General features: G+C 50.9%; 2 protein-coding genes and 1 long non-coding RNA gene across 3 annotated transcripts; 2 read left to right on the top strand and 1 right to left on the bottom strand.

The window, feature by feature from the left end:
* The first annotated feature begins 53,853 nt into the window (after positions 1 to 53,853).
* On the top strand, positions 53,854 to 79,809 carry PITRM1 (pitrilysin metallopeptidase 1). Its single transcript, XM_040248775.1, has 28 exons — positions 53,854 to 53,958; positions 55,860 to 55,962; positions 59,481 to 59,587; positions 59,767 to 59,918; positions 60,356 to 60,470; positions 60,549 to 60,645; positions 61,262 to 61,422; positions 63,262 to 63,388; positions 63,628 to 63,716; positions 64,217 to 64,345; positions 64,915 to 65,028; positions 65,186 to 65,282; positions 66,071 to 66,205; positions 67,475 to 67,613; positions 72,470 to 72,586; positions 73,548 to 73,680; positions 74,424 to 74,544; positions 74,644 to 74,720; positions 74,930 to 75,095; positions 75,327 to 75,427; positions 75,968 to 76,088; positions 76,285 to 76,341; positions 76,789 to 76,901; positions 77,484 to 77,609; positions 78,292 to 78,437; positions 78,649 to 78,751; positions 78,831 to 78,912; positions 78,966 to 79,809. The coding sequence occupies exons 1-28, from the start codon at positions 53,906 to 53,908 to the stop codon at positions 78,981 to 78,983; spliced, it is 3,099 nt and encodes a 1,032-aa protein (XP_040104709.1). The 5' UTR covers positions 53,854 to 53,905; the 3' UTR covers positions 78,984 to 79,809.
* On the bottom strand, positions 79,805 to 133,038 carry LOC120869458 (phosphofructokinase, platelet). Its single transcript, XM_040248776.1, has 22 exons — positions 132,846 to 133,038; positions 122,255 to 122,328; positions 112,163 to 112,240; positions 103,683 to 103,872; positions 102,333 to 102,498; positions 101,352 to 101,396; positions 101,087 to 101,195; positions 99,445 to 99,540; positions 98,109 to 98,201; positions 97,424 to 97,549; positions 95,399 to 95,463; positions 94,879 to 94,948; positions 94,507 to 94,653; positions 94,077 to 94,147; positions 92,427 to 92,514; positions 91,783 to 91,935; positions 85,734 to 85,898; positions 84,638 to 84,699; positions 84,283 to 84,394; positions 82,700 to 82,799; positions 80,195 to 80,297; positions 79,805 to 80,118 (listed from the first exon to the last, which is right to left on the bottom strand). Exons 1-22 carry the CDS (start codon positions 132,958 to 132,960, stop codon positions 79,971 to 79,973), a joined length of 2,376 nt encoding a protein of 791 aa, XP_040104710.1. The 5' UTR covers positions 132,961 to 133,038; the 3' UTR covers positions 79,805 to 79,970.
* Positions 133,039 to 133,115: 77 nt separating this feature from the next.
* On the top strand, positions 133,116 to 135,056 carry LOC120869459. Its single transcript, XR_005722539.1, has 2 exons — positions 133,116 to 133,381; positions 134,328 to 135,056. It is a non-coding gene; the product is annotated as an uncharacterized LOC120869459 (long non-coding RNA).
* The last annotated feature ends 6,882 nt before the right edge of the window (positions 135,057 to 141,938 follow it).

Genomic DNA, 141,938 nt, shown 5'->3' with positions numbered 1-141,938 from the left:
CACTTTAGAAAATTAAGTCCAGCCCATAAGTGCAGGTGGCTGACCAACCTAACATCAGTTACACCCCTCAGCACTGCCTCTGGTTTTGTAATTTTTGTTGCTTGGATTTAATCCTAAATCACTTGATTCTTGTATGTCAGAAGACATTCTATTTTTCACATGAATACAAGTCACGAAAGACAGATCTCTTAGGCTGGACCTCACCTCACAGAATATTTGTATTTCTGAGAGGTTTCAGGCCCTAAATTTACTTTACTCAACTGAGCCAGATCTGCTATTTCAGGGAACTTGCGTGGATCACTCAACTAAATATTCATCTACTTCGTCATTCCCTTCTTATCCACTAGGAAACCTCCTCTTTTACAAATCTCGTCACTGCAACCACAAACTTGATTTTTCCCTTTTTTGGTAAAGTATTTTGTCCTGGGGCTCTCCTATGCAAAGACAAGAAACCATGAATTAAGGAATCATACAAGAAAATGTTTATTCCCCACTGGATCTTAATTTTTGAAATAAACACTGAATCTTTGGGAAACAAAAACTGTTTTTCATGCAGCCATCAAGGAGGGATAATCCTGAACCACGAGTGGGGTCGGGGCTCCACAACCACCCAACATTTTCTCCAGGGCCTTAGTTTCTGTGCAAATAGCCAGCTGCCGCAGCCAATCGCAGAGCACAAACCACACAGAAGATGAGCTGAGTCAGAGCTGCCTCCGCTCCACTCCAGAGACTGCTGCTCACTCTCCAGAGAAGAGGATAAAACTAGGGAGAATGAACCTTCCTGAACAGCTCTTCCTTAAAGGAAGAACTGATTTACAGCACCTCACCAGGAGGAGTAGACTTAAAACAAGGCAGCTCAACCAAGTAAGGAGGGGAGCAGTGAAGAGCAAAACAGCCATTCATTCAGCCATTCATTCACCCTGATGCGCAGCTCAGCCGCATGAAAAGTCCTGGAGGAAACCGAGCTGAGAGGACTCCCACACACACACACGCGCCACACCTGGCCCTCTCTCTCCCCTTCTGGTCTGTTGTCCCCTCATCTTACACGGACTCATGTCTGTGCCCGACCATGGGAATCTTCACCAAAAGCTGCTGACCGCGCGAGGACTCACGCCCACTGTGTGTCTGCTCATTACAACCCTACAGTTCGGGACTTCCCTGGCAGCCCTGAGGTTAAGAGTCTGCCTTGCAATGCAGGGGGCACAGGTTTGATCCCTGGTCAGGGAACTAAGATCCCACATGCCACCGAGCAACTGAGTCCCCACACCACAACTACTGAACTCTCCGTTCAGTTCAGTTCAGTTGCTCAGTCGTGTCCAACTCTTTGCGACCCCATGGACAGCAGCATGCCAGGCCTCCCTGTCCATCACCAACTCCTGGAGTTTACTCAGACTCATGTCTATCAGGTTGGTGATGCCATCCAACCCTCTCGTCCTCTGTCGTCCCTTCTCCTCTCACACCACAACTAAAGAGTTCGTGCACCCTAAAGAAGATCCCGCATGCCGCAACTGAGCACTGATGCAGCCAAATTAAAAAAAAAAAAAAAAACCAAACTATTCATATTAGATGCTATTGTCACAAAAGAAAATAGAAGATAGAAAAAGAAGGAAGTTGATGGAAAATATCCTGCTTTATGTTTTTAAATGCAATTCAAATAAATGTTTTTTATAGTATATAGGACAATTCCTTCTTATTTTTAGGAAAAAAATTCAGATGTAAGAGCCCTATGTATATGTTACTTGAACTGTATCGCATTATCTCAGTGACCGCAAACTTTTAATTAGATTTTCTATCACGATCCAGTGCATGTGTGCAGGCACACACATGCACACACACACAACCATTTAACACTGTGACATGATACTTTATCACACGCAGTGCACTTAATTCTGTTCTATTCTGTTTTCTTTGTGTCTCCATCTCTCCTTCCTTCCGTACTAAATTGATCTCATGAGCCTAGTGGGCCAGGACCCATGGTTTGCGAAAACGCCTCTCCCGGTGGGACACTGAGCTAAAGCTGGCTCACATGAGATTATTCCCCGTCGTGGCCGGTGGTGGCATGTGTGCCAGGGGGAGGCACAGGTCTTGTCTGATCTGGCTCCAAGGCTCTGGGAAGCTCCTGAGTGGACCAGACAGCACAGTTCATGTGAGGAGTTGTGGGGAGGGCTCCTGGGGTGACTGGAAGGGCTCAGGGTAGGCGCAGAACAGCACAAACCAGGCTAAAACTAACTTGGCTCTGGGATTCAGGCAAGATGCATCCCGGGACAGCCAGCATCCCTGCTGCCTTCCTCTGGCGCATCTCTGCCGCCTTCGGGGCAACTATGCTTGGTTAGTCCTCGCCGTGTTTACAGGACCCTCAGAGGTTAGTGATGCGCTCTGCTACAGGGCCTGGAGCTGCGTCCCTTCTGTGCTGAGGGGGCCAGGTGCATCATCAGCCAGCGGGAATGTCACACAAGGCAGACCCCAAGGAATGAGTTGGTGCCAGAGCGCCAGGTGCCTGACCTACAAGAACCAGGAATCCCAGTGAGGAGGGGCTTGACACTGGGCCAGCACAGGCCCACCCACTTCTCTTATCCCATGAGGTCTGGGGACCGAATGTACAGCGGGTGACTGCAGGGAACAATACTGTGCTGTGTACTTGAAATTTGCTAAGAGAGTAAACCGTGAATGTTCTCACAAGTACAAAAACTGATGCTGAAGCTCCAATACTTTGGCCACTTAATGAAAAGAGCTGACACATTGGAAAAGACCCTGATGCTGGGAAAGATTGAAGGTGAAAGGAGAAGGGGATGACAGAGGATGAGGTGGTTAGATGGCATCACCAACTCAATGGACATGAGTTTGAGCAAGCTCCAGGAAGATGGTAAAGGACAGGGAAACCTGATGTGCTGCAGCCCACGGGGTTGCAAAGAGTTGGACACGACTTAGCGACTGAACTACAACTTGAAGTGACAGATGTGTTAATGAATTGTGGTGATCATTTGCAATGTATGCATATATCAAATCATCACATTGTACACTTGAAGTTTAGGCAGTTTTGTCAAATATACCTCAGTAAAGCTGGGGAAAAACAGTTATTTCTACATTCTTACTTGTGACTCAAATAGTCAGAAGGAAAACCACTTGGTATGTTTTGTATTTTGTGTTTCTGTGCAAATGACATGGAGATGACCCTTTACAACACTTGACACCGAATTCACTGAGCACATGACCGGGTCTCCATAGCCCTCACTCGGGAGCTGAAGTTCAGCCTTAATCAGAGTGACAATGGCCAGAAAAGTAACCCAAGGTGCCCTTCACATCACAGTGCTGTCCACTGCAGCCTGAGACCAGCCGTGGTCCCTTTCCCAAAGTGCCTACGGGCCTCACCCAGGTACCTCCTGTCCATTCCATCTTCTGGGTAAAAACCTGAAGTCAGAGGAAGGCCGGCCCAGCAATTCACCCTCACTGGGGGACCTCTGTCAGCTCTTGGCCATGGTCATGGGACTGCTGAACTTTAACGAGTTTACTGGACATTCAGACAAACAATAAAACTCCCTTTTACATTTGAAAGGTCAAATGAAGACCAAACCAGTTACAGAAACATGTAAGAATGTCCCCCAAACTGCTCGGAACTTACTCGTCGTGTGTTGCTGTTTTTCTCTTTGTGAATTGAGACAGGGCTTGTCACACAGGGGCCTTCATATGGCTGTTAAATTAATGAATTCAGTAAAAATAAAACAACTAATATGTATCTATACCATATTCTCATTGTACCATCTGTATTATATTGCCTATGCTAATCTCTCTTGTATTAGGATTTTAACTTCTTGTGACAGTTTAAATGAACTGTTAATGTGTCAACTTGACAGGGCTGACGGAGGCTCAGACAGCTGGTGAGATGGGACGTCTGGGGGTGCATCTGTGAGGGTGTTTCTGGAAGCAAGCAGCATTGGAATCTGTGGACTGAGTGCAAAGGTCACCCTCTCCAACATGGTGGGCGCCATCCGAGCTGAACAGTACAGAGAGGTCCATCTTCTCCCGCCCTCGGACATCAGTGCTCCTGGACCTCAGGCCTTAGGACTGAACGACCCAGCCTCCCGGGGCTCCGGCAGGTAGACGGTAGGCGACCAGCCACCAGGCTCGCCTGGGTAAGCGCCTGTCTATGTCCACATCTCCCTATCTCTGCTCCGGCTCCTCCTGCAGAGAAGGAGGAGCTCTTACCCTCACCCTCAGCAGTGCTCCCACAACCCCGGGGCCCAGCGTGTGCTCAGGACACTGGATGAAGCCTCCTGTTGAAAAAGCAAGTGGCTGCACTCTCCCAACTCTCACAAAACCTTTCTTAAGTCTCTTCGTCTGATATCTGGTAGAAATCCATAACACAGCGGACGTGGACGTTCGGGGGATGTTCAGAGTGCCTCTTGCTTCCTGGGGGACAGTGGCTTTCATTAACGAATGGACGAGACCAAACCCCAGCACAGACCACAGCCTCTGTGAGCTCGAAGCAGGAATGCCAGTAGAGGCTGGGGCCCTGACCAGTGTCTATCCGCTGGACGATCATCGAGCAAGGACAGTGTCAGAGAGCCCGTCAACCCAGTAGCCGCATGCAGCCCAGTCTCAGCCCTGCCCAGCGTGTGGGGCTGAACTGTGGCCGCCTGGCCCTCTCCTGCCACTCAAGCTTCCTCACCACCTACTCACCACAGGCAGTCACCACTGCAGGCCCCTGGGCACGTCAGACTATACTGACTGATGGCAAGACGGGCCTTCCAGAAGTTATGAAGCCCCTGGATCAGCCTTAACCCCTGCCCAAGACTCTGACCCAGGCCTCTACTCCCAAGTCTGACCTCCCAGGGTCACGGGAGGTGCACACTCATGGTACACCGTGTCCACTCACGAATCAAGGCCAGCCAGGCCCCTGCAAGAGTCCATCACCGGTGCTGGGAATTTTAGTCCCATCTTTCCCTCTGCTTGGATAACTGCCTCAGGATCCCTGGCCTCCTGGCTCCCTGACTAGCCCCACATAACCTCCCAGCTCACTTGAAGGCAGGACCTCCAATGCCACGTGGCGTAGAGCTCCGTGGCTGCTGGGCCTCCAGCATCCACGCCCCTTTGTCCAGGCCCTTGTCCAGCCCCTGGGGAGGACTCAGGGCCTCATTCCATCACCCAAAAGCTGCTATTATATTGAAAGTAATTTGTACCAGAGACAGTGCTTTCTAAAGGCTTAGTGTTTGGGTTCAAAGGAGCACACTAGTGGGGACACCTGGAAAACGTTAGCATTTAGGTTCTCAGACCATCAAAGCTGACCACCTGGGGCTCTTGGTATCTCCAAGGTGACCTGTAGAATCCGATATTCTGCAGCTAAGCTCCCACTTCTCTGAAAGTGTGTAAGAATTAGGTCAGCTACTGTGAAAGCTCGTGAACAGAGTGGTTGAGAATGACCTCGTTCTAGCTGTCCCAACACCCAGGATTAAAAGGTTAAGAAAACAGTGTGTCCCTTTTATGTCCTTGGAGACCAGCACTTCATCTGGATTTTTGCAGGAAAACACTTCATTTATCATGAAAGTCGATGAGCACCTTATTGACTGGACAGCAGATTAAGGCTGTTAAGAACATTTGCTAAAATAAACAAGGCGCTTTCTCTGGGCAGGAAGGCTGATATTGTGCATAATCACCAACCCAGGCAAGTGAAGAAGCAGCAGCCAGCCACCACGATCATGGCAGATGCCTGCAGGGAACGGCCAGCCAGGTAGAGACAGCCTTCGTTCACAGACAGTAACACAAGTCATAAAATGGAGGCAGGAACGTGAAACCTCCCTAGAGCAAGCTGGGGAGTCCTGGAGTGCTGTCTGTGGGTGTCACTTGAAAAGGCTTTTATCAAGTCCAAGCGCAGCTGGGGGCTCCCTTGAGAGCAGCCAGGCAGGAAGGAGCGGGGTGCTGGAGCAAACTCCTCAGGGCCTTGTGCCTGAGCAGCTTCTGCTGTGATGAAGGATGTCTGCCATCTGCAGGGACCAGAGCCCCCTCTAACCCCACCCCAAACAGGGTCCAGGGAGGGCAGGTGGGAGCCACATGGCCAGTGGCAGGGATCACACCGTCCATCCAACCTCGGGATCCAGGCTCCACGGTGCCAGGGAGTCACTCGTTAGTTGATCCCACTATAGCCGGCTTCCTGACTCAGTTTATACGATTTTAAGTATTGAAGTTTTGCTGTAATGTTGACAAAACACCAGTTCTGGAAATGTGCTTTTCCTGTTTTTGCTGAAAATATTCCTGGTAGACACAGCTATCCTGAGCCATCCAAGCCACTGATTAGTTTCCTCAACCCTCCCTCTCAAGTGTTCACTCTCGGTTTATTAACTACTATTTGTGTGGTGTATTAACCCTGTGAGATGTCCCTCTTGGTGCATCAGAGCCACATGTGGCAGCTTCGGTCACGGGCGTCTTGATGATGCGGCCTGACCAGGGTCAGAGCGGGTGAGTGGCGCTGTGGGGGCCTGGGGGTGCAACTGGAGGGCAAGGACACCGGTGCTGTGGGTTTGCATCTCCAACAGCCGACGCGGTCACATGTCCCTGATGTCCACAGTTGGTGATGAGGCTCACCTGGCAGGTGAAGGCGTGTACTGAGTCACCAGGAGGGGGAGGGGCACAGAGACCCCCAGAGCTGAGTGATCATCCCTGCCACTCCGGATTCGGTATCTGCCAGGCCTCACCGTAGCGGCCTCCTCTGCTCCGAGAGGCTGGCCCTAGGGAGCCCTGTTCCCCACAAATGTGATTCTTTCTCTCCCAAGTCTGTGTGTGTCCGTATGTGTGTGCGAGCATGTCCATCTGCCCGTAATCACGTGCGGGAGCAGACATGTGTCCCCGAGCCCGGGCTGGCCTGCAGTGGGCAGTGGGCGTGCATAGCCGTGCAGGGCTGCCTCAGCTAGGGGCTCACTAGCCGTCTGCTGTTTTACTGAGAACGTGCGTTCTCCCTGAGAGCGCAGTGAAATGAAGCATTGTCCGAGCAAGGCCGTGGTTTGGGGCCCTCGGGGGGCCCTGATGCTCTCAGCGCGTGAGGGTCTCCAGGTAAACAAACCCAGGGTGGTGCGGTCGCCATGGCAACAGGGGTACTCATCTCCGGGTTCGCAGCCGTATTTCACCAATTTGGTGCTCCGCTAAACACAAAGTAAAGCCTCCTGATACTGGGCCAGGGTTCTTAGAAATAAGGGAGCCCCCTGGAGCAAGCGCCAAAGTGCAGAATCCAGCCGCGGAAAGCACCCCATCACCCTGCTAGCCGGCCGTGGTTTCCACCGCGCGGAGCTTTGTGCAGTCGCCCCTAAGCCGCTCAGCGGGTCGTGTCTGACCCTGGGCCGCGGCTCTCCACGCCCAGGCCAGCTGTCTCCCGTGCAGGGTGGGCCGAAGGCCCCCCGAGTGCGGCCCCGCGTCCTCCTGCGCCGGCGGAGCAGCGGGGCCAAGCCGAGTCCGCCCCAGGAAGGACGCGCAGGTTTGCACCTGGTCCCCGGGGGCTTCAGAGACCATCTGGCTCGGCGCGGCCCCACCCTCAACGCAGCAGACCAGCTGCCCAGAGCATCTTCTCCACCTGCCCACGGGGCCTCTCCTCAGTCACCTGAAGGACGGGGGCAGGGGCACCAGGGGCAGCGAGGGACCGGGTCTGACCCCCACACTTACCTGGATTTGGTGGATTGTCTGGGAGCTCCCGGGACCTAGAACGGCAGGCGACCTCCCACTGTCAGGGTCTGGCCGCGTTCCAGCCTCGGGAACCCTCCCCAAGCTGCCCTCCGGCGCATGGGGGACACAGCGCACCTCCCGCCCCCCACGTGAGCCAGGGCCCAGGACGTCAGGCGACAAGACGCAGAGCTAGGGTGGCCACAGCCACGGCAGGACAGAGGAGCCCAGCTTCCACAGACTCGCTGAGTGAGCTTTGAAGGGGCCTTTTGTGCAGGTGAGGAGCGTGGTTTCACTGAACAATGGAGTAACTTGAGGCCACCTTCCCACTAAGGAGCAGCAGGCTGGACTCCAGCCGGGTCCCTGGGGGCAGTGGCCTCATTCTGAGGGCGCGGGTGCCACCTCCTGGGCCTTTGGGGAAGCGCTGCACCTGCCCATCCGGATACTGGCTGGAGCAGGGATGGGTGCTGGGCCATCAGGGAGCCCCTGAGGGGCGCTTAGTGCCGGCAGGTTATCATCTTGATGCGAAGGTGCGTCAGAGGGGAAAACAGCCCAGGCCTCTGGAAACATCCCTCCACAGCTGGCGGGTGTGGGAGGCAGGAGCCTGGGTCCTGGGAGCAGTCGGCTCCTGGGGACCCCAACCCCACCCGCTGTGTCCTGGACCCAGTGCAGTGGCCAGGAAGCCTAGGGACAATCAAGAAGGTTCCCCGCGAAGCAGAGGGAGGCCGCATGGCCCTTCCCATCAGCAGACTAGATGGTGAGGGCACGAAGACTGAGGCTCTCTTCCTGCTGGTTTAAGACAGACCCTAGTGGCCGTCCAGTTAGGTTCTCCCCTGTCAGCCCACTCCCTGTGGAGCTTGCTCCTGGAACCTGCTCCACTGCGGAGGTGTGGCAGAAACACAAGTTATACCTAGTGGTTGTTATCCTCACACTGTGTGTGTTTGCAAACATCAGTAGGATCCCAGTCAGGAGCAGAACACACAGCCAGCCTGCAGCCTGGGTGGCCCTCATTTTGTACAAAAGGCTTCCATGCTATAAATAACTGCCCCCCAACAGCCAGGGGGCCTGAGATCAAAGAATGTGTGTCCCCAACTCGAGAGGGAAGAGCCTCCTTCTCGTCTATCCCCCTTTTGAAAATCTCAGTGTCTTGTGGGTCACCCACCCTAGGCTCAGCTCTTCTCCCCATTTGCTCCCGTGTCTCAGAGGTAAGACGGCCCAGCCTGGAGCCTTTGCCCCAGAGATGTGTCTCCTGAGGGCCTGCTCCGAGGCCAGGGGAGGCCACCATGTCCTCGGAGGGGAATGGTTCACCAGACTCCCCCCAACTCCAGCTGGTCCCCTTTTCACCATGACCTGGTGTTCCCAGCCACCCAGGATGCACCCCACCAGACCCTGCAGGGCGGCCCAATGTGGTCCCTCCGAGCTTGTTCCCTGAGACCTGGTGGGCAGGAAGGATGAATCCTCACTAGCAGAGATGCGTCTTGTTGTGGACAAGGGAGGTGGGGGCAGGGGGACACACCACGCAAGAAGGCCTGTCGGGAAGGCTGAAGTCACAGAAGGCACAGGAGGACAGGGCCTCCTGTCCAATCCTGGAACTAGGTGCTGACCTTGTGCCAGGAGACAGTTGTGTGGTAAATGAATAAATGAGTGAAAGAGTGAGTGGACAAATGAGAAAAGTGATGAGGGATTGGGCAAGAAAGTGAGCAGGTAAGCAAACAGGTGAATGAGCAATGGAATTAATCAACAAATGAATGAGGGAGGAAATGAGCAAACCGGTGGACAAGTACATGAAGCAGAACGAGTGAGTCCTGACTCACTTCCTAGCTCCCTATCCCCTGGCTCTACCCTCTTGGGCCCCTAAAGAGATGAAGGAGGGGACAACATGGCTTCTCTGAAGGTGACCCCCGGCCTTTTCCCACGAGGCCTGTCAAGAAGAGAGTGAGGCAATGGAGGGCTCAGCCTGGGCCCAGAGCCCCTGTCCTCTTGATCCCTGCCATTTTAATGCAGAATTTTAAAAAAGTAAGAATTAATGCAAACCCCATGACAAAAAAAAATCAGCATATTAAATAAAGACAGGATTACTATTCCTGATTTCTTCTTGCCTCAGGCTTCAGTATGGCTCATCACAAAGCTGTCTTCATGTCAGATTTTGTTTTATGTACATCATGATTTTTCTGCATTAATTTTGATGTTTTGACACGTTGCATTAAGATAGTATTTATCTCTGTTCCTGAGAGTGGCTGTGTCTTTCTTCTCTGTTTGGTTCCTCCTTAAATGTCACACCCAAGTGGTTCACTGGTCCCTCACTGGCCACACCCCACTCAGGGAAAGGAGTGCTTCAGGCTACAAGACAGCAGGTGGTTTCCTGGGGTCCTTCAGGCAGGGGTCCTATCAGGCACCAGCTTGCAGCGTCTGGTGGGAACCCACTTCCAGGGCTCTGGGTCACATGAGGTCAACAACTGGTGTCTCATCTATGGAAGTATTGGGATAATAAAGCAAGTTTTAAGTGACATACTTTTGAGAAAGATGTTAACGCAGAGGATCTTAACCTGCACTCAGGTGTGTTCGCCCCAGACTTGGTCAGGAGTCTGTGGTTCTGATTCATCTGCGTTGTTTGCCAGCTGCTGTTCTGGGCCCCTCACCCCACCCGGTCCATTGTCCCCTGTGTCCCCCTCTCGAGTTAGCATCCCAGATGTCCCAGGACAGACACGGAGACAGAGTATGATGGCAATGCTCTCAGCTACCGGGTAACAGACCACCAACCTGTGCAGAGACTCTGGGAGGAGGGCAGGCAGCCAGACCTTGTGCTCAGATGTTGCAGGCCTGACCCCAGGCCAGCTCTCCCCAAGAACTCAGTGCATCTTCCCCACCAAGACAGTAACACCTGCACCCCAGGGCATCTGAACTTGGTGAAATACAGCTGATATTCTGTTTCACAAAAGCTATGATTTTATAGAATAAAGAGCCCCTCCTCCCACACTATTGATCACAGAGGCTCACAAACTCCCTCCAGGATTCTTCCATGGGCTGTTTTATCATTATGGCTATTAAGGTCCTTCCTAGCAAAGCGCTGAAATTGTGATAGAGAAATAGAAATCCTTTCTGCCTTCACGAAGGAAAATTGTTATTGCTACGGAATATATGAATTGCAAAATACCGTAACATAAAGATTTGCAATGCATTTCTGTCATATGGAAGAAGAATTGAAGTTAGTCGGATTTATTTAGATGTTGACAGAAAGTGGCTGCCTTCATGCCTCGGCATGGATGATGATTCACATGTATTTATAAACTTAAAATGGTGAAAAAGAGACACTTGTCAACATAGCCCTTAGAAAACCCAGGGACTCTTGGCCCCTGGGAGCAGATGCGTGGGAGAAAAGGGAGGGGCTGTCACAACAGAAACTGTGAAGCCCTCGCTTGGCTTCAATCTGCAGGAGCCGGTGTGGGGGGTGTCAGGATGCCCCCAGAATGGGGGCCAGGGGTGGGGGTCACAGGCCTTGGCACCAGGACCCTCTCCTGTCCCATGCAGATTTGAGCTGCAACACCTGGGCTCCTTCTTGGGCCTCCTGCACCCACCTGCCGTAGACAGCTAGTGCAGCTGTTCGGACCTGAGCCCAGCCAGGTCCCCTGTCTGCATGGGCAGAGGAGCAAAGCTGAAGTTCAGGTGCTAAGCCAGGCTTATCCATCGCCATGACGAGGTCTGGGACATGCCTCCTCAAAACTCGACACCTCAGGCCTGTGGAGTATTTCCAAGTGAAGAGCAACAGCAGGTGCAGGAGGCGCTCTCTGGCCTCCCCTGAAGCAAGTCACCAGTGACCCTGCACGAGAGTTGTCTCACCTCTGCCATGAGGAGAGGAACACCCCTGTCTCCAGGGCACAGGGATCTACACTGCCCTCCATAAAGCCTCTCCCGGGCTGTGTTCTTGAGCGGGAAACCCCTCTGACTTGCCTTTGGGGTCCCCAAGCCCTGTTAGAAAACACTAGTGGTGTCTCCCTGCTCCACACTCCTTCCTGAGCCATGTGTGGGGCACTCCAGGGCTCACAGAAGCGTCGTGGAGGGACAGGGTCTTGGTGGATGGACCACATCTGCCACCTTTTCCTGCTCACACCCCTCTGTCTGTTCACACGGCCCTGGGTTGTCTCAGCCTCCTCAGGAATCCTGCCACAGGAGCAGCAACAGGCACGGTCCTAGATCGTGGCTTTGGAAAGTGGAAGTAGAGGCTGAGAACAATAGGTATGGAAGGGTATTTTTATCTCAGAGCCAGCTCTTTTCTCCCCCTGCTTCTAGGCTAGAATTGTTTTCCTAAATGGGAGGAAATGGAGAACGCAGATCAGTTGAGAGAAAACAAAACAAAACAAAAAGCATTGAAATGCTGGGGGGCTCCTGAGATGGGACTCTGGCCCCTCTTCCAAGGAGAGGGCAGGATTCTCAGACAAGCGGGTGTCCAGGCGAACAGACACCAAGGCTGCCTGTCTGCAGGTCGCTCCCGGGGAGACCCAGCCCTGCAGACAGCCACTGGTACAGAAACACGGGTCCAAGGGCCTGGCTACTCAGGCCAGCTTAGCGCCCGAAGTCCTGTGTGCCCAGAGTGGAGAGCGGACAGTAGCTTCATCTCCTCCACCCAGGGGCAGGGACAGATGACAGCTGGACATGGAAACACCTTTTGGACACCAACCAGGGGGACGGCAGTGTCAGCCCACAGCCTGACCAGGGAGATCCCCAGAGACAAGATGCTTCCCTTTCTGGGAAGGCCTACTGCTTCAGAGTTTCGCTGTGTTGCCAGCCTGTTTCACCTGTTTATTCTCCACAGTAGGATGCCTCTTTCCTTCCACGTTCCCCATGTGCGTGCAGGACTCTGTTTAAACACGTGAGAACTCCCCTCTGAGCTCTAGGCTTGGGTGAGGGCTCCCAGCTCCATCTGCAAGCCGAAGCCCCGGGTGGGGTGGGGGAGGCAGTCTGGGACTTGGGTCTGGGAGTCCCTCACATAATAAAGCTGTTTATCTGTGGACCTTCCTCCTCACCTCGGGAGACGCTGGCTTCCCAGGTAGGGGCAGTTGGAATAGATCATCTCTGTGCGCGTATACAGTCATGCTCCGGGGGCCCTGTTTCTGCGGGGAGCAGGGCGACAGGATTTAGCATATGACAGGCTTTGTGGTTGCCACTGGGTTGTCTGAAAGCACACTCTGAACTTGAACCAACCTGGGGGGATGGCTGTCTTGTTCCCCAGGACTCCTTAAAGCCTGGACCCAGCGTGGGGTCCAGGTAGTGACTGACCACACATCCACTCTCCAGCCTCCTTAGCGAGTTGTCACAGGTACTGCTGCCCATAGGCAAGGTGGCCACCTCTAGTGGTTTGATCTGATTGCTTACAGAAATAACCAACCACCTGAGTCGGGGGCCCCAGTGTTTGACCCAACACCCAAAGATGATTGCCCTCTCTCATGAATGTGAAGGTCACAGTTTTAGCTGAGTCTGGGAGGCCAGGGCAGGGCCTGAAGTAGTTGCCTTTTCAATCTTGAAAGGCCCCTTCGAATTCTGACTTCCATTTAAAATAGTCATCATCCTTTCCTTGCAGCTTTTCATGTAGAGGCTTTGCTGTTAGACCTTAGTTAGGGATCCAGATGCGGGGAAACCCAGCCACCCCTGGAAACCCCTAAGGTGTCCTCTAGTTCTGGGGTGTGAGGTGGGCTGCAGACAGCTTCTTCCCTCTCCTGGGTGCGCTTCCCTGACCCTATGTGAGAATGGAGCCCAGGCGGACACCCTGGGGCCCTGGTTGTGATATTTGAGGCTTCTCCCTGGATACCTTCTGTCCTCTATCAGTCAGTGGTCAGGGCGGTCACATTACTTTGTCAGAGACCTCCTTTGTAGGACCAGCAGTCAGAACGTCATCTCATGTTGGAGGAGGCTCCCTCCTCCAGATGTCAGTCTTCTAGGTCTTTGGCTGAAGTTTCCCCAGCGATTCCCTCCATCTCTGAAGGCCTGGAGTGGCACTCTCCAGGTATATTGTTCTGGTTGTGTGTTTGGGGTCCTGGCATACAGAAGCAGACATTTCTTGTGACTTGGAGGATGACAGGACACAAAAGAAAGCATCCTTTAAACCTAACGCATGATCTAGCAGCATGGCCAGCAGGGTGAGGAATCAGGGACACAGAACGTGTGTCCTCGGGGGCCTCCCTGTCCCCGCTGAGGTCCTGCCCCATCCTGTATTCCCCACTGGGCCTCCTTCCCAGAAGGACGGGGTACAACAGGCTGATGGGCCTGGTCTAGGAAGGCCCTGGTCCATCGGGCCCCGTATCACAGGACTGATGCCCAGCAAACCTCCTGATGGAGCAGGTGCTGTTTCCTGTTGTGCCAGGGGTGTTGGGTTTTACAGGGACAATCCCGGACTGTCTTCTACAGCTCCCCCGGCTCGTCTCTGGGTCAGCCCTCGGGGTTTCCTCATCTTGTGCTCTTCATCTATGGGACACCAGTCTCCAGTTTGTCTCCCTTTAGGTGGGTCCTAATCCCCAGTTTATGTGAGAGTTTCCTCCCCTACAGGGGTCCAGGGCACCAGGGACATGGTCGGGGGGGGGCACCCAGTGAGTGTGTGCTCACCCAGCTTACATTCTGATGACTGTGAATGCCTGTGCTGACACCCCACGCTTTGACAACTTTTGTGACCTGACCTGCTTCAGAGCTGAGTAAGTGGCATCGTGTCGACTGCGAGTCCACAGCCTCTCCCCCGACATCCGGTGCTGGCCGTGGTTCCTCAGGACTCAGGTGGAGGGCCAGTGTAGGAGCCCCGGGCAGCCCCTCTTTCTTCCTCTGGGTAGACTGTCCTCTGTGTGGACTGTGTGTGTCTGAGCACAGAGGTGGGAGCAGCCATTACTGCCCCCTTTGGGAGTCCATTCTCCCTGCTATTGTCCCTCTTGTTTACATACAGCACAAACAGAGGGCCTTATTTCCTTGGCTTCTTATCCCTCTGGGGGGACCGGGGTCACTTGTGGTGTCAAGGGTCTCTGTGGGCCCAGATCCCTGTGATGCTGGAGGGTGGCAGCTAGTAGGTGGGGCTGCCTTGGGGCTGCTTTCTCCTCTGACTTTCCTGCCTCCATCTCACTTATTGACACCCAGTAGGTGACCGCAACCAGGTGAGTGGTGGGGTATCTTGTTCTGTTCCCAGTTTCTGAAGTTGATGCCTAATGTTGGGGGCACTTTGGGTGATGAAATGCGACATCCCAGTGACTCAGGGTCAGCGCAGCACCGATTTGGGACAGAGCCGTGGGCAAGACCAAGCGGCTCCTCCCGCCCCCGTCCCTGTCGTCCCCGGGTGTCTGGCACTGCAGGCAGACGTGTGTGAGTTTCCATCCCCCATGTTCTCAGGGGCCACAGTTCCAGTTACCAGGGCTATGCTGTGTGCACACCATACCCAGGCATGGGATGCTGGGCAGAGTTGTTCTGGATTCGGTCTAAATGAACCACGCAGGTTAGTTCAGTGGGCGCTTCGCTTTGCCTTCCTGGCAAAAGGGCACGTCGCTGGGGTTTGCTCAGGACGGAGCGGGCACAGAGGAAACTGAGCCATGAACAGGAAATTCAGAGAACTGGCTGATAAATACAACAGGGCTTATAATTCTGTCTGCTTCTACATATGTCCGCAATTTTCCATATAAAACGCCCACCTCTGAGCAGCACACCCCATCGGCTCCCATCTGTGCCCCTTAGGACCTATCAGAGCAGGTTGTCAGACCGCCAGACTCTGTCTAAATTCCAGAAATAGTAAGATCACTGGAGCTCTCAAACATAGCACCTGACATAATTAGGGGAAAAGTCTGTGTCCATGTGTCCAAAGCGGGGGGTGGGGTGGGTGAGGGAGGAATCTTGTCTTTTATTAAAGCTAACTGTTAAGGGTTTATCCCAAGTCCTTGTTATTTTATATATGAACTTTCTGAAACTCAGAATACTTCTATTCAGCAGAAGACTGTCCTCTCTTAGCACTATGACAAGGAGGAAGAGGGATCAGGATGGCTGGAAGGAGGGGAGTGTCTGTGGTGGGGTGGTCTCTGAGCCCCCATCATTGATCCGGGTAGCCATCATGAGGTGCCCCCCATGCCACCTCAGCCTCCGGGAAAGGCCTGTGAATGGATCACATGGATCGCTGACTTTACGTGGAAGTTCAGACACAGAATCGATGCCATTACCTTTGCAGGAGCAAAGATGAAATGTTGGGGCAGGGGTGGCTGATGAGAGCTGACATGCCACGTGACAGCCTCTCCATATGGAAGGGGACCAGGCTGCTCCCAACTTGTCCCTTTGTCTTCATTCTGACACTGAATTTAGGTTCCCTCCCGTTGTTATTCAAATAGTCTTTGTCCTTTGAAAGAAGAGATATATAAAAATTCACGGACTTTAAAAGAATAAATTGAAAGATGAAATCAGAGCAAGGGGAACAGTAAGGAAAGACACAACAGCAACAGTGGGTTTAGCAACAGAACGCACACAAAGACCCTATTGTCTCCTTGGAGCTGAGCCCAGTATCGGGCTCTGTGCTGTCTACGGATGCTCTAGAGAGGAGCGCACACCAGCGACAGGCCGTGGGGCCTGCACAGATATACCCAAATGCGCTTCTTGGAAGATGCTTTCCCAGTTTGGAACAAGATCACAGAGAAATTCCTCTTGAGAGTGTGTTATTAGAGTTAGTCCCCTCTTATCTTCCAGGGAATGCACTTTGCAGTGGGAGGAGAGAACAGGGAAAAGCAGAGTTAGTGACACAACTGCAAAGCAATTTTAAGTGGTCACAGCTATTTTTTTTATTTTGGAGAGCATGCTTATTTAGGACATGTAGCTAAACACCGAGTCTACCTTCCTTAGGAAATCCTAAGATTAGACTCCTCCTTTTGATGTGTACATGGACAGCTGGCCTTCTCTGCTCATGGGTGTTGTTTTGTAAAGTGGGCTGAGGTCAAAGGGCCTAACCAACCCTTCACCATCCCCATCATCAACACCATCACTCATGTCACCAGAATCATCCACCCCATTCCTGTCAGTGATGCCATCACAGACGCCACCACAGCAGCGGCACCAGTGTCCCTGGCACTTGAGCAAATACACAGGGGAGTCAGGCATGAGCTTGTGATACCCTGACACGAAATTGCACAGTACTATCAGTCAGTTCAGTGGCTCAGTCGTGTCCGACTCTTTGAGACCCCATGAATTGCAGCACACCAGGCCTCCCTGTCCATCACCAACTCCCGGAGTTCACTCAGACTCACGTCCATCGAGTCAGTGATGCCATCCAGCCATCTCATCCTTGGTCATCCCCTCTCTTCCTGCCCCAAATCCATACCAGCATCAGAGTCTTCTCCAATGAGTCAACTCTTCGCATGAGGTGGCCAAAGTACTGGAGTTTCAGCTTTAGCATCATTCCTTCCAAAGAAATCCCAGGGCTGATCTCCTTCAGAATGGACTGGTTGGATCTCCTTGCTGTCCAAGGGACTCTCAAGAGTCTTCTCCAACACCACAGTTCAAAAGCATCAATTCTTCAGTGCTCAGCTTTCTTCACAGTCCAACTCTCACATCCATACATGACCACAGGAAAAACCACAGCCTTGACTAGACAGACCTTAGTCGGCAAAGTAATGTCTCTGCTTTTGAATATGCTATCTAGGTTGCTCATAACTTTTCTTCCAAGGAGTAAGCGTCTTTTAATTTCATGGCTGCAATCACCATCTGCAGTGATTCTGGAGCCCCCAAAAATAAAGTCTGACACTGTTTCCACTGTTTCCCCATCTATTTCCTATGGAGTGATGGGACTGGATGCCATGATCTTTGTTTTCTGAATGTTGAACTTTTAGCCAACTTTTTCACTCTACTCTTTTACTTTCATCAAGAGGCTTTTTAGTTCCTCTTCACTTTCTGCCATAAGAGTGGTGTCATCTGCATATCTGAGGTTATTGATATTTCTCCCAGCAATCTTGATTCCAGCTTGTGTTTCTTCCAGTCCAGCGTATCTCATGATGTACTCTGCATAGAAGTTAAAGAAGCAGGGTGACAATATACAGCCTTGATGTACTCCTATTCCTATTTGGAACCAGTCTGTTTTTCCATGTCCAGTTCTAACTGCTGCTTCCTGTCCTGCATACAGATTTCTCAAGAAGCAGGTCAGGTGGTCTGGTATTCCCATCTCTCTCAGAATTTTCCACAGTTTATTGTGATCCACACAGTCAAAGGCTTTGGCATAGTCAATAAAGCAGAAATAGATGTTTTTCTGGAACTCTCTTGCTTTTTCCATGATCCAGTGGATGTTGGCAATTTGATCTCTGGTTCCTCTGCCTTTTCTAAAACCAGCTTGAACATCAGGGAGTTCACGGTTCACATATTGCTGAACCCTGGCTTGGAGAATTTTGAGCATTACTTTACTAGCGTGTGATATGAGTGCAATTGTGTGTAGTCTGAGCATTCTTTGGCATTGCCTTTCTTTGGGATTGGAATGAAAACTGAGCTTTTCCAGTCCTGTGGCCACTGCTGAGTTTTCCAAATTTGCTGGCATATTGAGTGCAGCACTTTCACAGCATCATCTTTCAGGATTTGAAACAGCTCAACTGGATTTCCATCACCTCCACTAGCTTTGTTCATAGTGATGCTTTCTAAGGCCCACTTGACTTTACATTCCAGGATGTCTGGCTCTACATGAGTGATCACACCATAGTGATTATCTGAGTTGTGAAGATCCTTTTTGTACAGTTCTTCTGTGTATTTTTGCCATCTCTTCTTAATATCTTCTGCTTCTGTTAGGTCCATACCATTTCTGTCCTTTATCGAGCCCATCTTTGCATGAAATGTTCATGAATGTATCTCTAATTTTCTTGAAGAGATCTCTAGTCTTTCCCATTCTGTTGTTTTCCTCGATTTCTTTGCATTGATCGCTGAAGAAGGCTTTCTTATCTCTTCTTGCTATTCTTTGGAACTCTGCATTCAGATGCTTATATCTTTCCTTTTCTCCTTGGCTTTTGGCTTCTCTTCTTTTCACAGCTATTTGTAAGGCCTCCCCAGACAGCCATTTTGCTTTTTTGCATTTCTTTTCCATGGGGATCGTCTTGATCCCTGTCTCCTGTACAATGTCACGAACCTCATTCCATAGTTCATCAGGCACTCTATCTATCAGATCTAGGCCCTTAAATCTATTTCTCACTTCCACTGTATAATCATAAGGGATTTGATTGAGGTCATACTTGAATGGTCTAGCGGTTTTCCCTGTTTTCTTCAATTTCAGTCTGAATTTGGTAATAAGGAGTTCATGATCTGAGCCACAGTCAGCTCCCAGTCTTGTTTTTGTTGACTGTATAGAGCTTCTCCATCTTTGGCTGCAAAGAATATAATCAGTCTGATTTCAGTGTTGACCATCTGGTGATGTCCACGTGTAGAGTCTTCTCTTGTGTTGTCAGAAGAGGGTGTGTGCTATGACCAGTGCATTTTCTTGGCAAAGCAGGAGAACGTTCATAACAGTATTTTACTGAAAATTATGGGTTTTGATACATGGTTTTCTCAAAGAGCTATTGAATCAAGCAACGGAATGAGACTGGAGATGGAGATGCAACCTCAGGGGAGAGAGGAAGACTAGTAACCACCAGCAAGTGGGACGAACGGGCAGATGGGGCCTGCTTCCTGTCCCTGGACTGGTAGTTGAACACCTGGGGTTGACAAGCACCAGCCCTGCCCAGATCTTGCAGCTTTGAAGGTGAATAAAGAAAGAACAAATGGCAGAAGAACCTTTAAAAAAAAAGTGTGTGAAGTGTATGTGCACACATGTTTGGGAGGCAGAGGAAGGTCCCACCTCTAGAGTCATTTCCAGGGAAACACAGGCAGCTTGTCGGACACCCTTCAGCATTCCTCTCAGTTGACAGCACCCAGGTAGAGCTCCCCCAGGAGAGGAGGACATGGTGATGGGGAAAACGGAGGGATGGAAAAGCAATGGAAAATTTAAATCACATTGGGGACGAGAATGGACTGGAAGCACCTCTTACAGCAACAAACCTGAGTTTGAAAATAACCTCTACACAACTGGACCAAGAGTTTTATTTAGGACCAACACAGAAGAAAAAAAAAAAAAAAAAACCACCAGTTAAACTGCTGAAAATTAAGCCAGTCACTTGGTCAGTAGGCTTGAGAACACAGAGGGAAAGGAGGAAGAGACCAAGTATGAGTAAAATGAGCCAGGCTGTAAAAAGACAGGGAAATGGTTTACCAATCAACGACTTTCAAGGGGAGACTCCAGGGTGGAAAGAAAAAGCAAAAAGAAAAAGCTTTTATTTCAGGGCGTGCAGTTTACAGTGAGTACAATATCCCAAGCGTATCATGTGGGGCACGTACAAATGAACACACAGTAATACTTAAGGGAGAATACTTAAAGCAGATACTGGGATAAATGGCACAGAACAGAGAAGATGGAAGTTTGGGACAGAATATCAACCCAGTCCATATAAGGACTCACCCAAAACACTAAATTCCATAGAATGAAGGAGAAGCGAGGCAGCGTTTTTGATCTGGGGATTCTGTACCAGTCTGTGAAGATAGCAGAGCGAGAATTCCCTTTCCAAGAGGTCTGAAGATGCAGCGCCCAGACACCCTTTCTGAAAGAACAGGCCCGGATGGAGGAAAGGATCCGGCCGCTGTCGCTTGGGTGAGAGAAGAGACAGCTGCCCGGCCAGTGTGGAGGTCAGTCTTACTCAGCCCAGATAAGCTGTTTTCCTCCTTTTTCTATTACAGAGTTCAGCTTGAATAGCAAACCTCACCACACAGTGCATTTTTCAATCTCCTCTCCAAAGAGTAAGGTTTGTTTAAGTTGTTAGTAGCGTGTGACTTCGTTTAAAGAAAAAACGTCAAGTCCAATTACAGTAGTACCACAATGGACCTGTGTGAAAGCTGATTTGGTTTAAGAGCAATCTATTTTTTCTCCCCAAACAACTGGTATCTTAGCAAGATATTTAGAAATAATAAACAGTTCCGAAGCTACATTGAAAAGCTGAAAAATGCTCCATAATTTTGGCCCACACTCCTACCCTGCGGGTTTATGTCAGTGCTGTGGGCTGAGAACAAGGACAGAAATAAACCTGAGGAGCAGCACGGACTACCAAAGCAACACAATGATTCGGGGGGATTTGCTCTCCAGCAGATGTATGCCAGCCCTGAAGTTTCAGGTCATCTAGCAACAGTCCCCTTGGAGTGACTACAAACTCAAAAGCAGCCTCTCGTTGACTAGCAGAGTCTGACTTGAGGGCAGGAGTCTTAGGCTAGGCGTGTGCTGGGGAGGACAGACTTGATGAGCTCAGAGGACGTCAGGGGCAGAGCCGAGGGAGGGAGCCTGTGTCCTCACCTGGAGCGAGGGGCAGGGAGATCTCTGAGGTCTCCTTCATAAGGACACCTCCCATCCTGGGGGCTCCACCCTCATACCATCACCATCCCCCAAAGCCCCACCTCCTGACACCACCCCTTTGGAGTTAGGTTTCACACTTGAATTTGGGAATACCCCGGCCCTGGCAGAAGAACACAGGGGCTTCAGTATCTTTTCTCATTAGAGGCTTCAACAAAATAAGTGAGTAAGCACTATTTTCTCTTAATACAGCTGCTGGTAAAATCCCAACCCAGCTGAGCCCCTTCAGCCACCACCCCATGAAGGATCCCACGAAGAGCACACTGAAGCTGGGACGTTCACCACACCCCAGCTCACAGCAGCCCTCCTACAGAGCAGAGCACAGCAGGGCCTGACATCCAGACCTCCAGCCTTGCCCCTGCCCCTCAGGGCAGCACCAGATGTCTCTGAAGTCACAGCCCAAGGACCTGGGGCACGCAGAGAGGCCCTGCTCCCTGACCTCTCCCCCAGCCCCACTTCTGTCTTTCCGCATACCCCCAGCTGTGTCCATCTTGCATTGCATGTCTGTCTGTGATTCAGACCATAGTGATTGTTACCTGTGCTGAAGAGCAGCCTTGAGAGTCCACCTTCTGAGGTCACACCCGTGATGACTTCACACAGCATCCACCCCCGTGACTAATCTACAAGGGACACCGAGAGCCCTGTTGTCTGTGTCTGAATGTACGGATTGGAACTGATTAGCAAATTCCTAAATTCCTGGAAGCTACTTCACAGAGGAAGTTTGTTAATTCATGATTAATTTTACCTCTCGTCATTTGCATTTCATCTGATGGACCATTATTCATGAGCTGACTGAGCATTAATGTGATTGGAATCTGAATTAATGCATTTTAATAACTTACTGTTTTCATTAGTCCAAGACAATAGGATTAGATGGATGGACCCTGTGTTCTTAGACCAGTGGATTCAGAACGAAAAGCCCATTTTACCTTTGAATGCATTCAAATCTCTGTGCAAAGTGGCTTGTCTTGGCCTAATCACTTTCTGTGCTGGTGACAAGTGGGTAAGTTTTCTGGCCCTCACCACGGAAGTCCCACTTCTACAAATGTGGAGACTGATCCTCCCGTGTCAGGAACGACAGTACGTGCAGTTCAGGAGTTGGCCAGGCTCTGATTCGGTCTCGATGCCAAATTCAAAGTTGTGAACTTCCATCTGGCTCGTGGCTGGCATCTTGAGTTACCCCTTCAGTTCCATCCCTGTGGTCACCTGTGCGTCTCCCTATGTAAACAGAATTGAGAGTGCGACGTACAGGCAACTCCTGCTGGCTGGTCAGGAGAGCGTCTGCTTTCTTCTCCATCATAAACAGGTGGGAGCCATACAAGATGGAATTCGAGTCATCATCCTGAATGAGGTGAAGGTGTTAGTTGCTCGGTCATGTCTGACTCTTTGCAACCCCATAGTCTGTAGCCTGCCAGGCTCCTCTGCCCATGGGATTTTTCAGTCAAGAATACTGGAGTAGGTTGTCATTCCCTTCTCCAGGGGATCTTCCTGTCCCAGGGATCAAACCCAGGTCTTCCACACTGCGGGCAGATTCTCTACCATCTGAGCCAGCAGGAAAATTTGAGGGTGAGTTGAATCAAATTCAGTTTTCATTTCAGTTAAACCCCAAGCACCCTAAAATCTACATAACTGTGTTGGGCCTCACAAAGTGAAGTTTATACGCAAACAGCTTTTAGAATGTATTTGGTCAAATGCACTTCGAGTTTTCAATTATCTGATTTGAGCATTTTTACATGTCAACAGCTCATTTAATTCAACTGAAAAATGCATTGTTTGTGTAAAGTCATGTGTGAGATGTTACCCTGGTGAAATTCGAAAATTAGACTGTGAATACCTTTGTATTATGAAGGCAGGTGTAGCTTCTCAGAAACGTGTGGTTGAGACCATGATCTTAATCTCCGTCGACGTCTGAGCTAAACAGCAACTGCTTAGAAACTGAACCTCCAGTCAGTTCACAATGTGGAAGTTTGGTGATGCGATGCCAAATCTCAAATGAGGCTGTTCCTGACTTTTATCCAGAGACTTAAACAGATTGGTTCCCTGCCTTAGGGAGACGAATGCACCAGGTTAATACCCAGGAGATGCTGTCCCGCCAGACTGACCTGGGAACCCGCACAGAGAACCTGAGGTGTGCCTCGGAGTCAGAAACACAGGGACACCCTTCCGAATAAATGCAGCAACGGCTCAAAGGGGCTGGACAGCAGACTTTCTGACTGACCGGTAAGATTCTATCAGTAAAATAATAGCTATTTATCACAGCTGTGGTCCAAATTCTTGGTAAAAAAAAATCTACCTCCTTATGGTTTTTTAATTCAGAATAAAAAAAAAAAATTGAATGATGGTGGAAGAATGACGAGGCAGAGCACAGAGGATCAGGGCAGTGAAACTACTTAGTGTGGCACTGTGATGGTGGATACTTGATACTTGTCCTCGGACGTTTGTCCAAACCCACCGGATATACAGCACAGTGACCCCCAGTGTCAGCTGTGGACTCGGATGCTGACGACATGTCATCCATGTAAGGTCGTCAGCGTAACAGATGTGCCGTCTGGTGGGATGTTGACGGTGGAGGAGGGGGACAGGAATGGGGCGTGTGTGGGAAATCACCATGCCTTCCTCTGTGTTTTGCTCTGAACCTAAAACTGCTCTAAAAATTAAAAAAAACCTTTAAAAAAATCACTGTGATATGTAAATAAACCCCAGAGTACATCACTTCCAGAGACAGTGTTATCAGATATGTGAAGGGGAACTGAGAGTATTCAGTAGCTCTGGGTCATCTCAACATGTTTATAAACCCAAAGAGTGGTTTTATACTACACACAAGAAAGCAATAGAGTAGCACATTTTAGCTGGAAAGAATTCCTTCAACCAGTTATCTGCAAAGCCAGTCAGAACCACTTATCAGCCTCCATCTGCAACACATAGCCTTTTTCCCGGGATGACTGTCAGCACTGCCGGCCACCTCGCGTGGCCGGTGGCAGAGATCACACCTGCTTGTACATATGGACAGACGCCCGGGCAGGCTGTCAGTGACAGGGCCCAGGCCCAGGGATCGTGCTGCAAAAGTGCTTCCATCAGTGTGGTCCCAGGAGCCCACGGAATACACAGGCAGTGTCTTTACAGTCCTGTCAAGACGTGAGTTTTTGATAGAATGCTATTTCTGGTTCTCTGGGTACTGAGAGATTGGTGGAGTGAGCATATAATATTATCAGCTTATGGTAACTGTGTCGGGGCATTCTTTCACACTGTCGTTTGCTTTGGGGTATATTCTAATACTTCTACAAAGATTCATGGTACATGACCTGAAAATTCTAAAGGGTCGGCAGGCAGACGAATGTGTCTTCTGCTCACTCACTGTGACCAGGTTCTGATCTGTCTTTCCAGGTCACTGTGTGTGTGTGTGTTAGTCGCTCAGTCGTGTCCGACTCTGCGATCCCACAGACTGTCGCCCGCCAGGCTCCTCGTCCATGGAATTCTCCAGGCAAGAATACTGGGGTGGGTAGCCATTCCCTTCTCCAAGGGATCTTCTCGACCCAGGGATCAAACCCAGGTCTCCCGCATTGTAGACAGATTCTTTAGGTTATTGGTTATTTATGAATTTTAGGACAGCACTTTTGTGCTGTCCTGGGTCGTGCCTCCATTGAATGTTATACTTCCCGTGTGTGAATGTGTATTTGCTTTTTTAATTTAACTGTGGTGAAATATGCATAACAAAACTCACCCTCTTAACCATTTTTAAGTGTTTCCTCTGTGGCACTAAGTACATTCACATTGTTATGCAGCCATCCCCTCCACAGTCTCCAGAAACTTCTCGTCTTCCCAAACTGACTCTGTTTTGATTCAATGCTGACTCTTTAATATCCCCTCCCCAGGCACCCACCATTCTATTTTTGTCTCTGATTTTCACTGTCTTAGGGACCTCAGGCATCATGTTTGTACTTTTGCGTCTGGCTTCTTTCACTGAGCGTAACGTCCTCGAACTTCATCTGTGTTGTAGCCTCTCAGCATGTGCTTCCTTTTTGAGGCTGGATAATACTCCACTGTCTGCACAGACCACACTTCTTTATCCATGCACCCCTCGCTGGGCATTTGTAAACTGTGCCGCTGAGAGCATGGGATGCAAGTATCTGCCAGAGACTCTGCTTTTAGTTCCGTGTGGTTCACACCACATAAAATAAGTAAGATACTGTCCAAAAAGGATTAAGATATCTTCTTATTGGAGGAAGTGGAATTGCAGAGTCTGGTTCTAAGTTTGCCTTCTGCTTTTAATGCTTCTTTTCCTGTTTGTTTGGGGGTTTTTAAATTTTTCATTGTGTGGCCTACTGTATGATCTTTATATGTGCTTTGATGTCCTTTCTTTTATGCTAATTTAAAAGGTTTTTTTTGTCTTGCTACTAGTTTATACTATATTACTTTGCCAACAAATGTCCGTCTAGTCAAAGCTATGATTTTTCCAGTAGTCATGTATGGATGTGAGAGTGGGACTATAAAGAAAGCTGAGTGCCGAAGAATTGATGCTTTTTGAACCATGGTTTTGGAGAAGAATTTTTTCAGTCCTTTGGGCTGCAAGGAGATCCAACCAGTCCATCCTAAAGGAAATCAGTCCTGAATATTCATTGGAGCGACTGATGCTGAAGCTGAACTCCAATACTTTGGCCACCTGATGCAGAGAACTGACTCATTTGAAAAGCCCCTGATGCTGGGAAAGATTGAAGGTGGGAGGAGAAGGGGACGACAGAGGATGAGATGGTTGGATGGCATCACGGACTTGACGGACATGAGTCTGAGCAAGTTTTGGGAGTTGGTGATGGACAGGGAGGCCTGGCAAGCTGAAGTCCATGGGGTCGCAAAGAGTCGGACACGACTGAGCGACTGAACTGACTGACTGACTGACATTTTACTTACAGTTTTTGTAGTTTTATATAGTTAGTTTTGCAGCTTTAAGCTACCTGTGTGATATCCTTAATCCTCTTTGGACAGTATCTTGTTTATTGTATGTTATGTTGACAGCATAATAGCAGAATGTCATAAGTGAGATGCTGCAGCCCAGACAGCGTCAGGGGCGTGGGGTGGCGGTCCAGACAGGTAGTATCTCTCCCCTGCTTAGTCTGGAGTTGACACACACGGCATCAAAGTAAGTGATGCAGGTGACATCCCGCTATGTCTCTGTAATCCTCACCATAGTTTCGGTCTTATCCCTACATTTAACTGGCTCCAGGGCTCACAGCCCATGTTTCATGTCAGCCTCTCCATTCCCTCCACAGCCATGTTCCAGACGCCCCCGGGAGGGGTCCCAGAGACTAGCCCCTGGGTCTTGCACGCTCCAGGTGGCTTTACTCCCTCCCAAGAATGAGCATCATTGGTGAGTGCGAGGGCCGCCTAATTTCCCTTAGAAACATCTCATTCTTTGTTTCCTTGGCCTGGACACCTAAAGGAACTTTCCTTCACCTCTTATAGATGCCTGTTCCTCACCCGCAGCCAGTGTTTCCTTAGTTTCTGGCCTGCAATCTGCACGTGGCAATTTATGTTTCTGTATCTGATTTAAGCCTCTGCCTTTATGACTTCTTCCCCCTCTTGACCTTGACATCCTCATCTCCAGCCCGTTGCCTCCATCCTCCTCATTGCCGGCCCTTCCTACGCTGGCTGCCCATCTGCAGTGACCTGCGTGTCCCTCAGATTGGGCAGAGGGGCCAAAAGTGCTCATCTCTCCCCACATGCACGAGCGTCCCCCGTGTCGTGAGGGGAGCCTTTCTCTGATCTCAGCACTTACCCCAGCCTGTCGGTTCCCTTTTATCCAACTTCTCCCTTCCCTCTTTTTTTTTGTTTTCCTTAAATAGTATCTTTCCTAGATGCCCTTTTTTTTCTTTCTTGTTAAATTGGCCTTTTAATAAAGGGAGCCTTTTTTGGACCAGCTGTTTACACAAGATACAAATGAAGCTCTTGGTGACCAAGGGCAGTGTGAGTGTGTGCACGTGTGCACGTGTGCGTGTGTGCAGGTGTGTGCAGGTGTGCACGTGTGCATGTGTGTGCAGGTGTGCATATATGTGCCCGTGTATGTGTGTGTAGAGGTGTATGCATGTGTGCACACGTGTACCTGTGTGCCTGTGTGTGTGTGTGCATCATCTCTGTTGCCCCGCCCCAGCCAGCAGGGAGTCAGGACTGCACTGCTGCGTCTGCGGTCTGTGTCCCACACCCTCAACCCTGATCCACGGCCTCCAGCAGAGGGTAAAGTAGTGCCACTGTTTGGAGTGACACCTGACACAGGGGCCCGGTGCTCAGGATGGGCAGTTACTTGCTTCCTTGTGGGCTGTCTCTGCTCCTCTGGGTGCCGGGAGATGTTTGCAGCTCCTGTCTTCCAGCCAGGCTCATGTCATGTGGGAAACCTGGGGCACTGCCAGCTGTGCCCTGGCCCCACCTGATCAAACCGCGTTTGACGACCTTTCCCATCACTGTGGTTCATGGTTGTGCTGTCTGCTTCACGGAAGAGAATCTGCTGTCTGGATTTTTTTTAATGAATGTTTAAAATTTTGTTAACATTATTTTTATTTTTGGCTATGCTGGGTCTTGGTTGCTGCACGGGCTTTTCTCTAGTTGTGGCGAGTGGGGGCTCCTGTCTAGCTGCAGTGTACAGGCTTCTCACTGTGGTGGCTTCTCTTGTTGGGAACAAAGGCAGGTGTGGCTCAACAGTTGCAGCTCCCAGAAGCACAGGCTCAGTAGCTGCCATTGCACAGGCTTGAGCTGAATCGAGGCACACTGGATCTTCCCAGACCAGGGACTGAACCCGGGTCTCCTGCATTGGCAGGTGGATTCTTTACCTCTAAGCCACCAAGGAAGCCCCTACTCTCTGGATTTGTTCTTGTTCTCTGGGGATCACTTTGGATGAGAAGATGATCGAGATGTCTATACTCTGCTGCCTGAAAGTGGAGGTGGTATGTTGTTTTGTTTCTGTTTATAAGCAACAAAAAGACCATCTACTCTAGGACATTTCTTTACTCATCATCCGACAGAAGTTGGTTTTGTTAACATTGCTAACTTTGGTGCATGTGAGGCATATAAAAATAAACAAGACCCAGTGGAAATAGAAGGAGAGACTTGAAGGTCTGTCTGTACAACCATGTACACAGCGTGACTCACCACTACCAAGTGCACATACAACCCAAGAGTCCATCAGCAGATAACTCCATACACAGAATGTGGTGTACATATGCAGTGGAATGATACTCAGCCGCAAAAAGGAAGACAAGTGTGACACAGGCTACAGAAGGCATGAACCTTGAGGACATGCTGAGCGAAGTAAACCAGGTGCAAAAGGACAAACCCTGTAGGATTCCTGTTACATGAGGGCCCCAGAGCACTCACGTTCATAAGTGGAATGGCAGGGACCCAGGGCAGAGGAGGTGAGGAAGTAGGATTTACTGGGTAGGGAGCTTCCATGTGAGATGGTGCAAAAATTCTGGAGTTGGTGGTGGTGATGGTTGCACAACAATGTGACTGTCTATATTCCCCTGAGCTGTACACTTAAAGAAAGATAAAGATGGAAAGCTTTATGTGTATATATTTTATCACAATTAAAAATGAGGAAAATAAGCAGAACACCATCGCAGCCTTCAGGAAAGCCCTGGAATGGCCAAGGATGAGGCTTGTTGGCCAGAGACGCCACTCCCCTGCAGACCCGTGCAGTGTGGAGGCATCAGGCCCCTGTCTGAGCCCGAAGGGACAAACTGTCCAGGTTCTCTGAGGTTCTGACGTCGTGGCCTTGCTTGATGTTGCCCCAAACAAACCGTAAATCTACCAGGATTGTTATCACACGGCCCACGCTTTTGCACACACAGCTCTCCACCCTCCATCTATGGACAGCTCTGTACACACAGATGCAAACCGAGGCGGACAGAAATGGGGTTTTGGAGAACTGTGCAGGGTTCAGGCCAGAGGTGTCTGCTGTGCCCAGTGACCAGAGCTGGCTTCCTCGCCTTGACCTTGGTAGGCACCCAGCCAGCCGGGCCTCATGCCCCACCGGTCCCACCTTGAACATCTTCACGAAGCACAGGGTCCCCAGTCATGCGGCTGGCTCTGATAGGCTTCACCCCAAGCGGTGAAGGTCAAGTCAGAGTTGCTTCATTTTCAAAGGAATCCAGCCCTTGGCTTGGCTACAAGGACAGCTGACCAGGGCTTTGAAATCCCGAGAAGGCCAGTGCAGCCGGAGCCCTAAACATGTTGGAGAGACGCCGTGGAAGCCTGCTTTCTTCCGCCAGGCCCTCAGCGCAGGCTGGGAGGAAGGATGAAGCTAGGAGCTGGCGCACAATGACCAGACTCGGACTGGTTGACGTCACTTTTTGGCCTATGCACTTGGCTCTTCCTTTAGGCTTTATTTCTGTTCCACTCACCCCTCCCCAAGGGCTCCTTTCTCTGATCACAGACAGAATTTTACTAGCATTTTTGAGAAGAAACAGGAGAGGAGAGAGGTTAGATGGCCCCATGGGTCTGGTTCTGCTTCAGTTGGCCATTCCTCACTGAAATTTAGAGTAAATAGTTAACCATCTGGAAAGCAAGCAAAATAGAGAATACATTCCTGGCTCTGCATCTCTTGGCTGCTGTGTCATTGAGTGTGCCATGGGTGCTCTGGGGAGCCCTTTCCATAAACCCTGGGGCTTCAGATTACAGGTGTGAAACGTCAAGGTGGTAGAGACCCCAACCCGGGTCTGTGAACCAGGAAATGGGTCCTCACCAGACACCCTGTTTGCTGGTATTTTATCTTGGACCCCCAAGATTCCAGAACTGGGGGAAATGCACACCTGTTGTGTATAAGCTGCCCAAGGGGCTGGGACACAAGGTCACATGGGGATAAAGAGGCCCCAAGTGAGAAGAAATACACGAGCCAAGGCAGTTTTGAGGGCTGCCTTACACAGTTCTGCAAACAAGGGCAGCTAAGAGTCAAAATTCGTTGATGGCTCCCTACCACAGATCTTAGCACTTCAGTGTTCGTTAATTTTTACACCTGATCAAAAAAAGCAGTGTTCTCCATTGTCTTCTCATACACCAGACTCCCATCTCCTTAAGTCAGTGTATCCCCCTGCCTGTAGCCTGGACGGTGCGAAGTGTGTTTTAGTCGTGATGTACATGCTGCCCAGGTCTGCAGGGTTGGGGGGTGTGCCACTTTTCACAAGCAAAGAGGAGGATGCTTTCCTCCTCAGTGCTCAAGGCAAACGGGAACCACAGGTTAATATCTCCATGTTATTAAAGGTCATCTTCTTTAATTAACATAATCAGGGGAAAATAATATACTTTGGAGGCCGAAAAAGTGGCATATCTTAGATCAAAGATTTTTCCTGGTGATTGTGTTTGATTATCTTTTAAAAACATGCATCATAAGAGTTTCTAGATGGCGGTAATTTGGTTCTTGGCTCTATTTACTTTGTATAGTACTTACTCTGATTTTTAAATCATAAGGCGACAGGGGATTTCCTTTCATAATGTTTGTACTGTTGGTAATCCAGAGGGGAAACTATGTAAACTGTACATTTTCTTAATGCTAACTAGAATTATACCTGGACCTGCAATTACTTTTCTTAGGAACAACTTCAATGAGAACAGAGCTTAGCTTGTCCCCCACTGCCCTGTACTCCTTCCTGGTGCTGCCCTTCCATGTGGGAGAATCAAAAAGGCCATGGCTCCCACACCTACACGCTCGTGTGTGTGTGCGCGCGCACGCTCATGTGCGTCTTTGTGTATGTGTGTGTGGTGTGTATGTCTGTGTCTCTGTGTGTTGTGTGTTTCTTTGTGTATCTGTGTGTTGTGTGTGTACATGTGTATGTCTTTGTGTATGTGTCTCTCTGTTGTGTATGTATGTGTGTGTCTGTGTGTGCACATGTGTGTTGTGTGCATGTCTTTGTGTGTTGGTGTATGTGTCTCTCTGTGTGTGTTGTGTGTACACATGTGTATTTTTTTATGTGAATGAGTACGTGTCTCTGTGTGATGTGTGGAAGCATATGTATGCCTGTGCTCTGAAGACCTGCAGGCCCCCGTGGGGTAAGGACTCCGCGTGTCCCACGGAAGGTCCTGTGGGGCCCTGCACAGACTCTGCACCTTTCAGTGCCCCTGAGCTGCTGGCCTCGCTGAATCTCATGTTTTCAGGTACAGCAGATGCAGAGAAGACTGTTGCTAAAATAAACATGGTAACACACACGAGATGTGGGCGGGCCAGCCATGTGTGATCAGGGTGCCCTTGGGTTGGTTATGGTGGGTGGGCACCCTCTTCCTGGCCTGCAGACAGCACCTTCTCACTGAGCTGTCACAGTGAGGAGTGGGTTGTGGGTCCTTTCCTGTTGTTTTAAGGGTCCTTTCAGATCAGGGGCCCACCTTTACCACCTTGTTTAACCATAATAATGCCAAGAGACTCTGACTCCAAATGCCTTCACACGGGGTCAGGGCTCAACGTGTGAATTTGGGGGACATGGTTCTGCCCCTTCTGGGGCCCTGGAGACCCAGCCGTCTGCCCTCCCACATCCTTCCGTAACCTGAGACCTTTACTCCCAGAGAGAGCCTGGGAGCTTTTTCAAACGATGCTCCTCTGAAGGACCAAGGTGCCTGCAGAAACCCAGGCCAGAGCCGCCTCACCTCCATATGTGAGCCCCCGGGGCAGGAAAGCTGGCCTGAGAAGGTGAAAGGATTCCATCCCATGACCTGAGGAGGCCTGGCACTCAGAGTCCTGTGTGGAGTCATGGGGGCCCCACCTTGGAGAGGCGGCTACTCGCCTTTCATTTTACAGAGACTCTGAGAGTGACAGAGAAGGCGATGGAACCCCACTCCAGTATTCTTGCCTGGAAAACCCCACGGATGGAGGAGCCTGGTACGCTGCAGTCCATGGGTTCACTAAGATTTGGACACAACTGAATGACTTCACTTTCACTTTTCACTTTCCTGCACTGGAGAAGGAAATGGCCACCCACTCCAGTGTTCTTGCCTGGAGAATCCCAGGGACGCGGGAGCCTCGTGGGCTGCCGTCTATGGGGTCGCACAGAGTCGGACATGACTGAAGCAACTTAGCAGCAGCAGCAGCAGCAGCAGCAGTTGAGGGTGAGGGATGACTCAAAAAGCCACGGGGTCCAGAGCACCAGGCTGGGAGGCGCTCACAGTGACCCCAGTGTAGGGGCAGAGGCCCGGAGCTCGCCCCAGCTGCTCACTGGCCCGACAGCAGTCAAAACAGTTCTCTAGGCCTCTGCCCCTCCAGCCAGGCCTCCTCTTCTGTCTCAGAAGACAGATGGCATGGAAAGAAACGCAGACTGAGCAACATAGCACGCTCATTTTCAAAAGGCAAAGTTTAAAACCCTCAGAAGCTTTTAGATCTGGCCTCATATTCAACAACCAGTCAGATCCCTGGCAGCAGCCGCGGCCATGTTGAACTGATGCTCCTGCCCTGATGGGCGACGCAAGAGGTTTTGTCCACACAGAGACCAACCTCTGCTTGAGACCCGGGTCCTGCTCGTGCAGCAGTGAGCACTAAGGAGGTGATGGCTGGCCCCACAGTATCGCCTCTGTGCTGAAAATACTGGAACACGTAAAGGCCCCGCAGGGTACCGCTTGAGTCAGCACCTGGTAGCATCCTGAAGGACCTCGCCATGCTGTGGCTTCTCAGTCATGTGGAGACAGCTCGTGGGAAGAGCAAGGTTTGGGCAGAATCATAACAGAGCGGCACCCTTGGCTTTGAAAGCTGTACCCACCCTTGACCCTGAAGCTGCTGTGGGAAATGGAGGGCTTCATCTTCCAGAAAACCCCCAGGTCAGCACTGCGAGTGACCATGATGGAGCAAAGCACGTGCCTCCTCCCCTGTGAGACCAGGTGGTGTTGCTGGGAGGTCCCGGGTATTCCCGAGCACCAACCACTGCCCCCAACCCCATCCCAGGACAGGCAGTGCTGACCCGCAGAGCCAGGCCATCCTGGGGAGCAAGACTGCCTACCCCCAGAGACTACTGTCTCCACACCTGACTGGAAAGACAGCCAACGGGAAAGCCCCAAGTGAAAGCTTGGAACTGAGCAGACTGTACGTGTGGGGAAGGAGGGAGCTCAGATTTCACAGGTGGTGGGAGGAAAAGGGTGAAATTCATTATCCCGGATGCTTCTGAATTGTGGTGTTGGAGAAGACTCTTGAGAGTCTCTTGGACTGCAAAGAGATCAAACCTGTCAATCCTAAAGGAAATCAGTCCTGAATATTCATTGGAGCGACTGATGCTAAAGCTGAAACTCCAATACTTTGGTGACATGATGCAAAGAACTGACTCATTATGAAAGACCCTGATGCTGGGAAAGATGGAAGGCAAGAGGAGAAGGGGACAACAGAGGATGAGATGGTTGGATGGCATCACTGACTTGACGGACATGAGTTTGAGTAAACTCCAGGAGTTGGTGATGGACAGGGAGGCCTGGCCTGCTGCAGTCCATGGGGTCGCAGAGTCAGACATGACTTGAGTGACTGGACTGAACTGAACTGAACTAAACAACACAAGTGAAAGTGGTGGTCACTTGGTTGTGTTTGACTCTTTGCGATCCTGTGGACTGAAGTCTGCCAGGGATGAAGTCTGCCAGTCCATGGGATTCTCCAGGCAAGAATAGTGAAGAGGGTTCCGTTCCCTTCTCTAGGCTAAACATACAAATAACCCTGAACGTGTAAGACAAGGGAAGACTGCTCGGAGGTGGATTGCTGTGCAGAGGCAGAGGGCTTGGGAACAGAGGAGGAAAGATGCTGGGTTGGACCGTCTGCTGAGCCATCGCCACGAAGATCCTCTGTTCCTTTAGAGCTATGGCAGGAAGCAGACGGGTTCAAAGCTGCTGTGTCTCTCGTCACAGGCACAGTGCGGGACCTGCCTGATCCACGTGATATACAAGCTTCTAACCCATCCAGTCCTCTCTCACAGCAGTCATGCAAACATGGGTTCATGATTGATTTGGCATATATTCAATATTTCTTTTCCATATGTATTTTTTTCCTCTTCAACAAGTTATGTCAGTGTCCTCATTTATGTTTGGCCTGTTTTCTTTGAAAGGAGTTCTGTATCCCCTCTTCTGGTTTCATAATATTTTCAGTAGAGTGAGCCCAGATTTGAGAGAAGTAAAGAGCTCATCAACAGCTGTCTTATGGGTGATGACTGAGGCCCTCCCTGTGCCGGGCTTTCCAGTGAAGGTGTCCACTTGGAGAAAGATGATCACTTTCTTCAGCTGTGGAAGTGCCATGGGCTTCCCTGGTGGCTTAGACAGTAAAGAATCCACCTGCAATGCAGGAGGCCCAGGTTCAATCCCTAGGTCTGGAAGATCCCCTGGAGAAGGGGATGGCTACCACTCTAGTATTCTTGCCTGGAGACTTCCATGGACAAGCAGCCTGGTGGGCTACAGTCCATGGGTCGCAAAAGAGGACACAACAGAGCAACTGACCCTTAGACGTTCTCACTTTCAGGAGAAAATGCTCTCCCTCAACTGTGGAAGTGCCCTGGGTCCTAGCACTGCCCTCTCCAGCCAGGCAGCGGGGTCCCCAGGACAGTGGGATCGTGTCAACAGGACCCCTTCATGCCCTCCAGGGTGGCAGAGGCCAGCACTAACACGCCTCTCAGCTGCTGCCATCCTGCCCTTGCTGGCATCTGGCTGGGATGCCCTGTAGCCTACTTTGTTGGAAACTTAGTTTTCCTTTTATTGTGTGGAATTCACACTTAAATTTCCTGTATATTGTCTACACCCTAGTGAGTCCTTAGAGCACTGTTTTTTTTTTTTTATGACAGAGAATATGATCAAAGCTGCTTGACCCTCTTCTTACAAAAAGTCTGGATGTAGACGTGTGCAAAAAAATATACAGTTGATTTTAGGAGGTCAAAGTCCATGAATAATTCTTGAGATTTCCAGCTTGAAACAAGGTGAACAAATATACTCCAAACCCCAAGAAAACATTAGGAAAACTTTGGTTAAGAAGATGTTGGTGGACTAACAGCAGACTCTCTTAAACCGATAGCTGGCTCTGCCTGCTCGTGTACCCTTACTCACAATTTACCCGGGAGGAATTAGAACCACCTCACCACCGTGAATCACAGCCACAAGCAGTGTACAGTTTGTGTAGAGAAGTAATGAAATGCTGACCATGGGTGCTGGAGCAGGTGTTATTATATTACGACGGAGCATTCACTGTGTGTCAGATCAGGCTGGCATCCCTGGGCAGTGCCCAGCAGGTGACCAGCCACTGCCCGTCTGATCACACAGGGACACTGAAAGTGGCCTGTGGGTTTTATATTGGCTGCGCCACACCTTTACCACCACAGAATTTTAGGTCTTCTGTTTGTGTCCTTAAGCCCTGTTTATGGGCTTCCCTTGTGGCTCAGCTGGTAAAGAATTTGCCTGCAATGTGGGATACCTGGGTTCGACCCCTGGGTTGGGAAGATCCCCTGGAGAAGGGAAAGGCTACGCACTCCAGTGTTCTAGCCTGGAGAAGTCCATGGACCGTATAGTCTGCGGGGACGCAGAGTCAGACACAACTGAGTGACTTTCACTTCACTTCACTTGTGTCCTTAAGACACTTCAGTTTGGGAGACAGAAAGATCCCAAGGGGAAAATCGGATCACTGACTGCAAGAGTTCTTCTGCCCTAAGAAGGAAGCTGTCAGGTACATCCTAGCACAATTCTCACTTGCCTGGATCCTGACAGAGATCAGGACTTTCTATGTCTCTAAGAAAGGTGTTTCAAGACTGTAGCTTCAGTTAGTGATGTATTTGTTTTTAATAAAACTCAATAAAATGGCTGTATCTCAGCTTCTCTCTGGGACAGTATTTGATACTTTGCTAGTTTGGTTCTTCTGTGGACTGGGAAGATGGGAGAAAGCATTCGTCAGCAGAGAGAAAATTGGACAGATAAACTGCCTCACTCCTGGAGGTCAAGTCCTCTCCTCTGACCCAGCCTGACCTTGGAGGAGGGCACACTTTGTATTGAGCTTGTCTTCTTCAATGACTGCCACCTTAATAATGCCTAATTCCTGCATTACCCCTGTGGGCGCCTCGTCTTTTCATCCATACTGTGGTCAAAGGTTTCCGGATATTCCATTGTTATTGCCCCAAAGAAACATTCTCACTATTGTGCCTAACTCGGAACACAGAACAATGAACATTTTTCAAAGCGGAAGAAATCTGGGAGATTTCTTTTCATTTCACAGACTTCTTAGTGGCCATTTCAGGAAACGGAGTGTACCCAGGCGACAGGAATTAAAATAGGGGAGGGGGTACTTTTTGAGAAATAGGTAAAGAGAGTCTTTGGGAAATAGAGTTGAGCTTGGCTAAAGTGAAACTGAATGTGTGTCATTGGGGCCCTTGTGTCCTCCGTGTCCCATCGGGTGACACAGTTACCTGCAAGGTCAGGAGACACTTGGGCTGTTTGCCTGGAGTCCTTTGAAGATCAGAGAATGATGAGTGCGTTTCAGATGTCATGGCAAACATCTCCAAATAATAGTGCAGGCCCCCCCTGGGCTTACCTAAAAGATGCTTTATTCTCACCTGAGAGCGGGTGTGATGGCTGGTGAGAAGGGCAGTGATACCTGAGACAGGTGAGTGACAGACACGGGTGCTCTGAATGGAAGGACACCTGGGGTCCTTTCTACAGGACAGTAAGGAACAGAGACCAGGCTGTCTGTGACAGAGCAGCCTGTTGATGCCTCACTGAGTTACAGTGACCAGCACAAGGAGGAAGGTCACTCTCATGCGTGCTTTTTTTTTTTTTTTTGGTGATGGCGAGTGCCATGTGGGATCTTAGTTCCCTGACCAGGGGTGGAACCTGCACCCCCTGCAGTGGAAGTGCGAACTCTTAACCCCGGGACCCCAGGGAAGTCCTCACTGGTGCTGTTTGCATGAGTCTGGGGCGGGGCGCTCTTTCCAGGTTAACCCCAAGCCTCCCAGCTCCCAGTGCACTGAGCCCACGCCCGCACAGAGCAGTGGTCAGGCTCACGGCTCCTCATCCCTGACGCTGGAGCACCAGCTGCACCACCTGGGACTAACCTGTTTATGTCTATTTTCAGAGCTTCGCGCATGGCCTGGCACACGAATTTCCATACCCCATACGTGCTCATTGAGTGAATGAGTAAAGGAATCTATGAAGGAAAGGTAAGTGATTTATTATGTTCAGAAGTGTGTCTACCCATGTTCATTCTTTAGAGGTGGGAGCAGCCCACAGGCAGTTATTACTCTTCCACCCTTTGCTGTGCCCTGTGCCCTGGCCAGGCTGAAGTCCGAAAGAACCCTTGCCGCTACCCCCATCCCAAGTGTTTGGGGCCCTTCCTTATCCACATATTTGAGCAATTCGTGGTGCTGCAGGTCCCTGACCCGTGTCCTCCCGTCCCCACCTCTCTATACCCCCGCCAAGTACCACTGCCCCCGGCACCAGCTCTGCCCTAAGGTCACCACCCACTCAGCCCACTCTGAGCTGTCACCTGCCGGCCTGATGTTCACAGCAGATGGTCCAGCTGCGCTCCACGTGGTTGCGAGGCTCCACGTGTTCACCTGCCCGGAAGACCACTGCGAAGTGGGACCAGATTCACCTGTAGATCCCACCCCAACCTCTGAGTCAGTCTTTCCTGGCTTGCTCCCCCTACCCCCGCCCTTCGGAAGGTTCCCCTTGAGGCCGCCGGGAAGGAGCTGCCCGCCACTGGGGAAGTGAGGGATCTTCGTGGCGTGTTCACAGGTCTGGGTCCTCCATCCTCCAGGACATCGAAGACTGTCCCCTTGTGGTTTTCCCAGGGCTGGGTCCACACTAGACTCCAGGCCCCAGCCCTGGGCCAGGTGCCCCCCACTCTGGATCTCAGGACCTAAATTCTTGGACGCGTCTGTTTCATTCTCTATCAAATTTGTGTTGAGGGGTCCTGAGGTGCCGGACACTGCAGGTGGTGAGGATGAGAGAACCTCCGTGGGGGCGGGGGGCACAGCGGGGAGAAGACAGGAAGCAGCCACAGGCAAGGGCCCTGCTGGCGTGGGCCCCTTCCTGGGTGGACGGCCTCACCAGGAGCAGAGCAGAGCACCTGGGACCCTGGGCCTCCAAACTGCCCTCGCTGGGTCGGTCCTGCTCACATGGAAGGTGGGCTTGGGGCCTCAGGAAACTGTAGGCCCTGGCATCTGGGCCCCCACCTGGGTGCCCCCCAAGAGCGCCTGTGGGGTTCGGGCACACTCCAGAACTTAGGGCTGCTGTTGAGTTGTCTGTTGTTAAGTTGAGTTGTGTTGAGGTTGTCACTCAAGGGAGGAAAGCTCTGCGGTTGTGGGTTAGTGTGTCCACAGGGCGGTGCGGGTCTGTAGCGTCTGCAGGCGTCCGTCAGTCCACAGTCACATGGCCCAGGGCCCCAGGCAGCTGCTTGATCCTGAGAGGCCTCAGTGAGGCACAGGGACAGGTGCCGACCAGGGGACCTCTGGGAGCTCTCATTCTACCTTCTTTTAAAAATAATCTTCTGTACTCATCTGTGGCCATGCTGGGTCTTCACTGCTGCACCAGCTTGCTCTAGTTGTGGGGAGTGGGGCTACCTTCTAGTGTCTCTTGTCGCGGGGAGTCGGGGTACACTCTATTTGGGGTGCTCAGGCTTAGCTGCTCTACAGCTGGTGAGATCCTCCCAGACCTGGGGTTGAACCCATGTCTCCTGCGTTGGCGGGATTCTTTACCACTGAGCCACCTGGGAAGCCCTGATTTCACTTTCTTAAGGAGCTTCTGTGCTGTTCTTCAGAGTGGCTGTTAGCAATGTATGTTCCCACCATATGCAGAATTTATTGCTTGTAGCCTTTTTATGTGGGTCATTCACCAATGCAAGGTGATACCTCATTGTACTTTTGATTTGCATTTCTCTGCTAATAAGCAATGTCAAGCATCTTTTCATGTGAGCTTTTGTTTAAAACACTGTGAGTAAAACTTACCTCTTGAAACTGGCTTCTTGAAAGTCTGCCCTTTCTCTTTCAGTTATCTACCCCAGGACAGTGCTTGCAGGCAGGGGTCATTTACAGCCCCTCAGGCCTTGTGACTATTAAGAGCCAGTTTTAAAGCTGTTATAGGAAATAGCCACAAGGTGACAGCATTTCTTCATGCCCGACTCTGGGTTCCTGGGGAATCAGAGCCTGAGCCGGTGGGGGACCCACACGCTCCAGGAGGTGTCCTGGGCTGGAGTGGCAGGAGGCCCCGGGCTGGACAGAGCGTCCCTGCACTTGGAGGGCTGCTTCTGGAGCTCAGCTCAGAGCAGAGGTGGGCTGCGGGGGCCTCATGTCCGCGGGGAGGGGGCCAAGGTGGGAAAGGGGTCTCTGTTCTTGCCTGCAATGCAGAGGCGGACCCCAGGCTGACCTTCCTGTCTCTGCCTCACTTTGCCTTCATGGCACACAGGTGACTACCTGTTCTGTCCTATGTCACCTGCCTGTCTCTGGGAGGGTCACTCTGGTTTCTGACAAAATTAAACCCAGCGGGCAGGAGTGTATCTGGGCTCCCCAGAGGGGCTGGGGCTCTGGCTCTGTCCCCTGCCCTCTACCCCCTGCACAGCCTTTCTGCTGCTTCTTCGCGGGCTGAGCCATCTCGCACCGTGCTGACTGCTGGGTGTGGGGGGGAACCGCCGGAGCTGGTCTTGGAGCAGCTGAGGCCCCCCTGAGCACCTCCCATGCATCCTGCCGGTCACCTTGGCCTCTGTGGCCATGCAGGGTCCCTCACCGCCAGGTGGAGGGGTTGGCCTGGGGCCCGGTCAGAGCTGCTGGGCTTGGGGGTGGGGGGCCCTGCAACCCTCGGATGAAGACGGTTCACGGGAGCCACTGAGCCCTCCATCTCCGGTCCTCCCTCTGCCAGGCGCTTTTCTTTTGTGATGAAATCAGATGAAATGGACTCAAAAGTCAGCCTTCAAGGTGGGAGGCTCCAAATGGAAGCCCTGGAAGCCCTTTGTTCTCAGCTCTTCTGCTCTCCCCCAACCTGGGGAGGGGGCAGGGCCTTCCAGAAGAAACACCAGGGGACACCTGCACCCCAGGCCTCTGGGATCAGGGGATGCCTGCATCCTGGGCATTAGGGATCAGGGGACACCTGCACCCCCAGCCTCTGGAATCAGGGGACGCCTGCACCCCCAGCCTCTGGGATCAGGGGACGCCTGCACCCCAGGCCTCTGGGATCAGGGGATGCCTGCACCCCAGGCCTCTGGGATCCGGACCTGCTCTCAATGGATAACAGACCCACAGGCCCTGCGGGCGGGGACTCCATCACCATAGACACGGTGTAGCTGTGGTCACTGCACAGAAGTTTCCCCGCGCTTGCTGGCCTGGGTCTTGGGAAACCCCAGAAAGTCAGAGAAGTTGACACAAGCCACGCTGAGGTTGGAGTCACTCACACACAGTTCCACAGTTCACTGAATGGTGGAAATGTGACAGAGGCTAGAATGGGAACCACACTCAGCAAATGGACGTCTGGCAAAGTGGACATTCTAAGAATGGGTCAGCCATGAATGGATTTTTGGTGGGTTGGCCCATTTCTGGATTCATGGCCAGGGGCCAGGTGACCAGAGCCTGATCTTGGTTCCACTGGAATTATTATTTCACAGGGATGACTGCCAGGAGCAGCAGAGGAGCACCCTTGTGATGGGGGTGTCCAGGCGGGGTGCCTGGGGGAGAGTCTCAGGAAGTACTGATGATAGACAGGAATGCACGGACCACTCTCAGATCCTCAGGGACGTGTTGGTCTCTGAGCCAGCTGCGGAGATGAGGACAGCAGTAGGAGGAGAAGACGTGTCCAGTCACACCTGCTCTGTGCAGGGACTCTGCCTGAATCCACTCGCTGACCTTCACAACCCTTGACTTAAGGATCATGATTCTCGCCCTGTTTCTCAGAAGAGAAAACTGTGTCACGTTCACAGGTTTTAATTTTCCAAAGCAAGAATCAACTAGGCTTCTAAGAGTTTTATTAATTTTTATGTCCACAGCAACCACATATTTCCTGTATGAAACATAGGAACGTGTTTGGCACTTGGTTGTGTAAACTTGACCGTCCTCTTGTGAACTTCCTCTACATGAAGATCCTGTCATACTTTTGTGTGCTGCTGCTGCTAAGTCACTTCAGTCGTGTCCGACTCTGTGCGACCCCATAGACGGCAGCCCACCAGGCTCCCCCGTCCTTGGGATTCTCCAGGCAAGAACACTGGAGTGGGTTGCCATTTCCTTTTCCAATGCATGAAAGTGAAAAGTGAAAGTGAAGTCGTTCAGTCGTGTCCGACTCTTAGCGACCCCATGGACTGCAGCCTTCCAGGCTCCTCCATCCATGGGATTTTCCAAGCAAGAGTACTGGAGTGGAGTGCCATCGCCTTCTCTGTACCTTTGTGTAGGCCCAGGCAAATGGCCCATGTTCCATAAATATTTATTAATTGCTTTACGTTTGCCTCTCAAAGCAATCACATCGAAGGGACTCAGTGTCACCTCCTTCCTGTATATTTCATGCCTTCTTGAAGGAAATGTAGATTGATTCAGGAAAAGTCAGTGACTGGAGGGAAAACAGCTTGAGAGAACAGGTGGAAGAAGTGGGAGGCTTTCATAAAATCACTTCAAGAGAGACTTTATTGTGATTTGGGGAGATGTTTGTTAAAACTGTCCGAGACTGAGCTAGGATATTTTGCCTGCTTGTGGGGTAAAATTCAGCTTCAAAATGAGGGTACAGGCAAGTGTGGGAATATGTGGATTCAAGTAGAAGGCTCCATCGGGGGTTAATGGGACCGGTGTGTGTTTTTTAAAAAGAGACATGACTGAGGGAAAAACGAGATAGCAGTCATCCTGGGCTAACAAAAACAGAAGTGTTGTCAGACTCCGCTTTCTACTGTAATGAGTCTTACTACACTTATAAGTGTTATAAGAGTTCTGGGAGACCGAACTCGCTATGGTATTTTCATTAATTGGGACTCTTAAGTACCAAAAGGTTAATTCGTGAATTTTAATCACCTAGTATTCAATCCTTGTTATAATCTTTCTCCAAACCAGTCTCCCAGGAATGGTTTCCCAAGTATGATACTGTGAAACTGTTCACAATTCACCAAAATAGTCAAGACAAAATCCAATCTCAGATTAATGTAAGTGCTTCACATGAATTACCCATGACAAATGGAAAGGTGAACCGAGAAACGAATTAACGCCCTCTGACCCACAGAGCTGCCTTGCCAGCCTCCTGCTCTGGATGGAGGAGCTGCCTACAGGGGAGGGAGCGTGGGAGCCGCTTCTGTCTGCAGTTGTGGTCAACTCGTTGCCAAAGTCCTCAGTCCCTTGGCAATTCCCTGTTGAAATAGTTTCTCCTCAAAATGATTGCAATTTGAAGTCTGAGTCTCTGGATGAGGGTATGCTAACAGGCCACCTGATGTAGGCGAGCGGTGGCAGTGGTGGGGGCAGGAAGGCAGGCCCGCCGCGGAGCGCTGAGTCTGGTCATAGGAGTCATGCTGCAGAGCCATTCAAGTTTCTGAAGTCCCAGGAGCTGAAAGAGCACGGAAGTAGTGAGTCTGACTGTATCTCTACAAACATGTACGTGGAGAAACGCTGGACATACGGGTAGTGGGAGAAGGGCCAGGCTTAGGGGTTGTTTCACACCAGCAGCCGTGGGAGCCCCATAAAGATGGGTGAGGAGTGTGGGCGTTGGGAGAAGACCGTTCCGGGTGAGGGCACCGCAGGTACAGGCCCTGACGCAGGGAGGACCGGGTGGGAACATGGATCGGCTTGTCAGCTCATTCTGGAGACCTGGGCTGGCACCAAGAAGTCGGGCACAGAGGGTGGCTTTCGGGCAGCACTCAGCTGACAGCCAAGGGCTCGTGAGGTAAAGACACAAGGAGACGCACGTCCACACGTGGAGGACGAATTTCAGCCTCTGTAATCCCTGCTTCTCGTGGAATGTTGAGCTGTCAGGGTGGTGGGAAGGGGCGCTGCCAGAAGGAACCTGAGTCCTCACACCCTTGGGTCTGAGAGACAGAGCTGCTCATTCCTGAGATGCATGCAGAGCTGTGTCCACGACGTCTGACGAGAAGCTGTCAGCCAAACAGGAAGGCACCGGGTCCTCTCGCCCAGGACTGGCCAAGGAACCTCAGAAACACAGAGTGTGTGAAGGATGGGAGGGGCTGTTTCCACCCCCACAGCCAGAAAATCAGCAATGGCTTTGGACTTTGTAGCCCCAGAACTTTGGGCTGCCTGGAAAAGGAAATGGCTTAAAATGGGAAATGGTCAAAACCCAAGAGCGAAGAGAGCTTGGGCACGAAGGCCGAGCGTCTGCTCCGCCTCTTGGCTTCCTAGAGGAACTGTCTGCCAGCTTTCCCAGCTGAAGAGTGGAGATGCCCTGCTGTGGGGCCCAAGAACGTCCTCGGAAAGGAGTTGGTTGCTTGAGTCTTTGCTCCGCTCCTGAACCAATTCCTGGAGGCACAAGGTGGAACCAATTCCAGCAGAGGCACAAGCGCTCTGGCCCGCAGGGTGAGGAGATGGACCGTTCACACGGAGAGGGCTGGAGGGTGTGTGCAGGACTGGGCCCAGGAGGGACGTTCTCGGACGCCATGGAGACAGACAGCCCTCGTGTACTTCCCACTCCCTTTTCCACCTCAGACTCCCTTCTCCTCCACAAAGCACCGCTATCAATGTGTTTATTGTAAAAGTGCAATAGTACTTTGTTGAGGATTTTGCATCTATTTTCGTCAGTGATACTGGCCTGTGATTTTCTTTTTGGTGATGTCTTTGTCTCCTTTTGGTATCAGGGGGATGGCGGCCTTGTAGAATGAGGTTAGGAGTGTTCCTTCCTCTGTGGTTTTTCAGAAGAGTGTGGGAAAGATGGGCATTAGCTCTTCTCTAAATGTTTGATAAAATTCATCTGTGAAGCCATCTGGTCTGAGACTTCTGTTGGAAGATTTTTAATCACTCTTTCAGTTTCATTTCTTGTGATTGGCTTCTTCATATTTTCTATTTCTTCCAGGTTCAGTCTTGAAAGGTTGTACCTTTCTAAGAATTTTTCCTTTTCTTCCAGGTTATTCATTTTATTGGCATAGTATTAATAATCTCTTGTAGTAGTTTCTTATGATCTTTGTATTTCTGCGATGTCAGTTGTAATTTCTCCTTCTTCATTTTTTATCTTATTGCTTTGAATCCTCTCCCCATTTTTTCTTGAGGAGTCTTAATTTTTTTTAATTTTTGATTTTTTCTTAGGATAGATTCCCCAAAAGAATAATGATGGAGACCCACTTTATACTTTCATAGTGATGGACCAAGAAAGGAGGACGGATCTAGGGAATAAGCAGCTTCTGACTCACTGTTGGACGCAAGAGGAGGAAATTAATGTTATGAAACAAGAATTGTCATAGAACCGAGATGCAATAAAAACATAAATAATGTTGGGAAATATGTCTTAAGTTATATGTTACAATACAGTCATTCAAATGATAAATTTTATATTCATTGCCTTCTCCAAGTCCTTTTTTATATTTACAGGGCTTTTTTTTAATAATTGGGCCTTGCTTTTTGTTTTTTAATGTTACTGTATTTAGGCTGTGCTGGGTCTTAGTTGTGACATTTGAAATTCTAGTTGCAGCATGTGGGATCTAGTTCCCCTGCATTGGGTGCATGGAATCTTAGCCATTGGACAACCAGGGAAGTCCCTGTGTTGATAGAATTGCTTGGAGAAATGATCAAAGAACAAAGAAATAAAAAACTAAAAAAAAAAAAGAAAGAAAGAAAAGAAATCTCAGCGGTTCTAAACTCCCTGTTACTTTTGATTTATTTACGCCGACCATGGCTTTGTCTCACTTGTCCTTTTTACAGCGCCAGCCAAGCAGGCTGAAGTGGTCGTAGGTGTGAATAGCTGTCATGAAAGCAATTTCAATGAAAATAAATAAACCGTGTAAAGGACGTATTTATGCAAAAGCAGAATCCTTGCCATGGAAATGGTGAAATTTAAGGAAAAGGCACCATCTAGTGGCTGTTACTGAAAATCAAATTGAAGGCTTTGGGAAGACAGCTCTGTTGGAGAGGAAATCATTTTATCTTTCCTGTAGGTGACAGTCATTGCTAGGAGCCGAGGGACCCCAGAAAATGTGTCTCTCGCTGGACCAGAATCACTCCTCCACATCGCTGCCTTGCAGACTCCCTGTGAGCCAGGAAGTGGACCTCAGTAGTTGCAGCTCACGGGCTCCAGACCATGGACTCACTAGCTGTGGCACCTGTGCTTGGTGGCCCTGTGACGTGTGGGATCTTCCCAGACTGGGGATCAAATCCCTGTCCCCTGAATTGCCAGGCAGGTTCTTAACCACTGGACCACCAGGGAAGCCCCAGACATTTCTAACTACAAAGTTTTATTCAGTACAGCCGTTTTTTTCCATGTAAAGGATAATCCTCTGCAACACGATAGAAATTCTACTTTATTCATTCGTGAATATACGCACATGGTAAGCCATGCGAGGTAAAACGCTCACTCTCAGGAATGTGAATTATTTTATCATTTGATCAGTTGCTGAGTGCTGCTCTAAAGTGTCCTCAGCGGTTAATACTCCCACAATTTATGTGGGAGGAGTTCCCAGAGACACCCAGCCATTCTCAGACACTATGTCTTTGCCAGTTGCATTGGCTAAAAATGGTTTCACACTTCAATTTTAATTTTCTTAGTTGCCAGTTTAAGGGTCTTTCTTTTTTGTTGGTCATTTGTAATTCTATTTTTGAGCCAACTTCCCCAATGTTAAACTATTTTTAGTTATTTATTTTTGGCTGCACTGGGTCTTCATTGCTGTGCGTTGGCTTTCTCCAGCTGCGGCAAGTAGGGGCTACTTTCTATATGTGGCACCGGGCCTCCAATTGCGGTGGCTTCTCCTGCTGCAGAGCACAGGTTCTAGTTGCCCCCGTGCCATGTGGCATCTTCTCAGACTGGAGACTGAACCTGTGTCCCCTGCATTGCCAGGCAGATTCATAACCACTGGATCACCAGGAAGTCCCCCGAAGTTTTTGATTATTGGTATTTTCCTATAAGATTTTCCTATAAGACTTTCCTATAAGATTTTCCTATAAGACTTATTTATATACTAAGGGCTCTTTCTGTCATGATATTTGCAAAAAAAATTTTATGGTTTGTTGGTCTTTTGACTTTATATTGATACTTTTGTTTACACATATACTTTAAAATTTTATACTGACAAATGTGCCAGGTTTTCCCTTTATGGATTCTGGGTTTTTGTACTACGTGCTGTGCTCAGTCGCTTCAGTCGTGTCTGACTTTTTGTGACCTATGGACTGTAGCCTGCCAGGCTCCTCTGTTCATGGGATTCTTCAGGCAAGAATACTGGAGTGGGTTGCCGTGACCTCCTCCAGGGGATCCTCCCAACCCAGGAATCGAACCCATATCTCCAGTATTTCCTACATTGCAGGCGGGTTCTTTACCCACTGAGCCACCTGGGAAGCCCATTAGCATACTAAGACCCCCTAAATCTTGTTTCCATTAGCTTGTTCCCATTTTATACCATTAAATCTTGTCCCCGTTTTATACCATACTTATAAATATTTCCCAAGTTATGTTTTGCATTTGCTTATCTTTTATGTTTTTATGAGGTCATTTTTACATTATACTCATTGATCCATCTGGACTCTCTTCTGGTATAAAGAATGCATCAGTATTAAGCTAATTTAATCTCAACATCATTTCTTAAATAATCTTTTCCTCAATGATTCAAAATGCTTTTTATTGCACATGAAATTCCATATGTTCTGGGTCTGTTTCTGGACACAATACACTAGGTTTCTGAGGTCAGTCTGTTTCTTCCCTCTTGAGCAGTGGCCTTCTGTGCTGGTTTGTTAGGGCCAAAAGGGGACACACATCTCACATGAGGCCTTAAACAACAGACGTTTGTTGTCTCCCAGTCCTGGAGGCTGGGAGTTCAAGATCAGGCTGTCGGCGGGGCTGGTTTCTCCAAGTCATTCACTTTCACAGAAAAATTTTGAGAAGATGAGTATTTGCATTTTAAGCCTTTTCCTGACTTGGAAGTGTAATTCTGTCTCCCACTGGAGTAGTTCAGGCATCAGTGAGTGAACGCAGTGGGTGATGTGTAGAGGAGGTCCTTTCTCTGCCTTGACTTCTTCTAAAAATTGCACCCTATGAGTGACTTATTCTGAGTGCATTTTAATCTTCAGGATTTTTCTATTACAGGAAGCAGAGACAAGCATAAGTGAGAAAAGTAAAACTTTTAAACCCTTAGAAAAAGTATAATGTCACTATGGCGTTGGGGTAGGTGCAGAGTTGAAATAGCAATTCAGTTTTTTTCCCCCATATAAGTTATGAGATTTTTTGAATTTGTTCTCCAGTGATCTACTTCTAGGTGTCTATTCCTGGCTTTTTTATAGATTCCTTCAGCCTGTTTGCTTTCTCTCCCTATGTGCTTAATGCACACTGTCTTATTTGCTATAGCTTTGTTGACTTAAGTCTAAAAGTCCTTAATAAAAAACTTTTTAAAAAATTCCTGCTAAAGTAAATTTCCCAAACTGTCCTTCAGAATTGCTTTGCATCCTCTTGTCTTTTCTCCTCACCTGTGTCTTCAGATTGCTGTGTGCTCCTCACATGTTGAGATCTTTACCAGATTCCCACTGCGTTTTTGCAGAGAAATGACATTCTTATCCCACTGAGTTCCTATCTATGGAAATAGAACATCTTGCCCTTTACTTAGGTCTTTATCAAATGCCTTTCATTAAAGTGTTATATTTGATTCACAACTAAAATCTCCTTTTTGACTCATTCCACTCAAATGCAAATATATTTTTCCTACTCAAGTGAGAGCTTCAATATTCCTTTTTTGGGGGGAGAGGGGGGCCATGCTGCACCAGTTCCCCGACCAGGGATCAAACCTGTGCTCCTTCCTATGGAGCCCAGGGTCCTATCTGGACCACCAGAGGGTCCCATGAATTTTTTTTCTTATTAATCTGTGATAGGTAGGTAGGTAGGTAGATAGACAGACAGACAGATGTAGATATTTATATAGATATGTGAAAGATGATGTATATCACTATTTTTAACTATCAAAAGAAGGGGGCAGTAGAGAATGAGACAGATAGATAGTGTCACTGACTCAGTGAACATGAATTTGAGCAAACTGAGGGAGACAGTGAAGGACAGAGGAGCCTAGCGAGCTGCAGCCTACAGGGTCGCAAAGAGTCAGACTCAACTTAGCAAGTGAACAACAACAACTAATGTCTAATTATATAAATGTGTTACAGTTTATTTAAGAAAACTCCTCTTGGTAGACTTGTATGTTGTTTAGTATTTGTTGTAGTCTAAAAGCGCTGCAGGGAATATCTGTCTTTATATGTCATTGTGCCCTTGAGAGAATATAGCTATAGGTTAATTTTCACAAAGTGAAATTTCTAGTAAAAGAGTTGTCTTCCGCCCTCTGTTGCCCCTTTCTCCTGCCCTCAATCTTTCCTAGCATCAGGGTCTTTTTTCCAGTGAGTCAGCTCTTCGCATCAGGTGGCCAGATTATTGGAGCTTCAGCTTTAGTCCTTCCAATGAATATCCAGGATTGATTTCCTTTAGAATTGACTGGTTTGATCTCCTTGCTGTCAAAGGGACTCTCAAGAGTCTTCTCCATCATGACAGTTCGAAGCAATTCTTTGGCGCTCAGCCTTCTCTATGGTCCAATTCTCACATCCATAGATGACTACTGGAAAAACCATAGCTTTGACTATATAGATCTTTGTGGGCAAAGTAATGTGCATTTAACATTTTTATAAATGATGCCAAAGTGCTTTCCAAAAGGTTAAAAATATATATAGTACCACATAGCCCCCAGAGCATAAAAATACTTAAATCTTTTAAATTCACAGACCTCACTAGCCTTGAGTTTTATCAAACTGTTACATTTGATAATGTCCCATTGTTATTTTAACATACCTTTTCTAAATCATTAATCCTGGTCCTTTTTCATAGTTATATCTATATTTGTAAAGTTTTTATAAGTATTATTATTCTGAAAGACCTTAGCCAAGAGGAATCTCAGCAACATCTTAGGTTTTCTAAAACAACTACTTAAGACATCCAGAGTTAAACCAAGCTCAATGACGAGGTGATATGCATCAGGATGAATGTCAGGGATTGTACCTGGAAGCAGAAATGAAATAAAATCTGCCAAATTAACCCGAATTTCTGAATGGGTCATTTTAAACAGACAAAATAAAACACAGCTGAAGTCAGTGTGTGACCAATGTCAGCATTAAGACCCACAATGATAAAACTATGGAACCTTAGGGTTGAAAGTCAAGTGGGAGGAAATCAGGGCCTCTTTCTCTTTACAGATGGACCCACTTTTACAAAAAAGAGTGCTAGGATTGCAGTCTAGGTTTAACTCTGAGGCTCTTTCCTTGGTTGCGTGTTATCAGCACTGGGTTCTTTGCATTTCCCGCAATCTCACTTGACTGCTGTTTATGATGGATTCAGAAATAAAGGATTTGCAAAAGCATGCATTTTGTCACGGAGAAGGCAATGGCATCCCACTCCAGTACTCTTGCCTGGAAAACTCCATGGATGGAGGAGCCTGGGGGGCTGCAGTCCATGAGGTCGCTGAGGTTCGGACACAACTGAGCGACGTCACTTTCACTTTTCACTTTCCTGCATTGGAGAAGGAGATGGCAACCCACTCCAGTGTTCTTGCCTGGAGAATCCCAGGGATGGGGGAGCCTGGTGGGCTGCCGTCTATGGGGTCGCACAGAGTTGGACACAACTGAAGCGACTTAGCAGCAGCAGCAGCATTTTGTCAATGACATGCAATCCTGGAAAACAACATAGTCAGTTAAACCACTGCCTGTTTTTCTTCTGGAGGTAAAATAACCTTGACATCTTGGTATTCATTTGCTAGGACTTCGTCATGAAGTACCACAAATTGGGTGAGTTGGCGCAATAAAAACTTATTGTTTCGTAGTCCTAGAGGCCAGAACTCAGGGCTCACAGTATCAGCAGATTGGTTCATCCTGAGGTTGTGAGGGCCAATCTGTTCTATTAGCTCTTCCCCAGCCTCCTGGTGTTGTCAAAATCCTTGGGCACATTGGCTTGTAGAAGCATCACTGCCTTCATCTTCTTCATCATCACCCCAATCTTTGCCATCATCTTCATCATCACCCCAATCTCAGTCTTCATCTTCATCACCATCACCTGCATCTTTGCCTTCATCTTCATCATCACCATCACCCCATCTTTGCCTGCATCTTCATCCATCACCCCATCTTTGCCTTCAGTTTCATGTGATATTCTGTGTCTCAGTGTGACCAACTGTCCCCCCATGATAAGGACACCAGTCATACTGGATTATCATTTTAACTTGATTACCTCTGCACAGACAGTTTTTCTGAATAAGGTCACATTCTGAGGTTTCTTTAGGACATCAGCATATCTTTACGGGGAGATGCAATTCTACACCTGACACTCCAGTGTTAACTTAATTGTCTTTCTAAGTCCCAGTCACACTTTCCAGAGAACGCTCACTTGCTAATCTAACACAATGTTTCATTGTAACAAAGGATATTGCATAGACAATTTTTGATCTTTCTTTTCTACATGGCAGTGATTTGTGTTAATGTAAATTGAGATTACATACTTTGCATCTCAAAGTAATGATTTATAATTTCTTAGTGGAAAGTTCTGAAAGAGATGGGAATACCAGACCACCTGACCTGCCTCTTGGGAAACCCATATGCAGGTCAGGAAGCAACAGTTAGAACTGGACATAGAACAACAGACTGGCTCCAAATAGGAAAAGGAGTATGTCAAGGCTGTATATTATCACCTGCTTATTTAACTTCTATGCAGAGTACATCATGAGAACGCTGGGCTGGAAGAAGCACAAGCTGGAATCAAGATTGCAGGGAGAAATATTAATAACCTCAGATATGCAGATGACACCACCCTTATGGCTGAAAGTGAAGAGGAACTAAAAAGCCTCTTGATGAAAGTGAAAGAGGAGAGTGAAAAAGTTGCTTAAAGCTCAACATTCAAAAAACTAAGATCATAGCATCTGGTCCCATCATTTCATGGCAAATAGATGGGGAAACAGCAGAAACAGTGTCAGACTTTATTTTGAGGGCTTCCAAAATCATTGCAGATGGTGATTGCAGCCATGAAATTAAAAGACGCTTACTCTTTGGAAGGAAAGTTATGACCAACCTAGATAGCATATTCAAAAGCAGAGCTATTACTTTTCCAACAAAGGTCCATCTAGTCAAGGCTATGGTTTTTCCATCCATGTATGGATGTGAGAGTTGGACTGTGAAGAAAGCTGAGCGCCAAAGAATTGATGCTTTTGAACTGTGGTACTGGAGAAGACTCTTGCAAGTCCCTTGGACTGCAAGGAGATCCAACCAGTCCATCCTAAAGGAGACCAGTCCTGGGTGTTCATTGGAAGGACTGATGCTGAGGCTGAAACTCCAATACTTTGGCCACCTCATGCAAAGAGTTGACTCATTGGAAAAGAACCCTGATGCTGGGAGGGATTGGGGTCAGGAGGAGAAGGGGACGACAGAGGATGAGATGGCTGGATGGCATCACTGACTCGATGCACATGAGTTTGGGTGAACTCTGGGAGTTGGTGATGGACAGGGAGGCCTGATGTGTTGCGATTCATGGAGTCGCAAAGAGTTGGACCCGACTGAGCGACTTAACTGAACTGACTGAGTGTGTATGTGTAGGTTGGCTATCAGTGAGGTTTATCCTGTGGGAACATTCTACTAAGTGGCAATTGCTGGGTTAATGTAGCATTTATTCTTCAGAGATCAAAATACTAGAACTTTCAGTGCCTCAGTTTCCTGCACAATCACTACAGGGTTAACTGTGTCCCCCAAGATCACAGAGTTGTGGTGACTCAGTGACATTCATCAGCCAGATTCTCATCAGAGGAAAGGTATTTGCACAGAAAGTGTTCATGCTGCAGTGTGTCACCATCACCCTTGCTTGTCCTGGACCCACGGGTGTCCCCTCTGAACAAAGAGGTGCTGTGGTTAACTGCAGAATCCTCTGTGCTGCAGAGAGGTTTCTGTAGACTTTGCTGACTATCTTTTAGGATGCTAGAAAAGTGTCATGTGTTCAGACAAGCTGCACCTGTCTACTTTGCGTTCTTTCTTTAGAGCCTGGAAAAAGGGGCCATGGGATTTGAGTCCCTTTGAAGTAGTGGGTGGGCAGGGGATGGGGTTGGGAGGAAAGAGGAAGTTGAGACAAGGGAGGAAGCCAAAGCTTTGAGAAACCAAGGCCAGACTTGGGTCCTGCCTTCTTTCAAGTGCCCCCAACCCCAGCCCCCAGTATTCCCACCAGCCTGCAGCCACCTACCTGGCCCACCCACTCATGCTCCACCCTCTTGGGGCCAGTCCCTGAGGTTCCAGAAGGCCACCTGTGTAGTTTCTCCAGGCACAAATGCAGGTGGGGAGCTGTCCTGAAGTTTGCTGGGACATTTTTTTTGTAGTTTTTTTTTTTTAAAAAACCTTTTTATTTTATACTGGATAGCATGACACACCTGGATAGAATGTTAAAAAGCAGAGACAATACTTTGCTGAAAAGGTCTATATAGTTAAAGCTATGGTCTTTCCAGTAGTTATGTACGGATATGAGAGCTGGATCATAAAGAAAGTTGAGTGCTGAATAATTGATTCTTTTAAACTGTGGTGTTGGAGAAGACTCTTGAGAGTCCCATGGACTGCAAGGAGATCCAGCCAGTCAATCCTAAAGGAAATCAGTCCTGAATATTCATTGGAAGGACTGCTGCTGAAGCTTCAATAGTTCATCCTCCTGATGCAAAGAGCCAACTCACTGGAAAAGACCCTGATGCTGGGAAAGATTGAGGGCAAGAGGAGAAGGGAATGACAGAGGATAAGATGGTTTGATGACATCTCCAACTCAATGGACGTGAATTTGAGCAAGCTCTGGAAGATGGTGAAAGACAGGGAAGCCTGGCATGCTGCAGTCCATGGCGATGCAAACAGTTGAACATGACTGAGCGACTGAAAAACAACAATTATATATTGGTACCGAGTCCTTTGGACTGCAAGGAGATCCAACCAGTCCATTCTGAAAGAGATCAGCCCTGGGATTTCTTTGGAAGGAATGATGCTAAAGCTGAAACTCCAGTACTTTGGCCACCTCATGCGAAGAGTTGACTCATTGGAAAAAGACTTTGATGCTGGGAGGGATGGGGGCAGGAGAAGGGGACGACAGAGGATGAGATGGCTGGATGGCATCACTGACTCGATGGACGTGAATGAGTGAACTCCGGGAGTTGGTGATGGACAGGGAGGCCTGGCATGCTGCGACTCATGGGGTCGCAGAGTCGGACACGACTGAGCGACTGAACTGAACTGAACTGAACAATGTTGTGATACGTTTCAGGTGGACAGCAGAGGGACTCATGCATATACATACATCCATTCTGGCTGGGGACATTCTTGCTGGGACCATTCCTAAAATAGCGTGACATCATGGAATCCTGGCCCTGGAAAGCAGGCAATGCCAGCCTGAGACCCCATCCACGAAGCCACACGCCCCGGGGCTAAGGCACCCGACAGGTGAAGCCCTACTCGGTCCACTGCCCTAGAGCTGCTGATGGACGCCTGAGCTGGCAGAGTGCCGGCACCCAGACGTCTGTCCCAGAGACCGGGGTTACCTCTGCCCTGAGGACCAGGCAAACCACCAGGCTTGGGGTAAGCCCGCCCCTCTCGCGCGCAGCCCTCCTTCTCCCCGCCCAGGCCCCACCCCGCTGTGCACAGGCCCCACCCCCTTCACGCCAGCCTATCGGAGAGACGGTAGCTCCGCGCGCTGGCCAATTGGGAGGCGGCTGGCTGGTCCCGCCCCGCGGCGTGCGTCGGGTTGCACGGGGTCACGCCGGCGGCGAGCTAGTCTGGAGGCATGTGGCGCGGCGGCTGGAGGACGCAGGGCGCGCTCCGGAGGCTGAGCGGCGGGTGAGGAGGCGGGGCTGGGGGCAGGGAGCGAGGGGACGGTGACGCGGGGAGGGGACGAGGCGGTGTGGCTCCCCAACCTGGGACCCCTCGTGCGGGGCTCTGGCTGCGAGAGCACGGCCCCCAGACGGGGCGCCCTCGCAGGCCGCGGTGCGAGGACGGCAGAGCGGGCCCCGCGGTGGCCTTCATCCTGGAGGGAGGGAGGGAGCCCCTGTCCGGTTACCGAGGCTGGGGAGCTGCCGCCAGCGAAGGCGGGGTGAAGCCGGCCAGGACCCAGCGCGGACCGGGGGTCGGGCCTCCGAGGCGGAGACCCCCTGAAGTGAGCTGACAAAAGCGACACTAGGGGAAGGCGGGCAGGGCTCTCGCTGGGCGTTTGCTCTTTTCCCCGAGGTTGTGGGCGGGGGGCTTAAGCGCCTCTGCGGCCTGGAGAGTGGGGCCTCCGAGGTGGAGGGTTGATCGTTCGGGCGTGTCCGACTCTTAGCGGCCCCTGAACCGCAGCCCGCCGGGTTCCTCTGTCCACGGGATTCTCCAGGCGAGAACACTGGGGTGGGTTGCCATGCCCTTCTCCAAGGGATCTTCCCGACCCAGGGATCGGCATTGGCAGGTGAAGTCTTCCCTGTCTGAGCCTCCAACTTCGTGTTTAATGAGTGGATTTATGGGAAAAGAATGCATTTAGTTTCAAACTGAATCAGCTTCATTCCTTTTGACTTTGTAAAATGTAACTTTTTACTTTCTAAAGAAACATAAATTGTTTAGTTTCATGCTGATTCATTGAATTATTTTATGGTGGAGTTTAGCTGCTGTTAGCCCAGGGGAGGAAACAGCGGTGTCTGTCGTTGGGCTGTCTTTATTGGGTATTTGGGTTAAAATCTTCTATCCCATAATTCTAGAATTGGCTAAATCCAGAATGGAATTGTTGGTTGTTTATAAAATAGACCCATACTATTGCATAATGTTGAATGAGTCAGTGTTTTCAGCCCATACTTTCTATAAAGAATATTTTTGTGAGATTTAATGTTAATGTAGAAAATACTATAAGTTGTGTCCCTGTTACCCAGGTTAAGGTTACCCTTTACGCATGATAACTCTCCCTCTCTCTTAAATGAAATTGCTCTTCTGGTTTACAGAAGTGACTTTGCTTTCCCTTGTACTTTTACTATCCCTGTGTAGTCTTACATTACGGTGTTACCTGGTTAGATGGCACCTTTTTTTCTTTGCTTCAGCATCATGTGCCCACATCTTTGATACATGTCGTTGTCGTCCATTCATTCTTAGGGCTAAGTGTGTCAGCTGAATAGTTCAGTTTATCTGTTCTCTGTTACTGGACACTTGGCTGCTGAGCTTGGGGCCCTTGGGACTGGTGTGCATGTTGTTGTGTGTGTGTGCACCAGGGAGTGAGTACAGGTCACAGGCACATAACGTTGAGGGGAATGAACTGCTCATCTAATAAGGACAGGGCTGTTCTGAAGTCTCCCTTCAGAGTGCACACCCAGTGGCCATGTGAGCCCCTGACAACACTAGATTGTTAATTCTCACTAATTGGGCAGGTGTGGGATGAAATTTTATTGTAGTCTGAGTTCATTGGGATACCATGATCTTGACATGAGAATTGTATTTTTCCCCAGAATCAAGGGAAATTGGTGACATGATTGTATTACAGTTATTTATGGACATGTAGAAATAAAAGGTTTTCAACATTAAGTGTTTGATATTACGAGGCTTAGGTGAGTTGAGATACAATTGAAAGGACTTTAATGGAAACTGATTTTCTGAAATGTGTTTAGCAGATGCAGGTTTTCATTTTTCTTAGAATTCTTTGTCACATGGCAGTGTTTTTTGTTAGCTTGCTGAATTATGTTAGCCAGTCTTCCAGCAGATCATATGACTCCTTTCCTTAAATGTAGCAGTGCCCACCTTGGAGCCTGGAGGTGGAGGAGCACCAAGGCCTGTGAGCGAGCGCTGCAATACCGCATTGGAGAGAGGATCCACGGCTTCACCGTCAGCCAGGTGGGCCTGGGGGCACCTCCTGTGTCAGCTCAGAGCAGAGATGTGGGGGGTGGGCTTGTTCATCTGAGTCCCCAGCCCCGCTTCCTTCAGTTTCACAGCAGATGCTCAAAGGAGCAGAGTTTGCAAATGAAAGGGTTTCCTGACTCAGATGAAAGCAGACCCCCTAACCCCTTCCCTGAGTGCCTGAGGCCTTGCTTCTTTTGTTTCTGCATTGCTGATGTCCTGTGTTGAAGACTGAAGGCCCCACAGCGACTCAGGTGAAGTTCCTACCATCAAGCAAGTTTGCTCCAAAGTTGGGCAAAATCTTTCTGGTTTTGAGCCATTTAGGTTTCAGGATTATAGAAGAGAGATTGTGTGGGCTTATAGGTACTTAGCTTATGTTAAAATATCTTGTTTTGTTTGGCTTAAACTTTATTTTAATGCTATAATTGACAATGATGTACATGACGTAGTTGACTGGATGTTGGTTTCACACTGTACTTTACACTAATAAAAACAGAGGCAGGCAGCTCACAGTCAGAAGGACTCAGGCGTGCAACAGGAAGACGCAGGAGTGTCTGCTGGGCACAAGCAGTATGGGGATGGATTTGTGGAGAAGTAAAGGAGAGCCACCATCTGTCTCCAGGAACAGGGGCAGGGGGTATTCAGGGCAGGGTCTCCGAACCACTTAAAGGGGTTCATGGTTGTGGGGCCCCTAAAGAAGTCTCAAGAGACTTGGGATTTCTGTATAGTTCTGGTTAATAATACCTTTTTCAGAGGCATGATTCTTTTCCTGTACATTTCAAGTTTTGTGGAAACTTAGTTTATAATAAACCATGGTCCTTTTTGAGAAACAATTACTGTGAGAGCTGTTTATGAGGTAAACTGGTTTTATTTTATTTTATTTTTACTTTTAATTAACTTATTTTGGCTGCACTGGATTTTTGTTGCTGTGTGGCTTTCTCAGGTTGTGCTAGTGATAAAGAACTTGTCTGCCAACACAGGTTAGACTTAAGAGGCGCCAGTTCAATCCCTGGGTCGGTAAGATCCCCTGGAGGAGGGCATGGCAACCACTCCAGTATTCTTGCCTGGAGAATCCCATGGACAGGGAGCCTGGCAGGCTGCAGTTCATGGAGTTGCAGAGAGTCGGACAAGACTGAAGCGACTTAGCACTCATGCACGGGCTTTCTCTAGTTGTGACGAGCGTGGCTACTCTAGTTGAAATGCACAGGCTTCTTATTTCAGTGGCTTCTGTTGCAGAGGACGGGCTCAGGGCACGAAGGCTTCAGGAGCTGCAGCACTCAGACTCAGTGGTTGTGGCTTCCAGGCTTTAGAGCACAGGCTTCGGTAGTTGTGTCACATGCCCTTAGTTGCCCTGTGGAATCTTCCCGACCCAGGGATCAAACCCATGTCCCCTTTCTTGGCAGGTGTGTTCTAAACCACAGGACCACGAGGGAAGTCCAGAGGCAGACTGGTTTTAAATATTAGGTTGGTGCAAACATAATTGCGGTTTTGGACCGTGAAATTTAAATCATTATAAGTAGGCTCAAATACATCTTTATATATTAAAATAGGAACCATTACAGTAAACACATTTTTGCCAACAAGACATAAGTTTGTTTATTCCTGTCACATAAAAATCCGTGCTTCAGGATTCAGTGAACTCTTGGGAAGCATTTTCTGCATCCTGTTGGTTGTGGAAGCATTTTCCTTGCGAAAGATTTGTCGAGATGCTTGAAGAAGTGGTTATCCGTTGGTGAGAGGTCAGGTGAGTGTGACAGATGAGGCAGAACTTTGTAGCCCAGTGCATTCAACTTTTGAAGCACTGATTGTGCAGCTTGTGGTCGGGCCTAGTCATGGGGAAGAATTGGGCTTTCTGTTGGCCACTACCTGCTGCAGGCTTGCAGTTTTCAGTGCATCTCATTGATTTGCTGAGCTTGCTTCTCAGATGTGATGGTTTTGCTGGGATTCAGAAAGCTGTAGTGGGTCAGACACGCAGCAGACCACCCAACAATGACCATGACCTTTTTTTGGTGCAAGTTTGGCTTTGGGAAGTACTTTGGAGTTTCTTCTCTGTCCAACCACTGATCTGGTTGTCATATAAAATCCACTTTTTGTCACATGTCGCAATCTGAGAAATGATTCGTCGTTGTTGTGTGGACTAAGAGAAGATGACACTTCAAAACCAGGATTTTTCTTTTATTTGCAGTCAGCTCATGAGGCACCCACTTAGTAAGGCTTTCCACCTTTCCGATTTGCTTCAAATGCTTAATGACTATAGAATGGTCAGCATTGAGTTCTTTGGCAACTTCTTGTGTAGTTGTAAAAGGATCAGCTGTGATGATTGCTCTCAGTTGGTCATTGCCAACTTTCAGGGACCGGCCACTATGCTCATCTTCAAGGCTCTCATCTCCTTTGCAAAACTTCAGCCTCCACTGCACTGTGTACATTCACTAGCGGTTCCTGGGCCAGATGTGTTGTTGATGTTGTGAATTGTCTCGGCTGCTTTACGCCTGTTTTGAACTCGAAAGAAAATCGCTCAGATTTGCTTTTTGTCCAACATCATTTCCATAGTGTAAATATAAAATATACAGTAAGTAATAAGTCATTAGCGAAAAACATAAAGCAAGAAATGCCCATTAAAATGATGTATGACATAACCGCATTTAAGAATGTGTTCTAATAACAAGTGGCAAAGTTGGACACTGCAAAACCGCGATTATTTTTGCACTAACCTAATATACTGATCACATCTGACAGAAGTACAGTTGTGAACTCCGAGGTGTAAACAGTTTCATTGCTGTAACTTATGTGGGCATCAGTAGGCCACTTAAAGCACATAGTTTTTGTAGCAGGGCCCCCAGAGCAGGCTCAGGACAGCAGAACTTTGACCTCTGCCCTGCCAGGAAGTTGCATCAGTAAAGACAGGTCCCTGTCACACCAGGTGGTGGTCATGGTGACAAGGTGCTGAGGTTAGTGGTGGGGCCTTGACGCTGTTGCTTCAGTACCAAGGACAGTGGAAGTTACTCAGCGTTCACAGACAAGACCTCCCCCAGGGGGTGAAGAAGAGTTTGCTGTTCTTAAATAATAGAATAGTTCTTTTCATTTATTTGACTGTACTGAGTCTGCTTTGTGTGGGCTTTCTCTTTTTGTGTTGAGCGGGGCTCCTCTTCATTGGTATGCGTTCCAGGTGAGTCCACTCTCTTCCAGGGCAGCCTGGTGCGACACAGGGGGTCTGACTCTAGTCTCTGTGATCTTGGCATATTGTCCCGTCAGCCCCAGGCTCAGTTTTCTTCTGTAAGTGGGGTGGGATGCCTCCCTCCCAGGGTCACCTGTGGCACACTCGGGAGATGGTAGCAGACAGTGGGAGCTCAGGAGGGATGGTGGTGCTGTCCTCAGCCCCAGGTCTGGCCTTCCTGGTCCGTGGACTCTAGACTCGGAGGTTCCTGCTGGGTCCGCTGGGTCCCACAGACGCAGCGTCCCCATGCTGCACTCCTTTCCAGCCAATCTAACTCTCCCCCATTTCCTCGTTGGTTCAGGTGACGCCTGTCCCCGAGCTGTCACTGACAGCCGTGAAGCTCAGCCATGACAACACGGGAGCACAGTACTTGCACCTGGCCCGCGAGGATGGAAACAACTTGTTCAGGTGTGTGTGCGTCCTGGGCTCACAGTCTGAATGCCCTGCAGGGGCATCTGCCGCGCCTGCAGCAGTTCAGCAGGAATAGAGGGGAGGGGAGTCTCCCCCCAGCCCCGGCTCCCTTAGGTCAGGTGGAGACGCGGCTGGCCTGCACCCTGAGGGGCTCTGACGTGCGGCTGTGTCCCCAGTGTGCAGTTCCGCACCACCCCTACCGACAGCAGCGGCGCCCCCCACATCCTGGAGCACACGGTCCTTTGCGGCTCTCAGAGGTACCCCTGCCGAGACCCCTTCTTCAAGATGCTGAACCGGTCGCTGTCCACATTCATGAATGCCTTCACGGGTGAGATGCTGGCCCGGCCAGGGCTGCCTGGTCTCAGATGTGGGGGTGGCAGCCTGGAGGCTGGGGTCGAGTTCCCAGTCTCTGTCTGGAGGCCGTTTGATGCATAATCCCTTAGGAAAACCGGGTTAATTATAAAACCTGGGATTTTAGGGAAAATGCATCTGAATTTTTTCTGGAAAAGGTGACGGCTGTTTTTTGGGGGGAATAATGCTGTAAGAGGTTGGTTAGTAGGGCTGGTGTCTGGGTTGTGGCTGCAGGAAGCAGGGGGTATGGGCTGGCGGCAGGCACCCTGTGGGCAGTCCCACCCTCCACCCCCAACGGTTGCTGCTGCCTCTGTGCCCCAACAGCATGGACCTGCTGTGAGGCTGAAACAGACAGTGCTGGCATGAACCTGGGGGAACTGCTGTGTTTAAAACCCTGCTCTTCTTTGTGTCTAGCTAGTGATTACACCCTGTACCCATTTTCCACACAAAACCCCAAGGACTTCCAGAACCTCCTGTCTGTGTATTTGGATGCAGCCTTTTTTCCATGCTTGCGGGAACTGGACTTCTGGTATGTAGCGATTGGGTCATTGAGCTTTAGTTCAGCAATAGAGTCACTGTCACCATGTAATCATCTGTCACTCTTTAGGCAGGAAGGATGGCGACTGGAACACGAGGACCCGAATGACCCCCAGACGCCTTTGGTCTTTAAAGGTGTCGTCTTCAATGAAATGAAGGGAGCATTTGTGAGTGTTTCCTTCTCTCATGCTGTGTTAAATTATCCTACTGTATAAAATGTTGGAGTACAAACAGTCTTTGCAGATGGCTGGCATCTTGTTATGTCACTTAACATCCTCGCTGTGAGAACTTGCGTTAGCGCAGACAGTGCACTGAGCTGGCACCGCTGGGCAATGAGCTGGACGGCAGTTCTCAGCGAGGGTGTGGGGACCACAGTGACCTCTGGTCTTTGGGGTTTGGCCAGATGAAAACTGTGTTCCTGACAATCCTGAGACCTTGGTTTTCCGCTCTTTCCTGCCCCTGTGTAGGGTAGGATTCACAGATACAGTGTCTCTCAAGTTACGGTCAAGACGACCACATGCAGTGAATGTTGCAGGAAGGCAGGTCATAGGGAGTTTTTGTTTCCTGACACTGTACTCTGGAGTTCATTGGTATGCAGTCCTAGGTGTGCAGTAGCATGTCTAAAAAAAAAAATGTACACGTCTTAATTAGCATTTCATGGCTGAGAGCATCTGGGTGGGTACTTGGGGTGTCAGCAGGGGGACTCGCAGGACGCGGCTGCCTTGTTGACATGTGAACAGTGTGTGTGCTGGTTTTCACTTACACGTGTATTTTTACTTGAAGACAGATAAGGAGAGGATATTCTCACAGCACCTTCAGAACCGCCTGCTTCCTGACCACACGTACTCAGTGGTCTCCGGAGGGGACCCCCTGTGCATCCCCGACCTCACGTGGGAGCAGCTCAGACAGTTCCACGCCGTGCACTACCACCCCAGCAACGCCAGGTGACACTGCCTGGGAAGCCTGGTGCCGGGTTGCTTTCCCCCATTGTCCTGCTTCTCTTGAGTTGGGCTTGGGAGGCTTCCTTCACGACCACAGGCAGTGGACGGGAGCTGCTGTGTGTGGACGCACCCTCAGACCCACAAGGCGAGACCCCTGCCTGCTGCCTCTGCAGCTCAGCCTCAGGCTGATGGTATAACAGGAAGTTGTGGTCCTCCTCTCAGGGCGGATGCAGTCCTGGAGAGGTGCCCCCAGAGAGGTAGCTGTGTCATTCAACCTCTGATCAATTGCCTGTTTCAGGTATGATTAATAATAAAACGCTGACAGTTTGCAAGGACTTCCCTGGTGGCTCAGTGGTAAAGAATCTGCCTGCAGTGCGGGAGACTTGGGTTTGTTCCCTGGGTCAGGAAGATCCCCTGAACAAGGAAATGGCAACCCACTCCAGTATGCTTTCTTGGGAAATCCCATGGATAGAGGAGCCTGGCAGGCTACAGTCCATGAGGTTGCAAAGAATCAGATATGACTTAGTGACTAAACAACAGTAGTTTACAAATACTTTAAGCAGTCATGTAAAGTCATTTGCAAAACTATTTTAAGTGTAAAATTTAAAAAATTTAATTATGAAAACTCCTAATCATCCGGGAGAGTGTAGGGAGTAGATCAGTGAACCCCACGTGTTCAGCCTGTAGCTCCGTCCTCTGGGTCTGTACATAGACACGTGTAGACACAGGTAGACACATGTAGAAACAGGCAACTAGACATGTATAGATACACACAGACCTACACGGAGACACATAGATGTTTACAAGGATGTTCTCTTATGTGAGATAACACTGTTTTCACATTTAACAGGATAAATGATTGAATAAAACCACCTATGCCTTGACCGAGATTGATTTCCAGTTGTCCCTGAGATGTTTGATCAGTCGAGGCCCACAGGCAGCCTTTCCTTGCTGTGTCCCTTAAGCACCCTTTCTGGTGGGACGTTGCTCCCTCATGGACCATAATGACCTCATGGAAATATTTTCATATGTGTATATATTTAAGACCATGTGATCACCAAATGAAATTCAAAAACTTTCTAGTGCTCAAATTGTCCCCACCACGGTGGCCTGAGGAAGTTCCTTGACACTCATCCTTGACATCTTCAGTGACTTCTGAGATCTGCCCTGGCCCCAAAGGCAGGCCTCCTCCTGCTCCAGACCCATGGCCGTTCCTCCAGGGGTCCTGGGGCTGAGCCAGCTGGGCGTGTGGGGACCAGTGTGCACAGCCAGGTGCTCCTCACTGCTGGCTTTGCACTGTCTAAGCTCTGAGGGGGAGGCTGACGGGATCTATAGGACACTAGTTCCCAGGCCCTTAATTGTAGCTCAGACTGCGTTCTGCTAAAAAGATGAGGTCTGCACTATGCTCTTTATCCCAGTAAGTAATGTGTTGTCCTAAAACCGTGGGTGATCTGAGATTTGTGACCCAGATTTGACGTTTGTGACATTTTAAATTTTGTTGTTAGTCTTGGGTTATTGTGGTGCTGTAGCTTAGGTTTTAAATATTTTAATGTGTAGTTTATTTGGTTTTTCTAACACATTTATAGTAAATTCAAAATGAAGAGCAGTTTTTGCCAGATTTTAATTAATCCTTTTTGTACAATCTGTGCTTTGTTTGAACCACATCTTGAGAAAAGAGCAGAAGCCTCTCTGTTTGGTGTTGTGGTTAAATTAAGTGAAACAAGTGTTCCTGTGTGAAGTTGACATCAGCATGGGGACTGGCGTGTTCTGGCCGTTAGATTCTGGACACCCTCTGGTTCAGACAAAGCCTGATGTCAACTAAGGTGCTCTCTCAAACTTCAGGTTCTTCACTTACGGTAACTTTCCGCTGGAGCAGCATCTGAAGCAAATTCACGAAGAGGCCCTGAGTAAATTTCAGAGAATTGAGCCACGGACGTCAGTGCCAGCCCAGAAGCCCTGGGATGAGCCGGTGAGAGCTGGGTCCGAGTCACGTGTCAGCAGGCCTGTGAGCATGTAACATGCAGGTGGGGTGTGTGTTCCTAGGGTTTCCAGCGCTGTGGGCCTGCCCTGGGTGTGAGGGTTCTCCAGCCGGAAGAGCGGTGGTCCATGCAAAAGCACAGTTGCCCTGACGAGAAGCACAGGGAATGTCCTGCATGTCAGGTGCCCTTGCCCATCTGCGCCCGTTGACACATGCCTGTGCCCTTGCAGAGGGAGTTCCAGATCATGTGTGCCCCGGACTCGCTGGCTGAGGGCCCCTCGGGGCAGACGACCATCAGTGTCAGCTTTCTCCTGCCGGAGTGAGTGTGTGAGGCTCACGCAGACCACCCTGTGGGGATGCGCCCCTGGGAGCACGTGGGTGGGGGGATTTGGGCCTCCAGTGGTATTATTAGATGTGGGGTGTCTTTAACAGCGGTGGAACGGTTTGGGTTTAGTATTGGGGTCACAGTGCCTCTGCACGTGAAAAGAGCCTTGTGAACTCTGACCTTGAGAATCTTTGTTCACTCAAGACTGACTCCAGTGGCCTGGCATGAGGGGTGTGGGCAGGGAGGGCTCCTGCTGTGCTGTCACTGTCTGCTCATGGTGTGGGACCCCCAAGGTCCCACAGTGTAAGAGTTTTACAAGTCAAGAAATGCTCTTTTGCCCATGTAACTATTAAAATAGAGGTTGAAATGGAAGAATTTCTAGTAGAATTTCAGCTGCTTTGGAAAATAAAAGTGTTTATTGTGGTTTTAATAGTTTTGAAAACATTTCCACGGGCTAACCATTTCCCTCTCTTCCCCCCTCTTCATAAATGAAGCATCACCGACACGTTTGAAGCCTTCACGCTGAGCCTTCTGTCTTCACTCCTGATCAGTGGCCCCAACGCCCCCTTCTACAAAGCCCTCATTGAATCCGGACTTGGCACTGACTTCTCTCCTGATGTTGGGTGCGTGTCACTGTCAGATCAGATCGTTACTCCGCGGTGAGGGGCACTTCTAACACCTGATAGTGTCTGGACACATTTTGGGCTGGTCACTGCAGGGCAGGGGTTACTGGCCGCTCGTGGGATGTGGGGCTGGGGGGGATCAGTGGTATAGGTGGCTCCATACCTTGTTAGGGAGGGGCCCTCTTCCTGGCCCAGCTGTGCTTCCAGCACAAGCTGTAGATATCCCCTGCAGCGGGCAGTTGACAAAAAAACCCAACAAGGTAACTCTTCCAAGAGTGGCATGCTGCTGCCTGCTTGAAAAGTCAGGCCATTAGAAGTCCTTTGAAATCATAGCATTTGGTAAAACTCTCTAGATTTGTTTTGCTCTGGAATTTTAATTGTGGTGGTTTTTGGGAAAACTAAAAGGGTGTGAGTGTGAGCCATCGTATCTGAGCAACGGGTACCTGAGGAGCTGCCCTCCTGGCTTTTCCTGGCTGAGTCCTGTAGAGGCTCTGATCTCAGTGAAGAGTCTTCTCAACCAGCGATGGAGGGGCGTGCAGATTCTGACGTGTCACCTGTTTCCATACCAGGTACAATGGCTGCACTCGGGAGGCCTTCTTCAGCGTGGGCCTCCAGGGCATCGCAGAGAAGGACGTCCAGAAGGTCCGGGACATCGTGGACCGGACGCTAGATGACGTCATCGAGTACGTGTGGCGTCTGCAGGGCTGGGCTGGGTCCTCGTTCCCGAACACAGGCTCACATCACAGGCAGTCCTTCATGGCAGCTGTTTGAATGTCACCTTTGTGGCCTTGTTGTTGAGACATGGATTTTTCAGTGTCTGAGCTCTTGATGTTTTTGTAGGAAAGGATTTGAAGAGGATCGCATTGAAGCATTACTTCATAAAATTGAAATACAGATGAAGCACCAGTCCGTCAGCTTTGGACTCACCCTGACGTCTGTGCGTATTTTTAAACTCCTCAGTCTCTTTTTTTTTTGTTAGTTCGTGGTTTTTAAAATTTATTTGTGGCTGTGCTGGGTCTTCATTGCCGTGCGGACTTTGCTGTAGCTGTGTTGTGCAGGCTTCTCATTGCAGTGGCTTCTCTTGTTGCAGAGCACGGGCTCTAGGCACTTGGGCTTCAGTAGCTGCAGCGTGTGGCTCAGTAATTGTGAGACTCAGGCTTAGTTGCTTCATGGCATGTGGGATCCTCCTGGATTGGGGACCAAACCTGTGTCTCCTGCATTGGCAGGCAGATTCTTATCCACCGAGTCACCAGGAAAGCCCAGTTAGTGGTTCTTGAAAATACAGATTGTTATTTACAGCACCTTTCATTTGAACTGGAGAAGTTATGGTGTTTGGATCAGATATAAAATTACTGTTAATTTAGTTTTATAATACATCATTCCTGTTTTTATTTGCTTACTTCATCAGCTTTCCGATGTCTTATTTTTTAATAGATTCAGAGAGTACTTTAAGTGGTTAGGGATTTAGCATGATTTCGTAATTATATTTTCCAAAAAGTAATTTTTAAATCTGTGCTTTCTAATTTGTTAGGGGAAAAAAATCATGAGTTTAGTTATTCTAGCGAAAAAAATGATTTAATTTTCTTCATGAGCAGTTGTCTGTGGTATTTTTAAGTCTAGAAGCTGAGTCGTGATAAAAAGGCAGGCTTGGATGTTTGCTAGGCAGACACAGGGTTTGCAGGTTACTGTGGCTTGTTGTGACTCTCCTACCTGCCCCCTCAATAGTACATTGCTTCCTGCTGGAACCATGATGGGGACCCCGTAGAGCTCCTGAAGCTCGGAAGTCAGGTGGCTCAGTTCCGAAAGTGCCTGAAGGAAAATCCAAGGTTTTTGCAAGAAAAAGTGAAACAGTATTTTAAGGTAAGAAAGTTGAATTAATGTCTGTAATTTTGAAGTTGAATTTTATAATGAAGGGAACATTAGGAATATACTCTGCATTGTATAAGTCAAATTTTGACAATATGAGATTTAATTTTTTAATTGTTGATTAAAAATGTAAATAGTCATATTAGCTTTAAAAATTCTGTTTTCCAGATATTCATGCAGGTGGGTTTTTGTGTATGAGTGTGTGTGTGTGGGTTGGGGGGGTCTGTTTAATGGAGCATCTGCCTGTATTGCTTTGGTGAGGAGGGCACTTCTTGGCTTGCGGGTTCTTGGCTCCCAGACCAGGGATTGAACCTGGACCCCAGGGGGTTGCCCTGTATTTTTGTTCTGTTTTGCTAATAGATTGTATTGAACACGAGACGAGTTGCCCAAGTGTGTGAATGTTCTGGTTGTTTTTACCAAGGACTCTTTGGTACTCATTTGTCTCCACAGACTTGTGGGCTTCTGTGCTTTGTGTGTGTTCCCTGGTGGACCGTCACTGATGGAGGGGAATGCCATCTCCCCCGTTGCCCTGGGTGGGTGGGGGTGGGGAGGACTGTCCTGTGGTGAGTGGGGTCGTGGTCCGGGCACCCGCGCTGGGGTGGGGCACCTGCTGTGGCCGTTCGTTGTTCATCTCTAATCACAAGCCATTTTGCACATGGTGCTCGATGTGCTGTGGTCCTCCCGCTCTGTGGTGTCGCACTTGAGCTTTCTGTGGGCGTGTGTGTCTAGTGGCTGCAGTAAGTCAAGAGGCCCAGTGTCACCTGAGTCCTGTTAGATCAGCGTCTGTTTTGTCCTCACGGTTTATAAAATACTGATTTTAGTTTTGGTTTGAGAAGTTAGTGGTACTATGAAGACTCAGTAAAAAATTATTTTATTCTGTTATCTTCAACTTAGACAAAAGCCAAAGGTTTATTATGGTATTAAAAGGTACAGGTGGTTTCTTTGTACAACCAAGGTGTAAAGGCACCGTTGAATGTCGATGCGATTGTGGTTAAGACATAGGAACCACAGTGACTATGCCTTAGGTGGTAACAGTTTGGCCTGTGGACCACATGGTCCCTGCAGAGCAGGTGGTCTCAAGGATTGCTTGTGGCTCCCGGGCTCTGCATGCACAGCCTCGTCGGGCAAGTTCTGTTGTCATCACCGTGAGAAATGGGAAAACGGAACTGTGGGGCTAAGCGCACCCTGCTGGAGGCCGGCTCAATGCTGGATTCCATAAGACTGTGTTTTTAATTGACTTTTCTCTTGCTTTGGTTGTCGCAGAATAATCGGCACAAGCTGACTTTATCCATGAAACCAGATGAAAAGTATTCCGAGAAGCAAGCACAGAAGGAAACAGAAAAACTGCAGCAAAAGGTCACTTCTCTTTCCCCGGAAGACAAGCAGCAGATCTATGAGAAAGGTCAGGTCTGGCAGCTGCCCCACCCTCACCCAGCCCCACCGAGCTTCAGCGTAAGGAGGCAGCTGGTTTCAGCCAGTAGGTCTCTGCCGGCTGCCTGCAGAGTTCTGTATTAACCCCAACAAGACTGACCTTCCCCTCAGAAACTATACCCTGTGATTCAGCACGAGAGGCAGGTGTCTGGGAGAGAGGTGGCTTCACAGGGTTTATGCATTTACACACTTCACAGACACCTTCTCCGTACCGAGGCTGTATAGGCCACTGGGTGCGTGCTGCGTGGCAGTCTGTGGCTGACTGCAGCCGGGTCCTGGGGACTGAGTGTGCTGCGGGCTCACGGGTGGCAGGTCTCCCTTCTTCACAGAGCCCATACAGGTGCCTGTGGTGCAGGCACTGTGAACACAGAAGCGGGTTTGTGGTTTCTTACGTGGTAAACCTGCACCGCCTGTAAAGCCCAGCGGCCCTACTCCTGAGTGTTCACCCAAGAGGCGTGAAAGTGTCTGTCCACACGGGACGTGACATGCCCCACATGTGTCCACACAGAGAGGGAACTGAGGTGTCCACATGGGGGGATTCTGCTCAGCCATAAGGAGGGCCAGAACACTGGGACACGCGGGGTCTGTGAGTCTCACAGGCCATGACGCCAGAGTGGGTGGGGCTGCCTTCTGGGCCGGTGGCCCCTGCCTTCGATGGTGGTGTGCTGCTCACGCTGTGCGTTTGTCGGAGCCACTGGGTTCTATACAGCAGTTGCAGGTTGTAGCATATGGCGTTTACATATGTACACAGTACACGGGAATACATATACATCCACCCCCCCACCCCCCCACCCCTGAAAAGTTGGCTGGGATTACACGAAGAATTTATCAGGCATGTCAGCAGGTGGAGTTGACTGGCGTGACTTGATCATGCTGAGTTTGAGGTGATTTGACTTTGTAAAGACAGTTAATGTCGATGTGTAACCTGTTTAATGTCTGAATTCTTTACATATGCAGAGTTACTTTAAGGTCTTCCATAAATTTGTTCTTAATTAAAATGTAAATGAAGTATAATTGATTTACAGTGTTGTATTAGTTTCTGGTGTACAGCAGAGTGGTTCCGTTCCTTTTTCAGATTCTTTTCCAGTGTAGTTTATCACAGAATATTGAGTATAGTTCTCTGTGCTATTACAGTAGGTCCTTGTTGGTTATGTACTTTAGTAGTATGTATATGTTCATTCCAGTCTCCTAATTCATCCCTCCCCACCTCCTTTTGCCCTTTGGTAACCATAAATTTATAATTTTCTAAAATAATCTTATTTATTTTTGACTGTGCTGGGTCTCTGTTGCTGCAAGGGCTTTTCTCCAGTTGCAGTGAGCAGGGGCTGCTCTTGCATTGTGCTCAGACTTCTCATTGCGGTGGCGTCTTCTGTTGCAGAGCACGGGCTCTAGGGCGCATGGACTTAGTTGTTGCAGCCCTCAGGCACTGGAGCACAGGCTCGATGTGGGATCTTCCCTCATCAGGGATCAAACCTGTGTCTTCTGCATTGGCAGGTGGATTCTTTACCACTAAGCCACCAGGAAAGCCTCCTAATTTTTTTTTTTTAATTGAGGAGTAGCTGACATAACATCATATTAGTTCCAGATGTATAACATAATGATTTGATGTATTTATATGTTGTGAGATGGTTACCACAGTTTGTCCAGTTAATCTCTGTTGTCGTTGTTCAGTCGCTCAGTTGTTTCCAGCTCTTTGCGAGCCCATAAACTGCAGCACACCAGGCTTCCCTGTCCCTCACCATCTCCCGGAGTTTGCCCAAGTGCATGTTTGTTGAATTGGTGATGCCATCCAACCATCTCATCTTCTGCCGCTCTCTTCTGCCTTCAGTGTTTCCCAGCATCGGGCTCTTTTCCAATGAGTTGGCTCTTTACATCAGGAGGCCAAACTATTGGAGCTTCAGCTTCAGCATCAGTCTTTCCAATGAATATTCAGGACTGATTTCCTTTAGGATTGACTGGTTGGATCTCCTTGCAGTCCAAGGGACTCTCAAAAGAGTCTTCTGCAACACCACAGTTCAAAAGCATCAATTCTTTGGCGCTCAGCCTTCTTTACGGTTTAACTCTCACATCCATATGTGACTACTGGAAAGACCATAGCTTTGACTATATGGACCTTTGTTGGCATAGTGATGTTTTTGCTTTTTAATACACTGTCTAGGTTTATCATAGCTTTCTTTCCAAGAAGCAGTCTTATTCTAATTCCTTGGCTGCAGTCACCATCCACAGTGATTTTGGAGCTCAAGAAGAGGAAATCTGTCACTGTTTCCACCTTTTCCCCTTCTATTTGCCATGAAGTGATCGGACCAGATGCCATGATCTTAGCTTTTTTTTAATACTGAGTTTTAAGGCAGCTTTTTCACTCTCCTCTTGCACCCTCAATCAAGAGGCTCTTTAGCTCATCTTCCCTTTCTGCCATTAGAGTGGTATCATCTGCATATCTGAGATTGTTGATTTCTCCAAGCAGTCTTGACTCCAGCTTGTGCCTCATCCAGTTTGGCTTTTTGCATGATGTAGTCTACAAAGAAGTTAAATAAACAGGGTGACAATGTACACCCTTCTCATGCTTATTTCTCAATTTTGAATCAGTAATTTGTTTCATATAAGGTTCTAACTGTTGCTTCTTGACCTGCATACAGGTTTCTTAGGAGACAGGTGAGGTGGTCTAGTATTCATCTCTCTTTAAGAGTTTTCCAGTTTGTTACGATACACACAGTCAAAGGCTGTGGTTGAGTGGATGTTGGGAGAAATGGATAAAAGGAGTCAAAGCTACCCCTCAGTGAAACAGAAGTAGATATTTTTCTGGAATTCCCTTGGTTTCTCTGTGATCCAGCGGATGTTGGCAATTTGATCTCTTGTTCCTCTGCCTTTTCTAAACCAGCTTGAACATCTGAAAGTTCTCGGTTCATGTAGTGCTAAAGCCTAGCTTGAAGGATTTTGAACATAACTTTACTAGCAAGGGAAGTGAGTGCAATTGTCCAGTAGTTGGAACATTCTTCAGTACTACCCTTCTTGGTAACTGGGTTGAAGATTGACCTTTTCCAGTCCTGTGGCCACTGCTGGGTTTTCCAAATTTGCTGGCATAATGAGTGCAGCACTTTCATAAGAATCATCTTTTAGGATTTGAAATAGCTCAGCTGGAATTCCATCCCCTCCACTAGCTTTGTTCATAGTGATGCCTCCTAAGGCCCACTTGACTTCACACTCCGGGGGGTCTGGCTCTGGGTGAGTGGTCACACCATCACGGTTATCTGGGTCGTGAAGGTCTTTCTCTGTACAGTTCCTCTGTGTTCTGTTGCCGTCTCCTCTTGATCTCTTCTGCTTCTGCTAGTTCTTAACCATTTCTGTCTTTCATTGTGGGCACAGTAATGGACACATGCTATTATCACGCCTGGTGAGTGGTTTGGGGCACCTTTTCCTATACCCGTTGGCCATCTTTGTCTTTGGAAAAATGCCTGTTCAGTCCTCAGCCTGTTTTTTAATTGGATGGTTTTTGCTACTGGGTTCTTTGGATATTTTGGTTATCTTACCAGTACCATTAGATTTGCGAATACTTGCCTGCTGTGTAGGCAGTCTCTTCATGTTGACAGTGTCCTTCGCTGTCAGGTTTTTAGTTTGATGTGGTCCATCCATTTTCCAAGCTGTTTTTGGCACAGAAGGTAATTCCACAACCAAGCACAGAGACATGTGTTCCCTGAGTTATCAGGTGCCTGGCCTGGCCGTGGAGGTGTCTTGCGTTAAGAGAACTCGTATGTTCCAGCCCACGCCTGCCTGTGGAGGGATGGTGGCCCTGGTTACAAGATCATGGCAGAGTGGTCTGGAGACATAGGACACAGCCTAGTGCGTTTACCATTGCGTCGGGTCAGTAAGTCTTGAGTGTGGACTCGGTGCAAAGAGTCTGTGAATCGGGGTCCAGTCTGCAGATAAGCACCAGTGAGAAGCGGGAATGGCAGTTAGTTTGTTGGGAAAGTCAGTCTTCCAGTTTGGGGCCTGTATCGCGTGTGCCGTGTGCAGGGGTGTGGCTGGGCCGCCGGGGCCTGTGGTGGAGCGGGTGCCTGCGGCCTCTGCCCCATGCTCACCAGGACAGAGGGCGCGAGGGGGCTTTCTCAGGGTGCGAGGACATGTCTGAGGCGCAGTGGTTGGGGTGCTCCACTTGACTGGGGAAAAGCGGCCAGGTGGGGCCCTTGAAGGTGTCAGGGCTCCAAGAAGTATGTGGAGCTGGCTCCCTGGGCCTGCGTGAGGCCAGGTGGGGAACCCGATGTTAGCGACTCAGGGTGGGGGTGAGGGGACTCAGGCTGACAGGACTTCACCCTGTGACACCCCCTCCCCACGGGTTGCCTGGTCTGAGCAGGAACTCAAGGAGAGGCTGTCTGTCCATCCTCCGTCACCCCTCCCTCACATCAGTGTAAGATCAGGCCCTGAGAGTATTCACTCATTTCTTTATTTGTGAACTTTATGTGATCACACAGCATATTGCCAAGATGAGTGAAAATGAAATACAAGTAAACAAGTACAGAGTTAGTGCACTTCAACCCACAAGCTCAGTCTGTGATATAAAATGGGGGTGGGAACTGCTTGCACAAACTCCCCTCCCCCGGCAAACCTGTCCTCTGAAATCACTGAGGATGAGCTGGGGAGACGACTGCTGCTGGGTGCTTACTGTGCTGCTTTCTCTGGTTCTGGCAACCTCCGACCCCAGTGGTGGTGGGGCTCCCTGCGCCCAGGGGAGACTACAGAAACTAAAGGACAGGAGAGGGGCTGAGCAGGGCCTTCTAAGGGCTGGCTTGGATGCTCACTGCTGCCGCACCCCTGCCCCGCCCCCCGCCATAGGTTTGGAACTGCAGGCTCAGCAGAGTCAACCTCCGGACGCTTCATGTTTGCCAGCGCTCAGGGTGTCGGACGTCGAGCCCCGCATCCCGGTCACGGAGCTGGAGGTGGTGCAGGCAGGTCAGTGGCGGGTACTGGTGTCCCTGGGAGGAGAGTCACCAGTGGATGTCTTCAGAGGACGTTTGAGCCCCCGTTTCTAGTCCTGGGTCCAGCAGTGCTGAGCCCCTGCTTCTGGGTTCCACTGTGTGTGTACACATGGCTCTCAAGGGCATGGGGTCCGGAGGCCCACAGCGCTGGGTGTTGCCTTGTGGGATGCAGAGGGGTCGCTGCTGCTCCGTTGCTCGCTTCCCCTGGACACTGGACCCTCGCCCGTGGCGCTGAGCTGCTCCCCGTGGCCGTGACGTGACAGCCCCTCCTGCCCGAGCAGGTCTGACCCCAGCGCTGGCCTTCATGGTGCCCATGTCTAGCCAGGGTTCTGGCTGTGCGCGAGCACCCCTGACTCATGATGTGTCTGTTGTTACTCGTGTGTGAGTGTCGGCAAAGCCCCTCCTCTGGCCCAGGCTTCTGGGAAGCCAGGTCAGCGTCCCCTTCAGGTCTGGTTTATCAGTGAAGTTCATTGAGTCAGTGTTGTAATTCATCATGAGTGGTGCTCAGCTCCGCTGCAGGTCAGACACTGCGCTCAGGATGTGAAAATGAGAACAAAGGGTAGTGCCCGAGGGGCCTGGGGGTGAGTAGTGTGTGGGGTGCATTGTGGGAGGGGCCGCCAGTGTCCCCCCATGCCCAGGATTTTAGTGCAGGCGGTGGTGTTGGACCGCAGGTGGTCAGACACCCCACAAGGGTCCCTGCTCTGCTCTGGTTCCTCACAGAGCAACTCAAGACTTCCGGGTTCTGCTGTAACGAAAGTACAGCAGGGAAAGTTGTCTGATGATGTGCGGCGAACGAATAGCGTTTTTTTGCTAATATAATATAAAATTTAAAACTCCATCCTTGAAAAGCTTTAGTGTTTTACAAATACTACATGATGGTTACATGGTTAAAACTTTGCTGGTAAGAATATGAAGAAGTACCCTTGTTCCCACAGTTGGGGACACGCCAGTCCAGTACTGCGCACAGCCCACCAATGGCGTGGTCTACTTCAGAGCCTTCTCCAGCCTCAACGCCCTGCCCAAGGAGCTGCGGCCCTACGTGCCACTCTTCTGCAGCGTCCTCACCAAGTAAGGGGCTGCATGGGGCGGACGGGCGCCTCTAGAGCCCAGCACGTCTCCCCTGGTTACTCGGGGGTGTTCACTGTGTGTCCTGTTTCAGTGCATCAGTGTCACTTGTCAGTGAACGGTTTTATTTTTCAAATCTCGTAGTGTTGTTACAGAAAGGTGGGTGGTGTGTTTGTTGAGAAATTTCCTCCTGGACATCATACTTTCTTACTATAATGTAGTACATTAAAATACATTTATAAACTGTGAACATAATACACAGCTATCTCAACTAGATTCTTTCTAAAATGATAAAGAGGATAATTCTTCTCATCAGAAGCTTTAAGCTTTAAATGTGACATGTAGGCCTGGGGTCACCCGCAGAACCTGTCCACTGCTCCCCGCCCTCATTAGTACAGCTCCTGCTGCCTGCCTTCCATGGCAGAGGGTTCCGGGAGAGCCCGGTCGTCACCTTGGCTTCAGTTAGTTATTCATTTATTTGGGACAGTTAGTTAATATTGCACTCGGGGCAGCGATGAGGGTGTTCCCTCCCAAGGCGTCATCCGTGTTGAAGTGACTTCTTGAGAGTGCAGAGAAGCTTGTTTTGCAGGTCCCCCACACCCAAGGCTGCCTGTACCTGAGGGGTTACAAAGCTTGGGGTGGGGGAGCCCAGCTACTGGGTGGGCATTGCTGTGGGTGGGGGCCCAGTCGGGGGACTCCCTGCCCAGAGGACCCTCTGCCTGTGACTCCGTGCTCTCTCTGCACAGGCTGGGCTGCGGCAGCCTCAACTACCGGGAGCTGGCCCAGCAGGTGGAGCTGAAGACGGGTGGCCTGGCTGCCGCCCCCCAGGTGCTCCCCGATGACTCACACCTCAACACCTACGAGCAGGTGACCATTTCCTTGGGTGCAGGCCGGTGGGGGTTGGTTTTCCCCATGCCTTTTTTTCTTTTTCAGAAGGTCAGAATTCTTTCTTCCCTCCTGGTTTAGGGTGTGCTGTTCTCCTCTTTCTGCCTCGATAGAAACCTTGCAGACATGATGCATCTGTGGAGTGAGATACTGAATGAGTAAGTATTTGCCAAGACGTGACCCCAGACACAGGGACCCAGTCCTATGAGCACCGTGCCCTGTTGTGACTGGTCGCAGGCCTGGTCCTGTGGTCCCTGCTGGAGTCTCGACATTTCCCTCCCCTGAGAACTTGCCCTCGGCAGGTTTCCCACTGGGGACGGGGGCATGGCTGTGTCCCTGGCGCTCATCACGGCTTTCTCCGCTGCAGCCCCCACCTTGAGGAGGAGGAGCACTTCCGTGTGCTGGTGAGGATGGCCGCCCAGGAGCTGTCCAATGGGGTCCCCGACTCGGGCCACCTCTATGCGTCCATCATGGCGGGCAGGACGCTGGCACCTGCGGGGGAGCTGCAGGAGATCTACGGGGGGATGGAGCAGGTGAGGTGCTCAGGCTGGCTGCCTCTCCGGGGCTCTTAACATTGGCCAGCATGAACTGGCCAGGTTTCAGGGGAGGGGAGGGAAATGTTCTCACTCACCTTATTTTCTCAAGCCCACAGCTCCCTTCCCTCGAGCTGGGCAAGTGCGAATCCCGTGCGTACACACACACACACCCGTGACCCCGTGTCAGGATGTCTGGTCCAGGCTCTCCCTATGGGCTCTCTGACTCAGGTGCTGCTGATGAAGAGAATTGCGGAGATGACTGACCTGCAGCCCATCCTGGGGAAGCTCCTGCACATCTGGAAACACCTGCTGAGCTGTGACAGCCTGAGGTAGGGCCGCGCTGGCCTCCAAGCTGCACTTAACCTCCTTGTTGCTGAGTGTGGTGTGGAGAGGCTTTTCAGAGGGAGTGCTCGGGGGCGGCCACAGCATGCAGAGAAGAGCCCAGGTCTTCTCAGTGTTTGTCAGACGCTTTTTTATGATAGTGTCTGATTCAGTGGAGGTTGGAGGAACCACAGAGAAACGTTTTCTGAGAGGGTGGAGAACTACCACCACCCTCTGACTACTTAACAGTGCTACTTGAATGAAAGTTTATCTTCCTCTCAACAGTGTGTGTGCTGAGACCATGGCCCCGAAAGCACTGGGGGTGGGTTGTTCTCTGCACCTCCTCCTCCTCAGGGAAACAGAGCTCTGAGCCGGCCAAGAGCAGGGTCAGGCTTTTTCGTACCCGGAAAGCATGTGGTGAGAGAAGACAGCTGTGATGTTTGGCTTTTGGTTTACTCACCTTTTGTTTGTACATTTACACGTACATGTCTTTACACTTTGGTAATCTTGTCACAGTAATGGTTCTGTGTATACACTGTTTTAAACAGATGTTCTGTGAACGCGACTGCCCAACAGATGTCGCAGGTGGAGGGCTCAGTGGAGGCCTTCCTGAGGAGCCTCAGCTGGAGTGAGAAGGAGCAGAGGCCCGTGTGCCCACACGTGGTGGAGGTGAGGCTAGGGGACCACCCTGGGGCCCAAGGACGAGGGGACTTCTGCTCCTCGAGCTTCACGATGAAAGAATACTCAGGCCACAGAGCCTATACTGCCTGAACCCTAAGCATCCAGGCTGTTTCCGGAATGTACCTGACCCGCTCACGTGCGTTTCAGGGTTTACTCATTTCTCTGGGAAACATTTCACTTCCAGAAACCTGCACCCAAGGCATCCAGCGGGAGCTGCCCAGTCATAAGGAGGCTGGTGACGGTGAGTCCCTTCCTCTCGTGCCCTGCCCACTTCACCACCCCTTCCATGGCCAGCCTGTGTCTGAGGCCTCCAGGTACTGTGTGGATGCCTCATGTTCAGTCCACCTCTGTTCAAACATCACTGCTGTATCGGGATCACTTCACCTCCCACCCCACCCCCCACCCCCCACCCGATGACCCTAGGAAAGACAAAGGCGCTTATCCCAGGAAAGTGACCAGACGAGGCCACACGCTCAGGGCCCTGGGAGGGAGTGGGTGAGGTGAGCCAAGGTCTCTGGGCCGGCTGGGATGTGCCACCTCCACCCTGCAGAGGTTGTGTGGGGTGAGCTTGCCAATGCTGTTATGTGTGGACGGGGTTACTGCTGCTGCCCAGGGCATCACGGTCAGGGCTCTGGGTCCTCGAGGGTCCTGGCCATGTGGCGCTGACACCGCCTGGCCTCTGCCCCAGGACCCCACCTTCGAGCCCTGCCAGATGAAGACGCACTTCCTGCTTCCATTCCCCGTGAACTACGTTGCCGAGTGCATCAGGACCGCCCCGTATACAGCCCCGGACCACGCCAGGTGCATGGGGCTGGGCCCTCAGGAGCAGGACTGTGTATGGCTCTGATGAGTAGCAAGATGTGGTTTTAGAAACAGACAGGGACCACCTTCCCTGGATGTGAGGACTTAACTTCCCATATATCACAGAGAAGTTCCTGAAAAAAGACGTGTGGACGGGTAGATTCCTGCCCTCCTCCACACCCCTGTCCCTGCCAGGGAGCAGAGCCGTGCGCGGCCCGCCACCTCTCCCAGGAGCTCAGGCTCACCCTCCACATGCCCCCCGCCTCCGCCATAGAGGAGACCCAGGGCAGGGCGGCATGCTGTCATTGCTCACGGTTCATGTCATGGGGACACGGAGGCCTGGTAGATTTTCCCTGTTGGAGTGTGTTTTCTAAGGGAGGGACGCCTCATGGTGGAGGCCACTCACCTAAGACACCCAAATGCTGCGGCGGGGCAGGAGGGCGTAGGCTCGCCCCCATCCCTCCCGTCACCCAGGCCTCACCTTGCTCGCGTCTTTCTTGCCCTCGTGGATCATGCTGTGTTATGTTCAGTCCTGCCCTGCCAGCTGTGCTGTTGTTAATGTGCATCTTTTTATCTTTTCAGCCTCAAGATCCTGGCACGGTTGATGACTGCTAAATTCTTACACACGGAAATTCGAGAAAAAGGTGGTGCTTACGGCGGAGGTGCCCGGCTCAGCTACGGCGGGATGTTCACGCTGTACTCTTACAGGTGGGTCTGAGCGCACTGCACACTTCAGAAATACGTTCCCGTTCTCACCACACCAGCAGTGGGGACAGATAATCCCGGGAACTCTGGGCCTGAAACAGCTCTGGGGTTGGTGACCAGGGTGCGTGTGAGACAACCTGTAAACTCTCGGGGCCGGGCTGGGTCCTCGGGGCCACAGACTCTCCTGCCTGCTCACGTCTCCATCCTGTGGCCCTGCTGCCCGAGGGCAGGACTGACACCCCAGGGAAGGAGAGGCTTCCCTCCTCACGGGCTGGACGGGTCGTGCGGGGGCCATGAGTTTCCAGAGGGATAGAAACCAGGCATTTTTCACAGATGCCCTGGGGACCACGTGCCTATGTGAGGACCTTGGAGGATTCCGTGCTCAGGGAGGATGCAGGAGATCGGCCTCCGCAGGGGCCATTGTTGCGTCTAGAGCATCTCACATGTGTCTTCTGTTCCCTCTGGCCAGTCCCTGTCCTGGTGGCAGAGGTGTAGTTAGCGGGGTGACAGGCTGGGTCTCCAGGGATAGTGTTGGTGGCTTTTGTGGTCACTCGTCAGTGTCCAGAGCACTGGGGTGTCTACCATGTGAAAACAGCCGCTGATGACCCCAAAGTATGGACAAACTGCATCATACTTGATTGTTCCTTGTTGATAAACATCAGTGTCTGACCCCTCTGGTCTCCAGGGATCCACGTTCCACGGAAACACTGCAGTCCTTCATGAAGGCCATCGACTGGGCCAAATCCGGGAGGTTCACCCAGCAGGACATTGACGAGGCAAAGCTCTCGGTCTTCTCTGCTGTGGATGCTCCGGTGGCACCTTCAGATAAAGGTGCGTGGTGTAGCAGACACACCTGGAACTCTGGTGCCTGAGCTCGTCCTCCCAAGACTCTGCTTCCTCCTTTGCCCAGCGTCTCAGCCGAGTCGGGAGGAGCGAGCCTGAGGGCCAGTGCTGAGAGCTGTGGTGGAAGCGGGGCGTGGAGGCTGGGGGTGGCTGTGTGTCCCAACAACCACCCCATCCCATCCCCTGTACTCACTCTCAGGCCTGGACCACTTCCTGTACGGCCTCTCGGATGAGATGAAGCAGGTACACCGTGAGCAGCTCTTTGCCGTCTGCCACGAAGACCTGGTCGATGTGAGCAACAGGTGAGTGGGAGCTGGGTGCTTAGCGTTCAGTCCCTGTGACCCCATGGTGCCTGAGTGACCACTGCCCCCCTGCCTCCAGGTACTTGGGCGCCGGGAGAAACACACACTGCGTGGCTCTGCTCGGACCAGACAACGCGAGCATTGCTAAGGACCCGTCGTGGGTCATAAGACAACGGTGACTGGATGATGCGAGCATCACCAAGGCCCTGTCGTGGTCATAAGACAGCGGTGACCCTGCCTCCTGACTCCGAGTGCCTTGCTTTCCTCACGTTTTAAGTTATTTAACAAGACTCTTGATCATATGTATATATTATTTCTATATTAAATATATATGATTGTACATACATGATATCATTTGATATCATTCTTAAAATTTTGCATAAGGTCTTGCCTGGCAAGTCAGATGAAAACTCTTCCATCTTGAAGAAGGAAATAGTCATCACAAAGAAGTTAACTGAAATCATCGCTCACTAAATGCCAGAGATGCACAGAGGATATAGTCTTGAGACTTTCTAAAGCTTTAAGTGCTGTTTTACTTTACTGTCCTAGTGCATGCCCTTTAAAACTAAAAGGTGACTCTGACCTACCTGCGCTTTAGACATTATTTTGAATGACTATTTGCTGAAGTAGTTTTTAGGGACTTTAAGGAGAAATGCACGAGGTGTCCCGACACTGGCCTCCACTCACTGGCTGCGGGGCAGCTGTGTCCAGTCAGGCTCTGCTCCTAGGGGCACTGACTCTCCCCCATCCCCCTCCTCCTCCAGGCACACAGGGTGGGGGCGGGGGCCCCTTCTCTGCAGACGCGGGTGCATGCCTCCGTTCCCCCTTGGCACCATCACCTTCCCTGGTCCAGGGCCATCTGTGCGCTGGGCATCACCCACGTGTTGCAGGTCAGAGCACTGCCTATTTCCTCCGGTGACTTTGCCCTTGCCTGTGGCCAGCTCCAGTTCCCTAGAAAACACCTGTCTGTTTCTGCCAACAGAACCCTGACAGCCATCCACACACACCGAGGTCTTCAACTCCCACGTAAAATAAAGACACTGGGCACAGTGGTTGGAGTTGTAGCAAACGTTTAATTCTGTGGGACCTGCAGGTTGTGAAGCAGGAGACAGGACAGCACAGGCGGCCCGTACGCCAGGGCCTGGGGTCAGGCGTCACGTGGACGATGCTCGCGTAAAGTGCTCATAAATAACTGGACCACGACAGCCAGCGGGCGGCACTAGATGGCGGCTGGCTCCTCGGCGCCACGGGGCTGCACAGGCTCCAGCTGGCTGGCATCTGACACCTCGAAGCTGACCTTGTACTTGGCCAGGATCTTCATGAGGGGCCGCAGCTTCAACCACCACTGCTCCTTGGGGATCCGGTGCCTGCGGGGGGGACCAGGCTGAGCAAGGGTAGGGCCCACCCGGGGGGCCTCCCCCCGCCCTGGCCTCAGGTGCTTACTCAAAGTCTGTCTCCTTCTTCAGCTCTGCCACGGGCTGGAACAGCAGTGTTCTCTTGCTGATTCCCAGCACACACACAGAGTCCTCACTTAAAAATTTTTTTCCTATGAAAGGTAGAAAGATGATGTAAGAAAACAAGAGGTGAGGTCTAGATATTGGCACAAATTACCAAGATTTGGAGAGCTGTAGGAACTCCAGAGAAGAGGGTAAATTGTGTGTTTTCATGCCAAACTTCACAGATTCAGACAAAAGCAGGTCTGTAAACATGGAAGACATGCAGCTGTCACTCTCCCTACAGCAGAAGCACAGCCAGGACACAGGCAGAGGTTTATCAAACATCCAAAATCAGGACTCTTAGAAACGCTCTCCCCAGGGAACCCCCAGGCCTCTAGGATGCTAGAACAAGTCAGCCCTCTACACAGAGAGGAACAGAGGGGATGCAGCCTAGGTGCACCCCAGGGAGACAAGGTGAGTGTAACATGAGCAAGTCAGCTAAAGAAAATTCAAGGGACCATCCATCTCATTCAATGCAAAAGTGTGTCCTAGCCTTCATGACTGAAACAATTCTTAGCGAACATCAGAGCATCCAGTATCCACCAAAGACCATCAGCAAATAAGTTGCAGAAAGACTTCACTTAAATATTAGGGAGAATTCTGAGTCATGAAGCACTGAGGTGTTTGCTGTGTTATCCAGGAGACAAGACAGGAGTTCTGTCACTACGCCTGTTGGGGTTTCTCTGGAGGAAACTCCTCCACAAAAAGTCAAGGAAGAAAAAGATGTGCATGCAGATGCTGTGTGTGAGAAAACCAAGAAAAGACATCCATGCGGATGCTGTGAGAAAACCAAGAAAAGATGCATTTACACATAATTACTACAATTTACATCAGTGTATAAAAATAAGTTGTATTTCTGTACTCCAGCAGTTAAGAAATTGTAATACCCTTTACAGTGATTTTATATTTTTAAAATCACTAAGTCAGGAATAAACTTATAGTCTATAGCTTTATGGAAAACAATGCTTTAGTAGCAAAGGGTCTAAAATATATGGAAGTTAAATTGTTCATGAATTAGAAGATATTTTAAAAATGTCAATTCTTCCTTCAAATTACTTGTTATTTATGTAATTTGTTATTTACATGTAATCCCCACCTCCAAAAATCCAACAGAACTGATGGACACAGAGTCAGGAATAGCTGGAACTGGGAGAAAGCCCAGATAGGACTACTGATGGCAGTGATTGTTGGCCAAGCTGGAATATCGGCACGACTGCTAACTGCCCAAAAAAGAACCGAACAATCCAGAAACAGGCCCTTAAGTTTCTGGGTTCCTGTTCTTGGATGGAGATTAATTGTCCTGCAGATTGGGGGGAATGGATTTTTCAGTGGCTAGCACCCAAGTAATTATTCACATGGAAAAAAATTAGACCTTAAATATTACACCAGTTCAAGTGAGCTAAAAACCAAATGGAGAAGGTGAATATTTTAGTAACAAAAAGCTCAAACCTTCAAGGACAAAGTTTAAAAAACCGACTACATTACTAAATTAAGAGTTCTTCATAAAAAGATAACAGAAAACGACAGGGTTTGCCAAATGGGAGATACATATCTGCAACCTGTGACTCAGAATATAAAACATGGACCTTTTCCAACATACAATATCAAAAATACTTAAAATGTTTTTAAATTCTAGGAAATAACAGCCCAAACAATCAGATAACAGGAAGAATTAACAGAATAAATGAGTGCTGGACCAGCAGGAGGGGCCTGGCCGTCTCCCTGCTGACCTGGAGGGTCAGCCTCTGGCAGCCACAGGCGGACAGGATACCCACCATCACAGCAACAGCTCAGAGGTGACACAGATGGGTGAGCCCCAGGGAGGGTGGGGTCCCACCAGTGAGCGTGTGGTGGGCAAAACTGGTCTGGGGAACTGGCCTCGCTGGGCCTGGGCAGCGGCTGTGACCCTGGAACCACTTGCTCAGGGCCAGGTGGGTTCCAGGCCATAGCAGAGACCAGCTCCCCTCAGGTAAGCCACAAAACCAGAGCCTTTGAAGGTTTAATCCTGCAAAGTCAAACCCTGAAGGAAGGATCGCAGGCTGCTGCCCTGGGGAGGGGCTCAGAGGTGGAGAGAGGACCTGCCGGGGAGGAAGCTGTCCAGGTGCCTCCCCGTCCCTTGCTGTCTTCCCCAAAAAGAGAGGCCATAAAGGAATAATGGAAGGTGCCAAGCGTCTTAGGTAAAAGCCAACTCGTCAGCACAGCAGAGAAACAGGGAAGGTCACAGTAGGTCTGGGGCCCTCAGAGTGGGCAGTTTCTTCCTACGTGAGCGGAGTGCCTCCTGCAGTAATTAGCATTCTGTTTCCTTAAGTACATTTATTCCTAGTTATAACCTAAGTCAAAAGCAGCAGCTGCAGAAGTCACGTGCAGCCCAAAGCCAGATGGACATGGGGCAGAAACGCGCCTGCGCAGAGCACGGCCCTCCCAACCCACGCCGCCTGCCACCAATTGGTACCTTTCCCCGCGGACTCCCTCAGCTTCGAGCTGATCCACTGCATGGCTCTGGCGGAAATTTTGGTTCCAAAGTTTCTGTCGAACGGAGAAGGTGCCCCACCCTGTGGTTGGTCAGAGTTACACGAGTTAGACACCAGCACCTTCCTGGCTGTTAGCTTTTAAAATGGAATGGAAGTTACAATAACTAACAAAATTCACGTCCTATTTCTAAGAAACTCTGTAGTTTGTAAATACGAGTTTGGGGGTCTATCTCCTTGTACGTGACTGGGACCAAACCAACCACAAGAAACCCTGTCACTCCTGCAGCCAAAATCCCCAGTCAGGTGTCGCTGCTTCCTGAGGAGGTGGCTTTTAATCAGCCAGACCCTGAGCACCCTCCTCACATCAGCATCTTCATCAGGACCTCTTCAGCTTGTTGGGGAGGCCATGGGGAAGAGTCATTCTCTTAAGAAGCTGGTCCACTCTGTGGGCTCGCTTTCAGAAAGACCTACACACGCCTACCACACACGCCATCGTGTAACTTGAGGGCAGTCAGTGAGTTTGTGGACCCTGCACTACAAGCTCCTGAGACAAGGACTGAAAGGAGGTGATGGGCAGGCCTGCTGTCAGGGGACCAGGTCCCGCGACTCCACCCCAACTGCCTGCCCTGTCTGGGGTGCGCTGACGTGCATACCCCAAGATTCTGTCCAAATCGCTCTGATTTCACGCAGATCTCAAAGAACTCATTTGTCTGACACTCTAGTTTAAATGGGTATGAAAGCCTGATACTGAATCAAAGTATACTGAAGAAAAGTTATGACCAACCTAGACAGCATATTAAAAAGCAGAGACCTCACTTTGCCAACAAAGGTCCATCTTAGACAAAGTTATGGTTTTTCCAGTTGTCATGTATGGATGTGAGAGTTGAACTCTAAAGAAAGCTGAGCACCAAAGAATTGATGCTTTTGAATTGTGGTGTTGGAGAAGACTCTCGAGAGTCCCTTGGACTGCAAGGAGATCCAACCAGTCCATCCTAAAGGAAATCAGTCCTGAATGTTCATTGGAAGGACTGATACTGAAGCTGAAGCTCCAATACTTTGGCCACCTAATGCAAAGAACCAACTCATTGGAAAAGACCCTGATGCTGGGAAAGATTGAAGACGGGAGAAGGGGACAACAGAGGATAAGATAGTTGGATGGCATCACTGACTCGATAGACATGAGTCTGAGTAGGCTCCAGAAGGTGGTGATGGACAGGGAGGCCTGGCGTGCTGCAGTCCATGGGGTAACAAAGAGTCAAGACAGGACTGAGTGACTGAATTGACTGACTGAATCAAGTACTTAATTTGAATGCGTCTTTCCACTTAACTGGTGTCACTATGTATATGGAGGTGGACCGTTTTCTGACAAAGCCTGTCTGCTCAACTGTCAGAACAGAAAGTGTTCCTGAGGCTGATGATAACTGGTTTAACAGCATACATGGTTCAGATGCCGATTTTAATCACTGTGGAATTGACTTAGGAATACATTTCCTTTTTGCAAAACGGCTAACAAAGACCATCCAAGTGAGATAAGGCGTGAGGCCATGCCCCGCCCGCGGCCCACCTGCTGCATGTGGCCCAGCACATTCTTCCTGCAGTCGAACACGCCCTTGCCCTCCTCGGAGTAGAGCTGGTAAATGAAGTCAGTGGTGTAGTTCTCGCTGCAGCTCTCGTTCCTGCAACACACAAGCCCAGGGTCGTCCCGCCCCGGCAACCATGCCACCCTCGCTCCTTTATCGCCACGGCGTCATTGTGACAGAAACCACTGAAAGAATCTTAAGAACAGAAACTGACGACCAAGCAAAACTGGATCTCTAAAAATGGCCCTTGAGTCATTTAAATGCCCGCTGGTCTGAACACGGAGCGAGCGAGACCATGCGGAGGAGGAGCAGCCGCGCTCGGGGACCATGGGCTGTTACCTGAGCACGAGCCCCCTCTGGATGCTGGTCTTCATCTTCTCCGTCAGGTGCTCCACGTTGGACTAGGAAAGTCAGGACACTGTGATTAGGTGCCTGCTGTGTGCCGGGCACTGCCCCAGGTGCGGCCGGCATGGCTGCTCTCAGCTGACCTCGTGGCAGAGGGGACAGTGGACAGGGACGTGTTGGCTAGTGACACCCACTGTGGACAGCGGCACGTGGAGACCACAGCTGGGGCGGGGGGAGGGGGTCATGGCGTCAGTGCACCGCTCGGGTCCGCAGGTGATGCCTGAGGGGTGAGCGGTCCCCTGGACACTTCACTGTGTGCTCTGTGTGCTCGCCTAAGGCTGCTCCCCAGGGCCCCAGCCAGCACCCGCGCCTGCTATCTCAGAGGAACACGGCTGTCACCTGGCTTTACACAGAGACTCCTGACCCTGCCTAACAGGCACGTTCAGGCAGGAGGATTTTCTAAGGAAGGACACGGCTTGAGAGAGGACGTGTGCGAGAAAAAGGGAGCGAGGACACACGAGCACAGGTTCCAAAGGAGCCGGCTGCAGAAGAGCAGGCGGACTGTGAGTTTCCTGTCCTGATTTTGGGGGCGACACTCCCCCGGGCTGCATCCTGGCCAGGGCAAGCCTCCCCAGGGAGCGCTGGGCAGACCTCCCCATGTCATCCTCCCCGTGTCCTGGGCCACAGGGGACCAGGGGCTCCTCCAGGCGGGGGTCTGTCCTCCATTGCTGCACAGTTCCCCTGGCTCAGACCCACAGGGACCCCAAGCTCTGGCTGCCTGTGCACCCGAGGCCTGGACATGGTGGCCATGAGCCGGCAAGGCCCCAGGCGCCTAGCACATCCGTGTCCCTGCAAGTGTAGGGCCTCCAGGGAGGGCGTTAACTGCTTCCCAGGTAAGCATGTAAGAGACACAGTTACAAACTCGGGGTACGAGCAGCAGGTGCCCTGGAACCTGTTCCAGGGGTCACCCTGTCCCTGCACATGGAGCTCTAGTGCCTCACTGGTGTCTGTGATGTGGCAGGGGGGTGGGGTGGCTCCTGAGACCCTGGACCTGTCGGTCAGCGACCCCTGGGGCCCTGTGTCCACGCACCTGCAGGTCCCGGATGTCGAAAGGCTCCTCGAAGATGTAGGCAGCGTCTGCACCAGCCGCCAGTCCCCCCATGTTGGCCAGGTAGCCGCAGAAGCCCCCCATGGTCTCGATGATGAACACGCGCCGCTTGGTCCCGCTGGCCGACTGCTTGATGCGGTCGCATGTCTGCACGAGGGGACACGGTCAGGAGACGCGGACACCGCCCCATGGCTGGCCCTGACCTCGGGCGGTGTGCTGTGCCCTAGGCCCTGGCCTCTCAGGGCTCGTTAGCAGGCATGTCCCTGCTCTGTTCTCTCCTGAAACACTCCGGGGACACGTGGGGGGAAGAAGACTTTGTGCACCAAAGTGTACCACCACCAGTGGGGAGACCTTTGTTCCAAGACTTCGGATTAAACATGAACAAGCACTGTGATCACCAGACCGGCCCCATTCCGTCACCCATGATGACCCCTCCAGCATCTGTGATGGATCACCAGCCTCCCCCAAAACAGACTGATCTCATCCAAACCCAGGGTGTATTTCAGCAGCTGGGCAGCTCCACGTTCTCCAGGAGCCCAGACAGGAAACCATGTCAATGCGCCCGTCTCCTCCTCTCGGTGCTCAGGCCTGGGGGTGCCCGGCCAGGTGGGGAGACACACAGGACCGTGGTGTCCATGGGTCCTTCATGTGGTGTTGGAGCACCAAAACCTGCCTGCCTGGCCTCTGTCTCAGGAATTCAGCGTGGGGGATGCACAGACCCCCTGGGCTGCAGGTCTCGTGGGCTCCCCTCCTGACCCAGAACAGCAGCTATCACCACCAGCCAGAAAAGCCCCTCTCCTGTGAGGCCCAAGCACCCAAGTCTCACCCCAACCCAGATGTGCCCGTTGGCCTCAACGGCAGAGGTCCCGGTGACAGCCTCCTTGTCTAACCATCAGCTCAGAACCTGTGCTCAACTGCCATTTACCAGGGCTCTTTGCCCAGCTGAGACGGGAACCCACCAGCACAGGGGGTTCTGCACCTCTGGGGGTCCCCAGTGGGGGAGGACACGGGTCCCACTGCCCACGGCACAGGCCAGGCAGCCAGGGTGCTGATGGGTGAGGGTCAGTGCTGATGGATACCAGGTGGGCAGGGCTCAGAGACACTGGTTCCTTGGAGCCTGGGTGACACCGGCCTGCTGGGGCCCCACTCGGATGGGGCTGGGAGGGACTGTGGGTGAAGGCCCCCAGGAAGGGCATCTCCTCCCCGCCTCCCTGTGACCTGGGCTCCACTGGATTCTCATACCCCCAGCACCGGGTCCCTCTGCCCACCCCCTTGCTCTGCGTCCTGTCTCCTCCAACACCACACTGCCGCTGATCACCTGGGGGCAGCTCGGGGCTTTTGTCCTGGTAGGCAGGAGCAGGCTCACCCAGAGCCCCCGAGGGAACAGCCCACCGAGAGTCAGCACAGGTGGGCTCCTCAAGACAGGCTGGGCGGAAACTGTGCTAACCCAAGCTGATGAGAAGCAGGGCTCCTTTGCCCTGGAAGATTCAACAGGTTCCCCGTTCCGGTTCTCCTTGAGTGGGAAAGACAGACCCTACGGGACCCCTGACGGGCCGTCTCCTTGAGCAAACGCAAAGATCTTACCTCCACAATCACGTTCAGGCTTGTGTCACAACCTATGCTCAGGTCTGTGCCTGGGACATTGTTGCTAATGGTGGCGGGCACCATACAAACGGGGATGCAAAACTCAGGGTGGCTGTCGCGGTTCTTCGACAGCTCCAGCAAGCTCTGGAAAGCCTGAGCAGAGCGGGGGCAGGTCAGCAGGGAACCCACATCCATGACGGCCAATGGGGAGGAAGCTGCAGGGGGGGGGCCACCGGCGGGGGGGACTTGGGGTGCAGGGTAGACCAGCAGTGGGGATTCAGAGCACAGGGGAGACCAGCAGGGGGCTCGGGGTGCAAGGGGAGACCAGTAGTGGGCACTCAGGGTGCAGGGGGAGACCAGCAGGGGGGCTCGGGGTGCAAGGAGAGACCAGTAATGGGGACTCAGGGTGCAGGGGAGACCAGCAGTGGGGGACTCGGGGTACAGGGGAGACCAGCAATGAGACTCGGGGTGCAGGGGGAGACCAGCAGGGGGACTCAGAGTGCAGGTGAGACCAGCAGGGGGGACTCTGGTGCAGGCCCAGAGGATACAGGCCAGGGCAGGCGGGCAGCAGAGCAGGGCCAAGGCGGCACGGGGTTAGTGGTGGACGAACAGCCAGGCCTTTCTGGCATCAGGAGGAGATGTGGACGGCCACTTGGAGGGACCTTAGGGGCCAGGCTGCTGGGACCCCTCGGAGAGGTAATGCCGGATGGCTGGGGAGGCAGACGCCCGCGCAGTCCCCTTTGCCCGGGCCATGTGACCCTCACGGAGAGCCCTAGGGGGTTCGGGATCCCCGGGAAACAATTGGGCTCTGATGTCAGAAAAGCAGGCTGCTCTCAAGCACACGACCAGGGCCCAGACCTCCCGCCTCCGTGTTAGTGCAAGTAACTTGTTAGTGTCCCGGTCCACCACCCGCCCCTGAGGCCACAGCGCCCCATAGCCAGATGCTCGCAGAACCCGGGCTCTGCCCTGTCTTTATTCCTCCCGCTTGGAGCCACTTCCCACGCCTTGCGCGGGGAAATTCCTGGCAGGATGACCTGGGCTTTCCTGAGAGCATGGCTTTCTGCCGGCCCTGCCTCTTCCATCCCCAGACTCCCAGACAGGCCAGGTTCTGGGGTCTATGGCCCTAGGACATGTGGACGGTGAGCCCACGCTGGGTGAGTCCAGGGAGCAGCCATGAGGAAGGTCAGGGGGTTGCTCACCTGCCCCGTGCCCCACCACCATCCTCAATCACCACCCCACCCAGTACAGCCCAGATCCCCACGGGGTACCTCCCCAGCCCCCATGCAGCTCAGGGCCACCGTGGGGCTGCCCGGATGCCTGCTGGATGGAGGGGTCGTAAGCTCCGTGGTTAGACGGGCTCCCAGGCTGTCTGCACCCCCCAGGACGCTCTGGGTGGGGTCACCTGGCATAGGGGGCGGGCGGGGCGCCGGCACCTTGAAATCTGACGGCAGTTCTACACCTGTACATTCTTCCCACCCTCTCTCTGACTGCCATCACTCCCTGCTTTTCCTCTGATCTCTGGAAAATGAGACAGACACTCAGAGCCAGGAGAACCCTGCCCAGGACATGAGCCCGGGGCCCTGGGGGCAATGCTGAGTGAGCCAGCCACCTGGGCAGCACCGAACTCACGTCAGCTGAGGCTCCGAAGGGGACCAGCACGTGGCCCAGAGGAGGAGACGCAGCCCCCTCTTTGGCTTCAGACTCTCTGAACCCAAGCCCTGAGGACCAGCGCCTCCCTGGGACCCCGGGACCTCGTGATGGCGTAAGTTCCCTGGGATCTGTTTCCAGGAACGCATCTGTAAGCTCAGCACCCAGACTGATGAGGAGGGCACGTGAGGACAAGGGTTAAGTGTCCAGAGGCTGTGCCACCTGACGACAGCAGGCCACCTCGGGGTTCACCCCCTCGGCCCCCTGGGATATTGTGGCTGAGGGCCCTAGGCTGCAGGGTCATCCTAACATCATGCGGTCAGCAGCATCCAGGCCGATACTCACCAGACACCATGCCCCACCTCCCCACCCCCGGCCACCCAGTTCTGACGGCCAGAGTGTCCCCCAACGTCGCAGACGTCCCCTGGGGACAAAGTCACTTCCAGACCACCCTGGCCTCTGAGCGGAAGAAAGCGGCTGGGGCAAGAGGTGCCTGGGGCTGTCCCCGAGGCCAGGAGGTGGCACTCCCACCATCAGGACATCCAGACCCCAGATCCCAGGCCACGGAGGCCTGTCCTGAGAGCACAGCTGACCGGACAGACGAACAGACCCTGCACTGGCTCTGGAAGCTGGAGAGCCTCCTGCCTCCCGGGGAGGCTCGCGAACGATGACCCTCAGGCCCTCCCCCAGCACGGTCCTGCCTGCCGCCCCCTTCTTCAATGTGCCCGGCCCAGCCGAGGGCCAACCAAACCCAGGCCTCCTGAGAGACTCAACTGCACTGCGGCTCAACACACACAAGCTGGGGAACCAGTTGGCCTCCCATCCCCCAGCTCCAGGACCCACTGAGCAGGCCCAGCGCAGGGGCATCTCAACCACCGCCTGACCACTGGGCACGAACTTAGCAGCAGAGCAACACCCCCAATTTGTGGGGCAGCCTGGCCCATCACCAATGGTGACCCTGGCTCCAAGAAGCTCCAGTAAAGAAAAGCCTGAATGTCAAGGGCCATGTAATAAATCTCAAAACCTCTTGAAGGGAAGCAGGATGGACCACGTGGAATTTCCCCAGACCTGTCCTGGTTTTCAGATTTTCAACAACCCATGTGTAGAGAATCTCTATCACTTGGAAAAGTAATTCTTCGTAGCAGAGGAGCCTGGGATTAAGAAGTGGGAGCACCCTGTCCTGCTGAGAGTGTGTGAAAGGCCACAGGGGACACACACCGACCCTGGTCAGGACCCACCGATGACGGCCCCTGGAGTTCCTGCCACCCCCGGGGTCTCGTTAGGCGACAATCAGGACACGAACTCCAGCTGCTTCTACTGCAAGCGTAGCGAGAGCATCTCAGACCCAACCACACGGGAGCAGAAGTGACACACGACCTTTCAACTCAGACCTTGAGCAGCAAGCAGTCAGAGGTTGAGTTAGTCCCATGGCAGCAGAAGCACAGACGGCATCCCCGGGGCCACAAGGGGTGGGCACGGGGGTGAGGAGGTCCAGCATGTGGACACCGGCCAAAGCCACACCAGAAGGCTTTTTAGTACAGAAACTGCAGAAAGTTGAAGAGGTTCAGGAAAGCAAAGAACCAGCACCAAGCACTGCTTATCGCATACATCCTGCTTTAAAAGCTTTTCTTTTATTTACCGGCACTGGAGACAGATTTGATGCCCATTAGTTTAAGGGGAAAAAAGCTAGAAATACAGCCACGAGGCCTGTGTCTCCCAAGGAAAATAAAATGTGAGAATTTACCAGAAAATTCTAGACACTGAACTGAAAAAAAAAAAAAAAAAAAGGAGTTATGCATTCTGATCCTCACTGATCTTCAAATGCCCAAGTGATTTCCCAAGTGTGATTTAAATTTTTGATAATTAAAATGTATTTCTATACTTTGTATGGACTTTGCTGCTGCTGCTGCTGCTAAGTTGCTTCAGTCATGTCTGACTCTATGCAACCCCACAGACAGCAGCCCACCAGGATCCCCCGTCCCTGGGATTCTCCAGGCAAGAACACTGGAGTGGGTTGCCATTTCCTTCTTCAATGCAGAAAGTGAAAAGTGAAAGTGAGTCGTATCTGACTCTTAGTGACCCCATGGACTGCAGCCTACAAGGCTCCTCCGTCCATGGGATTTTCCAGGCAAGAGTACTGGAGTGGGCTGCCACTGCCTTCTCCATGTATGGACTTTAGGGGGATAAAAAATCATTCAAGTACCATCAGTATTTTTTTATATACGGTTTATTGTCCCCAGTCCACAAACAGGAGGAGGAGGACAATTGTTTAAAAGGATCCAGGTCAGTGAATGAACTCACAAAATCTTCAGTCCAGCTTCTACCTTCAGACAGCACAGCACAGGGCCCTGGACCCAGGTTTCATCACAATAACACAATAATGTGTTATATGCTTGGGGGAAATTTAGCCAGAAAACAACGGGGGTGGGTTTAATCGAATATCCACATCACTGTCACTCAAAACTAGCTGAAGTACAGATGATGTCACCCTGGCTGCAGCAAAGGGAAACGGAGGTGAAAATCTTTGGGGCCGAATTGTAGATTGTCAGGCTTTTTTTTTTTTTTTTCCTCTTTTTTGGCCGTGTCAGCATGAAGGACCGTAATTCCCCCCAGTCAGGGATCAAACCTGCACCCACTGCCTCGGGAGCATGCAGTCTTAGCCACTGGGCCACCCTTTATTTTAAAAAAGACAAACTTTTCAGCAGACCCCCAGCCCAGTCTGTCTCGAGCACACGGTACATAAAAGCGGGCCGGCACCCCAGGTTAGTTCCGCAGCCCCTGCCCTGCTGCCCACACTCACGTCGGTGATGGTGTTGAGGGCGGTGTCCGCCCCGATGCTGAAGTCGGAGCCGGGCACATTGTTGGAGACGGTGGCGGGGACCATGACCATGGGGACACAGAACTCCTCGTGCTTCTGCCGGGCGGCCAACAGCTCCAGCAGCCCCAGGTAGGCCTGCGGGTGAGTGTGTGAGTGGGAGGCGGTTGGGTGGTGGGTGGCTATATATTGCCATCTGGGCATCAGCCCAGGGCGAGACTAAGCCACTCACGGGCGAGCGTCTGACTCAGACTTTGAGTATGACTGCTTGAGGTTCTCACGTTTTCTTTAAAGGAAACATCAAGGTCATCGTGAGGCTAATATTAAAAACGAAGGTGGACAATCCAACAGGTAGTTAAAAGATAATAATCTGGCCCCATAACTGCCCTCTTCTCTGAGTAACAAATGGGCTTCCAACTCGAGAGAGAGGGTCATCTCCACAGACCCAGCAGACATGAGCACTCACTGAGCAGACAGCCCAGCCATGGGGTTGGGGGGGCAAGTGGCCCCGAGTCCTGCATCGCCAGTGCTCAGTGGCAGCTGGGCCCGTGCTCCCAATGAGAAGCAGACGGCAGACGCGGCATCCCCTCTCAAACCCGCAGTGCCGGCCAGCAGGGGAGCAGACGTACCTCGAATCCACCGATAATCAAGAGAGCGCTGATGCCATGGGTTCGCATCTGCACCGCGATGTCCTCCAGGTATTTCCCAGGGAGGGTGCTGGGGAGGTTCAAAGGGGTGAGCTCAGGCAGGGGCCCCTCTGCACCCCACCCTCTGAGGCCAAGTGGCATGATACTCAGGGGCAGGAGGCGCCCCGGGCCACGTGGCTGGGGGACAGCATGGCTGGGGAGCCACCCACAGTGGGCGCAGCCAGGAGTCAGGTCTCAAAAGAGGGTCTTTTCAAAAGAAAACGGGAAGAAACTTTGCAGCTGCCTCACAGCTGGACCTCAGAAAATCCCAGCGCCTGGGTTAGGGACATGGTGAACCACAGAAGCTATTAAACATTCACAGCGGTAATCGTCTGGATGGAAATGTCCAGTTTTCAAGTCACGTATAGACTACACACACCTCATCTGGAGTAATCTCACTCAAAGTCACCTCCACACACACCTGCTCACCTTAACCTGTTTCACCCTCTGTCCACACATGGCTGCAAGCAGAGGAGGCAAAGCCTGCTCGGCCATCGAGCGAGCCCACCCAGCACCCACCCCAACCTTTCTGCTGTACCCCCTGGGCATCAAGGATTCACTTGGGATGGGCTCCGCTCAGGGAAAGTGTAAAGAAGTCGTAGGGCCGGGTGCTCAGGGCACACGAGCGCATGTGGAGTCAACTAGGGGGTTCCCCAGTACCTAAGCATCGTGAGAACGTGCTGCCAGCCACCCCTCCAGCCCCGCCGCCCCCAGAGCAGCCCCTGGGGGGCTGGGGCTCATGAAACAGACGAGTTGGGCAGTCACAGTCGGTCTGAAGAGGCCCAGGAGGCAGCCAGGGGGCACTGTCCCCTGCGTGGAGCTCCACCATCACAATACCATCCCCAAGGGCGATGGGGGGACAGGACCACGAGAGCTCTGGACACCTAGGTCAGCTCCGCGGAGTGCTGGCGGCAGGGTGCCCAGCTTCAGGGCAAGGCAGAAGCTGGGACGATTCCCGTGGATGACAGACTACCACTAGTGCGGAATCCAACGCCCCTTTGAGCCCAGGTACCCACACTGTCCTTCCATATAACATGAGACAGGCAGTGATGGCTGCGCCCAGAGATGAGAGAGCAAACAGCCTCGTGTTAAATCAGCGCCTCGGCGGGAACACATCTGGGCCCCACTGTATCCGCAACAGGAACAGCCACGGTTCAGAAACCTGCGGTTTTGCGCGGAGCCCCTTGGGTCCTCCCTTGGGCGGTGGGGATCTGGTGGCTGGGCTCCCGGGATGGTGAACCACATCTAGCCCCTCTGCAGGGCGCAGTCACTGCCGCTCACGCACCTGTGTCTGCACTGCCCCACAAGGGATGAGGGCTTTCTGCCACCACAGGCTTGTTCTGACGAGGGAAACAAGGAACCAGCGGGGAAGCCCTCCCAGGCCCTCCGCTTGGTGTCTCTTTGAGGCCGCATCTCACAGGCTCCCCACACACCTGGCCTGGGTCCCCCCCCAGAGTGTGGCCCGGACGTGAGCTGGTGCCAGTCCCTTCCCTCCTGGATCCCGGATGGGACATGAATGCCACACAGTTCCTCTCCCTGCGACGTGGCACCCTGCTCCCAGAGAGCAGGTCAGGATCAAGATGAGAGAATTACCGTTTTGTCCCAAGGATGGAGCCGCCTTGGCCCGTCCAGCCTCCAACATCCCCCCAGCCGATTTCCTTTATCTAAGATGCAAACACAGAGAGAAACAGCTGAAGTGAACAAGTAAAGGGAAGGAGAAGGTTTGACAAACAGCTCAGAGTCTGCGCCTCTGACAGGTGGCGTGTCTGTAAGGATTTGCCGAACATGAAGAAACAGCTTTCCCTGAGAGGGGGGAGGAGCCGGGGCCTGAGCTGGACCCCAAGGTCCCATAGTCAGGGGTGCAGCATCCTGAGTGCACCTCCCCACTACCTCGCATGCATCTGCTCCCCTTCCCACCTAATGTCCCAGTTCTGGGATCCCAGAGATGCAGTTCCCCCCACCTCAGAAATCCAGAACCTGCCTTTCACCGAAGCCCTTCCCCGTGGGTGCCCCCAGGACCCACCTGGCCTTTGGCAAAGCCCTCGAAGCCATCATACACAGCAAACATCTTGTGTCCTTCAGAGATGCCCACGCGCACAGCGGCACGCACAGCCGCATTCATGCCGGCCGCGGGCGCACCCACGTTCACGACGCCCACATTGCAGTTGCTCTGCAAGTCAGGGGGTGGGGGTGGGGGTCACCGGCTAGGTGCACCCCGAGCGCATGCACAGGTGAGAGGCTGGCGCGGGGACTCCAGGCCGTGAGATCCGGCTGGGCTGGGGTGGGAGGGACGCACTGGAGGGGCCCGGGGTGGCCTCCACGAAACAGGGACCAAGCCAGGCAGGACGGAGGCATGGCCAGAAGCAGGGGAGAGGATGGGGGCAGGGTCTCCTACCTTTGGGATTTCGGAGTCTGGCAGCTTGATGGCCAGCCGCTTGTAGGTGTTGAGATTGTTCTCGAAGCTCCTGGAAAAAAAGGCCGGAGTCGGACCACAGGCTAGAGAGCAGGACAGGGCAGATGGGCTCTCCCAGGGAGAAGGGGCCCCAGATGATGCCTGCACGGGGTGTGGGTGGCTACAGTGCGGGCTTCATGACCGGAGAGGAGCCTCGGGCGGCCCCAGAGACTGGGATGGATGCTGTGTGAGGGGGCTGAGGGGGCTGCATCCAGGATGCAGCTAGTTTCTTTCCTGGAATGCTAGCAGCCACATGTCAGGCTCTCTCTCATCTCAGCTTCTGAATGACCCCCCCCCAACAAAAACAAACACATTTCCCTCTAATTAGCCGCCCAGACCATCCACCAGCAGAAGCAGTGCCTCCTGTCTCATTTCTCGCTTCTCATGTTGAGACAGAAGCAGCGCGACCTGGGCACACGCTGACAAATAGAGGCTTTGGGGAAACAGTTTTCAGAACAGTCACCTTCCTCGGAGTTGCACGGCATCCTTAAATCTCCTCTCATCCATCGCCTTTTGTACCTCCTGGGTCTGTAAGGAAGAAAGAATGTGTCAGGACTCAGTGTGTCCCCGGATCTGGCCCGGGGACACAGAACCAGCTGGGCCCTTCCATCCCAGGTTCGTTCGGGTTTGACCTTGCAGCCGGCAGCTGGGATCAGCGAGCCCACACCACCTGGCCACCACCCAGCCTGCTTCGTAGAAAAGGACTAGAGGCACCGCCCGGGTAAGTGGGTCCTGAGATCTCAGGGATCCTGCCGCTGAGAGCAAGGCCAGGAGGTGAGTCTCCCAGGCCAGGCTCTAAACGATCCCCTTTGACTCTGGTGAGGAAAGAGCAAACAGAAACCAGCCGGCTCCCCGGGAGCAGGGGCAGAGGGACGGGGCTGGGAGCAGGCTGTCCTGGAGCCACAGCACTTGGGGTCCAGCACCGACTCCCCCTTTCAGCCCCAGGATCCCAGGCAAGTCACCCCTCTCTCTGAACTTCAGTTTCCTCAGCTGTGCGGTAAGAAAAATGCCCCCTAGTTCTGCTGTCGTCTGTCATGATGACCACACGCCCGGCCCTTAGGAAGAGACCCAGCAAGCAGCAGCTGGTCAGGGAGGGGCCGACTGTGGCCTTGCGACCGTCAGCCTGAGACACCATGACGCACGGTCTTTGGAGGACAAGCCAGTGGTACCGGCCGCCTCCGTCTCTAAACAGACAGAGACTGGACAGAAGAAATGTGCTCACAGTAAACCACTGCACGTCATTCCATGTTCTGTTCTTCTGAGCCACAGCCTCACACTCCACACACGGCACACGCACAGACATGCACAACACGTGCACACACTCATACATGCACACATGACATGTGCACCCTCATACACAGGCTTGATGTGTACACAGACACACATGCATGACGTGCACACACACAGGTGCACTCACACACACACATGATGTGCACACTCACACGTATGCATGACATGTACACAGACACATGTGGACATGCATTCCCACATGCACATGTGCACACACAACACGTGCACACATACAAAAAGGCAGAGCACATGTACACAGACACATGCAGGACACATGTACACAAGCATGCACATATACATGCCACATGCACACACTTGTACACATGTGCATACATACACACAACACATGCACACTCATACACATGCATGACATATGTACACAGACACAAATGTACACAAATATCCTCATGTGCACACACATGCAGGACATGTGCACACTCATAAGCACATGGCATGTGCACATTCATAAACATGCATGACATGTGCACACACGTGCACACACATGCACAACACGTGCACACACACATGCACACACCGACTCACATGAATGATACATGTACACACTCAGACACAGATGCACACACGTGCACACACACAGGATTCATTTACTGCCACAGGCTTTTGGAAAGTACGTTTCTAAGGTTTCTTTCAATTAGTCCCTTGACTTAATCACCTCTCTGTACACATTATAAAATACATACACCTCAGAGCCACTGAGAAGATGAAATAAATCCATAGTCATGAAGAGACTTTGAAAAATAAATGGTAACAATTTCTAATGCAACTCCACGGCCGCCTCTCCTAGTGGACAGTCCACTGGGAAATGGGCCTCAGGAGGTACTGCACGTCGGGGTGTCACCTGAGAGAGGCCCCCCAACCCATGTCACATCACAGATGTGAGGGTCTCAAGGACAGGAGGGCAGGAGAGGCTGACCCTGGAGAGGCTAGACGGTGTCCCTCCTGCCCTGTGAAGACCCTGGTCCCTGCAGGGCTGTCTCCGGCCTCATGGGAAGTGCACAGGTGCCCAGAGGATGCCCCCCCATAGGATAAGCTAGACTCACCGTGCAGGCGGCTTGCTTGTGTCACAGGACCAAGACAGGAGCTGACACCCCCATCCTGCCGTCCACCCCCCTGGGATGGGGGCTCCTGGGGAAGTTCATTCACTCGTGCAGTAAACTCGGCCTGTGCCCGCACTCACCATCTGTACACACTCCATCAGTGGCAACCGCACTGCCTGGTTCCCGCTCAGCGACACCACGCAGGCCGGGGTCTCGGGAGTGGCCTGCAGGAGGGCGACCACAGCCTCCACCCCCATGCGGCTGGCCTGGAAACAACGTCACAATGGTCAGAGCTGGCCCTCCGCCTGCCTGGAGCCCAGCTTGCTGTCCTAGGCAGAGGGCTGCCTGGTTCAGACAAGACCAGCTGCATCCTCAGCTTCCCCCTAGCTTCTCCTGCCCCGAGTCTCTGTTAGTCACTCAGTCCTTCCCGCTTACTTCTAACCCCACTCCAACAAAGAGCTCAACTCCAGTAAGAACCAGCCATTGGGGCTGGGGGCTCAGAGGCGTGCAAAGCAGGAAACGGAGACTGCACTCTGGGTCTCTGTGGCCCCTGGGTCCATTTCTAGAACCTGCATATGAACATTGCCTTTCCATCTTCTGGGTGTTGTACCCCATGTTTGGTGGGGTCTCCCAGTGGGTGGCTGGGGGCCAAGGAACCCTGATGGTGAGCAGGTCTCCCAGGGACTTTAGGGAAAATCCACCCAGCACTGTAGGCAGAGACGTCCTTCACTGATGGCTCCACCATGTCACCCAGTCTTCATAGCAACCTGGTCCCTTTGCTTTCCTTGCCTTGGGACATGCCTGGCCAGCTCCAGCCTCACTCACCAGAATCCTGTCAAAAGCTGATGGCGTCCCGCCTCTCTGCACGTGTCCAAGGATGGTCACTCGCGTGTCGTAGCCCAGCTGCGTGACCACGAGCTGAAGGGAAACAGGACATAGCCAGGCATATCATCTTGTCCAGGACAGGGGGCTGGGAACTGGAGAAGGTCTCTACCCTGTATGCACATCTACGTGCAAGAATGTCCTAGTTTCTAGATTTTACTTCCTGAAAGAATGTTAACAGCTTGCCGAAATCACTTTAAAAAAAAAAAAAAAAAAGAATGCTTTAACTGCAGGTAAAACCATTGTCTCTCCTACTTTGGCAGTGAACATAACTAAAACAGGTTTTTAAAAATACTATTTCTATAGCTTGTATTTAAAAGCATGGATACTTTATAAAAATGTAAACTTTTCCATGAATCGCCTTAAATTTGTAAGGTTGTATTTGAAAAGCACAGCACAGTAACTCCAGGCATCCGCTCAGGCCAGGGCCACGAGAACCCAGCTGGGTGGCCAGGCCAGTGTCCCCAGTGGCCCTCATTTACTCTATGAAAACGTCAGGGCTGGGGCATGGGAATCCCATGGTCCCCCCTGGCTCTCATCCTCCACAGTCCAATCTCAACTTAAGTGAGTAGGAAAATCTTTGCTCCGATCGTACTCATCACTTCTGTAAATACCAGCAGACAACTGTCACAGATCTCTTGATATTTTAATCACCAGGTGAACAGCTGGTCGGGGAAACAGAAAAGGCAGAGATGCCAACTTGCAAAGCCACACTGAGAACGTGTCTCCCCTGATGGGCAGCTTCCACCAGAGCCCATGGGCGTTTCCCAGCTCTGTGTCCAGAACCTGCTGGGTTACCTGGGTGACCGGGAGCCCAGTCAGTCCCTCCCAGGCCGGACAAGCCAGCGGCAGACAAGCAGCCCTGCAGCCACAGGAGCATGGGGTCAGCCCCCCACAGGGTGGAGGGGCGGTCACTAAGGCTAGCAGAGCACTTCCTCCGTGAGTAAGGCTCAGCTGATGCTCCAGCAGGAGAGAGGATGACTGTGCTGACCCCCCGGCTCCTGGAACCTTCTAACCCCGCCCAATCTCATGTCCTCTGTCTCTGTCGGGAGAGCCTGGAGCCTTCGGGAATACTCCTGACAGTATTCCAGAGGCATGGGCTCCCTAGAAGGCAGGAACTGTGAGATCCTCATGCCAGTGAAGCCAGTCGTCATGAAAGTATTTTCAACCATTAAGAAGAACAGGAATACTTACCTAACAGCACCCCACTCCAAACTTCACCACACCCAAGTGCTGGAACCGCCCACTGTCAGGCAGGTACGGCGTAGAGCACACTCACCTCCTTGATCTGCTCCGAGGTGATGGGCTTGTTCTGGGTGTCGATGGCCCCTTCGGCCACAATGATGATGTTCAACCTTTTCTTCCGGGCACGGTTCTATGAGATGGAAGAAGAAACCCTCAGACGCCTAAACCACTGTGAATGGGGGCCTCTGCTCAACTGATTGGGCTCTCTCCAGGGACACACAATCACCCAGTTTCATCAGCAGCGCTTCCTAAGGACAAGAGCAGGTCCAGGCGCCTGAGGTGAGAAGGTGGGACAGGTTGGCAGACGCAGGAGGTCAAAAGCCCCCAGTGCCTCTGACCCGGACCCCTAGATAGTGATGAGTCCCGAAGCTGGACTCCTGGGTCTCTCCTGTAGACGAGGCCTGCCGGCTCCCCCAGAAGACAGCTTCCTGTCATCTCCCTGGGAACCCGGCCCCAGCCTGGCCTTCATGAAGCAGAGAACTACCCACATCCCCAGGCCAGAAGCAAGAGACAGTGAGCTCACGGGTTACTTCAGTGCTCACGGTCACCCCCGGACCTGTGCAGCTGCCTCCAGCCTCAAAGGGGTGAGTCGTCCCAGTTGTATGTGCATGCGTGCCAAGTTGCTCAGTCATATCCAACTCTGCCACCCCGTGGACTGCAGCCGGCCAGGCTCCTCTGTCCATGGGATTCTCCAGGCAAGAATCCTGGAATGGGTAGCTTATCCCTCCTCCAGGGGATCTTCCCAATCAATGCTATAATTCAAGAGCCAATGCAGACTTTAGAGTATTGCAAAAAATATATCTTAGGATTGTAGTCTTCTCTTCTCCAGGGGATCTTCCCGACCTAGGGATCAACTTCCCAGCCAAGGGATGGCTTTACCAAGTCTCTTATACAGATTTTTGAGTCAAACCGTATTTCATTAGTTGCTGGAAATCTGCTCTTGGAAACCATCACCTTGAAGGCGACAGCCATGTCTCATGGATTGTGGGTCCTGGTCGCATGCAGTGTTTATGTGCTTGCTGAATATGATAACTGGCCTCTGCCATAGGTTTCCATTTTTTGCCTACAGAACAGGATGAGATGGTCATGAAAATAAGAGAAGAGAAAGTCCACACACTGGGGTGGGGTTTCTGTCCTGAAAGTCACCCTTGTTTTCTGTGAGGCCTCACAAAGGAAATCTGCCTGACACCAGTGACCCACGGTGTGAGACGAGCACAGTCCACAGAGAAAAGAAAGGTCTGAGCCAAACCCACAGTGAGGCCAGCGCTGGGAGGGGGACCCTCTCCGGGGAGCTAGCTGTCAGGGCCGGGCCTGCTGAGAGCTGCGGGACGCGGGGAGGAGTCGACTCCCAGGCCTCCTGCCCCTTTTCCAAGGGGACGGCAGTGCTGTGTTCCCCAGACCCCGGCTCTCACATGGCCTCTTCCAGGGATGGCTGAGCGCCCGCTTTGCACGACAGGCTCAAAAGCTCAGCTGCTTCTCCCTCGCCTGTCTCTGCCACAGCAGGAGGTGGACAGACGGGACGCCCCCAGGTCACAGCCACAAGCCCGAAGCCACTCTGAGCAGAGAGCCTCCACGGGCCGAAAGCTCCTTGACATGGGACATGCCCACGGTCACCACGCCGCAGGCCGGGCAGTGCGACCAGAGGCCGGCAGCCACGGGGGCAGAAGGTGAGTTACCTCTGAGAGCTTGACGCACATGTTTTCCTGCCAGCCTTCCTCTGGTGGGGACTCGGGAAGGAAGACCCAGTCGGCCCCGCAGGCCAGAGCGCTCACCAGGGCCAGGTACCTGCAGGCAGAGAGCGAGGGTTTCACAAGGCATTGGGGCTGGGCGCCCCTGCCCAGGACAGCCCCACAGATGGGACATGCCCCTCCTGGGATGCTTGAGCTGGGGTGTGGGGCTCCCTGGGGACCTCCCACCCTGACTGCGTCCATGTGTCCATACCCGCAATGTCTCCCCATCACCTCCAAGACGAAGGTCCGCTGGTGGCTGGAGAGAGACAGAGGAGCGTCCACTTAGCACGGCCGGGCAGATGGCAGGGCCCCAGCTGTCCCCCTCATACGACCCACTCTGCACACAAGCAAACACCATGGGGAGTGTGTTTCAGGCTCTCCTGAGTGAAGGAGCTGCAGCAGTGAGCGCCCCTGGTTGTGTTCTCGTGCCAGGCACGCTCACGCCACCAGGACATGCATCGAGGGCTCCATGGGGCAGAGTCAGGCTTCTCTGGCCGGAACCACAGGCCGGATGTCCCTGCATCAGCTCAGGAGACGAGAGCGAGGGAGTCAGGTCTGCACCCCGGGACCATGGCCTTTCCACAAACAGGAAACTAATTGCCACCAGTAACCCTGGGAACCCAAACGGGGGCTGAGGTTTGTCTCCAGCCACGGTTCCCCAGGCGTGGCTCTGAGAAGGTGGCAAGTGGCTTGTCCACCACAGAGGCACATGTTCCACTGTCTCTCTCACTTGACTTTCGTGAAGGTGCTCTGGAAGCCTGAAGGAGCCAGGGAGGGCATAATGGGAAAGGTCCAGCCCTGAGCCTACAACCCAGAACATGGGGTCACTCCTCATCCATCGGTGGGAACCCCAGGTGAGGAGGGCGCAGGGTGGGGGCTTGCCCAGCTCTGACCAGGGCTGTGCAAACCTGGGGCTCTACAGTCCGCCATTCCTGTAGGGGAGCTTTGTGCAGGACTTGACATAATCATGACTTGTTTTTTTCATTTTTCTAAATTCTCTGCAATAAATGCGTTTCTTTTACAAGCAGAAAGCAGTGACTCTTAAAAATTGAAAATAAAGAGTAAACAAGGAAAACCACTGATTTCACCAATACAAAATTGTTTCTAATATCAAGCGACAAGGCTTGTGGAACTTTCCGGAGCTGGCTCTGAGGTCTACACAGCCCCTCCCGCTGGTCCCCGCGTCCCCCACCTCTGGGCAGTTGTCATGATGGCGTCCACCACCTCGATGATGCGGTGTAGGGCCGAGTCTGTGCCGATGGTCATGTCGGTGCCGCAGAAGTCGTTGTCGATGGAGCCCACCATTCCCACCACGCTGAGGTGCCCGTGCTTCTGCACCTGCTCCGCGCTGATCTTGCCTGTGTGGGGACAAGCCGCAGGCCCGGGATGATGCAGGGGAGCACATGCTCCTACACGCATCTCCCACCCACCGTGTCACGCCCATGGGACCTAACCCTGCACACTGACGGACGTAAGAGCCAGACGGAGGTGGAGGCGAGGACACAGAGGGGAGCAGTCACCTGACACCCAGACAGGAGCGCCAGTCCAGGAACAGGAGCTGGAGGAGGGAAGGAGTGCACACAGAGATGGGGGGAAAAGAGGCGACTTCTGTCTGACAGTGGCCTGGCTCTGACTGTGGCAGGTCACCATGCCAGAAGCCCGTGCTCAAGGACGCGGTACAACTGGTACCCTGACTCCTGACAGGCCTGTGGGGCCCCATTATTTCATAGATGTACTTGGCACTCTCAGGACAGACCACCAGGGTTGGTAGAGCTGCTTAAATGGACCACAAAGGTCAAGGTCAAGGCGGGGGCAGCGATGTTCCCCCCACCCAAGTCACCACCGTGGCCACCTGCCTCACACCAGACGTGGTGCAGAAGCATCACGAGGCCCCTGGTCCTGGCGTGAGAGCACCCTCCATTCCCCAGACAGACTTCACAGAACGTGTGGGTCGTCACTTTAGTTCAAGCTTACGCCTTTCACAAGGTTGCTATTAATATTACTTCAGTTTGCTTCCACTGGTCATATTTTAAATTAAATTGGAATTACATAAAGCCACATTTAAAAGATAAAAATCACAGGATATATAGGATTCTTGAACATTCTTTGCTACACAGCTTCGGAGGTGATAAAGGACCAAGTCTTGTACCAGTGACTGGAGGGACCCCAGGGGAGCTGGCAGGGGCAGCTGCAGGTGTCTGAGGGCTGGTGTGAGTGAGGCCACCCTCGTGGCCAGGTGGCTTCACCGTGAGCCCCGACGCTCCTCTGTAAAGCGGGGATCGGCACAGAAGCTCCAGATGGTTATCCTGAGCAGGCACAAAACCATCAGGGTCAAAGTGGAGCCATACCTGGCACATAGGACATTGGAATAAATGTTATTCTTATAATCACTTTTGTTATTATCTGAGCCACAAATCTGAGTCCTGAGATGGCAGCTTTGAGGTCTGCAGCACCACCAGCAACAAAAACTGTGGGACAGTTCATGAGGCAGGATGTCAGCAGTGGGAGTGCTGACGGGGAGGGGTGGGTGGCAGAGACGCACCATCACGGGCCAGCTCTTCCAGCAGCCCGCTCCACTCCGTCTGGAAGATGTGGGCCCCGGTGAGGCTGCCGTCCCCGCCGATCACACACAGGCTGGTGATGCCCAGCTGAACCAAGTTACATGCGGCCTTCAGGCGGCCTTCCCGAGTACGGAAGTCCTGGCAGCGGGCACTGCCGATGATGGTCCCTCCCTGGAAGAGAAAGAAACCTGTTTATCTGTCTCCTCGCAACTGCACAGACCCCTGAACACTGCGTGCTGGGTACAAACACAGGACTTGGCGTAGACTTCCTGCCTTTTGTCTTTTCAGCTGATCAACCGTAGAAGTTTGGAGTCTCCATTTTTAGCTCCGAACTAGAATTCAATGGCTAAATACGCAGGACCACTCCCACAGGGGACAGAGTAGGGCAGGAAAACAAGGATGCAGCCATCAGCTAAACGCACAGAGCAGAGAGAAGTCCACAAGAGGATGACGGCCATCCCATGGGGAGGGGGGGACCCCGCACGCTCTCTGAGCCCAAGGCGGGCCAGGGCCGCTCACAAGCCATGGCCAGAGAAACCCCATGTCCAGCAGCCCCAGGCAACACGGCTGCCCTTCTTAGTCGGGCTCACCACAAGTGCCAGCGAAACAGAAATCTGAGTTCTGGCCACTCCCCACAGGAGCAACCAGAAAATTACTGCTTAGGGACACTTAATAGCCACACAGAAGGACTGCTGGGCATTAAATAATACCTGCCCTCAAAAAATCCAGGGGTAACTGATCAAAAATAATTAAAAACAGGGCAAACTGTCAAGAAAAAAATATCAGCTACAATGTCAAGAAAAAAAATCAGCTATCAGTTCACAATGTTAAAGCACATGAGGAATGGCTCAATATGGGAAATTATCAGAGATGAGAAGATCAAAATGACAATGAGGTATCACCTCAGAGAAACGGAAAAGGACACTTAAAAATCCACAGAAGTACGCCGTCGGGGTAAGAACGGCGGACCCTTTAATGATGCTGGTGGATGTAGCTGGTAACAGCAATATGGAAGTGCATTTAGAAGGCATTACTATAAACAAACAGAGCTGCCCTGTGATCCGGCTGTCCCACTCTTAAAAGCATCTGAGGAAAAAACCAGACTTAGAGAAAACCATGCACCCAGGTAGGCACAGCAGCAGCTTTACCACAGCGAAGATGAGGAAGTAAACAAACTGTGCCCAGATGAATGGATAAAAACAAGTGATACATGTACACAATGGAATATGACTCAGCCATGAAAAAGAACAAAAGCATGCCATTTGCAGGAGCACGTACAATCTCAGAATAATCATACTAAGTGAAGTAAGAATCAGAAAGACAAAACTCCAAGGTACCACAACCAAGCAGAATCTAAAAATGGTGACGAACTCCTTCAGAAAGCAGAACCAGCCTCACAGATTTAGAAACGTATGGTTATCAAGAGGGAAAGGTGGTTGGCAGGGAGAAACTAGCAGGTTGAGGTTATTTGATAACTAATGGTGTGTATATATTAATCAAAAAAACCCAACTGTATAGTGCAGGAACCCTATAAAACACTCAGTAATTACTGATATGGGAAGAGAACCAGAGAAACACACATACATATGACTAAGTACAAGTGAGTTTGGGTGAACTCCGGGAGTTGGTGATGGACAGGGAGGCCTGGCGTGCTGCAATTCATGGGGTCACAAAGAGTCGGACACGACTGAGCGACTGAACTGAACTGAAGTACAAGTGAATCAAGTGGCTGTACAACCACACAACACGGTACATCACCTATATACTCCCATTCAAAACAAACAGTCAAAGAAGAAAGAAACGCGGGCTCTGTCCCCCTCAGGCCTTGGTGACCCAGGCTGGGGTCACACCCCGGAGCCTGAGCACCTGGGTCCCCAGGCTGGACCGTCCTGGGCTGAGGGAGCGGGAGGACGTGCCGGTCCACGAGCCCTCCCCAATGGACCCTCTGCACGAGCTGCGGTCTCAGATGCGGGGGGTGGTCCCTCGTGCAGAGTCCAGGCCTCCTGCCCCCACAGGAAGGGGCGGCCTCAGGGCTACAGGAGCTCTGGACAGTCCCCTGGGCTTCATAGCTCTGCTGGTGGGGTTCCCACCTCCAGCCTCCTTCCTGAGGGCCCCGCCAACCCACGGATGACAGCACCCTCCCCAGTGTTGCAGGAATGGGGAGGTGTTCGGGGGACAAAGGGTAAGGGGGAGAAGTCAGGAGACACAGCCTTGGGTGTTTCCTCTGACACATTCACTCTAAGCTGACCAGGTCAGCTTCCTGAGAAACCAGAGTTGGGCGTGGAGAAATGCTGCCGCCCTGTGACCCTTTTTGTAACAACACCTTGAAAATAGGCCCTGCTGCTGCTGCTGCTAAGTCGCTTCAGTTGTGTCCAACCCTGTGCGACCCCATAGACAGCAGGCCACCAGGCTCCCCCGTCCCTGGGATTCTCAAGGCAAGAACAGTGGAGTGGGCTGCCATTTCCTTCTCCAATGCATGAAAGTGAAAAGTGAAAGTGAAGTTGCTCAGTCATGTCCAACTCTTGGTGACCCCATGGACTGCAGCTTACCAGGCTCCTCCGTCCATGGGATTTTCCAGGCAAGAGTACTGGAGTGGGGTGCCATTGCCTTCTCCGGAAAATAGACCCTGCTGAGCTCTTAATGTTCTAGAGGGGCTTGGGGCTTGAAAGGACACCTGCCCTCAACAAATGCCCTGGAGTAAATCATCAGAAAAGATTTCACAACAGGGCTGGTTTTCAAGAAGCCAATGTCAAGAGGTAAACTGTACTCACACAAATAAAAAGAGCATGGCAAGATACCCCACATCAGCTATCAACACAGAAATGCAAATGAAAACTACAATGAGGATTCGCCTCACATCTGTCAGAAGGGCCATCATTAAAAAGATCTACAAAGAACAAATGCTGCAGAGGGCCTGGGGGAACGGAGAATCCACCTCCACTCTTCGTGGGGTGTAAACACGTGCAGCCTTTATGAGAACAGCATGTAGGTTCCTTAAAAAACCCTACAGGAGCCAGTAATCCCACCCCTGGGCTTAGATACAAGAAATCGCCATGCAAAATGACACGCGCACCCTGTCTTCAGGGCAGCACTCTTTACAAGAGCCAAGACACTGAATCCACCAACATGTCCAGCGACAGAAAAATGAAGTCTAAGTGCCACCTCTGTACCATAGAGTACACTTAGTCATATAAATGAGGAAAATGCCATTCGCAGAAGCAAGAATCAGCTGAGGGATGAGTTGATGTAACCCAGAGCAGGTTTGCCCTATGTGAATTCTATTCACATGTACATATGTACATGTGAGCTGATGTAACCCAGAACAGGACAAGCATTCTGTCTTTTACAAGGGAAATGAATAAATCCATGCAAGAGCACTAACTTACAGAGAAAGACAGCATTAAAAAACAGACTTATGATTATTAATAAAAACCTAGGTGGAGGGATAAACTAGGAGGTTAAGATTCACACATACACATACTATGTATCAAATAGATGATCAAAGACGACCTATTGCAGAGCACAGGGAACTGTTCTGGACACAGTACAACCTACATGGGAAAAGAACCCCATAGAGAACAGACACAGGTCTGCTGCTGCTGCTGCTAAGGCGCTTCAGTCGTGTCCGACTCTGTGCGACCCCATAGACGGCAGGCCACCAGGCTCCCCCATCCCTGGGATTCTCCAGGCAAGAACAGTGGAGTGGGTTGCCACTGCCTTCTCCAATGCATGAAAGTGAAAAGTGAAAGTGAAGTCGCTTTCACTCTTAGCGACCCCATGGACTGCCGCTCACCAGGCTCCTCCATCCATGGGATTCTCCAGGCAAGAGTGCTGGACACAGGTCTATCTACTACTAAATCAAGGTCCTGTACCACCTAAAACCAATATCACATCAACCCTACTCTAACAGAATATAAAAATGAACTTACCAGGGAAAAGGAAAATAGTGTTGGGCATGAAGAGATGCTGCCACCTGGTAACAACAACTTCAAAACCTGTGCAGACGGGCTCTTAGTGACACCGGCCTAAGGGGCTTGCCCAGTCCCCATCTCTCAGAGAGAGATATGCTTCATCTAAATTATTTCACCTGATTAATGATTGTCACTTATAACTTTATTGCTACTTCTGTCTCGGGTATTCCTTTGGAAATGGTGCATGGGTTCATTAAATATTCTAATGTACTATTGATGATAAGATAAAGTCAAGCATGTATCTGCTGATACTTTTTTAAGTTAACCTGTCTTTATACTTAGAAATGTCTTCCCTGGTGGCTCAGAAGGTGAAGAATCTGCCTGCAAAGCAGGAGATCCACGTTGGATCCCTGGGTCAGGAAGACCCCCTGGAGAAGCAAACGGCAACCCACTCAGTATTCTTGGCTTTAAAATTCCATGGACAGAGGAACCTGGCAGGCTACGGTCCATGGGCTCACAAACAGTCAGACACCACTGAGTTACTTTTACCTCAAGAGGCTGTTAGTTAAAAAAAAATACCACCTGCCCTCCACAAATGTCCTGGGGGTAGTCACTGAAATAGAATTCACACAGGGCAAACCTTCAAGAAGCCAATTACAAGAGGTAAGGGTCACGCACACTGTTTAAAAAAATCACAAGAAAAGATTTCAACATCGTTTAAATTTTTTGAGAAATGCACATCAAAATTACGACAAGGCATCACCTCACATGGGTCAGAATGGCCACTGGCAAAAAGCCTGCCAAGAAGAACTGCTGCAGAAGGTGTGGAGGAAACAGAGCCCATCTACGAGGAAGCTGGGAACCTAAACTGGGAAGAGTCAAAGGGCAGACAGTGTGCAGGTCCTTAAACAGTTACAAACAGGCTGAAATGAGAGGATTTCGTAACACTGCATACAATAATTAACTTGGAATAGACGCAAGATCTAAACATAAGGATCCTATAAAAACTCTTGAGAAAAATACAGGCAACACACACTCTGAAATTTATGGCAGCAAGTTCTTTATGAATCCACAACTCAGAATCATGAAAATAAAAATCAACATACAGAACCTAATTACCCTTCAAAGAGTTTGCACAGGACGGAAACCATAAAAAAGACAACCATCAAAATGGGAAAAACATATTTGCAAAAGGATATTACCCCCACAGAATTCATCTCCAGCACATACAAACAGTTGCTGCAACTTACTAACAACAAACACAACGCAAAGAGAAATGGGCCAAAGAACTAAAGGGACATTTCTGCCAAGAAGGCATACAGATGGCCATAAAGGCAGGGAAAAGATGGTCAGCATCACTGATTATTCGAGAAATGCAAGTCAAAAGTCCAATGAGGTATCACCTCACACCTGTCAGAATGGCTATCACAAAAAACCTGCAGAAGTAAAAGAGGGTGTGGATTAGGGAAACCCTTCTACACTGTTGGCGGGAAGGTAAATCAGTATTTGAATTACGGACCACAGGGAAGGTCTTTAGAAAGCTGAGCACTGAAGTCCTTTGTGATGCAGTTTTCCCAGGCCGGGGCGCAATCCAGACAAAGACACCTGAGCCCCAGTGATCAGGGCAGCACTCTGTACAGCAGCCAAGGAAGGGAAGCAACCTAAGTGCCGACGGACAGACACACGGACACACGGAGGGGGTACAAACACAGAATGCAATGTACTCAGCCACAGGAAGAGATGAAATATGGCCACGTCTAGCCACGAGAAAGGAAGTAGGGCTGACCATACTAAGTGAAGACAGAGACAGGGAAAGTCATACGCCATGTATCACTCCCAGGTTACATCAAAACGCAGATACGGATGACTTCTTCACAAAACAGAAACAGCCTCACAGACTTACAAAAGCAACCTATGGCTGCTAAAGGGAAAGGTGCTGGGCAGGAAGAAATGAGGTTTGAGATCATTTTATAAATACCAGTGTGTTTATGTTAATCAGCAAAAACCAACTGATCAGTACAAGTAACTCTACTCAACACTTTCTAATAGCAGACATGGGAAGAGACGCAGAATAACACGTGCACAGCTATGTACAAGTGAATCAAGTTACTGTACACCGTAAAAAAAAGCCATACAACATTATAGATCACCTATTCATTAACGTGAAAAAAGGAAAAAAAGAAAGAGAAACGCAGGCTCTGTCCCCCTCAGGCCTTGGTGACCCAGGCTGGGGTCACACCCCTGGAGCCCGAGCACTTGGATCCCCAGGCTGGACCGTCCTGGGCTGAGGGAGCGGGAGGACGTGCCGGTCCACGAGCCCTCCCCAATGGACCCTCTGCACGAGCTGCGGTCTCAGATGCAGGGGGCGGTCCCTCCTGCAGAGTCCAGGCCTCCTGCCCCCACAGGAAGGGGCGGCCTCAGGGCTGCAGGAGCTCTGGACAGTCCCCTGGGCTTCATAGCTCTGCTGGTGGGGTTCCCACCTCCAGCCTCCTTCCTGAGGACCCCCCCCCAAACCCACGGATGACAGCACCCTCCCCAGACTGCTGTTGCAGGAATGGGGAGGTGTTCAGGGGACAAAGGGTAAGGGCAAGAAGTCAGGAGACACAGCCTTGGGTGTTTCCTCTGACATATTCACTCTAAGGGACGACCAGGAACAGGACTTTCTCTAAGGTCACCTTCCCGAGAAACCAGAGTTGGGTGTGGAGAAAAGCTGCCGTCTTGTGATCGCTGTTTGTAACAACACGTTGAAAATAGGCACTGCTGGGGTCTTCATGTTCAAGAGTCATCGGGGCTGGAAATGAGACCTGTGCTCAATATATTTCCTGGAGAAAATCATCAGAAAAGATCACAACAGGGCCGACTTCCAATAAGCCAATGCTGCTGCTGCTAAGTCGCTTCAGTCATGTCCGACTCTGTGCACCTCCATAGACGGCAGCCCACCAGGCTCCCCTGTCCCTGGGATTCTCCAGGCAAGAACACTGGAGTGGGTTGCCATTTCCTTCTCCTGGAGAAGAAGGAAGCCAATGATACTCACCAAATAAAAAGAGCATGGTAAGATACTCCACATCACTGATTATTAGAGAAATGCAAATGGGAACTACAATGAGGTGCCATTCACACCTTTCAGGACTGCCAGCACCAAAAAGATCTATAGAGAATAAGTGCTGCAGAGGGCCTGGGGGATGGGGGTCTGCCTACACTCTCAGTGGGGTGTAAGCAGGTGCAGCCACTAGGGAGAGCATGGTGGACGTTCCTGAAGAAATGAAAATCAGAGTTCCCATGTGGTAGGGCAATCCCACACCTGGGCGTACTTGGGGAAAAAACAATAATTCACGAAGAGACACACGCTCGATTTTCCTTGCAGCAACCTAAATGTCCATCTACAGAGGAATGGATAAAGATGTGGTACATGTATACAATGGAATATAGTGAGCCATAAGAAGCAGTGAAATAATGTGACTTGCAGATAAGTGGATGGACCTAGAGATTGTATTACAGAGTGAGGTCAGAAAGAGAAAAACAAATACAGTATTGCTTATACAAGGAATCTAGAAAAATAATACAGATGAACGTATTTGCAAGGCAGAAATAGTAAGAGGTGTGGTGAACAAACTTATGATTACGGTGAAGGAGAGGGAGATGAAGTGGGAGGTTGGGATTGACCTATATACGCTACTGCTACCATGTTTAAAATAACTACTGAGAACCTACTGTGTAACACAGAGAACTCTACTCAGTGCTCTTGGTGACCAGAATGGGAAGGAAACCCAAAAAAGAGGGGGTCCTTGAATACATATTATAACTGATTCACTTTGCACAGCAGAAACACAACATTGTAGAACAACTGTATGCCAATAAAAATTCTAAAAAACTCAAGACAAGTCACAGATTAATATTAACACATACATTTCAAAAGATCAAACAGCAAGTAAAACACTTGTCATGAAGTCCATTCTTTCCACGTAATCTCTTTATTTCTTAATCGACTTGGAGCCTTCACTGAGCTGCATTGTTCCTGGAATTTATTGGGCATGACATATTCGGGCAGGCTTCTTTACAATTCCGTGTACGAGCTGTTTCGCCTGCAGTCGTAATTACCTCATCGTTGCACATGCCAAGGAAGTCAGCCCTGAGTCAGGGGAGATGCTGTGTCCCCACTAAAGCCACAGCCCTCAGAGGCTGCTGGTCAAGGGCCTTGCCAGGCCACGGTCACTGATGCCAAGTGGCACCCCAAACCCAACAGGCAGAGATGCACCACTAAACACACAGCACCAACAAACCAGAACTGTCTCAACACTGATCTGCTCTAAAAAAAAAAAATAAGACCCCCACAAGTACCACTCGCCATCAAACACAACTTGTTCTTGCAAGGATAATCCCTCAGTGTGCAAAGCTTTTTTCGAAAAAAAATTAAATGGAAAATTAAGGACGTATTCTTTTCATGATGCCAGGCAGCACATTCACCTGTTTTAAGTGCTCCTGGAGCACAAGCAGGAAAGGTTTCAGACCGGAGAGAACTCAGAACCGAGCAGGACGAGCGCAGCACATACCACTTGCAGGATGCTGGAGACGCTCTCCCAGTCGGCTTCCACAATGTTGCTGCCGCCGTCCACCATGCCCTGGTAGCCCTGAGGAGGGAAGGACAGCGTGAAGACCAGGTTCAACTGAGTTGACACATTAACCGATCCACGAGTGACGTAAAACAGAAACGCCAGTGACAATGGAGCTGAGTTTCTAGGAGCCCGGAGCTCAGGAGACGGCGTGATACGCGTTATAGGGAGATGCTAATGCTCTTCCCAGGGGCCGAACTGTGAGAGAGCCCCTCAAATGCCATCTCCAGTAATGAGAATGTCTGCCCAGACTAATCCAGGGCGCTACAGACAGACGTATTCTGCCTGCTGTCCTCTGGCTCCCGAGAGATTGAAAAGGGACGGAATGACCCCAACACCATTGGTGATTCCACACAAACTTGCTGAGAACAGTGGTGTCAACCACACCGAGTACAGGAACACATCCGCTCGGTAACCTGGGAGGGCCTCCAGCTGCCGGGTGACCCACAACTCTCCAGGCACCGGAAGAGGGTCTGAAGGCACAACTGATGCCACCCACCCCCATCCTCCTCACCTTGGGGCTGGTGCCAGCTCAAGACCCTGAGCGAGGCTGCAAGCAGGTCTGGACAGCCATGAACGCTTGGCCGGAAGCCCAGAGACAGTGACCTTTCAACTCTAAATGCAGCCCATTTCCCCCACAGAATATATAAGATCAACAACGATGGAATTGTTCACTTGCGTCTCTGTCTATGTGACTCACTTTCCAGGGCGTTTTACCCCTGAAAAGGAAAAGGTATTGGCTGTTTAGAAAAGTTTATAATAATTATTGTTGTGGATTTCTATCCCCTGGAGAAAGGAATGGCAACCCACTCCAGTATCTGTGCTTGGAGAATTCCATGGACAGAGGAACCTGTGGGCCACAGTCCATGGGGTCACAAAGAGTCGGACACGACTGAGCGACTAACACTTTCATTTCATTATAGACAGTATAATTACACACATTATATATAGCACATCATACATCAATATTGTACATAAATACATATACACCTGCATGTATATGTCTAGTCTAGGGTTACACACATGACCTCAGGACAGGCTGGGTCAGGGGTACCCACAGCCCTGCCTTCCCACTGAAGAAGTGGCATTTGCTCCACACACATCTCGGGCCAACTCCAAGGATCACTTTTATCTTTTTGTCCCCATCGCCCTTCTTTCTTTCTGGAAACCACAGAGGGTGTACGTTTTTAGCCTGCTCCATTGAAAGCCCTGAGCCCAGTGTGGCTGTCACCCTGGAAGGCGAGGGTGATAAGCCTGAGTGTGATGCGATCCAGGCCTCCTCAAGGAGAGGGAGCGCTTATCAGAGGTGCTATTTCAGTTTTGTCCTGGTATGTCAGCTACCTGAGGCAGGCGCTATCCTGCAGGGCACCCTGCTACTCCAGGAGCGGATGAAAAACCAGGCCCTCTCCCCTTCTGAGGGACTCCAGGGAGTTTGTTTCCACAGAATATTAAAAACAGAGGACAGACAGGCAGCTAGCAGATGGTGGATAGATCATAGATGGCAGGTGATGGGTGAGCTAGGTAGGAGATAATTGATAGGTGATAGATGAGAGAGGTCGGTAAAAGGCTATGGTTTGGTTTTTCCAGTAGTCATGTACGGATGTTAGAGCTGGACCACAAAGAAGGCTGAGCACTGAAGAACTGATGCTTTCTAACTGTGGTGCTGGAGAAGACTCTTGAGAGTCCCTCGGACTGCAAGGAGATCTAACCAGTCAATCCTAAAGGAAATCAGTCCTGAACATTCATTGGAAGGACAGATGCTAAAGCTGAAGCTCCAGCACTTTGGTGGTGTGCTGCTGAAAACTGCTCTGTTGGGAGTTGATGATTTCTGAAAATTTAAATATGGATTTAACTAAAAAAAAAAAAAAAAAAAAAAACAAAACCCTGCAAATCCTTCTGCTCCTAGAGTAAGAACATGGAAAACTGTTCTACAGACCATAACACTTATTCTGAGACTCTCCAGAAAGAGTTTGGTTATTTTGTGCAGCCTAGATACACACAATAAAGAAAGTGACTAAGGAATAGGGGATGAGCTTGCCAGTGTTGCTCTCCAAACCTCTCATTGCACCCATGGGCTGGGCCATAGGAAGTGACTCACCCTGTTAACTGCAAACTTGTTAGGCCCGTGGAACATCTGGAGAAGAACTACCTACTGCGGTTTTAAATCGTCTTTTGCTAACATGGAAGATGTTCCTGAGACAGGAAGACTAGTTTTATACAGATGTTACTATAATTTATCAATTCTGATGAGCTTTTTCAAGTCTCCTTACAACGTTGACTACTTATTCCAACATAGCCAGAGCCCAAAATATTTTCTAAAATTCTCTTTTGGAATCCTCCTTTCCGAGCCAGTTCTATGACTCACACAAGAAAAACAAACTGTAAAACCTTTGAAGCTCGCTTAGTTTTGGACCAAAAGTAATACCATCTCATTGGTGCTGGTCATAAGATGACCCAGGAGACCCTCCGCTGTCTGATCCAGCCCAACACCAATCACGCCCAAGGCTCTGAAGCCACCTTAACTCACTATCAGATCAGTTTGAACAAAACAGGCAGTCTCCCAGCTGGTTATGGAGGAGATGGTGCCACATGTACGGGTATTTTTCAGCATCTGTTAAATCTGTTCTAATAGTGTAAGAGCTGGTCACCTGGGTGGTTTTCTTAAAAGAAATCTCATGAGTGCTGTTTAAAGACCCAGAGCGAAATTCCAATCTTGGGCTATGACAAAGTTGGCTTTTAAAAAAATTATTTTTTGGTCATGGCTATATTCGTGCCAGATTTTGGTTCTCTGACCAGGGCTTGAACCTGTGCCCCCTGCAATGGAAGAGGAGAGTCCTAACCACTGGACTGCTAGGGAAGTCCCTAAAAATGTATTTTTAATTTATCTTATTTTCTGGGAGGTATAATTTCTTTGGTGTGGGGATGGTATCACTTGTGTTTGCATAAGCCCAGACTCAAATTTTAGATATTCACTATCTAGAGTCCTTTGTGTATCAATTGCATCTTAATAAAACTTTAAAAAAAGAAAAGATATTTGCAATAATTATACAAATTGAAGACAAAGATGAAAGTGAAAGAAAGTTACTGGGATTTTAACTCTCCCTGGTGGCAACTTGGCCTTCATTTTTCTGACTACTCTTAAAAGAGAAGATGTCTAATAGTCCCTTCTACTTGTAGTCCACTGAATTAGCTGGCATGTTTTATACAGAAGATTTGAGACCAATTCTGCACTGAAGCCAGGTAAGATGCTCTGCTCCGTTCAGGCTAGGCTGTTTCTTTTCTAAAAGAAAAGTGTCACATGGGTCCTCATGTCTTCCCAACTTGGCAGTGCTTTTCCTAAATCCTAGGTTCTTTGGGTAGCAGCACGGTTTGGATGGCAAGCCTTTCAAGTACCAGAGGAAACAACTGCTAAAAAGCTTACCAAGCTTCAAAGTATTTCCTAGATACTGTAATCACCTACATTCAGAGGCTTCTCCAGGGGTCCCGAGCAAACACCCACATTTGTTTCCCACAGAATGAATATTTCCCAAGTCAATTCGTCGTTAATAAAGCTTCTCGTGTATAGCATTTGAGAGCCAGCACACAGGTCGGCTCTGAACTGCTCAAGGGCCAGCAAGTCCGCGGTGCTGGACCAGTTGTGGGTGCCGAAGAGGCGGACGGCTTTAGAGGTGCAGGAACGATGGTTCTATTCATCCACAGGAGAGTCAGTGCCAAACCTGCGACCACACACTCCCCACACCCAGGCCCAGGGCCTGAGAGGCCCCACCAGGTTCTAAAGGCACGGACACTCCAGTCCAGAGGACCAGCCGTAACCCCTGCTTGCTGACTTCATGGCTTCAGGGAAAACGCCCTTGGCTTTGTCCTCGGTGAGATGTGGTCGACTCCAAAATTCTCAGCAGCTTGGAACACGACAGTCACGGCACAGCCCTGCACTTTGTGCTTTTGAAACCCGATAACAAACCAACATGATTTATTGAGCCCTCTGGCGTTATTAGATTTCTAAGCCAAAGCTCATAATACACAGTTCCTGGTAAACCAAAAGTCATAGCAGGATAAAGCCAGCCCTCTTATCTCTGTGACTTACATGCTTAATTAGTGATATCAGTGGGTGGGGCAGAGGCAGGGGGAGACACGATCATTTTTGCAACTTGAGCACTAAAATGAGAGCTAGCCCTCGACGGTCCAAGGCCGCGGGAGTGATGCCGACAGCGTGAGGGTCAAGCCAGGTCACACACGAAGGATTCTGCTCGAGCCGAGCGGGGAGCAGCATGTGGTTACGGAGGTGCCCCTCGTGGCTCAGACAGTGAAGAATCTACCTGCTGATGCAGGACACTCAAGTTCGATCCCTGGGTCGGGAGGGTCCCCTGGAGGAGGGCATGGCTACCCACTCCAGTATTCTTGCCTGGAGAATCCTATGGACAGAGGAGCCTGGTGGGCTACAGTCCATGGGGTCACAAAGAGTCGGACACGACCGAGCGACTAACCCTTTCATGCTCAGGGCTGTGATGGGTCACTACTCCAGGTGGGCACAAGTCAGCCTCCTGCCAAAAAGGTGGGTTTCCCTCTGCGTCCCCCAGGTCACCGGCCTGCTGTGAATTAAAAATTAAGGAGTTGGACTGACCTGGCATGGGGCACGTTGGCCAAAGGGCCAGGCGGCACTGCCTCCCTCTCAGCCACCCAGAGAAGCTCCTGCCTACCTCCCAGCACCACTGTGGCTGTTTTTAGTTAGTGGTTAAGGAGTTCTGTCTTTAAGGAAGTTAAAATGCAGAAAGCAGAAGTGTAAAAACCTCAAGGAGAGGAGACAATGGGACTCTGGTCACCTCCTTGGCCTTCAGGGAACTGTTGAGGGGGCAGGCAGAGGCAGTGACCACGGGTGAGAGAAAAGGACAGGCGTGTCCCCAAAGCTGACCTTCTAACCTGCTCTCTGTGTGGGTGGTGGCGTCACCATCTGCCGTGCCCACATGCCTCGGGGCCACAGGACACCAAGACAGCCACCTGCGTCCCCCTCCCTCCAGCTTCGAATCCCCTTCGGGGTGAGCCCCCGGCTACAGAGCACAGCCTGGGCTTCTGGGCGGGTCGGCCTGCTCTGTCCCCCCTGGAAAGTGAACTTTGTTGCTATTTGGTCACAACGTGACAATTCTCACTTGAAAAACTGTGAAAGTGGACAGTTTCTCATATCCAAGAAGAAAATAAAGTGTCCAAGGGAGGCGAGGAAGGGAGACAGGGGTCCTCTAAAGCTTGTTCATGCTCCTACAACATCCGGCTGGGAAGCTCAGGCCCCAGGTGAGTGCAGTTCAGACTCCAAGCTGGTCTGAGGGGCCTCGAGCTCTGGTGAGAAAGTCATTCACTGGACCGCCTCTGACAGCCGGCGAGACGAGAACATTAACTCCTGGTCTTGCTCCGATGTCACTGTTCTTTTCTAGTTCAAACTCCTGACTCACCTAATGCACTTAGACTGTATTGTCTGTAATAATAAGATCAGCCACTTAAAGTGAAGCTCCACATTCAGCTTGTCTTCAATATGTGGAGGATGATGGGTGAACCCTGATATTCACAAATGCTGCGCTTGAGCAGGGCAAGCCGCTAAGAGTTCCTTTAAAGAGGAAGACTCTTGCGTTAGTCATAGTTAAAGAGCTATAACCAGAACGGTGACTGTTTTTAATCTTCGGTAAAGTGTTAGTCCCTCAGTCCTGTCTGACTCCTTGTGACCTTGTGGATTATAGCCCTCCAGGCTCCTCTGTCCATCGCTTCTGGGACTCTCCAGGCAAGAAAACATGAGGGGGCAGGCATTCCCTTCTTCAGAGGATCTTCCCAACCTGCTCGAACCCAGGTCTCCTGAATTGCAGGCTGATTCTTTACCATCTGAGCCACCAGGAAATCTCTGGGAAAAGTGAAAGTCACTCAGTCGTGTCTAACTCTTTGCGACACCGTGGACTATACAGTCCATGGAATTCTCCAGGCCAGAATACTGCAGTGGGTTCCCTTCTCCAGGGGATATTCCCAACCCAGGGATCAAACCTAGGTCTCTCGTATTGCAGGTGGATTCTTTACCAGCGGAGCCACAAGGGAAGCCCAAGAATACTGTAGTGGGTAGCCTATCCCTTCTCCAGCAGGTCTTCCTGACCCAGGAATTGCACCAGGGTCTCCTGCATTGCAGGCGAATTCTATACCAACTGAGCTATCAGGGAAGCCATCTTCGAGAAAACGAGCATCTCGTTTTGAGCTCATATATTAAATGAAAAACAACTAGACCATTTCCACAGCCAAAACCAGAGCAGCAGGCAACATACGGACTCTCCCTGCTCCACTTCTTACCCACCTAGACCTGGGACGGTCCACCCTGAGCACCGCACTACCTCCAAGAAGCTGAAGGCACCTGTATGTTTCTAAGGAAAAGTCCTATCTTAAGAAGGAAAAAACACAAACAAATCTACAGCAGGCTCGGTAGAGAGAATGAGTTAATCCACACCCCGCCCCATCCCTCCCAGAAGGCGCCCAAGGGCTGGCATGCACCACACGTAGACGCGTCCCAGACTTACAGCAAGCTCGGTGGCAGCCAGACAGAACACGTCCGTGCCAGACCCTCAGCAGAAATACCAGCGTTTTCTGGTCAATACGCTTCCCACATGCTTTCTGCCCAAGAAAAAGCCAAAGCACCTTCATTTCAATAATTGCTGTGGACCTGTTTAACTGTTTTGATGTTGGCAACCGCCAAAGTTCCAGCTAAACTTAGAAATTCAACTAGGGATGGAAAAATATGTTGGATAAGTTACCAAATGATGCTTTAAGAAAACAAACTCATTCTCTAAATTTGAGCCCCATTGGGTACAGGGTGGTGGTCCCCAAGCAGGGGACAACTGCTGACTTCTGGAGACATTTCTGGCTGTCACTGCTGTGGACTGGGGGTGGTCCTGGCTTCTGGGGGGCTAAGGCAGGGATGCTCTAACCACCATACACAGCCCAGCCATGCTCCCCACACCTAGATCCTGCAGGTGCCAAGAGTGTTACAGCCAGGAAGGAAGCCATGTCTGTCGGGACATGACCCACACAGTGGATGTCCACAGTCCTGAGATAGTCCACAGGGAGGTGAGTCCCCCGAGCCCCCCCGAGCCCCCGATTCTGCATCTGGCCACAACCAGCAGTCAGCGGCACCTGGAACATGATGACCCCTGCCTGGTTTGTGCAGAAAGTCCTTCCAAGTGCAGAAGGTGATGGGCAAGGAAACAGGCCCAGAAGGTGAGCATGTGGATCTCCCATCACTTGGCCACGGACGTGGGCCCTCAACCGCTCCCCTTAGCCTGCAGGTCAAAGATGTGTGGGTCTTAGAAGCTGGGGTTTTCAGCAGCAGCACAAATGTTCTGGTCACCTGGTGCCGTCAGCAGCATGAAGAGGCCTCACCTGCATCCTGGGACAGTCATGCTAGGCGGCAGGCATTGTCACAGGCAGCCCCATCAAGGACTGCTGCCCAAATGAACTCAGGCAAACTTGAGAGATTTTTGGATTCAGAATTACAGATGCAGGGTCCTCACACCTGCAGTGAGGGATGACTGGATTCAGGGGAATGGTACTGATACCATTTGTGCCCAGGCCCTGGATCAAGGCCAACTGAGTACTCTGGTCTCAAGTGGGCCCTGAGGGGAGGCTGACCCCAAGGACTCCCTTCCAAGGGGTGGAAAGAACAGGCCCTGTTCACCAGGATAGCTCTCCTTTTGGGGTGGCATGAGAAGCATGGCATCACCTCCAAAGAGGAGATTTCTGTTCAACCACACCCACCTATTTCTATTTCCTTTTCTATTTCCTTCCAGAATGTAAGGCCCTCAAGTTCTGGTCATTTGTAGTGCCGACCCTGAAAGGCAGCACTCAGCTGGACACCGAGATGCCCATAAAGTGATTATTATGAGAATCAGTCACCAGTGCAGCTCTGCCCAGGGTTCTCTCTGACTTCTTCCTGACCGAAGAACTGCAGAATGCCCTGCTCCTGTGAAGAGGGTCTGTTCAGACTCAGGAGGCCTTACGGCCCTCCCAAGGGCCCACCATGCCCTTGCGCTCCCTTATCCCCACTCTGAGAGGTCATGAAGAGCTCGGCCCAAGGGCGTCAGCAGGAGGACCCCGTTACCCATGAGGAACACGGCTTCTGGGTGCTGAGACTCCTCCAGAGAGACCCTACACATTCTTTGAAGGAAGCCCAGGTGTGTAAGCCCCGGGCCACCTGATGTGCCTCAATTCCTTCATTAAGCAAAGTGCAAAGTCTGGTCGGTGTACGTCTGGATACACCAAAATATCCCCTGAATACAGACACAGCCACAGGACATGGTGCCAATTAGAAACAAACACACAATGAAAACCTTCAGCCTGAGAGGGGCGACTTCAAGCTGACCAGTTACAGTGTGCGTTCCAGTATCCACACCGGCCCTCAGCATCAAGCTCTGCAGACGCGGGATGTTGAGCAGCGTCCCTGGCTCACGAGATGCCCCTCAACCTAGGAGGACCCAAAACCATCTCCAAGGAAACAAAGCCTGGGGGTGAGACACGCCCCCACCACTGCTTTGCTGTACATGCCAGCTCCTGTCCCAGCCCCGCCAGTGACTGAGAAGTGACACAGAGGAAGTGTGCCGCCCACAACCCCTCAGGTTCTTCAATGAAGTAACTCAGCTGACTTCCCTCACCTACCGGCAAGGCAGTCCTAAAGACCCCAGGAGGGACGGAACTGCACCCCCCCACCACCCCCACCAAGGGAGGAAGCAAGCAGGGCAGCTGGCCAGGCAATCAAAGGCTTCCTGGGGAACATGCTGGAAACCGGAAGCTGGAGGACTGTTCACCTCCAGTGAGTCTGAAACAACATTATTACACGTAACAGAAAAGCCAGATCTGAGGGGGCTCCGCCCCAGGACACATTTAACCATGGTGTTCACGTATCAGGAACTCCTATCAGCCCAGGCTGCGGGACCCACACTCAAGTTCTAAGGCACACAACCCCACCTCAAAGTGAAATAAAACAAAAGGGCAGCGGGTGTGAGCGGAAACAAAGGAACACTGGCAGGACCCATAAGAGAACCATCCCTTTTAACTTGGCCGGATGCTGTATCTTGGGATCACAACAAGAAGCAAAGTACAGAGCGGCTTCAAATATTAATCTAGGGCTTGCTGTGTCAGGAAAGCTGAAAAATGGGTGGTGATCTACATGTATTTCAGTGCCACGAGAACACGAGGTAAATGATGAGACATCAGGTTGATGGAATTTTACAGACATAGAAAACTATTACAACATAGTGGCAGATGAAACATATGGTACACAAAATATATTTGCTATGATGTTAATAATGTAAATGTTTCCTTCCAGTCTTTAACATACATGATATTAGAAGGAATCAGAATAAAATGCTAACAGTGATTCGGGAAGAATTAAGCAATCTTAAAAAACCATTCTCTAATTTCCATTTTTAGAATTTAAAAACTAATGATAAGCTATTTTTTCTAATAGTTGCTGAAATAAACCTTGTGGTTGAAGCTACAGGGGTGCCTTCCCAACAAACACAACTTACTTCTAAGCTGCCAGGACCTCAAAAGCGGGATAATCAACCATCCCTGCTGTTTGCTTTCAGAAGCTCCATTTTGAAGTTAAGGCATAAACAGACACTAGGGAGGTAGCCTGGGTTTTACATTTATGATGAAAAGTTCAAAGAGGAGGCTTTCTCCTATTTACCTTAATGTCTATTCACATTCAAGCTGTATTTTCAGTGAATGTATCTATAGGGATGGGAACTACAAATAAATACAACCAGCTTGAGATCCTTATTCTACTAAGTTGATGTCAAAATGGCATTTTGAGCCCTGTTTCATTTATTTATTAGGAGCCCTGCTCCCTAAGACAAATCTCACAGACGTGCATCTAGACCAGGGGGTGTGACCCCAACATCCCCAGGAGGCTCTCCTGGTACCTGGTACCGTATGCCCGTCACCCCTTGCCTGTGGTCGGCAGCCTCGGGCAGGCATGAGGCCCGCAGAGAAAGGGGGAAGAGATGTGACACTGACCTCATAGATGAAGTACACCTTGGCGCCCACGTATATCCCCATGCGCACGACGGCCCGGACAGCAGCATTCATGCCTGCAGAGGAAGGCAGACAGTCATTACTGATGAGGCCCTAGTTAACTAACCGTGACAGTGGGAAAACCATGCAACCCCTTGGAAGGCTCCTCTTGTGAACAACAGTCCCGACGTGAACCCCCAGGACTAGTGCAGGGAGCCGGGGACAGGAGTACAGAGACCAATGTGTTGCAGGCTGGACCGCAGGGAGCATCACAAGGGAGCCAGGATGTTTGTTTTAAATTTCGCTGCAAACACACTCAGGACATGGGCGACCTCAGTCTGGTATGAATCTGCAGGTGATTCCATCCAACTGCAGAACAACAGAGAGGAGAGGTGCTTTCTTATAGGTAATCAAAGAAAACAGGACTGAAGAGGCCCATTGGTCTGGGGAGGAGAACACTGTCACCCGCTGCCAGTGTTAAAGAGTAAAATTTTAATCAGTGGCCTTAAACACAAAACAAATCACACAATCCTATTAAAAGAAAGCTCAAGCTAAACCAACATACTATAAGTAATACCTAATCAAGATAAAATCTAGGCCATTTTCTATATTTCCCCAGAGCCTGAAAGGAAATCAAAAGTGCAAAGTATCCTTGTATAAAACTGCTACACCCCATTTGGCTGGCATCATCGACTCAACGGACATGAGTTTGAGCAAACTAGGGGAGATAGTGAAGGACAGGGAAGCCTGGTGTGCTGCAATCCATGGGGTCACAAAGAGTCAGACACTACTTAGCAACTGAACAACAAAACCACATTCTGCTTTCCACTGAAGCCCCATTTCTGGGCAGCCATCTGTGAAATGGACCATAATCTAGACCAACGTGAACAGGTCAGGATTTCGTGTCTCATCACCCCAGGTGTGAAGCCATCAGGAGGACAGTGAGAAGGGAGGACCATTCCTCCTTGAAAGGAAGGAGCCTTGAGTCTCAGAAAACTCATAGCCTCTGGGCCCCCAAAGGTTTCAATCTGAATCCTTCATAAATTTAAATTTCAGGGTCAAACATCAGGACTAAAGGTGTTGGAGAAGGTGGACGATCAAGTAAGCGGTGCTATAGGTAAACAAAGCAACAAATGAAGGCAGCTGTGGTCCCAGGAATACACTCCACAGACAAGGAGACTAAGTTTGTATGTATTTGGAGGGTAAACTGGCTCAGAAGACGATTACAAATTTTCAAATTTCTTTGAACCAGGTCTGGAAATGTGGAATAAGACTGCTGCCTCTGAAAGGTGACCATTTTGAAAGGTTACTAGGTTCATGGAGCTGAAAAAGCTGGAAATAAATCCATGTTAAACAAATAAATGCATGTTAAATAAATAAATGCACGCTAAATGTGGCTGCCCCACTGCTCCCAGCTGGGCGCTCACACTCGCCCATCTCACCACAGCCTCGGGCCTCGACCCCATGGACAAGCGTGCCTCCTTGTGCCCTCCCCACAGACCCTGTGATTCCAGAACTTCATTCTATGGCCTTGGAATCGAGAGCCTGACTGCCAAACGCTGGGGCCCTGCCAGCCCTTCACGAATGACAGACTCCTGCCCACCCCGCAACTGCCGTCGCTTCTGAAGACCTCCTGAGGCTGGTGGCGGGTGTTCTAAAGGCAGGAATAAAGAGGACATGGGAGATTTTAAAACATGCAACTGGGAAAGACAGGGCAGGAGAAATGGCAAGCAGGAGACTGTTAGAGGTGACCCTGGGGACCCCCATGGGAAATAAAAACAAGCTGGAGTGACCCCTGCCCGAGAGGCCTAACCACCTTCATGCTAATGGCCTGAGTTCCTTCCCCGCCCAGAGGGGCTGACCCGGATTCACCCGGGAACCCGACCTGTCCCCTCAGCCTGCAGCAGGCCCCGTGAGGGGGGTCCTGAGCACCCATTTCTAGCAAGCTCCTGGGAGAGGAAGCCCTGGCGTCTGAGAAGCTCAGTGCCCCTCCCCCAGGGCTTTTATTCGAGGGCAGTTAATCTGCTGCAAGGCAGGCTTTTCCCAGCAGCCCCCATGGCCCCTTCTGACTGGGCCCTGAGCGGAGCCATCCTGCTTAGAGCTCAGTGATGACCAGGGCTGAGTGCTCTGCACACCTGGGCGGGTGCGCCCACAAAGCCCTGGGGACTTGGTCCTCCTGGGAGCCCAGGGAGTCAGCCCCTGAGTGAATATATTAATAGCGGAGGGAACAAAGCGAATAAAAGGCAAAGCTGGGGTGTAAGCCCTACTCTCCCCCTTATTGTAACTTAAAAACCATTGTACTAATAACTGCCTCTAGAAGGAAGGAAACTTAGAGGAAAAAATGCCCATTGGGCCCGGTTTCTTGTGTAAATGTTTGTGGAAAGGCCGGCTGTCCGCTTGAACTTGGGGCCCACAGGGCAGAGCTGCTGCCTGGCACTGGCCCCACAGGTGGGTGCCTTCCAGAAAGTGTCCAGAGGACAGAAGCAGAGGGCAACAGGAAAGGCTAGTTTCCACCGGCCGTCTCTGTGACACACGAGTGGGGTCCAGGCTGGGTTTGCTGTCTGAGGCCTCCTGGGTGAGCAGCCCCAGGTTCCAGGGCACTCCAACAGCTGTTTTTAGTAAACCTTCAGACACAGTCAGTTTCCTTCCTTTTCCTTTTGGTTTTGTTTTGGCAGCCAGGCCCCGTAATTTAAACAACCTCCATAACTGTTTCCATGGGAACCATCATCCTGCTACCAAGAAAGTGCCTTAGTCTTTGGAGAGTAACCTCTTCATCCCTTGCAAAAATTAGAACCCTCGTCCTCAGGGAATGACTGGACTTGTTACAGAAACCAAAAATAAACCTTGACAAACCCAGGGAGCAGCTAAGAGGGAAATGTGAGCAAATTAGGTGTGATAGAAAGAAAGGATTGTTAGACTGTCTTCCTGCTGTGACAGATCCTCAAGTAGCTTCTTACTAAAAGCATGGTGCATATAAGACAGTCATTAAGATAACTTCTTCCTTCTGACTGGGGAGGCCAGCGACCTCTAAGGGAGGCTTCTAAGATTCTGTTCTGATAAAATTTAAACTTCGAGCAATTTGTAAGAAATGAGGATTGTGTTGCTTCTAATAAAATAATTAGAGCTGTTTTATTTCCCCATGGTCTGAAAAGCCTAATAAACATACTTGCTAGGCCCTTTTGGTCCATGTTGAGCCATTTCCCCTGCATATTTCTCAGGGCCTACAACCACTCCCTGACTAACTTCAACATTTAAATTCTCTTTTGAAAAATAAGATCCAGTACTTAATCTTACTGGCTTCTCTCTGATACCATGGGGTTTTCACCTTTGTTCCAAAGGGAGGACGTCAGCACAGATCAGAAAACAAAACAGTTTATCTTGCTCTTGCTACTGCTGCTGCTGCTGAAGTCACTTCAGTCGTGTCTGACTCTGTGTGACCCCATAGATGGCAGCCCACCAGGCTCCCCCGTCCCTGGGATTCTTCAGGCAAGAACACTGGAGTGGGTTGCCATTTCCTTCTCCAATGCATGAAAGTGAAAAGTGAAAGTGAAGTCGCTCAGTCGTATCTGACTCTTAGTGACCCCATAGACTGCAGCCTACCAGGCTCCTCCGTCCATGGGATTTTCCAGGCAACAGTACTGGAGTGGGGTGCCACTGCCTTCTCCACTTGCTACTGCAGCCCTCTACAAAGCTTCCCTGTTTTAGTAAATCAGGTGTGGGAAGGACAAACAGTCCACAGGAGAAAGTGTCCCTGTGACCAATTACCAACCTCGCCTTCTCAGCACCCTGCCGTGTCCAATCATCGAGCCCTGTGTCAGACACCAGTGATACAAATCCCTGAGGGGTGTTGACTGTCTGTCCATCCAGGACACATGGATGGGTGTCTTCTCTCTGCCGGCACTGCTGGGCAATCCACTGACACAATGGTGGACCTACTAGCCTAGTGGGCTTCCCCCCTGGCTCAGCAATAAGAATCTGCCTACAATGCAGGAGCGGCTGGAGACACCAATTCAATCCCTGGGTCAGGAAGATCCCCTGGAGGAGGGCATGGCAACCCACTCCAGTACTTGACTGGAGAGTCCCATGGACAAAGGAGCCTGGCGGGCTACAGTCCACGGAGTCACAAAGAGTCAGACACGACTGAAGTGACTTAGGACACACGTGGTAGCCTAGGGGTTAGGATCCCAGGCTTTCACTATGCAGGACCTGGGTTCAATCCCAGGTTGAACTGAGATCCCACAAGCCACGTAGCAAGATACAAAAAAAAAAAGTGCATTTGATTACTGAAGGCTTAATTCATCAAAATGACTTCATGAGAAAAGACAGCCAGAAGACAGACAGACTAATCACCTCCATCTTGCAGAAGGAAGCAGTCCATTATAGGTGAGGTTCCAGGAGGGAGATTCAACAAACATCTGGGTACCTGCCAGGTGCCCCCAGTACTGCCCTGGGCACCAGAAACACCCTGGTGAATGGACACACATCCTGGGCCACTACTTCCCACTGTAGCCACTTGGCCCAGCCAGCTCATCTCAGAGCTCACTTGCTCATGTGTGAAACATATGAGTTACTGCATGGAAGCGCTGGTGGCTACTGCTAAGCAGTTCAGTTCAGTCGCTCAGTGGTGCCCGACTCTTTGCGACCCCCATGAATCGCAGCATGTCAGGCCTCCCTGTTCATCACCATCTCCCGGAGTTCACTCAGACTCACGTCCATCAAGTCCGTGATGCCATCCAGCCATCTCATCCTCTGGCGTCCCCTTCTCCTCCTGCCCCCAATCCCTCCCAGCATCAGAGTCTTTTCCAATGAGTCAACTCTTTGCATGAGGTGTCCGAAGTACTGGAGCTTCAGCTTTAGCATCATTCCTTCCAAAGAAATCCCAGGACTGATCTCCTTCAGAATGGACTGGTTGGATCTCCTTGCAGTCCAAAGGACTCTCAAGAGTCTTCTCCAACATCACAGTTCAAAAGTATCAATTCTTTGGCGCTCAGCCTTCTTCACAGTCCAACTCTCACATCCATACATGACCACAGGAAAACCATAGCCTTGACTAGACGGACCTTAGTTGGCAAAGTAATGTCTCTGCTTTTCAATATACTATCTAGGTTGGTCATAACTTTTCTTCCAAGGAGTAAGCGTCTTTTAATTTCATGGCTGCAGTCACCATCTGCAGTGATTTTGGAGCCCCCAAAAATAAAGTCTGACACTGTTTCTACTGTTTCCCCATCTATTTCCCATGAAGTGATGGGACCAGATGCCATGATCTTCGTTTTCTGAATGTTGAGCTTTAAGCCAACTTTTTCACTCTCCTCTTTCACTTTCATCAAGAGGCTTTTAAGCTCTTCTTCACTTTCTGCCATAAGGGTGGTGTCATCTGCCTATCTGAGGTTATTGATATTTCTCCCGGCAATCTTGATTCCAGCTTGTCTTTCTTCCAGTCCAGTGTTTCTCATGATGTATTCTGCATAGAAGTTAAATAAGCAGGGTGACAATATACAGCCTTGACGTACTCCTTTTCCTATTTGGAACCAGTCTGTTGGTCCATGTCCAGTTCTAACTGTTGCTTCCTGACCTGCATACAGATTTCTCAAGAGGCAGGTTAGGTGGTCTGGTATTCCCATCTCTTTCAGAATTTTCCACAGTTTATTGTGAACTGCTAAGCAAATGATCACTAAATGTTAGTTACTCTCTCTTTTTTTTTAATTTTATTGGAGTATAGTTGATTTATAGTGTTTTGTTTCAGGTGCACAGCAAAGTGATTCAGTTACACATATACATATCTCCACTCCTTTTCAGACTCTCTTTCTTTACAGATTATTACAGAATATTGAGTAAAGTTCCCTGAGCTATAGAGCAGGTTCTTGTTGGTCATCTATTTTATATATAGTAGTCTGTGTATTAGAGAAGGCGATGGCAACCCACTCCAGTACTCTTGCCTGGAAAATCCCATGGATGGAGGAGCCTGGTAGGCTGCAGTCCATGGGGTCTCGAAGAGTTGGACACAACTTCACTTTCACTTTTCACTTTCCTGCATTGGAGAAGGAAATGGCAACCCACTCCAGTGTTCTTGCCTAGAGAATCCCAGGGACGGGGGAGCCTCGTGGGCTGCCGTCTATGGGGTCGCACAGAGTCAGACACGACTGAAGCGACTTAGCAGCAGCAGCAGCAGCAGTGTGTGTATGTTAATCCCAAACTCCTAACTTATTACCCGCCCCCCTCATTTCCCCTGAAATCTGTGGGTCTGTTTCTGTTTTGTAAATAAGTTCATTTATGTATTTTTTTAAAAAAATTAGACTCCACAAGAGTAATATTGTTTATTTGTCTTTCTCTGTCTGACTTGTTCAGTCACAAAGCCGTGCTTAGTATGATAATCTCCAGGTCCATCTGTTGCGCTGCAAATGGCATTATTTTGTTCTTTTTTTTTTTTTATGGCTAACCCTTCCTGTTAGTATGAAGGCTTATACAGACTCCATCTACATGTTGTTGTTGTTCAGTCGCTAAGTCCTTTCCAACTCTTTTCCACCCCATGGACTGCAGCACACAGGCTTCCCTGTCCTTCACTATCTCAGAGTTTGCTCACACTCATGTCCACTGAGTCGGTGATGCCATCCAACCATCTCATCCTGCCGCTCTCTTCTCCTGCCCTCAATTTTTCCCAGCATCAGGGTCTTTTCCAGTGAGTCAGCTCTTTGCATCAGGTAGCCAAAGAACTAGAGCTTCAGCTTCAGCATCAGTCCTTCCAATAAATATTCAGGGTTGATTTCCACCAGCTTTCTGTAAACACTGGCTTACTTTGCTATAGGTCAAAAAGGACTCAGTCTTCCTGTTCAGTCTACACTGTAGGTCCATTTCTCTGCACTTTCATCTATACCGGGCCCTCCAGAAGCCCTCAATTTGAGTCTAAGGCAAGGAGTCATTTTCAGCATATGACACAGTCTTGCTTCGGGGGTGGGTACCTTGTTAGGGTAAGTCTGTGCACTGACCTGAAACTTATTGTAGGTTAAAGTGAAAATCAGCTGAAATTTGCAGACATTCCTTGTGACAATGAAAGCAATACAAAGAATGAAAATAATAATAATTAGCCTTAGAAATAGTCTTCCTCTGTGGCCAGGGCTGGGGGAGTCAGGAATATAGCTGGAGGATTTTCGTTTTGTTCAACAATCATATAATATAAATTCCATTGGAAATAAGCGCTTCATCACTTTAGTCTCAGTTGTGACATCAATTTAGCCACCCTGATGCTCTCATTGGACAAACGGATTTTATGTTCTACTTGCAAAGCTGCTTAAAAATCATGTGTATCATCTATGTAATATCTTTCTCTTTGGACTGGTAAGTAGGGCAGTTAGTCTCATGTTTAAGTATCTATCTGAAATTTTAGGTTATTTCCTTTAGATGACTATAGTTTACTTCTTCATTAATTTCATCAAGAAATCATTAAAACATTTTATACCAATTAAGTAGTTTATATATTTTTAGTAAGAGAAATTTCACACAGTGATCCTGTCTTCCAATGTACTTTGTTAAAGCACAGTCTTAAACTCCATTTGAGTCTTTTAAAATTTTTAACTTCTTTTGTTTCTAATCTGAGGGAAATTTTTAAAAAAATACTTCTTTCTAATTTGAGGGAAAATATTTTTACTTGTGGCAAATTAATTACTTCTTCATAATCTGCAAGATAGAAAGAAAAATGCCATTTGCCTTACTAATGAAAAGTCTGGTGTTATTAAAAAAAAAATCACCTGTATAATTTTGAGCAAACTTGGCTTCTGAGTATTAATTAGATGTTAGAGCCTTAAGAGCAGGGCTTACTGGAAAACATTTGGGATTGAGACTGAACTTGGTTTAAATCCTTCCAAGGGCCACCTAAGAGCCTGTAACCTTAAAGACGTTACTTCTTTCCCTACCTCCAAAACCAAGACGGTAATCAGGCCTGGAGATGAAAACCACAAAGCTCCTAGGACATGAACTGTGCCCAGGAACCAGCAGCTATAGCCTTCTCCACATGAAATTTTATCTTTGTTTCACATCTTAATAGAAAACTATCCTGAAATTAAGACTTGTGGTTATTCTCCTTGGTCTTTAGCTTCCAGCAAACCTCTCTTATCTTAGGGAAAATCAAGCATGGATATCAGAGTCAAGACAAAATGGCAGAGCACGGGAGAGTAACGTCATCTCTAGGAATCACCTCAAGGAGCTTAAGTCCGCTACCTCGGAGGCCAGTCCCCTGGTGCACACAGCGAGGCGAGCTTTCTCAGAAAGAAATGCATGCCCCTGTTCAGTCAGGTAGGATCGAACAGGAGGTGGCACTTGGCATGAAGTCCAAGAAGAAACAGACAACAGGCTCAGCTCTGCCCCAAGGAAGATGCCCAAATGTCAGGCCACCGGGGGCTCTCCAGCAGATACCACCCAGAGGAGCCAGTTCAGGGCATCAGGACAACTCCCATCAACCTGACCATACACCGACCAAGCCATCTGACCTTGTCGTATAATTTTGATTCTCAAAGTATGCTTTTCCACTGAGAAGAGGTGTGGACTTACTGACCTCTATTATTCATAACTGCTCACAAGTGACAGAGATAAGTAGCAGGTATGTAGCAGAGAAAATGCTGATTCTGTCTATTGCATCATCACCTCAATTGCCTTTACACCAGCTACCAGGTAGCTGAGCAAATTTATGGAAAAGGATTCAAGTGAATGACCTACATTTTTTTTTGAACAGACACAGCACCTTAATTCTAAATGACTTTGCAACTCTGACCTTGAAAGCTGGAGGATTAAGAGACCAGTTCCTTTTTCTGTGCCAGCATTTTATTCTTTTTCCAAGCCCACGGTAAGAGTTACTCAGGACGCTTCCTAACTTGGGTAGCCCAAGTCCCGGGACGCAGTTGCTTTTTGAAGCGCGTTGACCGGGAAGCCCTCTTAGCCCAGCAGCGACTCGCCGGGACCCAATCCAGCACATCAGGTGAGTAACGTGGGCTATGTCATCAATTTCACTCTGCCAATTCCCCACCCCCAGTCTTTGCTGTATCACGTTTTCTCTCTTCACTGAGGCCACTTTACTAGAATACCAAATTAGACCAGCCTGCTCGGGCTCAGCCGGCTTGTGGGGCGGGGGCGGTGACAGATGCGGCGCGCACCACCTTCAATAGGACAGGGAGGGGCTCTCCAGGGACCCGGGGTCCCCTGGCCTCTTGCCGGCCGTGCGCAGGGTGTCCGGGGTTGGGGGCGCGGGGCGCACGGGCGGCAACGGGCCCGGCATCACGTACGCGCGCGGGGCAGGCGGGGCTGCGGCCACAGCTCCCCACCTGCAGCCCCCCCTCCCGGCCCGCCCCTCTCAAGGGCGAAGAGAAGGTCACCAGCAGCGTGGGCGGAGGCTAGGGCGCCGGCCAGCCACTTAAGCATCCCTGCACCGCGCGTGGTGAGATGAGGTGAGAACGAGGCATTGGGGCCTTTCAGCTCATCTAGACAGGAGGAAGGGGGTAAAAAAAACGCCAGAAGCTGGCACGACAGGCGTCCATGGCCTGCGGTCCTCCAGGTTCCGAGCGCATGGGCAGCTCCCCGCTCCTTTCTAGCGGTTGGCTCGCCCCACCCGGGAATCTACGAGGATCAGGAATCCCCGGGCCCCCACGTGCGCCCGGCGCTACGGGCGCGGTCGTGTCATCTCTGCTTCGGTTGTCCGCGGGCCCCAACCTTGGGGCCCCATTTCCTCCGAGACCAGCTTCCAGGCTCGCGGGTGGAGGGCGGCGCCCGAGACCGCTCTCCCGGCGCTGGCAACACCCCGGAGTCCCCGCTTCCTGGTCTTTCCCATCCAGGGGAGGCTGGCGGGGAGGGCCTAGTGACCCGCTTCGGTTTTCGGTTTGGTGACGAGCCGGAAGGAGACAGGAGATGAGGGCGGCGGAAAACCGTTTTTAAAATCTCCCAGCGGAAACGCGAGGCGGTGCGGGTTGGCCCAGCTACCCGGGCAGGGATCCCTGTGCGTTCGCCGCCGCGCGCCGCGGGACAGCAGCGGGGACCCCGCCCGCGCCGCGCGGGGGTAATGGGGCCGCAGACGCGTCGCGGGGACCCAGCGGTCTTCCTCGCGACCCCAGGTGTGGGGAGTCTGGGATGGAGCCAGGGCAGCCGCAGCGGCATCGGAAGTGGCCGCGCTGTAGCCAAGCCTTGGAAGGGAGTCCGGCTTTCATCCCGCCTCGCAGAAGCGGAGGGACCTCCGAACGAGTCCAGGTGACTCTGTCGCCACTCGTAATTTAGGAAATAAACGTGGAGGTGGAAAACTGACCTTCCGGGTAAGGGACCCCCGCACTCTCCACGCGGGTCGCGCAGTGACTCCTTCCGAGGCCGCACCGGCTCCGGCCCTGGAAAAGCACCTCCGAGGTTCCTGGGCGCCGGGCTTCTCCCCACCGTCACTTACTCCTGGTACCCCTCTCCTCCTTGCTCCTCTCGGGCCCCCCATCCCTTCTCCCTGACACCTCATCCTTTCTATGGCGTCCCTTCTCCCGGGCACCCCCATCCTTTCTCCCCGGCACCCCCACATCCCTTCTCATTGGTCCCCTCCCTGAGCCCCCAGCCCGGGACCGGGGACCCGGTGGCGCACCTTGGGCATCCCCGCCGCTGGTCAGCACGCCGATGGCCTTGCCGGCCCCGGAGAGTTGCTCCAGGAACTTTCGGAAGGAGCCCTTGGGGGTCTGAGGGCTGTCGTGGCCGTCCATCGTGAACAGGCCGGAGACCGCGCTCTGGAGGGCGCTCGGTAGGCACTGCGCCCCGCCCGCGCCGCCGCCACGGGAACCGCCGGCCACGCCCGCGCGGCGCGCGCCAATGGGCGGCCTGGGGCGGGCGCGGGGACGCGGGGGCGGTGGCGCGGGCGGGGCTGCGGGCGCCTGATTGAGGGGAGCTCCGAGGGGCAGGGGAGCCTGGTCGGCAGGAAGGACCACTCCAGGGCGAGCCACATGGTTGGGGGGCGCGGTGTGCATCGCAGATGGGAGGAGTTTTACGAGCCGGAAGCGCCTCGGAGGGAGGGGACAGCCCGCAGGTGGGAGGGGACAGCCCGCAGGTGGGAGGGGACAGCCCGCATGTGGGCGGAGCATCCCTGGTAGGCCGCAGGGACAGCACCGCCGGAGTGTTGGCCACGAGGTGGGCGGACTGGGAGGGGGAATCCCGGCGACGGGAGGGTTCGGGGGGCAAAGAGGAACTATAGGTGGGCGGGGTCACCGTGGTCGCGGGAACGCGGCAGGTGGGCTAGAGCATCCCGTAGGGGGAGCCTAGGAGGCCGGGTGGGGGTGCGGGGCGCCGCACGTGGGGCACCGGGTCACTGGCGGTTGTGGGGCCCGAACCGTAGCCGAGGCGCGCGCCCGTTCCCACAGGGTTCCTGCCCGGGTGGTTCTCGTGGCCCGGGCTCCCCAGCCTTTCCTCCGGCCTCCGGATCGTCGAGTCGGTGGGCGTCGCCTGCTGGCGAGGAAGAAGCGCGGGCTCCGTCCCCACAGTGGCTCTGGCCGCAAGGCGAGGAGGCGGACTGAGGTCGTGGAGGATGCGCGGGGACTCTGGCCACCGCTGGTGCCGGGCTGGGCGCTGGAAGGGAAGGGGTGGGGGAAGGGCAGGAAGGTTCTGGCGAGGCGATAAGACCCAAGCCGCGGTGTCCGGGGTCGCCGGCCGGATGTTCGCTGCACCGCCAGGCACTCCCGGACCGATGCGCTAGTGTCTGGTCCGCTGGGTGATGGATGAACAGGGAGCTTGGTCCCCGTCGGTTCCTGCCGCGGGTGCAGACGAATGCGCAGTTTTTCGGAGCGCACAGCGCTGAGCTTGGGGTATGGTCACCCCCAGAAAAGAGTTTCATAAGCGGCCGCATCATCAGTCCCTTGTGGGGACCGCACGGTATCCTCTTACTACTTGCGCAGCAGATGTGCGTTGAGTGGACACAGGGAAAAGAGGTTAAGTCAAGGCCGTCCCTTCCACCCGGAGCAGCCTGACAGTGGTTTACTCCTGGCTGCCCTGGACAGAGCGGTGTGTGCGCTATGCACTTCTATCTGGCACTTGGCCTTATCCTCCTGTCCTCTCTCTGAGCATCACAGTTTTTTTGCAGAAAAGATACAAATACCTGCCATGAACAAGGCCAGACTTCTGATCTCTACCCTGGACCAGAAGTGATGGAGCAATTTCTAAACCCCCCGTGGTCATTTGAATCACCTGGCCTGGTTTTTCCCTCTCCACCAGAACCGTAGAAACCCAGTTTCTGGGAATGCTGCTTGGAAAGATGTATTTTCAACAAATCACAACACATTCTGATGACTGCAGAGTCTGAGCGCACCTGCTCCGCAGAGTGAAACTGAGCAGCGATACTGAGAAGATATTGGGCCTCTGGAGGCTGCCCTTTACTGTCCTGGCCCGGGAGCCAGGTTCCTGTTTCTCCAGCCGAAGGTTTTCCCTCTCCAGGGTTTGTGCTCCAGAATCATCCATCCCTTTCTGGAGCATTCTGCACTTTGAATTTTAGCCCCAAAGTCGTTATATTCTTATAAAATTGACATTTTTGTAATTTAGAGGATTGGCCATTTGTCATTGTTGTCTGTAATGTATTGAGTTGGCCAAACAGTTTGTAAGATGGTATGGAAAAACCTGAATGAACTTTTTGGCCAACCCAGTAAAAAAAAAAGACGCAAACTAAGAGTCCAATCAATGGGTTAAGTACATTTAAATGCAAATATACACATGGCCTTCTATTGCTGGTATGATTATGAAGACAAATGTCCATTTACATGGAAGTGTATTTAGGATATGTTAATAAATGAAGAAGGAGATCAGAAATACCATTAAACTGTGTGTATGCATGCGCACACATGCATATGTAAATTTAGATATTTTATTTTCCTTCTGCTTATTATGGGACTACCACACTGTGCAGTGGTAAAGAACCCCTCTGCCAATGCAGGAGATATAAAAGACTCTAGTTCCATCCCTGGGTTGGGAAGATCCCCTGGAAAAGGGCATGGCACCCTCTCCAGTATTTTTGCCTGGAGAATCCCACAGACAGAAGTCTGGTGGGCTATAGTCCATAGGGTTGCAAAGAGTTGGACGTGACTTAGCATGCACACAGTCTATGGAAAGACACAGCCATCTCTCCCTTGTTTTTCTTTTGCAGTGTGTTTTAGCATTTCTTCAGCTGGTGTTGGGTTTTTTGTGTGGTTTTTTTTTTTTTTTTTTTTGGTTGTTTGGCCTTAGAAGAGGCTTCTCTGATACAAGAGGCCATGTTGAGGTCACAGCTTACCTCCAGTGTGCTGGTTCTCCACTGCTGCCTAAAAAATTACCCTGAGCTTCTGTGGCTTCTATGACCACTTACATCACACGTTTATCATCCCAGAGAGGGCTTGCAGGAGGGTTTTGCTGGGCCCTCTGCTTGGGGTCTCAGAGGCTGCAGAGGTGTCGCCGGGGTCCTGATTCTCCCCTGATCCCTCATCTTAGCAACTCCCTTCTGTCCCCGCCCCTGAGCCAATTTCAAGCTAATCTACAACCACAGCTCCACCACCATCTGCCGTTTTCCTGGTGCCTCATCTTCTCGCCCCTTCTCCCCTAGACTTGGGAAAGTCGAAGATTAAATGAAACGGCTTGCTAAACAAGGAAATGCTGCCTTCAACCCCTGTCCCTCCTCCGCTGTACAGTTGTCTTTCAGTGTCCTTGTCCAAACTTAAAAATAATTCTGCTTTATGTCCAGCAGATAAACTAAATTATATATAAAACAGTTGGATGCTTTCCAAGACCTTGACGCAGAACCATGTTGTCCTGGACCAATTAGAGTCAATATCCAGACACTGGGGGAAAAAAATGGAAAGAAAGCCAGACTCATTTATTTCTGCAGAGTATGTGGCCATTAAGAGTTTAACCGCTCCGGGAAATGTCACTGGTGATGTGAACTGGACCGTCTGTCTCAGAGAACAACTATTTCCTTTTCCGAGCGGTGTTGAAAGCTGGTTCATGGAGACTTCCTCAAACTTCCAACACTTTTCCTGCAACAGGAGAGCACAGGTTGTGATAAGGTGGAATAAACTGATCTTCGTAATTGTCGAGCTACTTCAGGAAAAAGAGGAAAGGAGAGATGGATGGTTCTTTTGAAAAATGAGTTACACAGGGATTTCCCAGTTAGGAAAGGAAATTATGATTTTGGCAGTCTTGCCACGTGATGGTTAATCTTAGGTGTTAACTTGGCCAGATCATCGGTGCCCAGATAGTTGGCAAAGCATTGTGTCTGGATGTGACTGTGAAGATCTTTCCGAGATTAACATTTGAATCAGTGAACTGAGCGAAGCTGATCCCCTGTCCCTGTGGGGGTGGGGGGGCCTCAGCCAGCCCGTCGAGGATCTGAGTAAAGGTGAGCTTGTGGTCTTTCTCCCTAGATGTTATCAGATGTATCAGTATACAAGTCCCGCTGGTTCTGCTTCACTGGAGAATCCTGGCCAGTCAGTCAGCTTAAATGCATTCGTTCTCTGTTTTAGTTGTGAAATGCTGTTGTCCACACACAGGCCTGTGTCCCCAGTGGCATTTTACATGTTCAAGTTTGTAGTGATGGATCTTAAAGCACCCTTCCTCCCACATCAGAACTGAAGTGGTTCATGGCCAGCAGTCAAGGGCAAACATGCCGAAAAACCCAAAACCACAGCCATGAACTATAGTGCTTTTTCAGTTTGCAGACGGGCCCACAGTGACCATGCGTGTGGCAGTGGCCGTGCCGGCTTGTAGCAGGGGTTTTGAGCTTTTTTGGTGAATAAAATGTCTGAGATTCCCATATAAACTATGCACCTCTTCCTCCACCCAGACATACACATGTACGCACACAACCCCTGCATGTTGCATAGTTTAGGGAACTCCTGAGCCTGGTGACTCAGGCAGACAGAGGGCAGAGGATGGAGTCTGGCCCCAGGTCCCAGGGGCAGAAAGTTGAGTCCTCCTGAGCGGCCTCCCTCTGGCTGCTCCTTGTTCAGCCCTGGGGCCCCATCTGAGCTCAGAGCCTAAGCCAAACCCAGGCCAGATGGGGACTGAGCACCAGTTCCTGGGGTTTCAGTCCTGCATCTGGGGGAGTCTCCCTGAACCCCCCACCCCGAAATGCTGTTTGGAAAGCATCATTCAGAGCGCCAGCTCTCCCTCCATTGATGATGTGGTCCTGTGATCCTGCCTGGGACAGACTATTATTGAGTCTATAAAACCTTGTTACCAGAATGGGCCATCCATTTAGAGCCATATTTCGGCAAATGAGGCACCTCTGCCACAGACAGGGCTGATCATTTCTCACCTGGCTTGTTCTGAGTCCCTTCTGCCCTGCAGTCCGCTTCTCTGTTCCTCCCTCTGCCCCAGGCCCTGGTGGGGAGATGGTCACAGGAGCTGCGCTCCAGGTCTTGTAGGGACCTTCCCTCTGTCCAGGTCACCAGGGGCAGAGGACATAGCCCAGCCCTCAAGACTACCCCACTCCAGCCTTTAACCCGGAGCCCATTGGAAGGATCGTTTCTGGAGTCATTGTGTCATCAGGGGGAGAGAGTTTGAGCTGTGAAGACAAAGGGAGCTGAGAGATGCGGGCAGAGAGACAGAGACACACAAAGAAGGAGAGACATATAGAAAGGCAGAGAGAGAAAGCAAAAACGCAACATTCTTTATGTTTGCTTGTGACAACCACCAAAAATATTTAAAATAGTCTCCATTCCCTCAGGTTCCCCAAGTCTGCCTCTGAAACTTCTGAATGTCATCAAGTGTCGGTCCAAATAACCAACGAATAAAACAGCTTGTGAAACCAATTACTCGACTTTTTCTTGATATGTTTCTGAACTCTATGGTGGTATTTCCTAACACCGCCTCCTAATGCCCTCTGTAAATTGGATTTTCTTGGTTGCGAACAGAGAACACAGATAACAATGGTGAGTGTAAATGAAGAGAATATGAAGCCCTTCAGGAATGTTTTATTCATAGAACTGATTTCTATCCTCCGGGGCTCCTCCTTATGGAGAGTGTTGGGGCTCCTTTCCTCACAGTTACAGTGAGGACCTTAGCATTTAGACTTTCTTTGTGGCAGATAAAATGCCAGATAATAAGCATGTATTTCAAGGTTTCTCCTTGGATCCAGATGGTCCGTTTTTCAAATTTTTATTACACTGGTTTGGTGCCTTCTATGTCCTCTGTCTCAGAGATTCTGGAAGGAAGAAACTTTGGGAACTCTGATTAGTCCCATGCCATCTGTTCCATGCCCTTTAGCATACTCTGACTCAGAATTATTGACTCGCAGGACTTGACGCCCCTCAAGGATGCTCCTTGCCCTGCCAAGTTCTGAGGGGCTGAGAATACCTGCCAGCTCACAATTTAGACCCAGTAGGAAGGGCAGAAAACAGCCTGAAGGTGGAGTCCCTTAGCAAAGAAGGCAAAACTTTTCTAGTCACTAGAAACATGAAGATAGTTCATCTAGCCATGGGGGGTTGCTGAGGACTCGGTTTTAATTTTTTTTTTTAAGTCACTCAGTTGTGTCTGACTCTGCAACCCCATGGACTATACAGTCCATGGCATTCTCCAGGCCAGAATACTGCAGTGGGTACCTTTCTTTTCTCCAGGGGACCTTCCCTTCCCAGGGATCGAACCCAGGTCTCCTACATTGTGGGCGGATTCTTTACCAGCTGAGCCACAAGGGAAGCCCAAGAATACCGGAGTGCGTAGCCTATCCCTTCTTCAGCAGATCTTCCCGACCCAGGAATCAAACCGGGGTCTCCTGAATTGCAGGTTCTTGAGGACTTGGTTAAGTACCAATATTCAAAATAGCATCTTCTGGGAGGAAGGGACAGTTAGACAGGGCATCTGGGGAGAGCATGTACACCCTGCCATATTTAAAATAGATAACCAACAAGGGCCTACTGTGTAGCACAGGGAACTCTGCTCAATGTCAGGTGGCAGCCTGGTGGGAGCGGGGAGAATGGATGTGTGTATATGTATGGCTGAGTCCCCTTGCTGTTCACTTGAAACTATCACAACAGTCTTTATTAATTGGCTGTACCCCAGCACAAAATAAAAAGTTAAAATAATGCCAAAATAGCGTCTTCAATAAGCCAGCACTCACGGAACAGAGGAGAAGGGCAGAGTCCCCCCTGCTTCGTGTGTCAGAGCCTCAGATCCGCCCAGGAAGGTGATCCTGAGGATCCCAGCTCTCGCTTCCAGGCCTGAGGGGCCCACGCCCAGTCCCCAGCGGGCGGGCAGTGAGCCTCACCTTACCTGGCCTCCCAGGCTGGAACACACTCACTTCCCGAGGTTCCTGCCCCCAAGCCACACACAGAAACCTTTGTTCCCACGGCTGTCACTTCTGGGGCAGGAGGTGCCCCGCTTCTGTCTCCCACTCTGCCTCCAAGAGTCTGACCTTAGTGTAGAGTTAAGAAACTTGCTTTTTAAAACTTATCCTCAGAATTTTTTTTTTAAATCAGGCAACTAGGAAAAAAAAAAGGACATATCTAAAGTAAGGTGAGTCAGATGCAAGTGGGAATTTCAGGTGATGAAATATGCACGTGGACAAACACGCCATGCTCGGGGCGTGTTGAGCAGTGAGCTTCCCCGCTCACCGAGAACCACGTGAACAAAATAAGGGTAAACAGCAAGGAAATGCTAGGATTCTCTGTCAGCTCCTACTTTTTGATAAATGCGTTTTACAGACTTTCTTTTTATTTTTTATTTATTTTTATTTTTAATTGAAGGATAATTGCTTTACAATGTTGTGTTGGTTTCTGCCATACAACAGTGTATAGACTTTCTTCTAGAGACTGGGGGTCATGGAAGTAAGACAACAGGACCTCTTGCGAGCAGTGTGGGCTTTCCCAGGTGGGCAAGAGAATTAGAAGCCCGTTTGGTATAAATGAAATGAGTAGGAAGGATGATGGATTATCTGAGCAGAATTTTCTACCGAAATATGAAATGGAAAAAGGGCAGGGAGAGAGAGAGACAGCAATTTATCACTCCCATCCAGAGACCCTGACTGGTTGACCAGAAGCCCCTGCACCCCACTCCCTCCCCACCTCCAGCATTCTGGGAAGAGGCTGGTGCCCCGAAGCTCTTTTTCTAGAACATTCCACCCTTGGGCTATAATTAATCAGCTCTTTGCTCTCCATTTTGAAAGCGAGGCCCTGTGATAGGAGCTTGTTTTCGTATCTTGTTAGCTATGTCCTGGTGACGTTCCAGGAATGACTCCAGTCTTATTAGCAAGTGGTACTTAGATCTCTTTCCCTGAGACAGGCTCCTGGAATCTTCCCTGGAGGAGGCTGGTTCTAGGCTGTGTTTATGAGTTCCTGAGAGCGCCTTCAGGTTCACTCTTCCCTGATTCCTGTCCCTTCAGTACTGTGTAAGCGTGTGCAGACACACGTACACATGAGTGCACACACCCCCCAGGGGGCTCGACAAGGTTCCTGCGTCCCCAGCTTTCAGGGGCTGAAGCTGAGGGGGAGCTGTCACCCCTTGTTCTGCTCCCAGCCACATGCCAGCCTGTTTTCTGGGAACGTGGGACCTTGTTCAAGGCCTTGGCCTCAGGCCTCTACCTGGGCCTTGGCCTCCTCCGCCTCCTGCTGGCCTGCCGTACTTGCAGCCTGCTGGCTGCAGGTGTTGCCCAGTCTCTGCCGCTGCCTCTGGATCTGCAGCTCAGGAAGAGGACCATGCTGAGTGGTAGTGAGTTTGGGGATCCAGCCGGGGCCCTGGGGCTTCAAGCTGGCTCTCAGGAGGGTGATGTGACCTGTGACTAGGGGACAGGTAAGGGCTGGGGACGCTCTAGCCAGACGGAGGCCATGGGAAGGAAGGATGTGAGTGCGGACAAAGCAAGTGAGGTTTGTGTGGGTGCTGTGCTGGGGGGAGACCCAAAGCGGTGTCGGGGAGCTGGAGGAAAGGCAGCCAGCAGGTGGAAGGGGCAGATGGGGGAGGGCAAAGGGAGGGGGCAGGCAGGGAGAGTGGCTGGCAGCTGGGCAGGTGCTGGCCCTGGAGGGACTCTGAGCATCTAGACTTCAGGGAGCTGCCCCTGGGGTTCCCTTGTAGACAGGAGGGACTGTCCTTGTGCTAGGCTGGGTGCCGTGGAGTCAGGGCTTCTTGGCAAGGCTGGAACTGTCCCCACACACCCCTGCTGGTCGCCCTCGGGGCCAGGACAGACCTGGGTTGTCAGGTCTGCAAGTACTGGGTGTGAGGTGCTGAAATTAATACACCCTGTCCTCCTCCCAGACCTTGGGATTCCTGTACTCTTTTTAGGGCAGATAGGGGCTGTCACTCAGTGAGGGCCTGTGACTTTCCACCAAAAAACACATCAGAGCGAAATGTGGAGTGCTGCCAAGGAGGCTGTGTCTGCTGCTTCCTCCCAGCCCCCCTTCCTGGGGAACCCTGCCTGCCTTGTACCAGGGCCAAACCCTGAGCTGTGAGCCAGCAACCTGGACCCCTTCAGAGGAGTCTATCTGGGGTGGGGTTGGCAGATTCCAGACCGAGGGTGGGCGGAGGAGAATGCTTAGACAGGTGGGGCTGCAGTCTCTGCAGTCACGAGGCCGGGTCACTCAGGCCTCTTTTTAGGCGGTGGGGAGGGGCTGCAGGTGGCAGGGCCCAGCGTCAGGGGTGAGGGGGGATGGTGGACCCAGCTTGAGGGGGGCAGCGGGAGGGAGGGTGGTGGTGACCAGAGTATTTCCTTTAATGCAAAGGAGGACAGACATATGCGAATGCTCTG

This window comes from Oryx dammah, unplaced genomic scaffold (assembly GCF_014754425.2).
Source record: "Oryx dammah isolate SB20612 unplaced genomic scaffold, SCBI_Odam_1.1 HiC_scaffold_10, whole genome shotgun sequence".
Classification (NCBI taxonomy): domain Eukaryota; kingdom Metazoa; phylum Chordata; class Mammalia; order Artiodactyla; family Bovidae; genus Oryx; species Oryx dammah.
The sequence above is the reverse complement of the archived record's forward strand: the minus strand, read 5'-3'. Positions and strand labels throughout refer to the sequence as shown.

Coding starts and splice junctions, on each gene's coding strand:
- PITRM1 (XM_040248775.1), top strand. CDS start 53,906: ATGTGGCGCGGCGGCTGGAGGACGCAGGGCGCGCTCCGGAGGCTGAGC. Junction 60,646..61,261: donor ATGAAATGAAGGGAGCATTT/GTGAGTGTTTCC, acceptor TTTTACTTGAAG/ACAGATAAGGAGAGGATATT. Junction 61,423..63,261: donor TACCACCCCAGCAACGCCAG/GTGACACTGCCT, acceptor CTCAAACTTCAG/GTTCTTCACTTACGGTAACT.
- LOC120869458 (XM_040248776.1), bottom strand. CDS start 132,960: ATGGACGGCCACGACAGCCCTCAGACCCCCAAGGGCTCCTTCCGAAAG. Junction 84,395..84,637: donor CAGAGGGGGCTCGTGCTCAG/GTAACAGCCCAT, acceptor TGTGTGTTGCAG/GAACGAGAGCTGCAGCGAGA. Junction 80,298..82,699: donor GAGGGAGTCCGCGGGGAAAG/GTACCAATTGGT, acceptor TACCTTTCATAG/GAAAAAAATTTTTAAGTGAG.